Source organism: Phalacrocorax carbo, chromosome 8 (genome assembly GCF_963921805.1).
Source record: "Phalacrocorax carbo chromosome 8, bPhaCar2.1, whole genome shotgun sequence".
Classification (NCBI taxonomy): Eukaryota; Metazoa; Chordata; class Aves; order Suliformes; family Phalacrocoracidae; genus Phalacrocorax; species Phalacrocorax carbo.
This window is the reverse complement of record NC_087520.1, coordinates 33909390-34031172: the sequence shown is the minus strand read 5'-3', so window position 1 is coordinate 34031172 and position 121783 is coordinate 33909390. Positions and strand designations below refer to the sequence as shown.

General features: G+C 38.1%; 2 protein-coding genes across 15 annotated transcripts; one reads left to right on the top strand and one right to left on the bottom strand.

Moving 5' to 3' along the window:
• The first annotated feature begins 7571 nt into the window (after window positions 1–7571).
• LOC104050481 (neural-cadherin) lies at window positions 7572–74295 on the top strand. 4 transcript variants are annotated; one of them, XR_010374275.1, is made up of 32 exons: window positions 7572–8624; window positions 23796–23993; window positions 24867–25092; window positions 27549–27753; window positions 29299–29410; window positions 30722–30971; window positions 33878–34020; window positions 37113–37285; window positions 38985–39153; window positions 39921–40091; window positions 41031–41203; window positions 42404–42571; window positions 43166–43415; window positions 43514–43641; window positions 44506–44692; window positions 45427–45570; window positions 47604–47887; window positions 48407–50018; window positions 51768–51861; window positions 52965–53149; window positions 53362–53591; window positions 56740–57017; window positions 57859–58073; window positions 59079–59206; window positions 59818–59945; window positions 61931–62054; window positions 62615–62795; window positions 63612–63778; window positions 64560–64824; window positions 66567–66747; window positions 70661–70815; window positions 73918–74009. XR_010374275.1 is itself a non-coding variant. In XM_064459519.1 (31 exons), exons 1-31 carry the CDS (start codon window positions 7592–7594, stop codon window positions 74195–74197), a joined length of 8082 nt encoding a protein of 2693 aa, XP_064315589.1. In that variant the 5' UTR covers window positions 7572–7591; the 3' UTR covers window positions 74198–74295. The 4 variants fall into 4 exon arrangements, 3 of the variants coding, with proteins under 3 accessions (XP_064315589.1, XP_064315588.1, XP_064315590.1); XM_064459519.1 differs by lacking the exon at window positions 70661–70815 and having other exon boundaries at window positions 73918–74295; XM_064459518.1 differs by lacking the exons at window positions 70661–70815; window positions 73918–74009 and adding an exon at window positions 67735–69106.
• Window positions 74296–79156: 4861 nt separating this feature from the next.
• Window positions 79157–117776, bottom strand: DPY19L3 (dpy-19 like C-mannosyltransferase 3). 11 transcript variants are annotated; one of them, XR_010374272.1, is made up of 21 exons: window positions 117221–117772; window positions 116016–116070; window positions 115578–115793; window positions 113939–114072; window positions 106881–106971; window positions 105911–106032; window positions 105563–105708; window positions 103755–103878; window positions 102841–102975; window positions 101382–101513; window positions 100217–100318; window positions 99326–99399; window positions 98924–99082; window positions 97314–97436; window positions 96860–96971; window positions 96236–96292; window positions 90469–90551; window positions 83800–83932; window positions 82891–83049; window positions 81118–81223; window positions 79157–80051 (listed from the first exon to the last, which is right to left on the bottom strand). XR_010374272.1 is itself a non-coding variant. In XM_064459514.1 (20 exons), exons 3-20 carry the CDS (start codon window positions 115678–115680, stop codon window positions 81200–81202), a joined length of 2013 nt encoding a protein of 670 aa, XP_064315584.1. In that variant the 5' UTR covers window positions 115681–115793; window positions 116016–116070; window positions 117221–117771; the 3' UTR covers window positions 79157–81199. The 11 variants fall into 11 exon arrangements, 8 of the variants coding, with proteins under 8 accessions (XP_064315584.1, XP_064315585.1, XP_064315579.1 ...); XM_064459514.1 differs by having other exon boundaries at window positions 79157–81223; window positions 117221–117771; XM_064459515.1 differs by lacking the exon at window positions 81118–81223 and having other exon boundaries at window positions 117221–117771.
• Window positions 117777–121783: the final 4007 nt, after the last annotated feature.

Sequence of the window (121783 nt, the reverse complement as noted above, 5' to 3'; positions counted from 1 at the left end):
CAAAACAAACCCAAACAAACCCTTCCATATCCCTTGAATTTGATACATTTGAAGTGTGGCTCTATTAAAAGATACTACCATGTAAAAATCAGTTCTCTCCTGTGTATTGAGTATTTGCTTTTTTTAGTGACAAACTATTGCTATTTTTTAACTTGGTTTTGGAACAAAAAGTGCACTAGATTTGGGGTTTTTTTTCCCCTTTTTCATCATTAGGAGAAGTATTTATTGCATTCCAACTATTAAATTTTGCTCTAGCTTATGGAAGATAATCTACTTTAAATGGTATGGAACAGTGTATTGGTTCTAATTGTTTGTTTGATTAAGAGCCCATGGAATAGAAGATGCACATTAAGAATGTTTAAGTTAACTCACTTTAATTCACTGTCCATTACCCACTTAGGCTGCTGTTTCATAAAGAGGAAAAGAGAGACAGGAAAGTAAATGGAAGCCAGATTGCACAGAATGCTACAGAGGAAGGTGATTAAAAGACTAGAGCTGGGAAAGGAAAGGTGAGATAAAAAGTAGTGCTTACTCCTTTTTTACTTTTATAATTTACTGTTGCTTAGGTCGAGGTATGGTGAGAAAATCTGAGCTGACCCCTGCAGCATTTTAGATATTCCTCATACATGTGAGTCAGCAGCTGTTCTAAGAAAGAGTTGTAGAAGCAGCACAAAATCAAATATTAAAACGGTATTATAAGGAAAGCTGCGATCTGCTGCTTGAGCAGTCTTTTGCCTAGAATTATTTACAATAGAATTAAATGAGAGCTTGACTGCCTCCAGCTTGTCTCACCACACCTTCGTATAACATGAAGGAAGATGATGAATCTTTCATGGCGGCATCATTCCTTACTGATTACTCAGGCTGTAGAAGCAAAAAGGTTTCCTCTGTATTCCCTTGTATAGGTTTTCCATGTGCCCTGACTGCAGCCATAAGATGTGGTTTCTAAGTTGCCAGCAATAATATGCTTGAGTATTTTAACATCTAAGAGTTTGAAGTGGAAGTCAGCCAAATTGGAATACTAATTTAGGTTTGTATCACTCAAGAGATTCTTTAATTTCCAAAGGTGAAGGTGAGCTAGTTATTTTAAAACTTGAAAGGTAGTTTCCTTCTTTGTAGGTAGTATATTATTCTTTATTGTTCACTATACCCAAATATTTCTTACAGTAATTGTCGATCTGACACACATGCTAATTCTGATGTGCAGGATGAGACACCTCGAATGAGCACAGACACCAGTGTTTGGTACTGTCACACTGTTCAGTTATTTAAACAAACATTATCTTCAAAGGTTGCTCTATGTAAACCTGTTGTAAGTACTTTTTTGTTAAATGTGCTGATGTGTGCTATTTAAAGAATTGCAAACCCCTCTCAACTCTAGAAAATCTCTATGAAAGAGTGTTACATTGCATCTAGGTCATTCCATCTTTGGCTTTCAGAACTACTGACCTTGGTAGATATGGGCTGTCTGATTTTGTAGCAGTTTTCTGCTCCAGACCCTGGAGGCCTTAACATCCCAAGCCATGGGGCTGCAGTCCATCTGATATGCTTCCCAGAACTGCAGCATCTGGAAGACCAGGTTTCTCAACAGCCCTACAGGCAGGAAGCTGAGAAGCTTACCAGAAACCTGCTGGCTTCTGTTGGACCTTGGGCAGAGTTGAATCAGACATGTTTTCTTTGCCAAATTTGCAAATTCTGACAGTGTATATTGTGTTCTTCTGATCAGTTCTGCTGAGGTGAAAAGAGTTTGGGGTTATGAAACACAGAAATGTGATGACCAGAACAAAAGATATTGAAGTTTTGGAGAATTATGCTTATAAATAGGAAATATAAGCAAGAATGAATTGATTCTTTCTGTTTACTGCACTTAGACAAATAACTGAAAAATACTCTAAGCAAGGTTTACTAAGATTTAGTGTCAGACATATGCATTCATTGTGTTTTATGTACTGAATGCAATACCAGCAATCTGTTCCTCACAGACATTTCATAAAGGCAGTTATAGGGATGAAGCATAGTTTTGAGAACAATGGATGTTTAGAGAGTAGTATGAAGTAATTTACAAAAGTAATTATTTGAAAAAAAGTGAAACAACTCTGTATCAGCCACATAAGTCAAAATTCTGATTGTTAGAAAAATTTTATCCTTTGAAAACTTAGGACTTTAAGAAAAGTTTTTTCTGTAAAGGTTTTCAAGCTGCTTACTGAGAGTATTAATAATGTAATTATATTGGTAAGTAGTAAGGCACCAGCCAGGGAAAACAGATTATACCGTTAGAGTGTTATTCTGTGAGAGTTTATTGTTACTGTATTGTCTGATTTCAGCACACCTCAGATTTCACTTTTTTATATGTACATATAGCTCATTTAATTTTATTATAAGTTATGTAGGAGGTGTTTCTGACTGCATAAGAAACATGTCCTTTTACATAGATTATTGTAATGAAAATTAAAACACTCTAATCTTCTTGGACTTGTATATAGCACACTGTGGTTAACAGCATAAAGGGTCTTCCAGCTGGCTGAAATAAACTGGAAAGTAATTGTTATAAAATACTGAAAGATATTGTAAATTTCATGAGTTTTTTAGTTTTGGAGGGAGGATTCTGCTCTTAGCCTGACAGAAGGTGTTTCTTGCACTCATTTGACTGCTAGATTCCAAGAAAAAAAATGTGAAATATAGTGAGAAAGCTGCATAAAGAACTAGCAAGGATTAGACAACAGCAGCTGTACTTCTGAATAATTTAGGTTTAGTTTGCAAAATTATACAGGAAAGGATTATCACTTACACTTGCTTTTCAGAAAATGGAGCTACAAATGTTGTTGTAAAAAGTGACAATGTACAAACCACAGGGACTATCTTTTCGCTTTGGGCTAGATCCTGCAGAGCCATGCGCCAAGACACTTGCAGAATCATGACTGGGAATTAAATAGTGTAGAAAGAGCTTCCTTTGTCTAGATATGCAGCAGGGCAGAACCCTTCCTGAAAGTTTAAACTAGTGCTTGAGAGTAATGTCTGACAGGTGTAGCAGATGATTTACATATGAGCTTGCTCCAGAGCCAGAAGGGTATATTAATTCTGTTATTGATGTATATATACAGTTATTTATAGTGAAAGATCCTGAGGGACTTCCAGCCCCTTTCTCCCCCTTGAAAGCCAGCTATTGAGTATGCAGCAGTCAAGAGCACTCACTGATTCAGGCAGATTTGCCTTTTGATCAAAAGCAAAGTAAATTGTGCCACTCTTCCCTAAGCCGTCCTGCTCTTCAGCTAAAAGGAGTATGTAAAACAGGAAGAATGATTAGCATCATTCTTCTCTCCTGCCTCAATAATTACAGTGCAGTTCCCTAAGGTTAAGGCAAGATTTTCCTCAGGATGTTTCCTGTTCATATTTTAAAGGAGATCTAATTTCTAAATTGAGAATTCTGCATCAAATACTTGGCGTGATGTTTCTTTAAAACTTTGTGTTAATATTGTAAGTTAATAAGTTACAAAGACTAAAATTCAGTAATTTTCAAACATTAATTAATAATTTTTGACAGAGATTTTGCTTTTGTCTTGGCCTTGCCTTCACCTGGTCACACAGGTGAACTTCAGTAACCAGCAGGTCGGTTGTCCTTAATGCAGTGTGTGACCACTAGATGTCTTTGGGCATGTGAGGGCTCCGGAAACGATGCTTACCTTGCACTCCAGCTTGCAAGCTAGCAATCTGTACAGCTGGTGAGCCTGGTCGTGAGATTTGTTCTGATGTATGTAGATGTACCCTTAGAGTTGTAAGTCCTGGATTTTACAGAGGGAAACTTCTAATTACTGTGTTAAAAGATGCACACGGGTAATTCAAGGCAGGAGCAAGAAAATAATTGTTGCTTTAATGTGAGAACTGGTGCTTCTTAACTGTCAAAGCCAAAATTAGAGCTAGCAGAAATAGAGGGTTAGCTATAAATGGGAGAATGGTCTGGAACATTCAGAGGACCCTGTTGTAACCTCAAAGAGTGCTGTTTAACAGTCAGAAAAAGGAAGCAAACTACAAGTAAAGTTTATTATACTCTCTAGAACTCAAGTTTATCTCAATAAACTTGCAAAGTAGAAGAGCTGAACTGCTTGTATTGTAAAGTCAGTGCCCATACAGTCAGGACTTCTGGAGATGGGCTGAAGTTGGAAAGATTCTGACTGCACAAGGATCCAGGGCACCCATTTAGATTCCCACTAATTTGCAGAGTTAGTAATAGGATTAGAGTCTCAAGTATTTGTCTATGATTACCATAGGGCAGTGACCTAAAAAAATCTACCACCTTTTAAAAAATTACAGTATAAAGTCTCTATTTTCCTAAAAAGGCCTTGTTCAACCTCTGTGTTTTCTGTCTACATGCCGATTAAAATTATGTAGGTTGAATTCTGCATTTGAAACCATGGATGAGACTCCATCTTTAAAGTCAGTTAGAACCATGTTTGTGCCTAAATGAATTAAAATGTCTGTTGAATTTTTGATGCAGAAATCAAAGACCTTTCAAAATGTGTTCTGTTTTGCTATATTTTCACAGGTTTTTATAGAGAGAAATCCCAGTGGACATAGAAAACAGAATTCACGAAAATGATCCCACAAAATTGTTTGATCAAGTTTTGATCAAATACTCCTTGCAGATTCTTCACAGTGTCTTACTAGTTAGGGAACTTCTGGAAAAGTTCCATTTATTTTGGAGCCATATAAATCTTTGTGACCAAGTTATGAGTTCTTCCCATCCCAATCTGTGTTGCCCTTTGCTCTGTACACAATCCATAGACATAAAAAATTTTATTTTCTTAGGGAAATAAAAAGCCACCACAAAAGTCCTGAAGATAATATTCCATATTGGAGGGTGGTTTTACACAGAGATTTCAAGGCCATTTTAACTCTGTGAGGAAATCTTCTAAGAATTTGGATTATCTCAACTTTCTACATCAAGACAAATGTAGTATTTTCAATTTTTTTTAACGAAGGCATACCCATGATTATTATTATTATTGCCAATTATAATGAAGATTTAATTCTGTTAAAGAGATGGATGAAAGATTGACCCATTTATTATTTCATCCTAATCAAGACATCCGTGCCTGCATTGGAATTCAGCTACAGCAACTTTACACTACAGGTCTTATGCCAAAGTAGAATTGAAAACGCTTGAAATCTCAGGCAGGTTTGAGGCATGGGAGGAATAATTCCTATCTAGTACTCTAGATGAATTTCTTTTTTCTTCAAGTAAATGGTTTTGCCTTTCTGATGGGCCACCAGAACTTTATCAGTAGCGCTGTTCTACCTGAGATGGCATTTCCTCAGCCTTTTCTCCCTTCTCTGTGCTTCAGGACATGTTAGAGATAGATGTGTTATTTCTGGAAGTTCTTGTACTTCATTCTGTGGATGAACAGAAGAGTAATCCTGCCCTAGACCCCGAAGAAATTTCTCGGTCTGGAGTTGCTACTGATGGTTGGTGTGACAGGGGAGGAGGGAAAGGTGAGTGAGTACAGCTACTCTATGGCTGACACTAGCATGCTGCTTGGTTGAAACAGGATACAGTATGAGGCATAAATGGAGATAGTATATTAATGTATGAAACTGATGATTTGTATCTCTTTAATTACTTGCAGGATGAAATGGAGAAGATCACTCTTGTGGTAATAGTAGAGCACTTGGATTTTTCATTCTGATTCTCCTATAGTCTTGCTGCTTGATCCTGGACTCACATTTCCCCATAAAGGCAGCTGGTTTCTCTAAAATGCTATCAGGAAGATACAATATTATGTTTATAAAGATTTTCACAGACTTGGGTGGGAAGTATAAGGAAAATGCACTGCCTGTTTTATGAGAAAAGTAACCATTATTCAGTCTCATAAAATTTCAGTAATGTGACTAATACAGAGTATCTTTTATTTTTTTTGCCGTTCTTTAATCTCAGAATGATCCTTAAGATCAAGTGACTTATGTACTACATAAATATAGCTAACGCCTGTTTTATATTGTGTTTGACTTTATATTCTTGAAAGCCCAATTCTGTTTCAAAGAGGAACTGCTTAATATAGTAACTTTTTCTGCAACATACCTGATTTATGTAGTCAGTTAACTTTAACAGTTAAATTTAGTTTTATTGGTTTTTTAGTTTTACTCACTTATGCAAAAAATCCAACACAGTTAAACAAATGTTGTATTCTATTTCCTTCTGTTTATTACCAGAAACACTCCTAGTTAAGCCACATTTCTTCTAAAATATTTGTTCTACCTTTACAAATCCAGAGGTATTAGGGAGTTGATTAATTGTGACTAAAGATGTAACTTTAGGCCAGTGACATTGCTCAAGTGCAAGCTGAGGGCAAAATTGGGATTTTATAACATGTAGCTATCTAGAAATCAACAGGAAAATATTTTCAGCAGACACCTGAGTGCTGGGAAAGCATGTTGGACATGTGTTGGAGCATGTTGGCAATCACCTGTGTGCTGGTGCCCAGCGTAAGTGGACAAAGAACTTGGCTGCTGGGGAAGGCTGCAGGGCTTCAGGAGGTGAAGCAAGTGGTGACATTAATACATAAGAAGGAAAGTTTGGGCTAATGGGTAGTTAACCCAGTAGGGACAGTTCCTGAGCTGAGGCCAGTTGTATGAGGTTTAACACGGCCAAGTGCCGGGTCCTGCACTTTGATCACAACAACCCCATGCAACACTATGGGCCTGGGGAAGAGTGGCTGGAAAGCTGCCTGGTGGAGAAGGACCTGGGGGTGCTGGCTGACAGCCAGCAGCACATGAGCCAGCAGCGTGCCCAAGTGGCCAAGAAGGCCAACAGCATCTGGGCTTGTATCAGCAATAGCATGGCCAACAGGAGCAGGGAAGTGATCGTGTCCCTGTACTTGGCACTGGTGAGGCCGCACCTTGAATACTGTGTTCAGCTTTGGACCCCTCGCTACAGGAAAGACATGCAGGTGCTGGAGCGTGTCCAGAGAAGGGCAATGAAGGGTCTGGAGAACAAGTCTTGTAAGGAGCAGCTGAGGGAACTGGGGTTGTTTAGTCTGGAGAAGAGGAGGCTGAGGGGAGACCTTATCGCTCTCTACAACTACCTGAAAGGAGGTTGTAGCGAGGTGGGTGTTGGTCTCTTCTCCCAAGTCACTAGTGATAGGATGAGAGGAAACAGCATCAAGCTGCACCAGGGGAGGTTTAGATTGGACATTAGGAAAAATGTCTGTACTGAAAGAGTGGTCAGGCATTGGCACAGGCTGCCCAGAGGTGGTGGAGTCACCATCCCTGGGGGTGTTTAAAAAACACGTAGACGTGGCCCTTCAGGGCATGGTTTAGGAGACATGGTAGTGTTGGGTTGGTGGTTGGACGTGATGATCCTAGAGGTCTTTTCCAACCTTAATGAGGCTATAGCCCTGCGAGAGTTCGTGACGCCGCACCGCTCCCTGCCGAAGGAGGGAGCGCCCAGCGTCAGGCGCCCAGCGGGGCGGTGCTGCCCCCGGCCCCGGCCCTGCCCCGGCCCCGGCGATTGGCCGGCGGGTCCCAGCGGCCCCGGCCCCTCCCCGCCCGCCCAGTCACCGCGCCGCGCCGCCGCGGGGAGCCACCGCCGGCGGCAGTCATGGCTCCCCGCGGAGCCCTCGGCGCTGCCGGCTGGCTGCTGCTGTGCTGGGCTCTGGCCGCCGCCCGCGCCGCCCCGCGGAGGAAACCGTCGTTCGGCGGCCACGTCGCGGAGAACCGCCCGGCGGGCACGCGTGTGCGAGGGCTGAGCATCCCCCTGACGCGGCTGGGGCCCGAGCCCTGGTGCGCCAAGGTGCAGGGGCGCCGCTGGCACCTGCAGCTGCTGGGCGAGGGCCGCTCGCACTTCCAGGCGTCGCTGCACGCCCGCACCGCCCGCGTCTGGCTGCGCACCCGCCGCCCGCTGGACCGCGAGGCGAGGGCGCTCTACTCCCTCCGCCTGGGCTTGTGCTGCAAGCGCTGCCCGCCCCGCGGCCCCGCCGCCGCCGCCGAGCTGGCCGCCCTCACCGTCCGCGTGCTGGACGACAACGACAACGCGCCGCGTTTCGTGGGGGGGCCGCGCCCCGGCGTCACGCAGCTCCGCGTGGAGGAGACGCTGGCCCTCAAGTCCCAGGTGTGGCAGGCGCGGGCCGAGGACGCGGACGCGGGCGCCAACGCCGAGCTGCGCTACTTCGCCCTCCCGCCCAGCGCGCACTTCTTCGTGGTGCCGCGCAGCGGGCGCGTCGTGCTGGTGCGCTCCCTGCTCCACCTGCGCGCCCCCATCCCACTGCGCCTCTACGCGCGGGACCGCGGCCGGCCGGCGCTGCTCAGCGACCCGCTGGAGCTGGAGGTGCTGCCCCAGCCCAAGCGGCTGCCCCCGCTCCGCCCCGCCGCCCCCCGCCGCCGCCGGGCCGCGCCGCCGTCCCCCGCCGCGCCCCCGGCGCTCTCCCTGCCCGAGGACGCCCGCCCGGGCAGCCGCCTGGCCACGCTGGCCCCGGCGCCCTTCGCCTCCGCCTGGTTCGAGCTGGTGTCGCCGCCCGTCGAGGAGTCGCCGGTCGCCGTGGAGCGCGAGAGCGGCGAGGTGACGCTGGCCGCGGCCCTGGACCGGGAGGCGGCGGCCGCCTGGCACCTCGTCGTCCGCGTCCGGGAGCGCCGAGGTAGGTGTCGGCGGGGGCTGCCGCACCGGGAGCTGCGGCTCGCACAGAGCAGCGAGGGGCCCCGTCCGGCCGGCGGGTTGGGGATGGTCGGTCTTTCAAGGAGCAGAAAGTCCCCGAGTGACAACAAGCATGCAACGACGGTTTAGCATCAGGTGTCATATGCTGGTGTCATCATTTAGCATCTGGTGTCATATGCTGTTGCATTGTGGAATGCAGTTTTGATCTTTTAAATCTGTAAATCATACGTATTAAACCACTGTAGGTGACACGAAGCGTTATGTAGTTTAGTGAATAAGGGCTGTGCAGCTGTGTGAAAATGTTTGGAGCAGGAAGGTGGTTATCAGACTTCGAGTATTTCACCTGCTAAAATTCTTGGTCACTAATGAGCTGCATGGAAAATCTGTAGTGTAACCAAAGTTACACTTACTTAGATTATATATGTGTTGAGACAAAGCGTGTTAGGTACACACGCTACCTACACACAAGTCTTCTCTACTTAAATGCTCCCCATAGCTTGGAGCCTGTAAGTGCTTAACTGGAAGTGTGCAGCTGAAGTCATTGAGTTTTGAGTTGTTAAAGTTAAGCATGTTTGACTCACAGGCATGATGTTTCTGCAAGATCGGTGCCTTTCTGTTTATGTGCCTGCTCTTTTTTAAAACTGTGAGCAGTCCAACGTACACCATTAAAATGGCACGTTTGTGATTTAAACTGTCATGGGCATTCACAGTGTCTTGCTCAAGTTAACTTGAATAGCTCATTTCATTTCCCTCTGGCTGATTACATCGATTGCTTTTTAAATTTTTTTTTTAAATTTTGAATTGCCATCTTGGTTAATATTTCTCACCTATGAAAACACAGCTTAGTTTAAGCATATTTTTAATTCCCTGGATGGTGGATATCTGTGTACATTCACAGTGTCTCCTACTTTGCTGTTACTTGTGATTGTAACAGTGTTCTGAAGATCACCCAGAACGTGAGTATTTTGGAGAAACTTGTATCAGCACAAGTAAGTTGGTTGGCTTGATGTCATCTTGGAAAGGTTTAGGAAGGGTTTTGTATTAGGGGGCTCCTAGTGCTTGTGAAAGCTATTAGGTTTTCAGCAGTGCAACTGCTTGGAGTAACTTCTGCTAGCCACAGAGCTGTGCAGGCAGGGGAGCTTCCCACGCTATTCCTTTCCCGCATCTCTTCTGACTGAGGGGCAGCCTGTAGGAGTGAGAGGCAGTTTATTCTTTGGTGTCTGTTAAATCCCAGAGGTTCCCTGAAGGGATTCTGATTAGTCCTGACAGTTTCAGTGACGTGGATACTTCCCCCTGTGAAGTGGGCTAGATCACCAGCTCATTTCGCTCTGGTCCTGAGGAACAACTCTCAGATCCTTCTCTCATTCTCACTTGGGCTTTGCCATGCCTATCGCTATAGCATGCTGGTGTCAGTCACTGGTACTGGCTTTGTGCTGTGTTCCAGCCTGGGCTTTGGCTGCTAACCAAGAGGTTGATAGACCAGTTTCCAAAACACAAATGCTTTCTGTGTCCTACCTTCACTACTCAGTCTTGAGCAAGGCTACATGCCAAAGGGGATGTCATTACTCAGAGGCAGTGATGTGAGAATTGAAAATTATCTACTGATTAATTCTGGTGTTAGTCTCTTCTTCAACCCAGGCAATGATGTCAAGAATAAGGCAAGATTTTTAGTTGCCTTAGCATATAAAGTCTACCCTCTTTGTCCTTTCTTTTTTCAATGTAGTTTATAGCGATTCATTTGTAATGTGCACTTCATTACCTAATGTAGTAAAGAATGCTTAAAAGCATTGTGGCACAAGTGGTCCCAACACATCTCTAGGAAGAAAAACTGATTTATTTTATTTTGCTGATGGAGCGTTCTCAAAACAGTAGCAAGAAGACTGGTATATGGTAGTTCAGCAGTGTTTCTTCCTAGTTGGTGTGACAGCCCTCACCCTTTAGTTCATAAATGGGACTGTGTAGGAGATGTCCTGTTCCTGAATTAATTTTTATTCAGAGGAGCACAAAGGATATGTAACAGGCTGTATGTTTGTTTATTTTTTTTCTCTTCAGCTAAAATAGAATTTTTAAATACTTTTCTATTTGCTTCCTTTCAGTTCTGTCCTGGTTAATCTACATGGCAGTGTGTCCAGGACTGGTGTTCCACTGAAGTAAATACTGATCCAGATGCAGCCAGACCTTTAGCACCTCAACAAGCACATAATCTTTCACATCTTCACAGAAGGGTTTTCTCACTCTGAGTTGCAGCTTGTTGAAGGTATGAGCTAACCTAGCTCACTCCGCTGGGGATGGGAAGTAACTACCAATGTCACAGATTCACTCCTCGCTACGCGGAGCCTTTTGTAGTAGAACCATACAGTGTGACCATAGGCTTGGCGCTGGTGTATGCTTTCCTGCATCAGGGGTAGCTTTGAGGGGCATTTGCAGCATGAACAACTCTTCAGCGTGCAGGGTTGGGTTTTTTGGCAAAGCTGCAGCTGAGCTGTAGGACTCATTGTAGTGATGTGGATGAATCACTGTTATCGCTATTGTCATTACCAGTGCAGCTACATGCTGTAGTTACTTTTTGACTGAAAATATTTTGGTTATAGAATTCCTGTTTTCTTTTTTTAATTGTAGATGACAAAATTTTCCGTGATTTGTTTGGTGTTCTTTGAAATAATAAATAATTATTTCATGTATTTTAGTGCTACAGTAAAATTAACTGCAGTCTGTAGAGGAAATAGTATTTACTAATTCTCTTTATTCACTGTATATCTTTTTGTGGCCATTTGATAGTTTGTAGACTTAAATTTAACACAGTTTATATGTTTTCTGGAAGCAGTAGTCACTGGAAAGCAGTAGCAGGAAAATCTGGACCTATAGTGCTAGGTGCCTTTTATATGGCAAGGGGTCTGCTGTACTTATCCAGGGCCTGGAATTATTACTCCTCCACAACAGAAGGAGACACTGTCTGGTTTTGTAGTTCAAGGTCAGATGAGTTCCTCGCATGAATTCTTAGAAGGAAGGTATAAAACCAGGCAGAAGTAATTTTTAAGGTATAGAGAAGAGGTCACAGATCAGGAAACACTTGTATGTTAGTTTGAGCAACAAGAGCCTAACAGAGTTCCAAAATTTCAGGCCTTAACTTCATAAACATGTTTTTTGGCTCATGGTTCTTGATGAGCAAATTCCTTTAGTGACCCCATTGATCACCCAGCCCTAAGCGATATTCTTCAGTTAACCCTGCCTGGAGGGAGCGATGGTTATGCTCACGTTTTCTGTAGCATTTCAGATTTTATCCCATTTCACTTATTTAGTGCAATTTATTTAGTCTTCACAAAAATGTAATACTATGTCAAATTGTTACCCAGTGAACAGAAGGTAAATTTCTTAGACTGTCATACACATTAATATTTTAACATAGACCTAGCATTTAATTTGAGAAGGAGCCATTATTATTCCAGTAATTCTTGGGGGAGGTGCATGAAAGATCCTGTCTCTTTAATCCTCTGCCGTCTCAGGCTCCTTTGACCTTACTTCATCCTTTGGCATTAGCTTTGTAATCCCTTGCTGTTCATTTTTTCTTATCAGAGGATTTACTAAGGGTGATATTTGACATGCCTTCCAAATAGTTAACAGTAGTCATTTATGTTTTAAGTATATTTGTCCTGTTTAAATTGAACAGATAAAGTGGAGGTACCGATTTTAGTGATATGTATATTTTAAACCTTGAAAGTTTTCATGCTTGCAAGCCAAGGATCATCTGTTTTAATTTTATCTGAGGCCTGTGCCCCTTACTAGCTGTATTGAGTTTGTGTGGATCATCCCTAAGAATTAAGTAGCTTCTGGGTGATGTTTTGTCTTTTGCAGTTCTTATCACCTGTTCTATGAATTACAGCCATGTTAATGGTTACACATCAAGCTGGGCTTAACCTGAAACCGTCATCTATTATTCAGCAGATGCGTTTCTTTAAACTGCAATGGGTTTCATGCTATTAAGTCAAAAGGAGACGTACATTCTGTGTGTGTTCAGGACAACTCTGAGTGTTTACAGGTTGGGAATGTTACTTATTTGTGGTAGAAAGGAATGTCTGGGGAAGCTTCAGAGCACCATGTTGGTGTTTATTCAGTCTGAATGTTCTGATACTATATGCTCTACTCCAAGCAGTCAGATTAAAAATATATTTGTGAAACTACTGGGACTTCAACACCAAAGCTGTTTAGATGTTCTGGCTGTTCATCATTTCAAACACTCATTTTCTGCAAAAGAAATAAACTTGCCTTTTTAAAAAAGTTTTTAATATCTAATAAATTTCAGTACAAATCTGTTAATCTGATGGAAGTAGTAAATTATGGAACATATGGATAGGATCTTCCTCAAAGCTGGTTTATAACATCTTGAACCGGGCATTGATTCTCTGACTGACATGGCAATTATGTTACACTTTGTTTGATTATGAAATAGTTTTATTTCAGTTTTTCCTAACCTGTCTTTTTTTCAGTTAGTCTCAGTAGTGCCCAAATTTGTAGACAGAATATCTTCAAACCTTCTTGGTATGTTTGGGTTTGAGAATGGAAGAGAGACTGAGGCTTAGCCCACAGTGAATTTTCTTTGTCTTCGAAGTGTTTTGGTGTAAATAGGGGACAAATTCAGTATTTTGAAGCCAGTTTCCTTCTGATGCACTTAATATACAGTATTTAATAATATTAATTGTTTCAAAAAACTCCACTTTTGTTTTTCCTTTTTCTGATAAAAGAGGTCATAATCTCTTAAATAGGAAATTTGATTGCCTAAGATGATTTATCTTATGCATATAAAACAATTTTACTTCTTTAAATGGGAGTTGCATATAAAAGTCAGTGTTAAGGAAGTGCCAGCTTTGGGATAAGGACAGTTGGAGGCGATAGAGCTGGAAGAGGGTTGAAACAGATAAGGGAGGCTTTGCCTATATGGCAGTTTACTCCTCAGCACAGTATGAAATAGAAACTGAGATGCATCAGTCTTTCTTCCCTGCTGCAATAAAATGTTTGTGAAGTCTCACAGCCTAGTGTCCTTTCTCCCTGTAATAACAGTGCACTCAGCAGATACCAGTTTATTGCTTTTTTGTAGCCCTAGTGACAAGAGTTCTGTGTGGTACAAGTAGGCTTCAGTTTACTGATGATGCGTATAAATGTTGATACATGATGTGCTGTGGTCAGGTTTCTTTTTTTAAGTTTTCTTTTTCTGGAAAATTAATAATGATTTCCTGTCTTTCATGTGTTTAGGTTTGCAGTCCAGATAAAGTTAGTTCAAAAGACTTTCTGTGCATAATGATACAAAGAAGTACGGCAGGCTGTGTTGGTGAGGCTACTGACTGTGGCGGCTTTTTTTTTTATTCTTTGCACATGATGGTCTACAGAGAAATAAATCACATTTTCCCCAAGAAATACAAAGGAAAATTTCAGGAGAGCTTCCCATCTCACAGTGGTATGGTAGCTGCTGCCTCCTTAGCTGACTTCTCTCCTTAAGATAATACTTTTTGGTAATCAGTAATCATTTATTAAGACACATGACTTGTTATTTAAGGATGTCTGTTGTGATTATTAATTCGTAGTCATGTATTTCACATCTGGGCAAGCTTGGTTTTTCTGTCTGCCGCTCTCAGCAGATGGATACCACACTGGGAAGTCCCTGATAACATGGTTATCACTTCACTCTCTTTCAATTGGTAATTTATATTAAGATCCACTCTGCCACAATCATTTAGCTCCTCTGATGCTTTCTTTACTGTTGTACTTCTGTTTTCTCATTTGTTTTAACTATTTTAAAAGTCAGATGAGGGTAAGGAACAGAGATGTGACAGACTGTCATTTTTCGATCTGCAAAAAAGGTAAGGCATATTAGGAGGAATTGTGGGCTGTCCATAGCTTGAGCCCATCAAAGTTCTCTCTTTAGAAGGTTTATGTTTTATGAATGAGCAAACTACTGCACTTAAAAGTAGCCCATCATATGCTTAATGAATTTTCAAAAATGACTGTAGAGAAATGTTCGTGCATAATTGTGGTGGTTTTTTCAAGGGTATACAGTAGGACTTGGTACAATAACCGGTAGTTTTTATCTCATGTTAGGGTATGAAAATGGGAACAGAGATTTCTCCTGATTGCATCTAGAGGCTTATGACATTAAGATTTTTATCTGGAAATGTATCTTCCCAAACTTTAAGTCAGTAGATATTTTACATGAAGACATATTATAAGAGTGAGGTGTTAAAAGAGTTCACTATGATATTTGCAAAGCCTTGTCAAAACGACCATATCCGCTCAACCAAACCCAAATTATTTTACTTGTAGTAACCCAAACAAATAACAAACCCCCTGAGTTTTCAAAAAACACTTGTTTGTTTAAGGTAGAAGTCTTAGAAGTTGGAGCAACTTCAAAAACAAAAATACTAACTTGAATACTTAATTTGCCGATAGATGTAGACCAGAATATAATCGTGATATTGACCTAAAGGATTGCAAGACTTTTGACACTCTCATAATCTCCTTTTAAAAATAAATTGAAATGACCTAAAAATGCCAGGAGCAACCTAGCTTCTCACCCATTATTGTTTACTCATAATAATATAATAACTCTTCCCCAGTACATTAAAGGATTGTATAATATTTGTCCACAGTTGTAGAGACATGTTCAGTCAAGTACATATTCTGTATTGTCAGATTTTTTAAACCAGAATGACTGGCATTATCAGTTTTATCAACTACACTGAAGCAGAGAAGCCTACATTTTTAATGAATATGAGGATTTTGTTTTCAAGTCTTCTCTTATTAAAGTATCCATTGGATTTTTGTGAGAAAAGACAGTCATATAATCCTAATGAAATCAGACATCTGAGAATACGTTGGATTTCAGATTGACAGCATCTTTTATAATTTGACATGGTGAAAAGCAATGGGTTTAGAGGCAACTCCAACCTACAGTATTTGAAATTGCAGTCGAACTGTTTCAGCATGTGTGATTTTTCAAGGCTTGTTTTAACCAGTGTAACATTCGAAAGTTGTTGTTAACTGGACAATTAAGTATTAAAGCCCTCTTCTCCTTCCTGCCACCCTTGGTGTAACAATATAGGTATGTGGGAAATATATTTTTGTCAGTTGCTCTATGAAATGGCAGGATTTATTAGTTTGCAGTATCTGCATGCAATCCAATGAGTCTTTATAACCCAACTTCAGTATTAGGTTGGACAGACTAGTTCATGTCACTTTACATTGAAACCTTTCCCTAGAATGGTGAACACCACAAAAGAGTGTTTTTCACATTCTTTCTGAAGAAGAAAGGGACCATTACCCGATCAAGATACTTGGTTGCTTCCTGTAATTCTCAGTATGTTCTTCAATTTTGATAAGTCTAACTTGGATTCACCTAGAGGTTCATGACTTTGAGAGGGCTTTCTGCTCCTTCTAAATACTAAGTCCTTCCATATGTCTTAAATTTGATGTGAAAAATTACGAATAATTTTACAAGATTGTGACACGTTTTATTTATTAGAAATTTTCCTAAGCTTTTTGGACAAAGTATGTAACCCAGTCTTCACAGTATAGGGGTATTAAGGTTTTTTCTGTTGTGTTTGGTTCTGGGTTTTTTTTGGTTGGGTGGGTTTTTTTTTAATTAGAAGTTTATTTTATTGTACAAATGTGGTTGTACAATATCTCACCAAAGGGTCAAATTTCTAACTTTGAATAGTTAATTTAAAATGTTATGTTTTCTCCTATATATTTAGCTCTGCCTTTATTAAAGCTTCTCTGTCTTAACAACTGTGCTTAATGAGGCACTGTCTTCCCTTTGATCATGGAGACTTGGAAAAAGGAATCTAGCAAGGGGACTGACAGCAGACACTGTCCTTGATCTGCACTGCTGTTTTCTGAAAGGCATTTGAATAACAGATTTTCATGCTTTTCTTGGAGAAGTGACTTCCTTTCAAAAAATTGAATTTTGTCTCATACTAGGGAGATTTTAGATATTGCACAAATCCTGTCTCTGTTATGGCGTGGACCTTGTGGACTTGAAGGAGTGTTATTGGATGTGCAGTAATTCTGATTTTACTGAATCAGTTTCCTCAGATAGCTGAGGTGGCCCGCATTTTTTGCATCTGTTGAAAGGTTAAACAGGTTGTCGTAGTTCAGCCTCAGTTGGCAATTAAACACCACGCAGCCGCTTGCTCACTCCCCCCACCCCTGTGGGATGGGGAAGAGAATCGGAAGAGCAAAAGAACTTGTGGTTTGAGATAAGCACAGTTTAATAATTACAATAAAATAAAAATTATGGTAATAATGACAATAATGTTAATATAACAAAATGGAAAAGGAAGGGAAAGGAAAAAAGGGAAAAAACCACAGAAACATGAACGATACAGCCGCTCACCACCTGCTGACCGACGCTGCCTGTCCCTGAGCCGCAATTGCTGCCAGTCCCCCCCAGCCAGCCCCTCCCAGGTAACATACTGGGCATGACGTTACATGATATGGAATATCCCTTTGGCCAGTTACAATCAGCTCTCTTAGCTGAGCCCCCTCCCCTCCCGGCTTCTTGTGCACCCGGCAGAGCATGGGAAGGTAGACATGTCCTTGACTAGTACAAGCACTACCCAGCAACAGCCCAAACACCTGTGTGTTATCTCAACATTGTTTTCATGCTAAGTCCAAAGCACAGCACTGTGCCAGCTAGCGTAAAGAAAATTAACTCTATCCCAGCTAAAACCACGACACAGGTGTAGCACTAAAATTAGTCTAACATAAAATGCTGAAAGTCTTAAAACCTAGGGATATTATGTAGATAAACTGTGACATTCTTTGATATGCTTCTGCTATGGAAGCCAAGAGTTGGATTATGTTGATGTAATTCTTACTCAGAGTATGTTGGTAGAGAACTGGTTTCATTAGCTCTATGGATCTAGAAATTTGCCTACAGGCATATCTAAAGAAAGATATTTGAGAGACTATTTTTTTTTGTACTCACTTATTGCTGCTTTTAAAAACCATTCTTGCTGTGGTTAAACTTCCCAGCAAGTCAGTTAATATTTTGCTTATGTTTTTCTTTTTTTTTTTTTTTTAAAGGGTGAAAATTGTGGGTCATGGCATATCATATATCTCCCATGAGCAGAAACTTGGGCCAGCTGGTGTGCTATGTTACCTAATGTGGTTTGAATTCCGAGTAAGGCAGTATAATAAATCCTTCTGTTTATCGGTTTTCAACCACAGATAGGCATGAAAAATAAGCAATTACAGATAGATACCTGTGATGAGGTTTCAGCAGTGGATTATGAAGATTGATTTTGGTGATAGGGAATGAATTTCATCGCTGCAGCTTTTATCAGTAATACTAAGTTAAAAGGAAGTATTTCGAACTGGAGGGAGTATCAGAGAAAAAGCAGACTGCAGTAGGAGCTTCCCTAAAAAGGATTTTTGATGATACACGAATTGACTCTAATAGGGAATTAAGCAGCTACAGTAGGAAAAACCTCCAGACTAGATTTTATAATTTTAATTTTTATATGAATTGAAAAGAGAGCTGTAGAGAGGGCTTAGTTTTGATATTGCAAAGGGCAAATACGTGGTGTTTGCAAAGATGCTGGAAAAGCAGTCTGCTCACAGAATCTGTTTTCCTTAGTTTCTGTAGTGAAGAAAAACAATAGAAAAATAATTAAAAAAGGAAAAAATGCTTTCTAATCAAATAAAAAGATGATTTTTCTAATATATTGCTTTCCATATTAAAAACTAGTATTTCTAAAAGTCATATAAGATGTTCCAGTGTTATGTTACTGTCATGTTTGTGCAGCAAGAGCCATCTTGAATTTTACATCTTCTTGCTCAGTATCTGAGACAGTGCAATTTAAATTTTTCTGTTGTCTGAAGGTAGGGAGGAGAATCTGTCAGTTGGAAAATCTACATGTGTGCCAGCACTGTAATTAGCAGAACTATTATTTTAGTAGGATTTTTTTGAATGGGTGACATTGCATAAGATATCTGCTGTGTGTCTGGCTTGAAAGTCAAGTATCTAGTGTATAATATTGAGGAAATTCTTATTGGTAGTGTGTTACAAAACAGTTTGAAAATATTTTTTGGATAATTAAGCCTGTGTTGGATTCCTGACTTAGAATCTCAGTAGTGGCTTGACTTACAGTGCTGAATATAGTTGCAGGTATCTCTATCTGTTGTTAGGGCCTGATATTTGGAACAGATAATTTAAGTAGAACCTCTCTGTGTGTTTGTAGGACTTTAACCGAAATCCATAGAGGATTACTAGTTTTAAGCTGTTTCTGCTAAGGTGTTGAGTGGAACTGTAACATATTATTTCTCCCATAATGTAGCTATATTACTGCACATGTACTACTTTTATACTACTAATAAGCTACTACTAATCATGCTATATGAATGCAGATACATAATAATGTACTACTAATATACCAATGTACATGTATAATTAATATATCTGCAAGATACCTATGTGGGTGTGTTTTGATGGAGGGATGTATTGAGACACCTTAACTATCAAGAAATATATGTTTCTAAAATTTCCTTCCTTCCACTGCCTTCAAGCACAAATAATTTTCTTAAATAGGGGAGAAAATACATGTTTTATACCTTACTAAAAATTAATTAAAGGCCCAGTTTAAGATCCATTCTGTAGGAAAACAACTGTTCTGTAGGAAAGCAGCTATGTCAGTTACAAAATATAAGAGACTGCCTTTTGTAATGTATATGTAATGATAATTAAATGAAAAACTTAAATATTTGCTGTTCTTGTTAGAATGTGGAGTTACATTTTTTTAAAAAAAATCACATTTGTGAACATATACTTTGAAATTCTTCATGTGTTGTTCTGCTAGACATACATGTACTACGCATTATTGTCCATGTCAGTCTCTTCATCACACTTGTCCTCTGGCAGATCCTTGTCTGATCATGTTTCATTGAACACCCCAATGTTGTTTCTGCAGGTTGTCAGGTCACATTTGTAGGTCTCTGTGCAGAGTAGTACAGTCCCGTTGGGTGTTTCTGTTACAGTTTTTGCTTTGACGTATGGTACGCAGTCAAGGAAAACTTAGTCATTTTCCTCCAGACTGCCTTTATCTGAAAGCAAATTCATGATGATTTATTTAGTATTTTTGCTTGTGAATCAGATTGCCTATGGTTGATGGAAGAAGATAACATACCAGTAAGATCTGTAAGGTCATATGCAGTGGTTATGTATACTGGTCAAGGGAGGTGCTCATGCCTGTCTCTTCATATATGTGCATTGCAGTTCCTGCTAACTATCCTAGCAAAATTCTTAAGAGTATTCAGATGTTTCAGAGGTAACCAACATATTGCTGAAAGCTTTGATCTTGCCAAGATGTCAAATGACATTAAGGTCTCTTAACTATTAAAACACAAGTACCTGGAGGAACATGTCCAAGTCCTTTTTAGTTTTTGATGAATAAAGTTTACTAGGGCATGTGAGGATTAATCTCAGTCCTGATGCAGTTTTCCACTGTTTCCTTAAAGAGGTATTTCTCAGTTATGCTGGTACTTAGTTTGTAATTATATTAATATTAAGTGAACTGACAATCCGTAAGTGGCAAGAGTGGAATTTGTATCCAGGCTTTTTACTTCTTGTTCAATAAAAATCAGTTATTCTTCAATTATTCAATCAGAATTCTTCAATCCAAATTCAACTATTTGGATAGAGGAATATGTGTGCGTTAAGAACTTAGTAGAACTTGAAACAGAATGAGTCCACAGGTTGATTAGGATATTGATTTCCAGACTCCAGAGAGACAAAAATCAGTAACCTTTCTACTCCTGACAGGGTTACCGAAGTGGCACTCAAATGCTTAATAGATCTTGCTGTTGTAGAGGCAGATGTTCAAAGGTGCTTAACTCAGTTTCTAATTTAGTGCTTCCTATTTTAAGCCTGCGGTATGCCCAGGCAAGCTAAGCTAATAGTGGGTAGTTACAAACTTGTGACAGCTTCCCCAAGACCTCCTCTTTTGAGAAGAGACTGGCAATTTTGACACTAACTTCTCCTGTTTGCACTTACTCTTTTTGGACAAGCTTTTAATTAAAATCTTTGGAGCATCAGAGGAGACACTGATCTCATTAGGCACTTCTCATTTAGAACTCGCCCTGTTGTGGGTCACCGTGGTGTATTTCAACCTCAGACTCAGACCAGCATCTAAGAAGTTCCCTCCTCTGCAGTTTCTTCAGGTGTCTTGGACTGTCCTGGGATTTTTGGAACACGCATTCTGACATGAAACACATTTGGTTCTATTTAGTTTGGTAGTAGGAAATAATATCCGTGTTGCTCCTTTTTACATCATGATTTTTGGATGCTTTTGTGATGCTCTTTCTGGCTAGTTTTGTGCTGTGCAGTTCAACAGCATCTGCAAGCAGAGGAGAAAGCATGCAGCTGCTTTCACAGAGCCTGTCTAAATGCTGAAGAGAATTATACCTGGGTGACTATGAGGACAGTGCAATAGCAGTGTGGGCTACTGTAGTCTCACCTCGGTGTCAGTCTTTTTTTGTAATGAAGCAATTTGAGTTCATTTTTGGAAACTTTGGCTTCACCTGCAATTTTATGAAGATCATTAGACTAGAGAAGCCAACTTGAGCATCCTTACACTAGGCCTCCCAACACTTCTGACTGCAGAAGTGCAATACATAACACACAATTTGTCTCAGAATCGAGATGGCTTTGTAAGACTTGGATGTACGTGGCAACTGATAATTTTTCCATGAAAATGTAAAATCGTGTTGTATGTATCCGTGTTCTTCAATGGTAAAAGGCATGTTTAAGGGTTTTTTTTTTCAGGAAACTGATTGCTTCTGTGATTTACTATTTGATAAATTAGAAGTTTGGTTTTGCTGTAGCCACTGTTTTCATATGTGCTATCTTAAGCTTATATTCCCTGGAACCTTAGTTCTGAGTACAGGATAAAATTACAAAGAAATTAATTTGGATTTGACAAGTTACTGTCAATACACTTTCTGTTGCTCTTTAGAGAAAGATAAAAAAGTGATGTATTTGCAGTTATAGTTCTAAAATTCAGATTAATACAGTTTTACAAGTTTAACTAAGGAGAGATGCTGTGATTATGTTGTGTGAATGCGGATTTTTCTAAGAGAATTTTCTGAATCAGAACAAAGTCCTCAGAGGTCATGATGGATTAAGTCTCAGGAATCTAAACTAAGAAACTTACATTTGACTTTGTTAATCACTGCACCAAGGAGTTTTCTTTACGACAATCCACTTACTGGTTGTTTATAGATTGCGGATTAGATACGCTGTACTAAATATGCCACTTGCTATCAGGCAGAGGTTAGTAATTATGAAAAGCTGAAGCTTGCAAGAGACTGATGTGAAAGATATGTTAGTACTGCTGTGGGAGCGAAGGGGTAACATCAGTAAATGCATACATCAGACAAAGTAACATATTTTAGTTGGAACATAGGTGTGTTTTGGAGAGGGATGTAATGCTGCAGTTAAGGAAGGGGAGAAGGAGAGAGAGTACAGCTGCTCAGCCTGAGTGGCACCCTCCTGGTGTGCCAGAGGAGCCTCCTGGTGTTCCTCTTTAGAAAGATAACCCTGTTTACAAGATCTAGGCAACACTTTGTTTAGAGTCTTAAACACTAAATTCTTCGGATTATTAATTAGATTTAAATTAAACCTGATAATTTTAGATGTTCCTCTTTGTACATTGTTTCAGTTCCTGTAAAGCTATTTTGAAAATAAATGTGTGTGTGTATAGATATGTTTTCATGTATGTATAAATAATAAATACACACTGAAATAAAGTATTAACACCATCAACTTTAAAAATTCTGACCTTACATCCACTATTAAACCTGTGGATAAATCGTGTTGTAAATGTAGACAGTTGTTTTTACCTGGACCTTTTACTTCCCCAGGCTTGTTAGCTGGGACATAGTGCTATGTCAATGCAGTTGTACTGCTTTCGGAGTCAGACAGGGTGTGCATACACCACTTTTCTGGAGCCAGAGGCATTAAATAAGGACTGCAGGAACACTCAAGTTGGCTTCGGTAGCAAAACATTTTAAAAGTTCAGTGCCTTTCCACTTGGAGCCATGCTGGCCAAAAGGCCCAAGTTACGTTTATACTACGCTCCCTAATGTTGCTGATAAATATTATCAGTTACAAAAAAAATACTTGTGTGTCACAGTGTTGTGTGATCCCAGCTAAGTTGCTTCAAAATCTGAGCTAGCTGTGTGTGATTGGAGGAAGCATTTTTTTTCAGTTGAAAGTATGTATAAATTTATTAAGGAGGAAATGGCTTTCTGTCTCCTGTATAAGTTTGCTTTCTTTGGAATGTGAAGATTTTAATCCTATCCTTTGGTCTTGTGTTCAGAAAATTTCTTCACCCAGGATATTTTCCCAATCTGTCCTCCTTTAACAGGAATGCTTAATTCCATTCCTGCAGATTTCAGAGCAGTTTCTTCAGTCTGACATTTTTTCCTTTCTGCTACCGTTTCAGCAATACCTGCCTGATATTTATTACTTGTTTAGGAGCTCTACTGTCTTTACTGCTTGATTTAATAATGGTAGAGGTATAAGAAATACTTTTCCTTAATTTTTAAGGATCTTCTGTTGTCAGTTTTTGGAGGATTGAGTAGTTCCATTCTGTGGTGGTTTGTTTTGGGGGTTTTGTTTGTTTTTTAACAGCATTTAATCTTTAACGGAAGTGAAAAACATTGGGATTTCAGTGAACTTCCGAACCAGGAAAATCACTAGTTAGGGTAGATGGGTTAGAATTTTTTGATGACAAATATTTAATTTTCAAAATTCAGTGTTGGTGTAATCATTGCATAAATAAAATACTTCTTGATTTTTTTAATCAAAAAAACTTTTCAGAAAATGTGTCCTTAAATTTTGAAAATTTAAGAATGTGTGATCTTTCCTAAAAATAAATATTAGTAGAGTGTAATATAGCCCTGGTCTTGCAGTTCAGCAGTACTTGTACTGGCTGTCCCCTCCCCTGCATTTGTGAGGGCAGAAGAGCCTTGAAAACCAAGTTTTTCTGGATTCTGTGCCAACAATATTGCAGACAACACATACTCAGGAATTGATACATGTTTCTCTTACTCTGAGTGCCATAAGTAGCTGTCTTACTGTTTTTAATTTTTCTGTGACCGTTAGGAAAGGATTGGTACTTGGTGCACTTGGCACTTACTGTGACAGATGTGAATGACAACGTACCTGAATGGGCCATGGAGCCCTTCCCGTTCTTGGCCGTGGTTTCCCCTGAAGCTGCAGGAGGTACTGAAGTATACAAGCTGTTTGCTGTGGATGCAGATGAAGGGATCCATGGAGCTGTAGAATATTTTCTCTTGGAAGGTAATTTTTAACCCCCTCATTCCCTGTGTATTAGGCTTCACTGCTGTGACTTTTTTGTCTTTTATCCTCAGTTTTGTTACTGAAAGATCTTCCCTTCCTCTGGCAAAAGGTTCATAAGCCTTCAGCTCTGTGTGTGAGAAAAATCAACTTTATTGAGGGTACAGACAGATCTGCCAGACCTGAAGCGTGTTCTTCTTGCGAAGTTGGGTTCCTGCCTGTATTGTCCCCCGGGGATGATGGGGGCTAGGAGGAATCGGTGATCCTCAGGGCTTTGGCAAGGGGGTGGCAATGGCAGCAGTAGTTGGCACCTCTCTGCTGGACTGCCTGTTTGAGACAGGGGAGTATGTGGAGCACAGTTTGTTGGGTGGAGAGGGTTAATATTCCTTCTGCCTTGTGGGAGTTTTGCTTCTGGTCCATTTCTAACAAATTTTTGAGGGTCTGGGTTGTGCCTTAGCTTTGTAAAGCTAGTACAGACTCATTAACAGTTTTCTTTGTGGGGGTCTAAAAGAAACTTTGGTCATAGTTCAAAACTGTGTAAGAAGGAGAGTAGAATTCACTGTTCTAAAGGTGAATTTGTTCCTCTTGGCCAGAACTCTAGCAGGGTATTTTCGAATAAGGGACATTTAGGGTCAAACAACAGCAAAGCATGGGAGGATAAAGAGGAGTGATAATTGTCCAGAGAAGTAAAATGCAACTTAGAAATTTAATCATGAATGTAATTACTGATTTCTAAGTGCTAAACAAACTTAAGAATTTTTGGGTGCATGCTGATTTTAAGACAACAACCAACTGGAGAATTGATACTGTATTTTCCTCTTTTAATAAAATAAAAATGTTCTTGCTGACAACAATTTGTGGATCTGTCCTTTTTAGGTGGTGAAGACAGATTTGAAGTTGAGAAGGACACTGGCTGGGTTAAAACGACAGGTTTGCCATTGGTGAGGGACAAGGAGTATTTACTGACTGTGCTTGCAGCAGATAAACTTGGAAGCAGAGGGTCTCCAGCCTCTGTCTCTGTAATTGCTGGATTTCGGCCACCACAGTTCACCAACCTATCATACTTTGTTTATGTTCCTGAAAGTATGCCGCAAGGAAAATGGTAAGTAACAGTTAAAAATAATGCAGTGAGATTGTGTTGCTAGTTTAATTTTTCTTTGATCTCCCCAAATCCTCAGTATTGTTTGTGAATCATAAATAGATACAGTGAGTAGTAATTCAGATATCTTAATAGAAGTGATCAAGATACAGTTTGATTGATGGATTTTTTTTTTTTTTTAGTCACCCTTTTATACAGAAATGCGGTATTGAGTAATCAGTTTCTTGCCTTTTAAAATGATATGGAAAGTATTAGCAGATGTTGACTGTGTCTTAATTTTCAAACAGATTGCAGAATACAAATTAGAACTGTTACACCATGAGAAAAGATATCCTGGTGTGAAAGAATATATTCATTTTGTGTCAAATATAGAGAATTGCCTTCTCCATCAAGTGAAAACCAGAAAAAACAAAAGACTCTCTTTGCTGTCTTCATCAATCATGGTGACAAACTGAGCAAGAATTGAGATACCACAAAACTTGCCATTTTATTTTTCCATCCTTTGTCTAACCATGTGGATCTAAATATCATAGAAAATATTAGTAATGTAGGTCCACCTGAATACTCAGTTCTGTCTGTCCCAGACTGTTTTGTTTTTAGGGCAAACACATCCTTTTCCAGTTGAATACTTTTGTGTCCAGTAAATGTCTTCCTTGTGTGGTCATTCAGCTGTTGTTATGTTGCCTGTAGTGTTCTATTTTACTGTTCAGTCTACAGCGTTCAGTTTTACAGTGTCTAAATAACCCAGGTGTGTTAAGATTAAAAAAAAAAAGCAACCCTTAATAGTAGACAACAAGGTTTTTCTTTAAAACTGCAATAAACTATAATAGCACAGGCATAAAAAAATGCAAGAACTGCAAAATGCTACAATACTTAACAGGTACCTGCCATCTTGGGTTCAGTAATGTTTAGGATTAAAAATAATGAAATTCTTTAACTATCTTTTATCACTATTTAAAATCAGGTTTGCACACCTAAGGTGATAATAGGTTAGTCAGCTTCTCAAGTTACTAGATAATGTCTGAAAGGAATGAAGTATTTAATGTGGTTATTACTATTATGTCAGAAGAGGTTCTAATATACACAATATGCACAGTGAAAGTGGTTTCCTGTTGCGTGTTGACCAGAAATAGTAATGAAAATCCATGTAGAATCCTAAAATTCTGATATTTAAATTGGACCAATTAGGCAAGTATGCAGGAGAACAGAGCTGCTGTCATGCACTGCATTTCTGGGTTTAGGATTTCACAATTGTAGGCTCATTTAAGACTGCTGCTGAGCAGAGGAGCGTTACCAAAGCTTTCTCTTCCTTTGGTCTGCCACTAGTACTAATACACTAGCTGCATAGGCAGGCTGATCTGATGAAAGACAAAGCCAAAAAAAGAAAACCAAGTTTTCAGTTGGGTTGTTAAATGTGCTCACAGCATAGCATTGTGATTTTTAGTTCTGACAGGAGAGGAGAGGTGGTGTGAACATGCAGCCAGAGTAGGGAGTTAGGAGGAGGGCAAAATAATTCCTGTTGGCAGGCATACGGTCGTGCACTGCCTGAAACTGACTGTGAGAACACACCATAGGAAAATACAGAAAAATACTACAGTGAGATAGTGACCTACAGCAACCTTTTCCATTGTTTCAGTAGCACACCTGAGGGAAGTGAGAAGACAGCAGCATGGAAGTACAATGGGGAAAGAGGTGTTTGGACAAACTGAGTTTTGTCTTTTTGGTTGTAGATGTCACTGGATCATACATGTTGGTGGGTTCTCCTGGGAGATGGAATTCTTTTTCCTTAGAATCCTGCATGATAAGGCAACAAACACTTGAGGAATTAGTATTCTGTTTTAAACCACTTAAAAACACTTTTTAAAGAATTTCTTCTTTTACTTCATACTGCAAGTGTTTTTCCCACTTGAAGACTTTAAATGCATTGGACTTCTTCAGTGGAAAAAAAATAGTGCCAGACAAGAGCTAAAAGCATATGTCCTGCATAACCTGTAACATGCATGCTGTTAGTGACTGGCTGTTATCCTTCTGCAGTTATCTGTTGAAACTTTAGGATGGTATGACTGCAGCAGCAGCAAACTTACCATGCTGTTATTAAAGCTAATCTTTTGCATCTTGCTTTATCTTTTAGTTTCCTGCCTGAAACTACCATAGAAGGAAGTTAGAGTAGGCAAATTCAGTTGTGGCAAAAATGAAATCCTCTGCTCCTGTGGTTTTTAATCCTTACTGAGTTCTCCTTCCAAGAATCCTATCTTTATCTGTTTAACCTCAAGATGGTAGACTACTGTATAACTAAATGTTTGGTGTTTAGGTACAGCTATCTCACTGACTTCGGTGAGTGTTGCTCTGATCAGACCTACAGGAATTGCATCATCATTTCTGATACATATAATTATTGTTATATCTTTCAGTATGTTGTATTATGTGCCTAAGAGTCCTTTTTTTTTTTTTAAATGCAGCTTTCTTACAGTCACTGCTATATCATATCAAAAGAAATCCCTGAGCTACAGTTTACTAACTAATCCTAGTGGTCTGTTCAGTATTGATGGGGCAACAGGAGATATCAGTTTAACTCGGAGTGTGGATTGTGAGGGTGACCAACACCAGTATCTTCTTTTGGTCAGAGCAGAGGAAAATGAGGAACAGTTCAGTAGTGCAGCTGAGGTAGGTGTTTGCTTCTGGCAGTCTGTGTGTACTTCCATTTTCCTTCACCCTTTCCAGATTTCTGTATGGATTCACTAGGGGCTTCCATTTCCTCAGCTCATGCTGTCTGTTCTGTTGTCCATTTTAAAAGTCTTTCTGTCTATGGGTAGAAGCTGAGGGCCGGTTTAGGGGCTTGTAAGAGTTTACTCTTGCAGATGCTGAAAAGGTTATTTCTGAGGGATCAATATGCCATCCCATCATAGGTCCTAGGCCTTATCTGGGAAGATATGGAAATGGATGCGGCTAAGCCAGATATGAGGTTTTGTCTTACTCTAAGCCTTCATAAAGTATGGTGTATATTGGAGATTATTCCAATTGAAAACAAAGGCAGAACAGAAAACAGTTTGTTTCATATGAAAAGCATGGTATGAACCTGTAAAGAGAGAAAGTAGTAAAAACTCAGATATTAAAAGGTGATGGCTCATGGTGTTTTAGAAAGCTGTTCAACAACAAAAATATTTCTAAATATAGTTATTAGTTACTTGAATTCAAGGATTCACTGAGCTAGGAAATGCATGCAATATAACAGTTTGACCCTGCTGCAGGAAATAAGATGTACACTATAGAGGGAACAGGAGGCAGAATTATTAGGAACAAGTATGAAGACATAGAAAGACAGTGAAACAGTGTCATTGTAACAAACACTGTCTGTAGCACATCAGAGAACGATAATTTCTGTTGACCCTTTTACGTACTACAAGATGAAGAGTGGTAGAATATGACTTGAAAGAGGATTATGAGATGATTTTACAAATATATTTAGCCTAAATGTAATTTAACTTGTACCTGCTTTACCTCAATAGTTAAGAGAGAGCAACTCCCAGTTAATATGAACCTATGAAAGGGTAGATGGAGTGTATGACTACCTGTTGAACTGTAATGCAGAGTATCTCAGCCAACATCAGACAGTCTGAAGTGTAACAGTATAAACTGCCATAAAGGCTAGTTTGCTTACTGTTTGGATTGTAAACAGTGCAACTGTGGACTCATATTTAACCTAGGGATAAAGATGTTAGAAGCAGGATTGTATTTCTTCCTTGTTTTACCATAATCAGTTCCATTTATGTCTGATTTATGCTTCTGTAATTGAATTCAGAACTGGGTCTTGAAGATTTATACTACTAAAATGTAATATGCTTGCCAGTAGAATTTTCAGTGTTACAAATCACGGAAGTGTTGGGAGATAAGGTAATGGAAAAAGGATCCTTGGAAAGCAGACAGTCCATTTTCTTTTAAATTAATAATAGGGAATAATCAATGGAGATGAAATGGAAACTGTTGCTGCAAGGGACCGGGACTTGGCAATTCCTAGTATTTTGGAATCTAACATTTCAGTGGTTCTACCAGGAAAAGAGCAATCTAAGAAAAATGGCTTGGTCTGTGTGCTATAGCTTCTGAAGGCCTCAAAGATGTTTTTGGGAAATTCTTCCATCTAACATTTATAGAGCAATGAAGTCATTGCCTTGATTCACTTTGCTGTTTAACATTCCTCTCTTCTCCATTAAGGTTCTGGTTGTAATCACAGATGTGAATGATTGTGCCCCTGAATTTCATCAGTTGATTTACAGCAAAGTTGGTGTTCCTGAAACAGTTACTAAGACAACTGCACTTCTACAAGGTTAGTACTTCTAAAACAATTTATTACATTCAGTATGAGTGGTTGCCCCCCGCATTAGAACTTGGTTCAGAAGGCAGAATTACCTGCCCCAACATGGGTAGTTGCAACTCTCTGAAGGCAAATGACACTTCGTAGAATTGGGTCATAATTATTTACTACCGGCAAACCCAAACAATTCTGGGGGATGGGAGACAAAGGAAACAAATCTTCTTTGTAGGATTTAGAAAACAGGACTTCAGTTGTGGTTGGTATTACAGCAGCAGGCTTATAGTAGCTGCTCTTGCAACATTTCTTTTTTTGAAGGAAGAGAGTGATGTTGGATCAGAAATTATGGACACATCAGCTCACCTTCTCTGCCTGTCTTTGAGTACTATGTGGGCTTGCTGTAGAGAATACTGCTTTTTTGTGTTAAAAGCCTCTTGCAAGGTTTAACTGTTCTATCTGAGGTTTTGTCTGGATGCTTGAGAAAAACTTTGCTTTCTCCCAATGTGACCAATAACTTAAGCTTTAAATGATGATGCTCTGTAAATTATGTAAATTTTGATTTTGTGAACCACAAAAATCTTATATTGAAAATGTTTATCAAGAAATGAGCAGGTCCTGGCAATAAAACAAGTTTATGTCAAATAAAGGGTTGCAGAGGGCCTTATATTAGTCCTTAACCCTTACATAAACTTTTTATAAATCTTGAGAGGGAAAAGGAAATTAAACTACAGGAAAATTACTGTTCCCTAGTAAATAGGATTTTATAACCTCCTACTGTTTTACTTAGTGATTTATCATGTACTGATGATAGGCTGTCAGTTACTATTCTGGTAACTGCACATTTTCGTAAGTTTCTGTAGTTTGAGTAGGATCTAACAAACACATAACTTGAATCAGTTGAATAATATATGTAAACATTTAATCTTTAATCACCCAGGGTGTGATCTGTCTGAGTGATCTTGAAGTCAGCAGTACAGATCAGGTGGGTGTGAGAATATATGTCTCTGTGTGGGAATATGTTCTTGGTAGTGCAGGGCTTTTTAAATCCAGGAGGTGAAGGCAAGATCTAGTGGCTGAATTCAATCAGGGACTTAACTAGTTTTTTCTTGTCTTTTTTATTTATTTTTTTTAAACAGCTTATTTTCAAGTAACAGTTCAATAAAAAGCAGAGGGGATAGCACAGTTCTGTAAATTGTTTCAAGCACCATGTGACAAGGAAAATTCTATTACAGTTTTATACTACACACCAATTCTCTTGTTAAAGTACTTAACATTGCAGTTCACAAACTTTGATCTACACAATGTCTTTCTCTTCTCTCTTAATAGTGACAGCCACTGACTGCGATTCAAAAGAGAATGCCGAATTACTATATTACACTTTGAGTCAAGACTTCAGTATTACTCCTCATGGTACTATTTTTCCAGCAACACAGTTGGACTATGAGCGACCTAACCATCTTTATGAGTTCATAATTATGGCTGTAGATAAAGGCAAAGAGCCAAAGACTGGGACAGCGACTGTTAGGATCCATGTTTCAAATGTGAATGACGAAGCACCTGAGTTTTCACAGACAATGTAAACATTTATTCTTAACACTGTGTTATCTTTGTCTTTTACTGTTGCTTTTTGTATTTTTGTCAAAAGGCTTATCATTACAGGATGGTAACTGGCTTCGGTTCAGTCAAATCTGAGAGTTGGACTGACAAACACAGGACAATCTTTTGACTTTGAGACTCTCTTACTACCAGTTAAAAAAAAAAAGGCAACTTTAATTTTGGTTCTTAATTTTAAGGTTTAGGCATACTTTCAATGTATGGTAGGACTTGTGGTTCTAGCTAGACAGAGGTAGTATATAGACAGTCTCTTTTGACAGATCTTGCACTTACGTTTTTTCCAGTTTGTACTGAAAGAGTAATTTCAGATTATACATTTCAAGAGGACCCCTCTACCACAAAAGAAAATCAAGCAGAAAAAGCAGGCAACTCAGTGTAGTCCTTAGGCTGTATCCAGAGTACACAGTGGAATTTTTGCCTTTTAATTAGGCAATTTAAGCTTAGACAGAGTCAACAGTCCGCATCACTGGTTTATAATTATTAAAGAAAAATGCTTAGATGACAGAATACTAAACGACCACTGAATTTTAAAAAACACAAGGTAAATGTCAATAAGTGGAGTTCACTTAATTGTGCTTAGTGCCTTGCCCTACAAACTGTACTCTTGTTTGGGGTGGTTTTTTTTTTCCCCTTCTAAAGCATCAGCAAGGATTTTTCTTCCATAGCTGGGACTCAGAAAAATCTGAAGCAATGTCAAAAGTGCTATAAACTTGCATTCGCTTTAGAGGTTTAGTAATGGAATTCCCAGTCAGCTTCTGTATCAGCCTTCTACTCTTAAAAGTAGAAGCTGCTCAGAACAAAACCCAGCCAGAGATTTCAGTGATGCTAAGCTTGATGTTTAGCTGAACAAAACATCAAAGCTTTCTGACAGTCCGTATTTTTTGTAAAGGTAATGTCTGGCTTCAGAAATCTTGTGCGTTCCTTTCTTTCCTAAACATTGCTTAGGGGATATGGCTTGGAAAAGTTGATCTTACGTAAATTGTTATTGGACCTCCGTGCGTTTCCAAAAACTAAACCAGGTTAAGTTTCTCAATCTTTAGATGATGCCTATTTTTCATTTATTTGTTTTAATATCCAGGATCATTGAATATTTATCTGTCTCTGATAGTCTTGTATCTGTTCCTAATTTTTTAATCAGAAATGAGTGATAATATTAAAGATGCTGTAAACTTCTCTAACAAATGGGAAGCAGAAAAGAGTTAAACACCTCCCCTAAACCCAAACAAAAAAAAACCCCAAACCACCCCTCTGCCAACTTATATTTAAAGATTACTGAAACATATGATTAAAATTAACATTATTTTAAATTACCAAACATTCACAAGAAGCTTTTATCTTCCCTATGCAATAGCAGGGAATTTGTTATTGTGTATATGTCTAGATTGGCATTGGAATTTAATTAAGCTCCTGGAGTTCAAATTAGCTCAAGTTTTTGTTTAAACAGGTTAACCAGGCTTTGATATTGCTTTATCTTTCCTGTTATGAAAGAAATCTTGAACCCAAAGGTGAATTTCAGAGAGCACTTAGTTGAAGTTTTCTGTTAAATAGATTCATCATGAACACCCGTAAATTAGGTCCTGTTGAGAGACTAGTTTGCAGTTAATGTTATGCTCTGTGGCAGGCTAATACAAATCAAGATGATGATGTTGCCCTAGCCCTTTTTTTAAATGGATTTACAGTCCAGTATAAACTTAAGATTCCTTGCCCTGAGCTTTCTTTCATCAAGGTTCTTCATCTCAGTTATGAAATGCTTAAGGCTACCACTCTGTTTCATTTTGTCAGTTTTTACTCTCTCTTTTTTAAGAGACCTCTTCTGATGACTTGAACTCTTCTGTCCCTGTATTTCATGTTAAAAATTATCAGAATTACAGTTCATTTGCTTCCCAGATGCAGAGTTAAGACAGTGTCCTGAGGGTTGTGACTGTGCTAAACCAGAATAATTTATCTTTCTTACATCATTGCATATTAAATTGGGGGCGGGAAGCTGTTTCTACAAAGATTTTGATGAAAACACATATATCTAGGCAACAAAAGCTAAGGGAGAGGTTTTCTGTTCATCCATTTTCTTTTCTTTGAATTTTTTCCTATTCTCAGCATATGGAGAGAGGGTCCATAAGCACTCTGAACCCAGTGGTACATATGTATTTTATCTATATTGTTGGATACAGCCAGCTGTAGTTCATTCTTATGACTGAGCTTGGGGGTATCTACTATGGACAGGCCTGTAGTATGCTTAGTCTGGGCTATGCAGTCAGATAAAATAATAAGTATTTGGGACTTTGATAAAGCAGGGGTCTTTTCTACTCCAGAAAGTGTTAAGCTTAGGCTGATAATCCCTCTTAAGAGCTTACAATTTCAGTGATGTGTCTGGACTTGAGAAGAGATTTTTTAAAAAATGACCATACCTTCCAGATCTGATTCTCTTCTTAGTCCTGCTGGTGCAAAGACTACACAGAAAGCATTTTGGGAGCTTGTGTCAGAGTGTGTGCTATAACAAGCAATGCTTTAACTTAGCAAATGTTTGCTTTGATTATGTGAATCATGCAACTCATTTTTTTTAAAGTTAAAAAAAGTGAATTCTGTGTTTAGCCCAAGTCTTGTTGCAAAGCTAAACTTCAAAGCTTCAATACTGCTGAAAGTTTGCAGTGGAAATCTATGGGAGGTAACAACAGAAAGACTTGAATGGTCAGATAAATCAATACTATCATCTCACTGGTTAACAAAGAAGCATCTTATCAACGTAACTATTAATAAATTACAGGTCTCTGCAGTACCATTTGTACAGGTAGTCAGTAGGCATTGTATAGTTCCATATATATATTATCTCCTGTCTAAATTCATAAATGTATTGTCATAATTTTTTAACAGCTACAGGAGTTTTGTTTCTGAAGATGCAGGCCCAGACACACTGATTGTTACAGTTAATGCTGTTGACCCTGATGGAGATGGTGTGACATATAATATTCTGTCTGGGAATCAAAAAGGAAACTTTGTTATTGACCCCAAGAAAGGTAATAATGTCTTAGCTCTTTGCTGCTGTGGTCATAAAGTTGATTCTGATGTGATGCAGCTTGAATTTGGTCTTCATTAGGTAGCAATTATGAAAACTGAATAGCATATGCTATTTTTGAAGATAATGCTAACCTGGTTTTAAAAAGTGCAGGAAAAAGATGCCATTGTTTTAGACTACTATAATGTCAAAAAAATAATATAATTCTCCTAAAAGCTTTGTATAATGGACCTATCTTACTTGTTCATTGTTTTCTTTAGTCAGTAACTTAACAGAGAGCATTATTATAGATAACTGGTAACTTAACAGAAAGTAACTTAATAGAGAATGTTATTGTTGATAACAGTGTCATTCGAAAATGTCAAACAAGGATTTGAATAACGTTTCATCTAGGAGACTAGTTTCAAAGTTGTAGCAAGAAAAGGCTACTCTGCAGGGTAAGATCAAACAGGAGTCGAGGGTGACAGCAAGACAGGCAGGGGCACAGAGCACCACCCTCAGCAAGAGCAGCAGAGCAGGTCGCGTGACATAAACTTGGTTCGTCCAACAGTCCAGTGGTCACCAGGCAAATACGCAGTGATCAGGTGCGTCTCGGGACAAGCGGGAAACCAAGGCATCCAGGCCATGTCAGGGTCAGCAAGATCCACAGCCAGGTACAGCACACCCCCGGGGGAGCTCGGGAAAGGACCAGAGCTTAAGGGCGGGTCCTGAGACGTGGGGCAGAGGCCACAGGCAAGGCTTCTGACAGCTAACTGTGTGATCCAGGGTTAGCGGGCTGCATGGTGTCGGAGCTGGCCTTGAACACGGGCAGCCACATCCAGGGAGCAGGAGGAAGTTTGCAAGGCCTGTTGGTGCATTCAAAGCTTGACAACCACCTGCTGCAATTAGCCAAAGATACTGCTAGTAATCAAATAGCCATGTGAGGAGGAAGAACAATAGGATAACAGTTCTGACTGGAAAAGTTTTCTTTGTGCAACTTTTTCAATAACTCAGTTTTAACTGGTTTAAAGTAGGCATTTGGGTTTTGAGATGAGGCTTCCTCCCGGCCCCCCCTTTCTGATGTCTCTCCTGATTACGTATGTGTGAGCAAACACTCCTTAACTGAGTTTGCTTGTGTTGTACTGACACAAAATGATACATTTGTAGGCGGAATGAGACTACCACTGTTTTATTTCAATGAAAGCAAAAGTATATAAAATATGAATTCAGTGAGTGTAATTTTCATTTAAGGACAAATAATTCACATGAGCAGTGTTATTTAGGCAAGAATTCTACATGCATGAGAAAAAAAATGTGTGGAGAATACTTTGCAGTTTAAGTAATTGTTCTGAAATACCAGTTTTTACATCTTTTCAAATTTTTTTCAGTATTTGCATGTTTTTAAATCCCACAACATTGGTGCCCTTGTTTGGAAAAAAAAAAAACCACCCAAAAATGCACAAACAGACATTGTCAGAGTAGGCTTGCATATACCTTTAAATTAATTGGATTTATTTGCTGTTCATTGCTTGAAAAAACAAAACAGGATGTTTTGAGACAGAAACAAGCAACCAAATTTAAATCCCATTGATGGATTGAAGTAACTTAATTAACTTCACTTAAATTACTTTATAATTAACCTGTTTGAACTGCAATCAAGATCTGAACTTAGATTTTTCAAAGCACAGGTGTTGAATATACAGGAAGGAGTAAGCTGCCCAAAGTTACTCCGTCTCTTAATTTCAGAAAGTTCACTTAGCATGAAATTTTAATTTCAATGCAAATAATGTTTTTGTAATATTGATGTTAGTTTCTGAAATGTTCATAAAAATATGGTCTGTGGGTAACTTGCAAGTGTTGACATGTGATCCAGAATTTGAGAGCTCCTTTATCCTTTCTGACTTAAAAATAGAGTTGTAGGTTCCAAGAGCTGAATTTCTAAAGATACTTTGGCACCTAAAGAGGTTTTAAGTGTCTAATTGCCACAAGGGTAGTATATCTGATGCTTCTGAAAATCTTTATTGTAAGTGCTTGAAGAATCTTAACATTTGATTGACAGCATCTCTTAGAATTAGCTCCATAGTTTTAATATAGCTAATAATGTAGATGTATTTTTTTATACTTTTTTACCAATTAAATTTTACAGTCTTTGAAACTTAATTTTAGAAACATTAACATTTTTTTCAAAACACTTTTGGGCTTCTGTTGCTAAATAAACCAGTAAAGGTTTATACAGTGGCTTGCAGCAGTTTCTTTTCAGAAATTATGTCAGGGGAATAGGCTGTTCACCATTGTCACAGAAATGCCAAGGTAAAATGGAAATATGTCAAAAGTGCTGCAGCTACAGCAATACATCTACAAGCAAAGTGAGTGACGTTAATGCTGTGACAATACTCTGTTGCAATGACAATTGCTATTATGCCTGATGAATAATAGAGGTGATTGATGGATGATAGAGCAAAAGAATGACAGCTCTGTGCTCCGTGGTCTCAGATAACTGGTCTCTCTTGCTTTTGTAGCAAATCTTTCATACATCTTTCTCTGACAGTGCCTTTATGTCCCATCCAGCAGGGTGTATTGTGTGGGGGACTTGGGAGAGTAGCAAAATACAGGTTTCTGAGGATAGGTCAATAAAGCTAAATGCTGCAGGAAGGTAAACTTGTACTAGTTTTGGTTGAGCTAGCATGGGGTAGGTACAGCTGTAGACATGGTGACATGTGCTTCATTGCAATGATGATACAGGAACATAGCCAGGCTCGCTGGTGGCACTGATGCAGGTTGAACAGAGGTCTGCCACAATGTTTCTCTGGATTTTTTTTTTTTTTTTTTTTTTCTGCAGCAGGTAGATTAAAGCTAATATGTGCAGGTCAGCTGAGTTGTAGCTGTTGTCTTATTTAGCTCTGTAGACATACCTGCAGACAAACAAACCTGTTGTGCTATCTTAATTTTGTTTTAATATCAGACTGCATTAAAATACCATAGTTAAACTACATATACCTTGTGTTTTATTGGTGAATAGGTAGACTAGAATGGTTTCTTGTCATGTTTACTAGCCAGAATAACAACAGTAATTGGTTAATGTTGTTATGGTAATGGTTGATGTTGTTTTTACAGGGCTAGTTAGACTTCGTTCAAGTCCATTTCCTGAGCTGCAGGGGACGGAATATGTACTTAATGTCACGGCTACTGATGATAATGCCTCTGGAGGACCCCATTCTCTTACAAGTACTGCCCAGGTTGTTGTGAAAATTGATGATGTCAACAACAACAAACCTGTCTTTCAGAAGGTAAATATATGAGGCTCAGTCATTTGTATTAGACTGTGTGGTAAATGTTTAAGACTGTTGTCACTGCAAGTGATGCAGCAGATGAGCTATTCAAGAAGTGGTCAGCTTTCATCTCTCTTTGAGTCCTGATGCTACTGTCTTGTCCACCTTTTCCATCCCTCTCCTAGGACTTTCTGGGTTTGTTCTCTTGTGGCAGAACAATTCCTGTGAGTACTGTCTCTTACCTGAACCACGTGTCACTTCTGGCATTTTAGAGATCGGTTTTGGAGGTTCAGTGTGCTGTATGCCATGAGGAATTGATAGGTATAGCTATTTATGCAGTGGGTTTGTTCCAAAATATTCCAAAATACCCCTCTAAGTTATAGAGGCTTCTTTTGACAATTGTATGTCTGGAACTGATGAAAGAGAGGAGAATCCAAGAGTTTTAGCTTAACTTATACAGTACTATAAAAATAAAATCTTGAATATGTTTTCAGAATGTTCATTCATATTAAAGATCTGTTGTCTAAAAATTTCAAGTTTGATGCTGTTGGCTGAAATGTTGATGGGCAATATTGCATATTTTGAAAAGTCAGTCTCAGAAATTCTTGGTAGTCTGTCCTTGACAAAGTTACTTTGCGTAGAAATCCCATTTAGTCCAAAGCAATTCTGTGGTTTGGGCAAGTGCATGCCCTCTTTTTTATAAGTTTTTGCTAGTTTAAAAAAAATTTACATTTGGAAGAATCTGCAACTATAACTTTTCCTCCAAATATTTTCACTGGTTGGATGTGCTCAGAGGCCTCGTGCTGTGTGTTGTTCCTATAACCACAAAATAGCAAGTGAAGTGTGTTAATTAATCATAGAATCCTAGAATGGTTTGGGTTGGAAGGGACCTTTAGAGGTCATCTAGTCCAACCCTCCTGCAGTGAGCAGGGACATCTTCAATTAGATCAGGTTGCTCAGAGCCCCGTCCAGCCTGACGGCTGATGTTTCCAGGGGTGGGTCATTGACCACATCTCTGGGCAACCTGTTCCATGTTTCACCACCCTCAGAGTAAAAAATTTCTTCCTTATATCCAGTCTAGATCTACCTCTTTTAGTCTGAAACCATTACCCCTTGTCCTGTCACAGTAGGCCTTGCTAAAGAGGTTGCCCCCATCCTTCCTACAGTCCCCATTTAAGTACTGGAAGGCTGCAATAAGGTCTCCCTGGAGCCTTCTCTTCTCCAGGCTGAACAACCCCAACTCCCTCAGCCTGTCCTTGTAGGAGAGGTGCTCCATCCTCAGATCACTTTTGTGGTCTCCACTGGACCTGCTCCAACAGGTCCATGTCCTTCCTGTGCTGAGGGCTCCAGAGCTGGACACAGTACTGCAGATGGTGTCTCCCTAGACCAGAGTAGAGGGGCAGAATCACCTCCCTCAACCTGCTGGCCACACTGCTTTTGATGCAGCCCAGGGTATAGTTGGCTTTCTGGGCTGCAAGGCACATTGTTGGCTCACGTCCAGCTTTTCATCCACAAGTACTCCCAAGCCCTTCTCAACAGGGCTGCTCTCAATCCCAATCATGGTACAGATAAAACATTAACATCAGTGCATGTGAATGGAAGCGTAGCTAAATATTTTTTTCTTTCTTTTTCCCTCCAGTATATCTTTAAATCAAATGGCATGGTAAGCCTTTGATTTTTCTTTTTTTTTTTTTTTTTTTTTTTGGTCCCCTCCCAGTGTCAGTATTATTGGGAACATGCTTCAGTATTGGAAAACCAGCCTTCAGGGACAGTTGTAATGCAGGTTGAAGCCACTGATGCCGATGAAGGAGCCAATGGTGTAGTGAAATATGGCTTGATGCACAGAGGTGGTGTCCTGCCAGCATTTAGTATTCATCCTGACACAGGTAAAGCAAGTAGCAGAACTGATACTGGCATATAGAAGCTACTTTGTTACACTGATTGAAAAAAAAGCTTAAATAAAATCAGACTTTGTGCTTTTTCATTGAGTTTTTTGATAGCAGACAAAATATAAACTGTATTAACTGCATGAACAAATATTCTCCCTTTAGTTTCATACATGTTAAATACTGAGCTAGAACTGATGTTTTCCCTGAAATGTGGAAGTTCTGCTGTGTGAAATAACTGCCGTGATTTTGTAACTAGATTTTAAAAACCCACCATTTTTAAGTGCACATTACTTTGCAACATTGCTAATGGCATATAAATGATTTATCCAAGTGACTAGTCTTACAAACAGCGAAGAGACTAAGTCTTGGAAGGCCAGAACTAAATTCAGGCTGAACTTTTGGAGAATAAAAGGCATAACATGTGCTTTTACTCTGTACTTACTGCTTTTAAAAAAAAAAATAATTTTTTTTCTAAACTCATTCTCTTAAAGCTAGTTTGTTACTTATCTCTGTTTTCCAAATTCAAGTCCAGTTGCGTGTAGTTGTAAGCGTATATGAAGTTTGTATCTGCCTGAAAAGTACAATTTAAGCTGCTGAAACTTGTTAAATCTTGTGGTTGGATCCTTGAGCCTGAAGTTCGCTTTATAGGTGTATTTCACCTATTATATTGTATCTCAATCTGTTGACAGACGAATAAACACCTAAATATAGCATATTGTCAAATGCGTAGTATTTTAACTCCCTGATATTTAATTTGTTTTCAGGAGTTCTGACAACTGTTCAGGTATTTGATCGAGAAAAACAGAGGGAATATCCTATCACTGTGACAGCAACAGATCAGGCAGCGGAACCACTCATTGGAACATGTCAGATAAATATTATCATCCTGGACCAAAATGATAATGATCCCAGATTTGAAAACACCCACTATGAATGTAATTGAGAGTCACTGGATAGAGTTTCGGTGCCCTGAGTGTGAGCTTACCTGATGTCTAAGATTTTTGGGTTTTGTGTTTCCTGTCAGTAGGTCTTGTGACCGACTAGGTGATTGCAGTCAGAGATGCACTCGCTTTAATTAATTGCAGAATTGTTATTCTGTGTAATGTAGCAAGGACAGTCTTGACTTATAGGCCTTCCTGAGTGCTCTCACAGGAGAATTCCTTGAAACAATAGCCATGTCAGTATCTTTCCCTACCTGAGTATACCAAGTGTCTGTGGTACTACACAGAAATGGGGAAGTTATAATAAGTATGTGAGTGTGCAGTGCTGAGCACTAACTGTATCCTTTGTTTTCTGATTAATAGATTTTTGTCATAACATTTGATTACACATTTTTCCTTTTCCCATTTGAATTTCATCATTCTTCATTGTTCGTTGTTTTACCTTTCCGTCTTGGTTCTTTTGAAAACCCTTCCTGTTTATAGATAAGCACTCAGGGGCATGCATAATATTAATAAAGGAAATGAAGACTGTTAATTCTCAGTTATAGTATGCAAATCCTAGAAAGTAGTTTCTGACAATGTGGTCCTTTTCGTCTGGTTTTATGCAGTAAATCAATAAATTAAATTTCCATTTATGTATATTTCATACAGAGCAATTAGTCCTTTAGTAAAAATGCAAGAAAAAAATAAGTAGTGTCTTATGAGAAATAAGAATTCCAGGTTATGAATGTGATAATATGAAGTTCAAATGTGATCTGTAGCTCTGAAGTGATAGCAGCTCTTTAAAATATTCATTTTGATTTTTATGGCCATTGTTCCAAGGAAGATAAAGTTATAGCTTCCATAAGTTGTTATTTTAGTATTTCTTAGTAAGATGTTCATGGTACTGTAGTGAATTAATTATCAGTTTGAAATATCCTTTCCTTACATTAGATTTCCTAAGAGAGGACACAAGAGTTGGGACCAGCTTTCTTCGTGTTGCAGCCCATGATGATGACTACAGCTCAAATGCTACCATTACCTATTCAATAGCAAATGAAGAACCAAATTATTTACAAATTAATCCGACTACAGGCTGGGTGTTTGTGAACCAACCCATATCTCAGGTATGGTGCTTGCCTTCCTTTTTAAGCTGGCTATCTCAGTATGTTATAGGAAGGACTGAGATCATGAGTGTGTCCTTACCTCCATGTTACCCTTTACATTAAAGGATCAGTAGGTCATGTTTAATTTAAACATGAGTCTTAGGCTTTTAGCTGGTGAGTTCATTGACTGTGAATTGCATATAAGCCCTGTTTTCAGCTGGAAAGCTGACAGCACTGCCTCTGAGAACTTGTTCTTCCCCATTTCATTAGCTTTGGCATACTAATATGAAGGACTGGAGGGCTAAGACTGTAAGCAGGGGAGCAGGAAACCAGGGGTAGGACTTTACTGTGTTAAGAAGCAATTAGTTAAGACACAAACCTGCATGTGAAGGAGTGTGAAATAAGATTCCCAACTTGATGCATATTAGCTGTCGTGGGCTGAGCATAGCTGTCACTCAGGAAGGTGAAGGCATAATGAACAAAATTGTTGCATGTTGTTACCTAAATTGGATCAGTTTCAGCTATTTCTAGATACCTACATATTTGCTATTCTCAGAGTTGTGAAGTAATTTTTGTTGAAACAAAAATATTGTTGTAGATGTCCATTTTAAAATAATTTTTTAATAGTGTCCTGGTTTTGGCTGGGATAGAGTTAATTTTCTTCCTAGTAGCTGGTACAGTGCTTTTTTTGGATTTAGGATGAGAATAATAACACTGCTGTTTAGATGTTGCTAAGGAGAGCTTATACTAAGTCAGGGACTTTTCGGCTCCTCATACTGCCTGGCCAGCGAGGAGGTTGTAACTGACATGCAAAATCTGGTGAAGGTGTATTCTTTCAGTATACTTTCTTTATTGAATCTAAGAACCCTATAGACCTAATATCAAAAACTGTTGGTAGGTAAACTTAAGAACTCGTGGGCTTCATGAAGTAGGGTTTTTTGTTTTTGTTTTAAAATTGTGTGAAATTTGCTAAGGTTTATTGGACAAATAACAACATTTTCCAACAATTTTAGTAAAGCAAATAGCAGAATTTTCAGCAACCTTGCACCTACTTTGTATTCTCAGCTCAGTATTTTGCAGTTGTGAATGTTTTTCTTCTGTGCAGGTTTTTTTTTAAGTGTGCCTCTAATTTCATGTATTAATTTATTGTGGGGGGGGAAAAAAACCTCACTGGAGCCCTGATCAAAACCCTTTGTAACAAAACCTTTTTTTACTCTTCAGAGGTCATCTATAATTCGAGAGATTATTGCTACAGATGGAGGTAATAGGAGCAGTAAAGTTGAACTTGCAGTAACGATTACCAGTGCAAAAAACCAGCCTCCACAGTGGGAAAGAGACAGCTATGAAGTTGTTATTCCAGAGAATACTACACGAGATGCATCAATTTTGGTAAGGTTGGGACAGACTTGTTTGTCTATAGCTCTAAGGCTATAGAGTAACTGAACATTGCTTATTTGCTTAAATATAGTGAGCTTTTATAACAGTTTTGTGTATCATAGGGACCAATGATCTGCTATCGGTTTTCTTTCAGAAATGCTAACAGGAACCAGCATTTTTGTGCTAATTTACATGTGTGCAGCCATTATTTAATTTCCTTTCCATTTGGACAATGCTATAGATGTTCCAGTATTTTTGAATGCTTCTGTGTTACCTGAGGTGATTGTTGGGCTTAAAGTATTGAGAGTAGTTCAATTTGATTGCTTGGAATGAGTAATTAGAACAGCTTTATGAAGTAACTCCAAAATATATTTTTTTAGGATAAAAGCATAAGTAACCGAACATATAATGACTGGTAACCTTTGGCTGCAGCTGTTTGTGGTTGGGAGATGTATCGGGCAGGGTTAAGTTTTGGTATCAGGAAAGACTTGTCCTAGTGTTTTCAGCTGAGAGCTGAAGATCTGGGAGGGTCAATATGCAAAAACTTTTAGAAATGTTGCTGTACTTGCAAAAGTGTTGATTACGCAGACTTCTTGAACTTTGCAGACAATCAAAGCAACTTCTCCCCTCGGAGATCCCCATGTGACTTATAACCTAGTAGAGGGACTTGTTCCGGAGACCAACATGCCAGTTCGTTTCTACCTGACTCCAAACAGACATGATGGTTCTGCTTCGATCCTGGTAGCTGAGCCACTAGATTATGAAACAACAAAGAGCTTTCTATTGAGGGTTCGAGCACTGAACATTGCTGCAGTTCCTCTGGCAGCATTTGCTACAGTCTATATTAATTTAACAGGTGTGTAAGCTGTTCAGTGATGTTATAGTATAGTCATAGTACTTTTTTTTCCTTTCAGTTTCTGTTTTTCTCTTTACATGCACTTCTTGATGTTTTAGATGTCAATGACAATGTCCCATTCTTCACTTCATCCATTTATGAAGCCTCGGTGACAGAGGGAGCTGATGTTGGGACGTTTGTTGTTCAGGTGTTTGCCACCGACCTTGACCTTGGTCAGAATGGTGAGGTAAGTAAGTGGGGACCTACATCTTCTGTGATGAAAGCTATGGCATGACTTCTGTATGAACATGGCTAAATAGACTAGAAGCCTGCAACCTCGAAAAGAGATGACTAATAGGGAAACATGAGATGAAATAAAGTAGTTAATTACATGTTTCTCTGTTTTGCCATGTGAAAAATGCAACTTAAACTAGTAGTTGTGAGATGGAAAACCAAGCAGTATGTATACAGCCTGTAGTTCAGGTGGAAACCTTGCTATAGAATGCTCTGCTTTGGAAAGGTCTACATAGACCTAAAATGTTATTGGATAAAGTAATGGATGAAAAAAATGTGTTAAAAGCTTCTGTGAGTTGTAAATCACTGGGTGTACTGAAAACTGAATCCTTACAAAATATGTCAAGTTAACACCAAAAGTGGATGTATTTGTTATTGATTTTAAAAATTGATTGTAGGTATATCCTTAGAACAAGTGTTAGCTGAAGCCAAGTTCATGAAAACATGTATATAATAGAGACTGGAATGTGGTCCATGATACTGAACAAGTTCATATCCAGCTCATCTGTGGCCATTATATTGGTATCTGGGATCTTCAGCTGAGTTTGAGTGCAGTTGCATGAGCGCTGTGCAAATGTGAACTAGAGAACCTCGGAACTGATTAGACAAGACAAATTTATTTCACTGTACAGATCAGCAGTCAATGTGCAAGGAAGTTAATTCACTTTAAACTAGGCTGCTCAAGCTAGTAGTTTTGCTCAGCTTTCTTGGTGCTGATCAAGTTCTCAAATACAAGGCTGTTCTTCCTTACTTTTAAGTATTTTGTTGTGAACTATCCAACACACTATAGATTGACAACTTCTTTTTAATCCTTTAGATAAGTTACTCCCTGTTACATGACAGTGGTAGAGACTACATGTATTTTGGCTTGGACTCACAGACAGGCTCAATATACACTGTCTCAGTGTTTGATAGAGAGAAGAAAGGGTCTTATCTACTAGAAGTCAAATCAGTAGATGGCTCTCAATCAGCTCGACCTGGAAAACAAGGGAAGCCAAACTCTGGTAAGAGAGATGTCTGAGACAAGCACGATTTTGCCTGGATTGGTCTCTGAAAACAGAAGCTCTGAAATGAAAGATTAAATGTTAATTTCTTTGTTTTCAAGTGTACTTGTGAAAGAGTCTGTTTTGGTTTTGAGGTTTTTTTACTCTTTGTGCAACAGTTGTGCCACAGCCAGAAGAGAGATTTTATATGATGATCAGGCAAGTTTTTTGTTCTGAAGTTAAAAGAAACTTGGGCTTCATAGTTCAGAGAGTATTTCCTAGCTATCAAAGATGCACCCATTATCTGTAGGATGCAGGTCTTTGGGTAGTGAAAGTGTTTCTCAAAGCACTCCATATGGTGTTGTATTCAGTCAAAAGTAATTATGAAGTATGAAGAAGGAAAGTTCAAGATAGAAAATCCCATTCTCAGTAGATGGCTGTGCTTAAATAAAGACTTAAAATTTGGCTTTTGTGCCTTCAGGAGAAGAAGTTATGACTAAAATCTGTACGATTGCCATATTAGGCATCAATTATTCACATATTATCTGTTTAAACAAATTAGATGTGACATGCATTTGATATCCAAGTGCTTTTGAGTAATGTTGCTATATATATTGTCCACAACCCTAAGGGTTTGTTTCTGTATTGTCTAAGTATTCGTCTTCATTAAATGTGCAGCTAGACAGTTTAAGGAATTGTAGCTGACAGAAGTGGCACAGCTGAGTATTTTGATCTCTTGTTTCTTGTCTCTCTAGACACAGCCTACGTGCGCATTTTTATCAGCGATGTGAATGATAACAAGCCTGTCTTCACTCAAAGTGTCTATGAAGTAAATGTGGATGAAGACCAAGATGTGGGCTTGACTATCATTACAGTCAGTGCTAATGATGATGATGAAGGTAAAGTATTCCCCATAGCTGTGTCTAAAATATTGAGTTAATTTCAGCACACCAAGACACATTTAGTGGTGTTAGAAAGGAAAATGTCTCTTTTGTCTCTAGATTTTAAAACTTCTTTAAGTGTGAACTGATTGGGTATGAACATTAGTTCATAATGGAACTGTGAGGCATAAGTCACACAACTCTTATTTCGGGACACAATGCATTAATATGGGATGATGAGGAAAAATTTCTGTGCCAGCAAATACAAATTTATTATAGATCATATCATTTTCTTACAAATGAGCACCAATAATAATGTCCTGGATAACTAGAATGAATCAGACTTGATTTCAGTGAGATTCATTTGCTTTCTTTATGAACAGTATGGTTGTATTGATCTTCATTTGATTGGTATGTGTTCTTATATTTGAAACTAGACTTCCTAAATGCATATGATGAGTCTTAGCTGTATTGCTTTATCTACAAATCAGTCAGGAATTCAGTCATAAGTCATGAAAAAATAAGAACATAACCAGTGCTTATAAATGAGAGAGGGAATGGTACAGATTTCAGTCTTCTGGCCATGGTGCAGTACTAATTTGACTTTGCTGTTGTCGTGGTTTAGCCCCAGTCAGCAACTAAGCCCCACGCAGCTGCTCACTCACTCACTCCCCCCACCCCGGTGGGATGGGGGAGAGAATTGGAAGAGCCATAGTAAGAAAACTTGTGGGTTGAGATACTAACAGTTTAATAATTAAAAGAAAACAGTAATAGTAATAATAATATAATGAAAAGGAAAATGAGAGAGAGGTGAAACCTCAAGGAGGGGACCAAACAAACAAATGATGCAACCACTCACCACCTGCCGAGTGACTGCTGGTCTCCGAGCCGCGATGGCTGCTACCCCATACCAACTCCTGCCAGTTAACATACTGGGCATGACGTCGTGTGATAAGGAATATCTCTTTGGCCAGTTTGGATTAGCTGTCTTGGCTGTGCCCCCTCCCCTCCTGGCCTCTTGTGCACCTGGCAGAGCATGGGAAGCTGGAAAAGTCCTTGACTAGTACAAGCACTACCCAGCAACAACTAAAACATCAGTGTGTTATCAATGTTAATCTCATACTAAGTCCAAAAAACAGCACTATACCAGCCACGGTGAAGAAAATTAACTCTATCCCAGCGAAAACCAGGACAGCTGTATGGTGAAACGATACTTTTTTTTTTTTGTTGCATAAGTCCCCAAGGACTGTTTGGTCAGTATATCTGTGAAGTTGCAAGTACGTCCTGGCTGTGTTTGATTTCTCACCCACTCAAGGAAGTTGAGGCAAATGTGGCTAAGTTGTACTGAAGAAGGATTTACCTACTCAGGGAACTTTCAGTTTGTTACTTAAGCTGCCTGTAAATCTACTCTGTAGTGTTGGATCAGAGGACCTGATGTGAGGGATATATGGCACTTCATTTCTGTCCTCTTAATAAAGTCAATGATTAAAGATGTAGCTGTGAAAGAAGGGAAAAGAACAGTAGTGTGAAGTTAGAGCTTGCAGAAAGGCTAAAAGTCTTTATTTGATCTAAAACCATTGGCAAATTGGTACTGCATCTGAAATTTTGAGAAATTCTGTTAGGATTGTCTCCTCTGGCTTGATAGATAATTATCCATTTGGTTGGTAAAGTCTATGCATAACTAAGACTGCAGAACAGTTCTATGGTCTGAAGTATTTTATGAGAACTCATTCTCACATGCTGAGTGTTAACATATAAGAATTTGTCATTTTGGTCCTGTAGCCTTGGCTAGTCCTGTTGATCCTTCAGTGAATTCAAGGGATCAAAATTAATACTTCATTGCAGAGACATACTTTATAATTAGACACAAATTACAGTTGGACATCCCAGAACTGAAAATGTTGATAAGAAATATGACATAGCTTCACGTTTTAAAAGAACACAAAATTATAATACCAAAGCTCAGCATATGATTTGTACATCATTTTAACATCCCATGTTTTAATATACTTCAAGAAATATGTGTTTTCTACACTGTTGGTAATTGACAGGAACAAATGCTAAATTACGGTATCAGATCACAGCTGGAAACACGGGAGGAGTACTTGATGTAGAACCAGAAACAGGAGCCATTTTTATTGCCCAGCCACTGGATTATGAAGAAACAAAAATGTATGAGATTCACTTGATGGCCTCTGATGGGAAATGGGAAGATTATGCAGTTATCATCATCAATGTCATGAATAAAAATGATGAGACTCCAGTTTTCTCTATCAGTGAATACTATGGAAGTATAATTGAGGAACTGGATGGGTTACCAGTCTTTGTACTTCAGGTAGTGTACGCAGTTTCAGAGATTATAATATTTCAGTGAAAGAGCATGGGTTACTCTGGTACGATTACATTAATAATTAGCACAGATATATTAACAAAATTGAGTTTTACTGAAGTTTTTTGTCAGTGGAAGAAGAGAAGTGGACTTTTGTGGAAAAATAATTACAAAGAGTGTATAGGATAAGCAGGATGGGTCATTTGTGATCCTAAAAAGCAAATCATTAACATTTTAAAGTTGCTATCAGAATAGTATAGTTAAATTACCTCTACAAATATGAAAAAAATATAATTTTGGTATTAGAATATCTACATTGACATTGTTATTGTAGTGTAAAGCATATTTACCTACTCTGAATTGTCCCTCAGCCATCTCTCATTTGGCATTCATCTGGCATGCACATATTAACAGCATGTCATATACTTTTGCTTGGACTTCTTTAGACTGTAGCAGGATATAGGATGTAATGCAATCATTGCACGTTTTATAATTTCTATGTCTTTGTTTTCAAAACCTTTGTAGGTTATAGCAAATGATCCTGATAGTAATGTGGATGAAGGAGACTTGAGATACTCATTGCATGGGCATGGTGCAGCTGATATTTTCACAGTAGATGAGAAAACAGGCAGCATTTACTCACACAAGATGCTGGATCGGGAAGAGAGAGCACTGTGGAGATTTGTTGTATTGGCTACTGATGAAGGGGGAGAAGGACTTACAGGATTTGCTGATGTAATTATTAATGTGTGGGATATAAATGACAATGCACCCATGTTCATGTGCATCCATGATCATTGCAACGGGAGTGTCTCTGAAAATTCTCCTGCAGGTGTGTTAGTCATGGGAATGCGTGCGGTTGATCGTGATGATCCGAATGTAGGTCTTAATGCTGTTCTGACGTACAGGATAACAGAGAATGTAAAAAACGAGTTTGGTACTGACATGTTTAATATCAATCCCAATACTGGTGCAATCCATGTAGCAGGAGGAATGCTAGACAGAGAAAGCACTGAAAAGTGTTTTCTTACTGTTGAAGCAAGAGATGGGGGAGGGCTAACAGGAACTGGCACTGCCACTATTTGGATTGCAGATGTCAATGATCATGTACCTAAATTTACAAAAAAGATGTGGCAGGCAACAGTTCCTGAAAGCAGTGCCATTGACTCAGAAGTTCTGCAAGTGTGTGCTACAGATGCAGATGTTGGGGAAAATGCTGACTTAATATTCAGTATCTTTGGGGGAGACCCAGATCAGAAGTTTTATATTGAGAATGACGAAGAATGGCAATGTGCCACTATTAGACTGAAAAAAGCCCTGGATTTTGAGAATGCACGTGAAAGGCAGTTTAATCTTACCATTACAGTAGAAGATCTTGATTTTTCTAGTGTTGCAGTGTGCCTGATTGAAGTTGAAGACTCCAACGACCACAGCCCAGTTTTTCTTTCTCAGTTTATTCAGACAAGCCCTTTCTTTGAAAACATGCCTGTAGGTACTACAGTAGTGACAGTGAAAGCAACAGACAAGGATTCTGGTTTGAATGGGAACATCATATATTCTATAAAGTCAGATTCGGATCCTATGAGTCAGTTTGCAGTTGACCAGTATGGTCACGTGGTTGTGGCAAGTACGCTAGATCGTGAAGTCATGCAAGAATATGGGTTAGTTGTACAAGCTTCAGATCAAGGGACACCTGCCTGCACTGGAAGCGTTACAGTTTTGATAAACTTGCTTGATGTTAATGACAACGGACCAAGGTTTGAGGCACCGTACATGCCTGTAGTTTGGGAAAACATGAGGCCTGAAATAGTGTATATGAACCATACATCAAAACTGCTTAATGCATTTGATCCAGACACTGAAGAAAATGGGCCACCCTTTACGTTTTCATTGCCACCAGATTATCAGAATTCTTCGGATTTTTCTCTTACTGACAACAGAAATAACACAGCAACTGTAGCTGCTTTGAGGTCCTTTGACAGAGAAAAGCAGAAGGTGTTTCATCTGCCAATAGTTATAATGGATAGTGGGATGCCAGCTATGAGCTCTACAAACACCCTAACTATAACAATTGGTGATGAAAATGATAACTGCCATGAATCTGGCCATAAGGAAGTCTATGTGTACAGCTACAAAGGTAAGTGCTATCTGGATATTATATCAGATTCATGAATATAGCACAGTTTTACACATAATTTCTGTCTCGCAGTTCTTAATTTTTTTAAAGTGGTTTACATATTTTGAAACTGAAGGTCCAATTCTAAACTACTAAATGCAGTGGAACAAGTAAAGTATATTTGCAAAGCTCAGACCCTAGTGTGTAACAGATCATCTACCAAAAAACTATTAGCTGCGAACGAGTATATATCGCACTTGCAGAAAAAGCAGTATTTTTATAAACCAATAAAACCTATTTTCCTTTGACTTTTTCTCAACTGTACAGAGGAAAAGTTTTTTGTGTGCACACATGGTTCAGAAAGTATCTGATACCGAGATGAGAATGGCAGAACTGAATCAGCTTAGAAACAGAGGTTAATAAATGAACCCTACCCAGAAATTGTAGACCAGTCCCACCTCTGCTGTGACAACCACTGGGTGGCTGAGCAGGATAAAAATCTTGAGGAGGGAGGTTTTCTGCTGGCAAGAAAGGATCTGAGGGAAAGCTGCATCAATGCTTTTTCTTAGGAAAAGAATAATCTTTGGGGTGCAATAAGTGTCTGCTTCCTAGAATATGTAGTCTTTGAACTGGAAAAAAAAAGGATGCTGTTCTGGATGTGTTAGAGTGGTGCACAGTACCTAATACGAGAAGTACTACCAGGAGAGCTGTTCCGTGATAGCAGCCACAGTACTATGAGGTTTAACATTGTAGTGGGAAAGAACAGAGCAAATGGATTTATTAAGTGAATGCTTTTTGTTTTCTCATCAGAGTGGTTTAGCAGAGGATGAACAGTTTAATAATATTCTCCAAAGTTTGTCTTGAACTTCTATTACTGTGTGTTTTCCTGAAATTACCTCTAAAACTTGACCTTAAACTAGTCCTTGTGGCCCTTATTAAGCACGGTTTATTACACCTTTCCCCAAATATTCCATTCCAGATAGACTTGGCTATATCTCAGTTATTGTTGCAATGGTAGAATTTCTGGTAAATATTAGAGAAGATTAATCTATGGAAGGTATTTTTGCTGGATTCAGTATGCCTAAATTAGAAACAGATGTGACCAGATCCTACTATAGAAATGAGAGACTGAAGTTTCTAGGGTGGATTGGCTCCAGATTTGACCCATAAAAACTTTCTGTGTTGCTGGATCTTGGCTGTGGAATTCAAAGGTCTCCTTCCCTGGAGTTGCTCCTTCTGCTATTTTAGAACAGCTGCTTTGGACGTTCCACTTTTGTGACAGCCCACAGAGGCATAAAAAAAGGGCCAAGAACTGGCACAGCTTGGTGGCTTCTTGCCCATTTCCTTTCCTCAGTCATGTCCTTCTCTCCCAGCTGCACCTCACAAGATGCTCTGTCTTTTGCTGGATTCCACTGGTGTGCTGTTTGAAATAGTAGAGTAGCAATGACGTGTTTGAGGATTAACTCCTGATGTAGTGATTCTTTTTGTCTGTGAATTTTATATAGAGTTATCTTTATGTATTATTCTATTGTTGTTTTGTGGTGTTTTCAGCTTTTCTTCTTTCATGTGACACCCTTAGTGTACTTACCTTTCCAAAATTGGCAGAAATCATATGACAGACTATGCATTATTTTAAGAATCTTGGACCATAACCATCACCAAATTGAGCAGGAATCTGAAAATAATAAATGCAGTAATGAATGTGGCAGAAAATAAAGTACACTGAAAAGCAAAAATTAAATGCAGATTTATTATAATTTATCTCAACAGGAAAGTGGTCAACAACAGTGCTTGGGGAAGTGTTTGCACCAGATCAAGATGACTGGGACAATAAAACATTTCTCTCTGAAGGAAAACTGCTCAAGTGAGGATTGTATTTGTGTCAAAATGAGGAATATTTATGCTTCTGTAATTATTTTTCTCTCCATGCATTTCTCTGTGCTCAGGATGTGCATAAAGCCAGGGTTATTGAGTGTATTAAGCAATGTACCTTCTGAATACTCTTTTTCTTTTTCACCTGGGTAACTGTGTATTAAGAAATTAATACATGAAATATTTTTTCGAAGAGAATGCAGGATCACACCATGATGCTGATTTTTAGTGAGATGTCATCATTAATTTTTTTAAAAATGTGCGTTCTTTGAGATCTAATGTAAAAATAGGCAAAGCTTTTAATAATTGCCCTCAAATGTTAGAGCTGATGGAATACAAATCCTAAATTTAAAAGGGCAGAATGGATTAATTTCATCAAAGATGGAAGGGAAATTGGTGGTCTCCATTGATGGCTAAATATACAATTGTGTGTGAAAACCATAACTCTTAGATTAGTGGAGCTCCTTCTGTTAATTGAAATGTTGAATTGGATCCTTAATTCCTACTTATACATTATTTGTTCATATCATAAAGTGAGATGGCATATAGCAGAATTGTGTGCTGTTCAAAATAGAGAAAATGGATGTGAAAACAAATGTGAATTTTTGTCTCTGCTGTGAATAGGTGTTTAAAAGCTTTATGTAGCCTAAAATTAAAGACTGACTTTCCATCCGTCAGCAGCCCCTGGGCCTTTTTCCATATGAAGAGGTTACTGTTCCATAATGATGGTTGTGGAACTGATTACTGTCTCTTTGAGGTGGCAAATGAAGATGATAGCAGAGATTTCATACAGACTTTATCCTGTTCCAGATAGATAAATGAGCATCTGGAGCATGGTTCAACTACACACTGCTTTTATTCAGGATCTGGAAAGTCTGGGGATTTGGGAGTGGCAGAAACATCTTTTTACAGGCTCTGCAGATTGTAATTTCTGAATTAAGGTGTTTCTGGTGCTTTTCTGAGGTTGGTTGCTAATTCCCGTAAGTTTTGATCCTATAACCTTCATAGTAACATTTAAGACCTTCTGAATTACGTTAATGAATAAATAAAGCTCTCAATTTTGATTAAAGTTTCCTAACTGAAGGTTTTGTCTAGGTCTTTCAGATTAAATCAGAGGACTGGTTCTTTGGTGATGGTGGATAACACTCCTCAAGGAATATACAACTTAAAAGTTAGAGTTTCTGATGGAGTTTGTCCTGATGTTATATCTACAGTACAAATCTGTGTCAAAGAGCTGGAAAATGAAGCCATGCAAAACTCAGCCACTGTGCGTCTGTCGGGTTAGTTTTATTTGCTGGTGAGAGTTTAGATCAGCTACTTTTATAACTGAATGATTATGTGATGTAGGTATTATTATATCAATACTTGACTGACTTATCACTGTAGGTCACTTTCTGGTATGTTTCCATATTGTTAAATAAGAAATAAATTGAGAAATGAACCTGTGTCTCCTAGCATTTCATGTTTATCTATTTTTGAATCCCAAACTCAGGTGTCACAGCAGAGGAGTTCATAAGGAGAGATGAACACGGCAAAACAAGACATGAGAAGTTCAAGGAATTGCTAGCAAAAATGTTACCTGCTAAGCTTAGTGATATCATTGTCTTCAGTGTGATGAACACTGATGGAAAACAGACAGATGTAAGATTTGCAGTCCGTGGTGGCTCAGTGTATTACAGACCTGAGAAGCTGCATGCTGAGATGGCAGCATTTAAAAATGAGGTATGTTCTCTCAGGTTATCATGTATCTATGTAATTCACCCAAATACTGAGTTTGCAAGGCATATATCCCAGACCTTAGTGGAAGAATATGCTAGATCTACAGATAATGTTTTTTGCTTCACTCAGGATAAAAACACTGTCAAGCAAGCGCTTAATTCAAGCTTTGCCCTTATTCTTAGTCTGCACATGTAGTGATCATATGGTTGTTCTAACTTTTGATTCAAAAAATAGAACCACTTTTTAGTTGCAGAAAGATGGGTTCTCCATTCCCATGGTGGTACAATTAACTGTATTTTCTTCAGTCACTGTTTCACTGTGTAATCTTTCAGACTCTTGAATATGAAATCAGAGGAATCTCTAGAAGCCAAAGTGATACTGTAGTGCAGAGAATGTCTTGCAAGCAACAGCTTTTTCAATGTTCCAGGTACTGATGGAAATACCTAAATCATCAGCTTATGATCAGACACTTACAGTAGAGGCTTGATGCCACCCAGACAGAAATTCTACTGTACAAAGAGATGACCGTCCATAGAAAAAATCCTGCTGGAAGGAATATGTAGTTTAGAACAGTTAAAATAGATAAGTGAGATGAAGACAACCAATTTTCTGATTGCATTTAACTCACCAAAGGACAACTTTAAATACAAAGTGACATGCCCCGCCAACTTTTTAAACTGTTATAAGGAGAAAATAGTTTTTGAATGTGAGATATTTTCTTCTACTTCCTGACACTCCCTAACTGTCCTACTCTCTTACCAGATCCTGCGTGCCCTTTAACTCAGTTACCCCAACAGTCTGTCTTAGCCCTGCTTTTATTTTCTGTAGTCCTCCAGATTTTGGTTTTGCCAAAGTCCTGCTGATGTTGCTGAATAGACACTAAAGCTGCTGCCTTGCACAAAGGCTAGATGCCACTGCTTGGCTTGTAACTTGCCCTGGACAAGGCAGCACTTTCTGACATGTCATTTGAGGCTGTGGGGGCATATTTGAGCTTAATATGCGGTACATCTTACAGAGGGCTATTTCCTGAAGAGAAAACAGCCCTTTCCATTCCTGTGAATATGGTAGGGTCTGCCTGATTCTGGGAACCAAGCAGGTATATTTTAACTTACCACCTGCCTGTATCTTAAATAGTTGTGTGGCTTATGAGACACTTCAGAGTGACCAAGCGGGAAATACCAGGCACAGATAGTATTAATGAAGCATAAAGACTACTTCTTTTGCATATTTATTGAATTACTGCAACAATAATATAGCAAATTGCGTAGATTTCAAATATTCTATGCCATAATATATGGCAGATGAATTCATCAAAGTGGAAACAAGGGGATTGCTTCACATATTTTAATGAAAAAATATGTATTAATTATATATCACCTTTCAATATTTAATGAATAGCTCTAGTGAGTAATCACCAACAGCTTACAGAAAACTAATCATAGCTAGAGAATTTCTCCAGTAGTTTTTGTACATGTTTAACTATAAATATAGAAAATAAGTAATTAGTACTGGAATTATTCATTGAATTGCTAAATAAATATGTTTGCATTACCTCCTTGGGATATAGCTTTACAACAACTATTTTTATTTAGCAGAAAGATAATCCATCATAATACTGTAAAGGAGCCAAGGTTGTTTATATACGCTATGTTTTTCTGTAACAGTATTACATAGCTGTCTGAATGTGCCTTAGACTCTCCGCTAATGGTGATAGATGTGAGCAGCAGCCACGAAACTGCATCGACAGGATGCGTCATGCTATTACACAGTATATTTTATGCCTTTGGGGACATGTTTTTCAACACATGTTACGATGTTTGAGGATATACTGGCAATTGATTATAAAGGTCAAAGTTCTTACAGTGGTGAATTGAGATGACTGCACAAGTTTAAAAAAAAAAAAAGTGCTTTAATATTTGTGTATTCGTTTTGGTCCTTTCAAAGCTTATTTTTAAAATATTTGTCATACATTTTATAATTTGAAAAAAATTCTATTAAATATATAAATAAGAGTCTAAGCCTGATTTCATGTTGTTAATTTTACATTTGTATACCTCAGTGTGAGAGTAGTGAGGTCTCTTGTATTCAGGTTTGGGCACTAAATACACATCATTTTAATGTATTTGAATCACCAAATACAAATCAAATTCTGAAGCTTTACAGGCAGCTGTGCAAACTCCCGAAACAAGTAGGAAGAAGTAATCTGTTGTGCCAGGGAAGAAACTTACTGATAACTTAGTCCAGTGCATAGGCTACTGGCTGAAGTACAAAAGGTCTGAAATAATGGCAGCCTTGTTACTGTCCTCAGGCTTACTGTGAACAGCTTGCTTCCCGTTGTGCTTCCTGCTAGTTGTCTTTGGCCTGTTCAGATTAGAAGTTGCAAACTGCAGAGACACTATTGCTATGCTACAAGACCTATATATACAGTGAGGCTCTTTGCTGTATTTGGGCTTTCAGGTGCAACCTCATTTGGTGACAAAAACAATGAACTAGCAAAGGTTGATGTAGAATAGAATACAGCATCCAGTATGCTGAATTGACTGCATTTTGTTCCAGACAGTTTGACATTAAATGTAAGTTTATGGGGCATGAATCAGTAGGCTGAATCCTAATTGCTGCACAGTGGTCTTGTCAGGCCACCACCTGTGGATGTTGTTATTGAATGCAGCTCAGCTCTGTGTTTTTCTATGTCTGTATCCTTATGTGTGAGAGAATGTAAGGAATGATATCTGGGTATAACTGTTGAAGAATTATTTTTATCCTAGCTTGAGCTAATACATTCCTGTTGCTATCAGGGTGCAGAGAAGTGTGACGTAGATGACACAGCTCGGAAGGTGGAGTATCACTGCGCTCAGAGCTTTGGTCCTTGGAAATAACGTTAGTAGGCCAGTACAGATTTAACATGTTCACAGTCAATCATGCCAATGGCTAAGTTTTCAGGAAATACTGCTACTGCAAATTGTTTAAAACATTTCCTGTATTTGTCAAATAATTTTGCTTGCCTGTATAGTCAGGGATGTTACTAATTAATACTCAAGAAACAGAAGCATTCCATTAAGTCTATGAGGGTTTAGATTTTTCAGAAATTAAGGTGTGAGTAAGCATTCATTAGGAAGAGACTGGTGATGTGTTAAACTGTATTTTCTTTTAGATCCAGTCAGCTTTACAACTGAACATTTCACAGATCGATATAGATGAATGTGGGAGAGCAAACTGTAGTGAGGGCAATGGTTGTACAAACTACCTCGCTGTGAGTGACAGCCCAACAGTGATGGATACTGGAAGCGTGTCGTTTGTCTCAGTAACAACCACCATCAATGTGGTCTGCACCTGTTCAGCTAGGGACAGAGTTCATCAGTCGTGTTCCTCCTACCCTCGAAGCCCTTGTCTCAATGGTGGGATGTGTATTGACACTTTGAATGGTTACAGGTGAGAAAACTTGTATTGCATATTCTCTTACTTTTTTTTCTTCTATTTTTAAAGTGTCTAGTGGAGCTTACAAGGTACAGGGCTAAAAAAATCATAAATGTACTTCTGACTGAAGGAGACACAAAAAACCCCCACAAGTGCACCGGAGTGTAAATCTAATGACCACAGAGTCTTTACTAACGGCCCAGTAATGGTGCTGTAGTCCAGAAAGTGGTGGAAATAGTGTGTGAATAAGAAAGAAAACCCTGGGGGAAAACCAGTGGTATAATGAACACATGTCATTTTTAAAGAGCACCTAATTCAGTCTGAAGGAACAGGAAGTGTGCTCTGTTTTTGTTTTTTTCTTTTTTTCTTTTCCAGAATAGTGATAATGAAGGTGATTATCAGTGGTAGCAGCAGGGATGTAGGGGGACTGAAATGTAGTTTAAACAATGGGTGCTGAATTGTTTAGGAAACATTAGGAAGAAAACCTGAACTGGCATGGACCAGTATTCCTTTAGTGAAATTATGCTCATTTATTCTAGCTAGGAATTAACTTCCCTGAGTTTTCTCTGTAGTAAATTGGCCAATTGATGTTCGGTGTTCTGTGTTACTTATCATTGTTCTCAAAAATATGGCCTCAAAAATACCTCTTTTTTTTGATAGAGTAGTGGATAAATGTGGTTTGTATTCTTAAAGTGTATTAGTAATTGCCAAGCACCCCTAAGATTCTGCTAAAATCTTCGTTTCACTGCTATTTTTTTTTACTGTGACTTAAGTGCTACATTTGTTGCATGTAAAACAAAAAAAAAGTTGAACGTTAGGGAATTTTTACTATTTTTTTGTATTTGTGCTCTTTCAGATGTCTTTGTCCTGCTTCATTTCATGGACCAGAATGCCAGCAGACTAAGCGTAGTTTCCATGGAAATGGTTACGCTTGGTTTCGTCCCATCAGGCCTTGTTTTGAAATCTCACTCTCTCTAGAGTTTATTACTGTCGTTCCAGATGGACTTTTACTATACAGTGGTCCTTTATCAAATCCAGAACCTGGGAATACAGAAAACTTCATTGCAATAGGTACTTCTGCAAAAGTGTGTGGAAAAATTAAATGTCTCTTGGGAATGGGTTGCCTGTGAATAGTGAAGTAGTTAGAGTATGAATTCTGTCTTTCCATCTTATGAGAAAATTTATTTTCTGGTTTGAAAATATTTTGAAACATTTCCCAATAGGTTGTCTTTGATGTGTATTTTTGTAGCCTGCGCCTACGGCTTTAGGTCTATCCCAGAGTTGTAGAAATCAAGGGAAAAGCAGAATAGACTCATTGAGATATATATTTAAAAAATCCCCCTAGGAAAACTGTAGTGCTATAAAGGAATTTAGGTACTTTGAATATAGGTATTACATGATTAATACAGTCTTAGTTGCATGTCATTCTTATCTAGTTTGGTGAGAAAAGAAATCCACTTAAACTGCTTTTCAGTCTTGGGGCATTTTTGCACTTTTTTTTAAACAGGCAATGATTTGATGGAGGAATCCATCCCCAGTGTGGCACTCTAGGAAAATTTATACACAAGTAGAACTCACTGCTTTATGTTGACACACATTTAAAAGGTTACTACTGCTTATTTTTTGAGAATTGATATACAAGATGCACAATATGTTTGGTATTTTATATTTTCCTAATTAGTTGAAAGATAAAGTTCTTGGATGTTGTTAATCAGTAACCTCTTTTTTGCTTTGTTTTGCAGTTACTTGTAAATTTGAGTAGAAGATGGGAGGGAGTAAAACCTGGATGTGTTAATTGTTCTAGAGCATTATAAAATTGCAGATTGCTTATCAGGAATTAGTTCCAGTGTTTTGACAAAGAAGTGGCACAATCTGTAGTGTAAAAATAAATACTATATTCAATTATTATTTATGTATAATAGAAGTCACAGAATGTAACTCTAGTTATTTCTATAGTGAACCCCACTTTGTGTGACCAGCAATAAACATTAAATCAGTACATTCACTAACTGCTAAAATATCCAAAATGGAAAGATTCTTGTAGCTGAATTTAGTTTCTTTTTCCTGTTGTATCAGAACTCTCCAGTGGTATTCCTGTGCTGAAGATGAGCCATGGCTCAGGTTTTGTCATGCTGCAGTTTCCAAGTCACCTGAATGTAGCAGACGAAAAATGGCACCAACTAGAAGTCAGAACCAATGGTCAGGTCAGTTATTTGACTCCCCCCCCCCCCCATCAGGATATTTGTATTTCCAATAACGTTTGCCTATGCAGAAACAGGAAGGTAGGAAAAACAGGCTGGGTGATTACATGTATTGTTCTAACTGTGCATGTAGATTTGATGAATGATACAAATTTTGGTAAGGCAGTGTTGTCAGTTCCAAATATATCTATGTTGTAATCCATATTCCAGGATCAGAAGAATCTTTTTGCCTATTTTTTAAGCTCTGCAACATGTGTGGGATGTGCATAAAGGCTTAGCTGTAATTTGCACATTCAGTGTACACATTTGGACGCTGAAATCCATTATGTATGCACAAAAAGCAGATAATTATTTATTTGCAAGTGCAGTTACAGTTTTTGTGAAAATAGTTGGACTACTCAGAAGCATAAATTAAATGCAGAGTGAAGTGCCTTTTTTATTTCAATGATTCTGTTTTGAGTTTACTGCTTATTGCAAGATGGAAAATGGAGCAGGAAAAAATCCAGCCCTTTTTGCTTGATGATATGCAAAAATAAAAAGGTGAAAATTCGATACAACTTCTTTATTGAATTTTACAGAAATGATTAATTCAGCAATCCTGTGCTTTGATGTAGGAGGTTCGATTCACTTTGGATCATTGCAGTGCAGCCGTTGTTTCCGAGATAGAAGGAGTAGGCAAATGGCTGTCCACTGAAGATCGTACAAATTGTGAAGTCTTTGGGTCTGTTCCACGAAGAGCAAGGTACGTTTCTGGAGGTGCACTGAAAGACAGTTTATTGTAAGGCCTTTGAACATTTTATCTATCAAACTGGAGCAAAATTTTTAATGACTAGGAGCCTAAAAGCATTTGCTTTTCTCTAAGACCTTTTGGGCCAAGTCTGGACCTTAAAGCAGTAAACAAATTTTAAGGAACCAGTCTTCCTCTGAGTAGTGCTGCAATACTAAATGAAAACCCCAGAACATTATGTGGCTAGTACTGGAGCTTCTGTGGGCGCTGTGTACCATCCCTTACCCACAAGATTTCTCTCTATTTATCAAGTAATTGTTCTTGAAAACCTCACTAAATTAGGTCAGTTGACTTTTTAATGGCAACAACTCTGGATCCTCAACCAGTTTTACTATCTCATTGGTATAAGTCTGAAGGCTCCTGCTGACAACCTTGGGCGAATGTATTAAGGCAGACTAACACATCAGGGTTTCCAGCTGGTCCAAGGTTACTCCTTTGTAGCAGAGTCAGAGGAAGTGCATGTGTATTCATGCCTCAGCTGTTCGCTGCCCAGCCTGGTGTGCTTGTATAAACTGCTGATTGAAGTGGACTGGTGCTGGTGCACCTGTGGGCTACAGCATCTCCTACTGAGACGTACAATCCACCTGCATGTGTTTGACACCAAGCTGGGAGAAATGACCAGTATGTTGGAAGGCATGGGTTGGAATTAAAAATGCAAAATTAAATTAAACAGAAAACAGGACCTGGAAATATACTGTATTTTTCCACTATGACAAAGGGCCAAGTGCTGCATGTAGGCAGAAATAACCAGCCTCACAAATACAGAGAAGGGAACAACTTCTACGTATCAGTAAAAGATACCAATGGTAGTTGGAAGGTGAGTCAGCAATGTCACAGTAACATGAAAAAGGCAAGCACTACACAGTAATACCTCAACATGTGTCGATGTCTAAGATCTGGAAGATAATTCTTCCACTCTGGTTGCACTGTTGGGCCTCAGCTGGAGTCCTGGGTCCAGTTTGTGCACCACAGCACAGGACAGATGTGTACCAACTGTGTATAGTCCAGAGAAGAGCAATGACTATAATCAGCTTGCCTTGAGAATAATACCTATCAAGAATGAAGGAACTGAGGTCACTTAACTGAAGGAAGGGAAAGCTGAGGAGAGATATGATAAGTCTCAGTGTATATAAAAGAATACTACAAAGAGGATTTAGACAATCTCTTCTGTACAGGGCCTTAAGTTACAGTGAGGAATATTCAGGTTATATTTTAGAGAAACCTTTTTACTAATAAAGATACTTGAGCTGTGGAGTAGATAGTCCCAGTAAGTGTGCTGATTAGCATTGGGATTGGATCTTGTCAGCAGATGCATGGAGCCCTCCTGGTCATGAAAGGAGTACACAAAAAAGGAAAAAATGTAAGAATAAATGAAAACAATTACTGAATTGGTAACAGGGAAAAAGAAACCCTGTGACAGCTAAAATATGTGGAATTCGTTGGCTCAGAGAAATGATTGGAAGACATTGCAGAGCCTGGACATGTGTACTACACCTTTTAGACCACATTGACTCAACTTCTAGGTTTCTGGCCTTTATCATACAAAAATCAGTTTTTGTTGCAGTATTCCTACAGTATAGGATGAATGTGCATACACAGAAGCACTTGAAGGAGAATATGGTGTCTAGAATATCACAGCTGTTCCTGACTTGAACACAGGCATACCTGAATTGTAATAGTGTCCCACAGTTAAACTCCCAATAGGCTTCACTGTCCTGTTTAAAAAACAAATTACCCTTTATTTTAAAGGGCTGGCTTCTGCTTACTGACTGACTGGATTTCAGAGAACATAGGTAAAATAGCTGTATTCTTTTGTTATTTTATAAAGCCTCTATTATTTGGAAATGCAGTGTAGATGTGTATTTATCTCCCTTATTATATGATGCCTATGTTTGAAGGTAAATTCATATCTATTTTTATTATTCATATGATTTTTAAAGGTATTTGAATGTGAACCATGTTCTACAGCTGGGTGGTGTAAAAGAATCGTTGCCGTATTCCTATCCACATTTGCTACACAAACACTTTTCTGGTTGTTTGCGCAATTTTATCTTGGATACTCAGGTACGAGAATTGTAACATTTTGCTTTAGCAAAGAAGTAAACTTTATTAAATTTTGGGGACATTTGTAGTATACCTGAAACTTTTGCTTTCATTAATCTATTCAATGCCATATGCGTCCGTGTAAAGTACAAGAAAATTCTGGATTTTTCTGTCATAATTACAATAACTACCTCAAAGTTATTTCTCAATTACAAACAAATGTATTTGTGAAGCAGAAACTGTGACTTTGTTTATCCCCTACTTTGTGCAGCTGGCTTCTAAGCTTCTTTGCACATTCAGGGAATTCTGAATGGCAATTGTAGAATGGTATATTTATGCCAGCTGTCTGCTTTGTTAGGAAATATTAGGGGTTTTTTGCTTTCATAGTCAGTTGAGTTTATTCAAAGGCAAACTGTGGTCTTGATAAAACAAGTTGAAATTGTAATATCAAAAAGCAAACTTAGCATCTTAAGCAATGCCGATTAAGAACAGACTGTTGTGTGGTATAGCTGTTTCTATTTAAGAATGAAGTGTAAATGTTTCTTAAATAACATTTTGTGTCATACAATTTTCTCTTGAAGGTGTATGACCTTCAGTCCCCTGCAGAGTCCCTGAATAGCTTCCCTGGCTGCACACTTACAGATGGGATCTGTGAGACCATGGGTGGTTCTTCCTGTGGTATTCATGGGAGGTGTCTTGGAGACTGGGGCTCATTTGCTTGTCATTGTTTGCCAGGTTACTATGGCTATCAATGTGAGAAAGGTGAAGTCTTTTTCTGTCACATTATTGATAGGCTGGTAAATTTTACAATACAGAAAACTTAAAATGTTTGCAGGTAATGAATGCTGAGGTACTTTCTGATGTTTACATTGTATAAAGCCATGTTTCAGTGTAGTTCTGTGCGATTTTTAACAATTTTTTTTCTAATTCCCTTTGAGAATGTACTTTCTCAGTATCAGATAATTTCTTTAGTCCTGAGGGTGTTTGTGTAATAACTGCCCGCATGACCGAAGAATTGTGAACAAAATTATTTGTTCTCATCAGTTTTTTGAATTTGCATCTGTTCACACTTTCAGAAATATCTAATAACCTAAAACTTAAATGTGAGTGTGCCAGTACCACTTATTGTGCAGACTTAGAATTACGCAACTGTCTGGAAGAGACTCTATTGGCTTAAGGATCTGTGCTTTCAGTATAGTAGGATCTTTTCTTTAGCCCTCATGGAGCCAAAGTTTGCAGCAAAAAGACAACTGTAAAATAGCAGGTTCTGAAGATTGGTTGTGGTGCTTAATACTTTGCCTGCCGTCTCTTCTTTTGTCTTGATCAGAGCTGCTACTTTCCTGCTGTCATCCTGTGTGAGCGCTGTATGGAGAAGCATTAACAGGATCAAGTTAGGAGGGAGATGAAGGGGTAGAGTGCGGAAGTTCTGGAAATAGATAAAGGGACATATTCCAAAAGACTATGTCTCATGGGTTACAATTTTTTCTTTTCTTTAACTCTTATTATGAAAATAATAGAAACAATAATATTTACCTCTACCTACAAAATGGTTTAAAGGTCTTTATCCTGTCTTTTTAGTTGCCAAAGAATACACATTTGGGCCAGGTAGTCATGTTCGCTATCAGCTTCCTGTCAGTGTGCCTGCCCGTAGGACACTGTTTGAAGCCATGATTAGGACGCGGCAGCCTGACAGTGTAATCACAAGCATGTTGTCTCGAAATAAGGATGAACACATCACCTTACAGGTGAGCAAGGCATCCCAGAGAGTAATAGCATGAAGTTAAATCAATGCCAGTGAATAGTTAGCCCAGAGAAGCAGTAGCTGAAGAGTTGGAAATAGAACCGAAAACCGTGTGCTAAGCACAAAAACTCTGGAATTTGTTTTATGGACACTTACAGATCTGATCACTCACTTAAGATACTGACTGCACAGCCATGATATCCGATTGGAATTGAAAGGAATTTATTGCTGGTTACAGTGAAGTATAGTTTGCTATACAGAATAGGATGAGTAGTGTGTCTACCCTGGTGTCCTGTTCAGCTGTGGTCATGAGTGGCCGATTCTGTGTAGTTCAGACCCTGCCAAGAAAGGTGCCTGTAGAAGTTCTAATGATGTCAGCCTCTCAAAATGACGACCTGTTCATTTTATACATACCACTGAATGAGTCACCTCTTCAGCCGAGTTGGTTTGAGCTGTCAGTGTAGAAGTGATACACCAGATTCTCAACCATTTGAAGAACTCCATAAATTTGTCCAAGAGAGAAGCAGGGTAAAATTACTCCGAGTGAATTACGTACTTCTGTGAGTACACTGCTACCAGTATCTAGTTTAGTTCGGTAGCACCTGAAGAATCTTTATATTACACTGTATGTGCAGTGTAAACATACCCTAAATTTAAACAAATGCTTTAAGGTTGATGATTATGTACAAGTCTTAATTCAAGTAATGTGACAGTTACAGGTCAATACATAATATCAGGTGATGACTTTTCTTCTCTTTCTTGCTACTTTGTTAATTATCCACAAGGTTGTTCAGGGATTCTTAGTGGTCTCATATAATCTGGGTGATGGAGACTATTCTGTAAGCCTTCCCTCCTACCACATTGATAATGGTGAATGGCATCATATCACACTGGAGAGAAATGAAAATGAATTTACTCTTCGCCTTTATGAAGGAGGTGGGAAGAGAGAAATTCTGAAAGCAGCAGGAACGTACAAAGAGATTGTGATTGACCCCAGCAGCTTGGTCCTTGGAAACAGCTACCCATTCAATCAAAACAAGAGTTTTCAAGGTGAGGAATTCTTGATCTCACTGTTCAGAATATGGACCTGTAAAAATGAAGGTTTATTGGCACTACATAGGAATACTGTGAGAAGCTTTCCTGCTTATGTAGAGCCCAAAGTAAATAGGTTTCTTGCATGACACTTTGCTAAAGGGACAAATAAACTGTTCTGACCAGGAAAAAGGTACAGCAGGGAATTATGTGCAACTACTGTTAGCTACTGGACTTGGAACAAAGATGGTAACCTCTTCACATGACTAAATGTAGAGTATTGGTAAGGGGAGATCCAAAAGCTTCTCCAAGGGGGACTGTGGTTGGCTCATTGCATTAGATACACAGAGCCGATTTGTTGCATGGTTCTGCGCAGTCCATTCAGCAGCTCTCCTTCCCTACCAAATACAACTGTCCCTATGCTGAGAGGAATATTTCAGTTTTATACATGCATTGCATAGCACGCAACAAATTCTAGTTTATTATCTTTGTGCACTACCTTTGTATCATTGGATTTTACAGTCACTCAGTTGAAGCATGAACTAAAATTAGAAATGGTTTATTGAATTAGAGCTAACAGTTTTATTTAAAATTTTTAAAATTGTTAAAAAACAAATCATCTTTCAGCCTGGAAATTGAAGAGTTACACAAAGGAGAAATACAGAAAAATGCAAGGTTGAGATATCCATAACAGCTTTTTAGTCTGTCCTCATTTGGCAGCTCACCCTTTGCTAAAATCAAAGGATAAGTAATAATTGATGCACAGTGACGCACTGTACTGACTTGTACTGACAAGGAAGACACACACCATTACTTGGTTAAATGCGACTGGCACCTGTCTATCACCTCTCTCTCCCATGCCTTCACCTCTTTAACCAGATTCTAGTAAATCCATTTGAAACAAGGTGGTAATGTTTTCACCAGATAGAAGTATTTCAGTGAGTAACACAAAAGTGCGAGGAGGAAACGTATAAAATCTATATGCATTAAATAGAACAACAACTTACAACAATATCTAAATAAATAAAGTTTATGCTCAGAACTAGGGACCATATTTTGCATTTTTATTTATGGGAGTGATTTTTTTTTTAAGTAAATGGATTAAAGAAGTCAAATGGTTACATGAAGATAATTTTAATTAGGGCAATTGATATTGCTGTTAAGCAGCTGAAACTTCAAGGGCTTTGTAGTTACAAAATCCGCTTATTTTTTCAAGGTATATGTTTTTATGCTGAGGCATCTTGTGTGTACAAAACTAATGACACTCATCCTCAGTATGAAATTTATATCAGTGACCCAAGGCTGTTTCACTATTTGTGGTTTGCTTTTCTATAAAGTTAAGTTGTAAACTAGAGTAAAAAAACCAACCAATCACAATTTATACTGGTACATATAAATATACATACTGGAATATAACAGATTTTCCACATATAACAGATTTGGACTTTAACACAATATTTGGACTTTTCCAGTGAAAACATAGTGAAGGGGTACATGTTCCACTGTCTTGAACACAAGCAGATAGGGGCCTGCAGCAGCACTTGGTTTGTGTGTAAAACACTGGGACTCTTGATCAAAACTTTAACAAATTCCGTCAAAAAAATGGAGAACAATGCTATGAAAGTTTAGGTAAACACAGTGCTAGATTTAAACTTTGGTAGCCTGGGTCCTTTGTTAAACATAAAATACCGAATTTACAGCTGCTTCAAATCATTCTTGCTGAATGGCTTTTAAAACAGTCTCTTTGTGCCTTGCCTCAGGATGTATGAAGGATGTCAGATTTAATAACTACAGGATCCCTCTGGACACTCACGTGAAGGAGCTGGTGTCAGTATTAAGTGCCCAAGGCGTCAAAGAAGGCTGTTCTTCAGAGGCTTGTAGGAACAACCCTTGTAACCAGGAATTTATTTGTATTGATTTGTGGATGATGCATGAATGCAGGTAACTGGTGGAAATATAAGCACAAAACACTCCAGATTCAGGTGGGAAAGGGTGGATGCTGAAGAAGTGTGCAACTTGAAGGCTGCCACTGGCAATCTCATCAAATCAGTTGAACCACAGTGAAACACTAAGCTAGATGCCTGCACAGGCGTCAGGTCACTCAGAGAACACTGCCCTTCTGGGTACTACCCTTAGCTGATTTAAATCAGTGTATCTCCATTGATTCGGTAACAATTTCAGCTGCCTGTCTTAATTGAAGATGTTTAAAGAGTAGCAGCAAATCCAGAATGTTTGTAAACCCTGAAAACCAGGAAAAGAGGGTACGTTAGCTTGAGTGGAGTGTAACACTAGCATGGCTAGCTGTATTGTGAAGCTCGTGCTGTGCAATGTAGTTGTGCTTTCTTTTGTTAGCATCTGACTTTTTATACTGTCTTAAGCTGTGACCTCTGTTCCCTTACAGGCCACGTGAGTTGCATTAGAAGCACTGCATCATTAAGCTCAGAGTTCTTGTGTGTGGTTGGGCTGAGGTTAGGACAACACTAAATCGAGTTAGTTGTGCTGTGAAAAAGTACTCCTTAAGCATTACTGACTGCCACTGTCCATAAAACAGTTTTCTAGAGTTGAATTTTTTTCTGGAAATTCACTGTGATGGAAATACGAAGAACATAGCATAGCTTGTCCTGCCTAGACAGAACTGCAGACCCTAATCCAGCTATTTTTCACTTGGGTAGTCTTGCAGGAGCCGGTGGAACTACCTGAGTTCTGAAAGCCCCAGATCTAAGGGTTTAAAGTTGTGGAGCTCATTGTTGTATGACTGCTTTAGGAAAGACTACAGTCATGTAATTATTCCAAGTAACTTACTTATAGTATCTACTTCAGAAACTCAATGTACAGTGTTGTTGAAGATTGTTCTGAAATCTTGAATGCTGTGTTTCATGCCTACTTTCCTCAAAGGTTAATGGTTTCATTTTGCCTTCGTCTTTTCAGTTGCCCTCCAGGACATATGATGATGGAGAATGCCACTGGTAGACAGTGTGTCTACACTGCATGTGCTAAAAGGCCCTGTAACTATGGTACCTGCATCTCACAGTCACCAACCAAGTTCCAGTGTCACTGCCCTGATGGCTATACTGGACATAACTGTGAAATCACACTGGCGATCTTTCACAAGGATACAGGCCTGAGCTTTAGTTCCATGTTTGCCATCTGCATTTGCTTTTTGGCGCTGTTAGGTAGTTATGGCAACTACATCTTGTATTACCTGTGGTGAACTCCTTTATCCGTCTTGTCCTGAATAGTTGTCATCTCATCCTCCTGCTGAAAAACTCAGTTTCCTAATGGAGACTTGACTCTGCCTTCAATTCTTTGCCACGGTCTCAGCTCCATCCGGAACTTACTTTTCATCCCTGTGTGCATATATTGCTAAGTGAATCAAGATTTGTGAGCGATGGAGAGTCTTTGTAGTTCTATTTTCTGCACCTTTTCACTTCGTTGCTAACAAACTGTTCAGATGCATGATTGGAAGCAAATTCAATTGAACAGCAAGAGTCGAAATTGCTGCCAGATAAACTTTGTTTAAAAAGACTAATGAGCGTGAAACAGATTTTTACAGTCTAGAAGAAATACACTGTCTGGTAGGAATACACTTGGTCAGACAGGAGCAGTCTGTTGCGTCTTACCAGTGTCACAACTCTTAATGGCTGTGTTTGGCTTCCTCAGCCATTTTCAGGCTTAGGCATTGGGTCTCAAAAGGAAGAGGGAAGGCAAAGAAGGATGTCACTAGTGACATCTTTGAGTCCTTCTTGTTTATTAAAATCTCATGAAAGTGTGCCTGAGTAAGGACATAGGATTTTTCTCATGGCTATTTCAGTGTTAAGCTTCATTCAGAAGTCGTAGTGAGAGTATGAAAATATATTATGGACTATTTTGAATCTATCTGTTGCTACTTGAAATACCATTGCTCTTCCCCAGCTCTGCTAGATACTATGTTTGCCATGCAAATATGAACAGCAAATAACATGGGAAGCTGACTGGTTTCACAGCTTTTGGGATCCCAGTTAGTGGAGGTTAAGAGATTGTTGTGTTAAATGAGGGGGTCTGTGCTGTGTCAGAGTTGTTTTATTCTGAGCTGGCTTTGTGTTGCTGCCTGTGCTTGACTGAATGTGACTGAATAAACAACAGTGTCTTTTACGTAATAACCCTGCTAATCTTTCAGGTCTAAATTATGAGTTAGAAACAGTTGTTTTTAACCAAGTGGTATGCGTTGCCATGAAAATTTTAGATGTGGTTAGCAGTGGTATTATCACACAACTGTAACTTTTGTTAGGAAAAATTTTAATAAAATCCCTCGTTCTCAAGATTTCAAATGCCCTTTCTCTTACACAGCTTCCAGAAAGCAGTAATGCCCTTAAAAGTGGTTAATTCATGCAGTTTTAATCACAAATTTATAAGTTCCAATAGATTAGAAAAGCTGCTTTTCTGACATCTGATTACATTCTTTAAATTTAAATATGGAACAGTTTTGTTAGGAAATCAATACCAGGGCAGCATCACGTTGGTTCGATACCACACAAACCTTCCCCAGGAGGAGACTTCAGCTCACTTTGTTCAGTTAAAGACACGGTGATACTCTGGAGCTTGCAACTGCTGTAACACTAATGCTGTGGGTCAAAGAAACAATAAACTTCATAGAACGCTTTTAATGACAGCACTGTTTACTGACAGCTCAGGATCACAAGATCCCGAGCAGAAAATTGGGCAGGAGCTTACACTGTTGGTATCTGTATGGAAGAGATACTGTCTTCAGTGGGGGTACTTCTGGTTTACACTCTTGTTATGCTCCTGGAACATGGGCTATATTATTTTCTGTGTTGGCTTTTTATTGGCAGTCAGGGTAAAAGAATATGAGAAAACATTTAAAAGACATCCTGGGTATCTCAAAATCAGCCCAGCTAAAAAATGACCTTGCCAAGAAGTTACCATGTGTGAAAATGTGAGATGCATTTCTGTAAATTTGGGGATGGGAGAGGAAAGGGAAACATACATCTTAGATGCATTGATTCAGCTTGAAGGGTACAGCTGCACAGCACTGTGCATGGAACAGACTTGGTGGACACCAGTTTTAGTCCCAAGGTCATCTAGATGCTGATTCACAGAACTGCACTCTGCCGTGTAGATATTCACTAAGAGATTCCAGTCTCTTTAATTCACTGTGGTGTTAGCTGATGGTATCCAATGGTTTGATGTCTTCCTATGAGCTTTCATCATTTTTAGAGAGTTGGTAACACAGTGTTAGAAAAGTTTCTATTTACATAATGTTCAGTACCTAATGTTGAAGCTTTACAACTGTCTGTGTGTAAATGCACCTAAGCATTTAAGAAAAATATTTAAATCTATAGATGCTAAGGCAAAATATGCCTGTTTTTTTTTTCTAGTAAACTGTACAAGTCATTTCCTCTTTTGCCTCATGTCTTCTTGTGCTTCATTTCTGTGCCATTGAACCTGTCCCTGTCAGCACACCATTATGTAAGTGCTCCCCCCTTGCGTGCATTTTCTCTTACAAAGTTCAACTCAATACGTTAAACAGGTCTCTGAACAGCGCTTGGGTCGTTCAGTTGTTCAGATAGTTATGCTTTTAACAGCTTCAAAGTTACACTTTAAAGGGTATTTTAAAATGTTCTTTAAAGGCCTTTTCTTCTGTCTTTGATGTTCATTTGTAACTATGTTGAAGAGTGCAAAAATCAAACATTTGCTGAGGAACACAAAACTACAGCCTGGTGGCTCTGGCTGCAAACCAGTGCTGCAGTACTCGTATAGAGCGGCTGCTGTCTAAGCTGCCCTGCAGGGCTTCTGGATATAAACGTTGTATCGGTTTCTAAGTGATGTTCTGTTTTGCTCCTGTGTGTTGACACAGCTCTGTTCAGTGCTGTATTCTTGTGGGCTCGCTGGAAGAGTCACAGAGGTCTGAACGGAGGACTTTACCATGTATCTGCACATCCTGAGGATTTGGAGGACATCAGAGAAAATATCCTCAACTACAATGAGGAAGGGGGAGGGGAACAAGACCAAGTAAGGATCGTTGTGTTACATTACAATTAAAGAGCCTGGTGGCTCACCATGCTCATGAAAAGATATTTTTTGCTATTCTTTTGTAACTGAGGACCTCAGCCTTTGTTCTGCTGATTCATTACTGCAATTGGTAGATGAATTATTTGCAAGGTTATATGAACACAAGGGCGCACGTTTCTTAAGTGGTGATAAGTGCCTATCAATTTTTAATTTGTCTTAAAGCAAGTGATCATATGTGCATATTTAAAAATGCTCGGAGAGTGAGTTTAGCAGTAAAGAACTAGCAGCTGGTGGTTGTAGTTTCATGACTCAGGAGCTGCTGAGGTTCTCAGTGGTGATTACTGCTGTAGCACTGAGGGCTTGAAAGAGCCTGGCATGAACTGTTCGTATGGACGGTCTCTTTCTGCAGACTGTTCATAACAGCAGTTATTCCGACTTGTTAAGAAAACAAGGTTTTATGTTTGTTCCACCTAAAGCACATGGTGGTTGTGGAAGAACCTTTCTGCATTTTTCTGTTTTGGACAGAAATATGCTAGTGAACACAAGCCGTTTTTATACTTACAGTAGACCAGATTATACCCAAAACAGATAATATTAACATTTCTGCTAACTGTTTTAAGGATTTCTGTGTCAGTTTAAGCCAGAACTTTGCAAGAAAACTGCAGATATTATAGACGAGTAATTTAAATAGATTGTTTGCTATGTTTAAAAAAGGTAGGGAACTTCATTGTTACCTTTGAAACCGTTCATTTCATGGATTGCAAACGTGGTGTGACTCTGCAGAGGTAAAGATAGTCAGGGAGCTAATGTGATGGATCAATAAAGGCTGGTGATTTTTTTAAAAAAAAGAGGTCAAATATGACCTGTCCCAGAATTCCAAATATCTTCAGGATTTTTTTAGCTATAAAAATACAGAAAGTGTTTTACCAGGTCACCTGAGAAAATATTCTTATTTGTAGAGTATCCTTAATTTCTTGATGCATTAGTGTGAACATAATAAATACAGGGACCTTTTCCATGTGGTAACAGATACAGCTATATGCATAAATCCTGTTTTCCTTAATAAGATTAGCTTCCCCTGCAGTACTTTGCAATTTTACACCCAGAAGGTCTATAGAGGAAATCCACAGTTACTGTATGACATATTTAATTACTTTTGGACAGTCCTTAAACTCCTTATTTTAAGCAGTGGAAGCAAATTAGTGACTTGATGATCTTTATCTGAGGCTATTACTCTGTCTTGAAGAAATGCTGCTTGGAGTGAAGCCTCTATGGGCTCTGGATACTGATTCAAATTTTACAGTTGCTGGGATGGCAGCAAAAACTTTCCAGTATTCTTGTTAATACCTAATTTTTTTGTCTAGATTTTAAAAACAAAAAATACCCAGAATGACAATACCTTAATTGTATTCTAATGTTACCTCAACAATCAATCCCGAGGGTGCTTGCACAAGAGAGTCCTACCCTCCGCTAACATTACCAAGACAAAACTATGGGGACAAGAGGGTGTCTTACTAAGGAGTTTCTGTGCTTGAATAAAACTGTCCCTCAGAGGAATTAGGAGGTCATAAAAATTGCAGTATGTCCATGTGCTGTTGGGTACATATTAACACAACTGAACACCAAATGTTGTTAAAAGCCAGCTTGGAAGCTAGAGGCAGGGATCAACCTGGGTTTCTAGACTGCCAGCTAGGAATAGTATATGATCAGAAGAAACGTGCCATTTTAATGAACAACTAATAGCAGTGAAGGATGGAGTTCACTGAAGGGATGATCCTTAAATCTGTATTTGGACAAACTCCATTTAAGTTTCATACGACTAAAAGTTGCCATGTTTTATTGGTTATACTGGTAGCTATGCTATTATCAAATGCTCATAGTGGGATCCTGCTGTAGCTTGCACTTGTTCAGAAGATGCCTAAGATAGGCACCTGTGCTGTAGGTCTCACACTGTTCATCACAAACAGTATTTAGTCTCTGGATGAATGGAAATGAGCAGCTATTTTATCTTACAGTCCTGTCCCAAACCCTGGTCTTGCCACTTCTTGTTTGCAGGAGTGGTGTGTTTTGGTTTTTTTTTTTTTTGTCTGGTTTTGAAGTTCTCTGTCTCTGATTGAAATTCAGCAAAGGCTGACCAAGATTACCTAGGATAATCTCTTAGAAAATGGTTATACACAGTTCAGTGTGCGAGAGAATAAATGTAATCTTTTGGAAAGTGCTGATCTGACAGCCCTGTCATTGATGGCTGCTGTTCAGATGAATAGCATGAGCAACACAAATAATTACTTGTTTGCTCTGATGAATTCTGTCTCACACAGTCTGTCAACGTTCTTCTTTTGCCTGCAAGTTAACTCCAGAGACACAATCTTTGCTGGAAGGTGATGGAAGCTGTAGGACAACACTTCTTTTCTCTCTTTCAGCTGGCATAAAGATTCTGATTGGGGCAATTAACACGTACTGCACTGGGACCTTTTCTGACAGCAGCCATACTCCAGGAACTGCAGCACAATTATCAGACAGCGTTAACGGCTGCCTCACTAGAAGGGAAACTGCTTTTTTCTTTTTTTTTTTTTGCAATAGGTAGTTACTTGGCTTTTACAATCATGCCACTCCCATATAACGTAACGAGCAAGTATTCCACAGATGGATAAAATTTTAACAGAAATCACTGTAGATGTTTGAACTACTAATGCAGGAAGATTTCTTTTAATATGGCATTTGTGAATATCCTCTCTCACCTTTGTTGCCAGACTCATAATCAGTGTTTAATGATGAAAAAATATTCAGATCTGAATTTCAGAACAAAAATTTGGGGCACTTCTGTCATTTTTATTTAGCTTCTAACATGAAATTAGACTTGGTTTTGACCATAGCTGTGTTAGCACAGGCTGCACAGGTGTTCCTCATGCATTCTCATCTGCTTGGTGAGTGTTGCCTTTCTTAGGCATGTTGTAGTGGCAGAGTTGGTTGGACAGGCCAATCCTTCATGTGTTCCCACCAAACGGACTGCCTTGGGGTTGTTCCTTCCTTATTTCCACTAGAATGTGAAGTTTTGGGACCTGCAGAGAATATTAATTTAACGTGAATGGTTTCTCACTCCAGGATGCGTACAACATGGCAGAACTGCAGCTGCGTGTTCAAACCAGCCCAACCTACTCCCTCTACAAGAAGAAAGAAAACCCAACAAAACCGAGCAGTTTCTTCAGCGATGTGTTCCCAAGCACGCAGGAGCAGACCAAAATGTCAGCGACTGCTGAAGCCTCTTTTACTAGCGGGGACTTTGGCCAATACTTGTCAGATGCTGTCAGAGATGCTGACTGCCATCCCCAGGCTGTGCCCCAGGACTCGCTGTGGGTGTTTTGCACCGAAGGAGACGGCTTAGTTGCCAGCAGTCTGAGTACCCTGAGCTCCGAGGGACTAGAGGAGGGTATAGCGTATGATGACATTGAGACACTGAGTGTACTGTACTCACATACAGATGCAGAAGACCTGTAGGTCACCAAGTCTGCTATTTTCAATGTTTGGAAGCAAGGGTGAAAGGCAGATTTTTCATGCTCTTCCTATGTACCACACAAACCCCCCCCTTTATTTAACCCTGTTATGAGAAGCGGTCAAATTCCCACTAATGAGCAACAATTTGCATCTAACTGAAGCATTCAGTAGTAGGAGCTAATCCTGGGGACATTCTAGACATTTACATTTGGGGACACAAACTTACTGGAAAGAATAAAAGGAGAACTTGGGGTACTTAGTAATTCACATACAGTGTTTAAGAAATAAATAGGTTTTTTGTCACTAATGTAATAAAGCACTCTGAGAGATCCTCTTTACATAAGCTAAGATGGTGCTCAAAGGATGAAGAAAGCATGTGGTGTCTACTTCTTTCAGCAGGAGATTTAGCCGTTATATTGTCTTTTTCTTGTTGAAATAGAGCCCATGTTGTATTATATCCATGTTGCTTCCCTGGCTGGGGCGCTGTTACAGCACCTGCTCCCTGGACGTAGTGTAGCTGAGATTCAATGGATCCAGGTAAAGGAATGAAGCAGCATGGACAGTGATCTTTAACTGTGGTTGTAGCTTGATGAAATCCCTTTATGCTGTCATATAAACGCAGAAATGGAATTTAGCCACAACACATCAAATTGGCTGCTTGCAACTAAATACTTCTCTTAATTAAAAGGCCAGGTTTTCTAAGGTGCTTGCCTCAGAGGACGCTAGTTAGGAATTTCAGTAGCAAGCACCACAGTTCACCACAATCTTTCGTTCCTAATGGGCTACTAAAATGAGCCTAAACTAAGGACTGGCTGGAACCACATAATTTGCATCTACAGTCCTGTCCCTTGTGTTCTGCTAAACCTCCTTTCATAGGAGCACTGCAAGAATTAGGTTTGAGAGGCTGGAGATGGACTGGTTTAGTAGAAGCACTGACCAATTGCAGTTGCAGCCAAGTAGTGCCTTGGGAAGAGCTGCCTGGGGATGCAGGTGCATTTTTCAGTGAAGAAAAAACCCAACATCCCTTGGATGCTGCCAAAATATGTAGTGGCTTCAGGATGGCAGAAGACTGAAGGTCTTCCCTATAGCCAAAAAAGAACTTCACCCACAACTGGGATTTCTAAAACCGAAATCCTGTGATAAACAAAGCCCAGCCAAAAGTCTAAGAATTCAAAGTTGGTAATTTTCCAAAAACCATGCCTGACAGCACGTAGTAATACAGGCCTACCTCAGATACATTTTAGGAGAAAATCATGATCAACTGGGGACAGAGAAACGGGAAAAACTAACAGCAGTTGCTGTTAGTGGAATATTATGCTCTAAATTATCAGTACCTTTTTCAGTCCAGCTAGTGTTCTGGATTTTTTTTTTTTAAAAGCTTGACAATATTTGGAAGAGAGAAGCTTCAAAAAAAATATATTTTTTAATTAAGACCACTTGTATATATAAATGGAGTAAAGTGCAGCAAGAACAGTCTTGTTTTGTGCTGTTTCTTGATATACAATATGTAAGTTATATATCCAGCTGATGATATATCCTAGTCAAAGATAATTTACTTCATTTAAACAAAGCATAAAACAATGTATTGTGAAATACATTAAGCAAAGCAGTTTTACAGTTGCATCAATAGCTTGTTTTTGGAGGTCTGATTTTTATTTTTTTTATATATATTAAAAACCCAAACCCAAATAGGTCATTGCAGTCTGCAGGCTAGCTTGATTTGCACACTTCCCAAACGAGAAACGCTCACAGTGTCTTGTTTCTGCATGCATTCGTGGCACACTTTGGAAGATCCTGAGCACACAATCAACTGATGGTTACACACTGCAGATAATGGGGCATTTTCATCTGGAAAAGCTAAATGCCATTTTTACCCATGCCTAATTGTTCTGATGGTACGTGGTCTGCAATTCTGTAATTTTCTGGTATGTTTACCTGTGAGAAAACACAGGCTGAAGTATCTTGCCATGTTCACAAGTCAGGTACATCAGCTTCTGTATTTCATTGTCATAGCAGTCACAAAGAGGATATGAAAAATGAAGAAAATACATATTCTGCACAAAAAAATCTATTCCTTCCCCAAACAGCAGTAATTTTGTCTGCATACCTTGTTTTCTTTCCCTAACTATGGCTATGCTGTCATTTTGGCTGGTTTTAATCTAATTTAGCTTGTAAGCTCCTTGGGGCAAGGACTGTATTTGCCCGTGAAGGCTCATGCATATCTAAGGCACAGCATAAGTAATAAATAAGCCTTCAGAATATCATGTCTATTCCTTGCATATATCTAAGGTTGTCTAAAACTTGGACTCTATTGAATTATTTTTTTCAGCTTTGCTCAGGTACTTCCACAGACATGAGTCAGGCATGCTGTTCTGTCTGAAAAGCTGAGGGAAGCAGCAGTTGCTTCTAATTGATGTGTGGGCTCAAGCTCTAGTTAATGCACGCAGAAGATGTTACCGTAGCTGAGTTTGCCCAAGTGCTGCAGCTGGCTTGGGCCACAGACCGGTATTTCTCTCCACTACTCAAGTGCTTTTTGCATGTAGCATGGGTGTGGGTTTTGCAACAAACAGTCAGTTAGTCTGAGGAGGAGGAGATCCTTAACTACTCACATTCAGTAGAATTAGGTTGTGTTACCCATAGGCTTATTCCTTGTTCTGGGACTTCACAGGTGCTGGGAAGAAGCTGCCATGTAGAATGTGATCCTTATTACAGCTGTGGCACTAGTTTGTAAACAAACACTAATAATAATCACTACCACAACCTCAGAGCTGCTCGGGCAATTGCAGTTAGACATACACTTTACAGAATATACAGTATAAACCAAAAGGTCAGAAAACATTTAAAACCGGCTATAGGAACTTGTGTAGCTACACTCTCAGTAACAGGATATACTCATTTGCAGCTCTCATGCCCTATTGAAGCCTACTTTTCCTCTTTCTAGGGCTTATGAATTAGTTCACTTAATTTATCTGTTTTAATTTGCATGCTGCTCTTTTAATTACAAGGCAATTTCTGAAAGCGTATCTTCGCTCAGTCCACATTTACACAGGCACACGCACGTATTTCAGTACCGCTACAAAAAAGCCTAGCACAGTACAGTGCTGACGTGGCCCAAGAGCAGGGCCAGCTGCTTGACAACGGAAAGCTTTGCTGTGGGTGAGAGGGAAATTAAAAAAAAATAAAATCACTGGGTCCCTAGGTAGTGGGATTTTCAGTAATCTGGTACTGTTATTAATCTTCCACATTCTTTACAGACTTAAACATGTAGTAGGAACATTTTATTTAGTATAAAGTAATTGTAAAGGTCTGAAATTTAAGTAAGCATGTGGCTATTGGTATTTAACCTTTCTGCCTGACAACTGTGTTAATCTTTGGATTTTTTTTTCCCCCTTTTAAAATAACATTCCAAGTATATAACGTAGCCAAGCCATGCGAAAGCTGATTGTCCTTAGGTCTGACCTACTGCCTTGTACTAGCAGGTTTAGAAGGGAAACTGGCTGCAGAAGGAGCAGGATTAGAAGAGTAAAAGAAAGTTGAGCATTTTCTTAATTATAGAAATTATTAAAGCCACAGCCATTTCCAGGGGATTTGAATAAAGCGCTCACACTGTGCTAGTGGTAACTGTTGATGAGCAAGGAGGTTTTGAGAACCCTGGTTCTCTGGAACCCAGAATCCCCTCTGTACAAGCATAAGCATACCACGTTATGGTAACATTCCATTAATAAGCAAATCTTACAGCAGTCCTGTCTGTACCTAATTAACACTTGTGACAACTCCCTGTAGGTGTAGTACTACACATGTGACAACAGGACTGCGTGCAGGCACGGCACAGGAGACAAAGCCGCGCTGGACAGCTGTATGGAGAGCTCGGCACACCCCACTTCTCACTGCCACAAGAATGCCTAGGCTTTTAAAAGCTTACCTATGAGCAGGATGTCCTAGTTCAGAAAAAGTACTTGATAATGTAACTTTTCTCTCCCAACGAACATACAGTTCTTTTTGTTAAGTAAGAATGCTCAAGCTTGAGCTACAATGTGGAAACAAGCAGATCCCTATTGGTCAAAGCAAATTATATTTATTTAAATGGAGTAACCGCCTCAGTCTACTGACCTTGCTAAAGTTAACACATACGGGGGGGGTGTGTGTGTGTGTGTGTGACTGGTAAAAATCATGGCTGATGCCCCTTTAACTTGTAACCCAGCAAACTGTTAAAACACAAAAATGATTCAAAAAGTCAGGACTCTATGCACTGTCACACGCTTCAGAAAAGTCAAAACTTCCAGCTGACAAATACTTTGCTTTCATCCATATGAACTGAAACAAAGCACATTCCCTAACCCGCACCCTTCTCAATCCACCCGAACATAAAAACCAACCAAGAAAGTGTTTTTTTTTTTCAAATTACACAATTTATTTAGTATACAATACTCATTACATCTCTTTACAACAACATATTATAAAATAACTATGTTAGATCTCACTGGCAGGACCTTGAAACAAGAAATGAAAATATACTTATGTATCTCAAAAGCTTTTCTCCCCTAAAAACAGTCTGGCTACATGAAAACATTTTGTCTCTGTGCTCTAAAAAGTCATTCACATCACAACTCCACTGAAAATATGCAGCTTAAAAGGCCTTGCAGACAACAGGTAACCTACACAAGAAGTTATGATGGCGCCATTCCTATTGCTAGTTATTTGTAAGCCTTTGGGAAATGCATTGCCAGGAGGGCTGGTCTTGGGGCTGGGCCATACCAATACGGCCGCTCAGTGATGCCACAGCAACCACTTGGAGAAAAGGTGTGTCAGGGTAATGCGGTTCAGGAACAGGAAAAGTGTTTTTTTTAAAAAAAAAATTGCACATTTTTAATGCAGTGAATACAGATCACAGCAAGACATGGGAAGGAGAGAAAAAGAATTAGCAGCCAGCTAGAAGACCACCCACCCCTTCAAAGTCTCAGCCTCTGACGCCCAACCCCACTGAACAGGGATGATGCCCAACAGCCCCATGCCTCAGCCAGCTCTGGCCACTCACCACTGCTCCTGCCTTCCCCAGCATGCTTTGCTCTGGTGGGCAAGCCTTTAAATCAGGGACTGAGAAGCAGCTGCTCTGCTCCTCTGGGGGCTGTGCTGGTGCATGTATTGCTTTCCTCTGAGCTGGTAAGTGGTTTTGTTCCTTGGCATTTTCTGTTTTACTGTTTGAAAGGGATTGGTCTTCTTAGCTTTGTACTACATATTGTCACTGAAATGTGCCCTTGCCTTTAGTAGTAAATCTTTCTGATACCAAGAGCTGTTGGAATTGTTTAAAAGTGTCATAAGCTACCTAGGCTTTGAAGACTGTGAACTGCAGTTAGGCAATCTCCAAAATCTGTATCTAAAACTTCACCTTTCTGGTGCACTACTTTGGGGGATGTTTGTGTTGCAAGAAGAAACTATGTTACTGTGGTGGTTCTGGATCATGACAGCTGTTGTTTTCATGCTTTCCCAAGCCCGCAGATAGCTTGGAGTCTATTGTGTTTTTTTAAAAACCTAAAAAAATTTGCACTTGGTAGTTTCTACAAAAAGATTAAATTTTTCCTTTGGCAACAATAGAGACTGTTTTTGAAAAAAAGTCTATTTAAAAATAACTGCTGTTACAGTCAGGACTCCGAGTCTCAGCTGTTACCTACTAGTAAATCCTGAAAATTATAGGGTACCACTGGATCTTGGAATCTCTCACTGCAATCACAGGAAAGTTACTGCACCTTTAAAGAAAGATACAACCACATTTTAAAATAAGACAATACAGCCTAGACATACTTCACCTTACGTGTGCTTGTTTTCAATTACTGTAAGGCACTCATTGAGGAATTCAGTGACCCATGCTTTCAGCAAGAACAGGCATGCATCATTACGGGCCTAATTAAAGTTTTAATACTGATTAAAATGTTTTATGATTGTATTATGTTAAACTGCAGCAGTCTCCAACCTCATTAAGGGACACAGGCTAGAAATTACTTGGGAGTTTCAGTTGCTCAGTTTAACAACCTAGCTACTGTCAATGTTTGATTTAAATACAGTCTGATTAAATCACACTTTCCTTTTGTGTTAGCCTGGAAGTGCAGAGAGATGTTCAACATTGTTTAATGAGTATTTACCAAATATAAAATTGTCTGAGCATGTGACATCTCCATCTCTTCAGTAATTTACCTTAGTACAACTGAAAAGGGAAAACATTTAAATCATTTGGAATTGGAACACAGCTCAGTAGTGTAATGAGATTAGCTTTCGCATTTTGATTAAATTAAATGTGGAGTTTGCTATCAGTAGCACTTTAAGTTTCCCATCATTAGAAATGAATTGCAGTGGTAATTATTATAACTGAGTTATTTGCACAGGCCACACTCTTACAGGTGTCCAAATGTTAATTCAACATTGGCCTGGAAGCACTTATTAAAAAAACTGTTTTTCGTAAGAAACAAATGATCCTAGTGGATGTCTAATTAAAGTTGGAGAGTACTCTTAGACTTTCAATCAGACTTAATCTCTAATTTCAATATAAAACCTAAGCAGCGCTAAAACACAGCAAAAGTCATGTGTTAGCTGCATATAGCATTTAGAAAGTCAATACAACTCATGAAGTTCTAGCCCGTAAAAAGACAAAGGGTACAAACAATTCTCAGGATTGACGCCTGTCTTCACTTAATCCTCCAAGTCAATTTAAAACAACTGTAGTCTATTGTTTAGGATAAAGAGCAAGGACACAATGATTTTGTGCTAAAATACATAGCTTTATGTCTGAAATAGTGTACCTGAACTTATTTTAAATACCTAAGCTTCCTGCTGATTTTAGAGATGACTTTTTCTTTTGTAAGGTTGGCAGTGTTCAGTTTTGGTATCCTACTCCTGGAATTCATGTGGGGAGTAAAAGGATCCCCTGCAGTTCAGAAGGCAAATACAGAAAATAGTGTTGTGAGAATCCAAGCTGAGAAATTTGGGGTTTTGTTTGTTCTAAGCGTTTTACGAGGATACAAACATGCAACGTGTACCAAGCATGCTCCAACCTTTATTCTCCTTAGAAATACATAACACTCCATCATGAAATGGTTAACATTATAAAACAGTATGTTTCTGTATCACTAAAAATGCTGGACAATGATTCAAGTTTTACTCTTCAAACTTGTTTGCTGATTCTGCAGTCACTGATTCTGCAGTCACTGATTCTGCAGTCACTGATTCTGCAGTCACCCTCACAAGCTTGGAAACTCATATCCACATACATTCCTGAAGAATTCAAAAAAGAGGCACTGAAAGAGCACAAGGATCTGTCAAAGAGGATCAGATCGTAAGACAAAACCTAATTTTTGTGACTATTTTAAGGATTTACAAAGATAATGCATACTCAGTATTGGAGTAGCGTGGCCTGCTTTCATTGAATTTCTGTCATTTTACAGTAAAAATCCAAACTGCTAAGTGGAACTTTGTAGGCTAGCTATTCTGCAGTGGTCATGCAGGCTGCTCATCTTGTGTGTCTTTCAGTCAGTTAAAACTGGAAAGCAATTCTATCCTAGGTATTCAGAAGGTCAGACTTTGTAATCAAAATGGTTTGGCTAGCATTTAGTTATGAATCTATGAAAACTTTGGCAATATCAAGAATGTTACCAAAACTAAGCTGTCTAAAAAAGTAAATCACAGTAATTAAACAAGAAACCATCAATGTAAAATGTCTTACAAATGTAACATGTTTGTAAACTTCCTCTGCATTTTCTAACGTGGGTCCTAGCAGTAAAATACTGAACTTGAAGCCATGGGTGGAAATGTTATTTATGCTTAGCAAGTTTGTAAACATGGAATGTTTTGTTTTGAAATACTCTAGTGAAGTGTATGGTATAAGAAGGCAGGTTTTTTTTAATTTCCTCACAGAAGCGAGGATACAATGAAGGTTTCAAATCGGGTTCATTCTCTCCCAAACCATCCATGACCTGTAATGAAATTGAACAGATTTGTGAAATATCTTTAGCTAGTTCACAGTTACAGGCAATAACAGGAAATTAAAAACAGCCTCAACAATCCATTCAGAGGGTCAGGCTGGCCAGATTTGTTAACAGTGACTGTATGAAACAAGTGGGAGTTTAAAACAAGTACGATTTACAGTATCCTTGTCTCTATTACGGATAAAGCTGATTTGTCAGAGGTACATATCTGCTTTGGGTTGCACTGACTGCTGTGGTTCCGTGTTAGCCCCAGAAATGCTTGAAAACTCCCTTGACACAATGTAGTACAACTGGCCCTGAGGGAACTGAAGCTATGAAGTGAATTACACTTGAAAGGGAACACTATTTGTGTACTGCTAACCTGGAGCTGATTGGTAAGTGATTATTTACTTTGCCCAGGCTGAGTTCCTCCTTCCTTTATTATCAAACACCATTAAAAGCAATCAGTGTTTAATTTGGCGATTTTGAGAATGTCTAAAGACTCCATTAGATTTTACTTCTCACTCACGATGAACTGGGAATAACCCAAGCTACTTCAAACTGTAACTGTATTTCAAAAAGAAGCTAAGCAAAACATATTTTCTTTATAAATCTCGTATAGAATACTTACATGGCCATTAGCTACATCAAGTAAGTCACGTAAGCGACAGCCTCTACTGTGCCTTCTTTCATAACAAATGCTGTCTTCTAGGATCACATAGTCTGTGCCAAAGGATCGCAGTATTCTGTAAACATCTTCAGGAGATCTCTTGGCATAGATCTGATAAATCTATAGAAGAAGAAAACTAAGCTGTAAGACGTGACATTACCACTATTTGTTTGCTCTTTCCTGATTCCTTTATCTTGAATCAGAGAAAGAACTGAGATGTTCCACATTCAAATCCATGTGATTTGAATGAAATATTAAAAAAACAACAACCCAAATGCTTTATTCAGTAGCGACTTACGAGTTCCTATATTATGGCTACTATGAGGCACAATAGTACCTCTGACTACAAAAACACTGGATGGTGCTGCTGTCTGCAGAAAGGCCTTGGTAGATACCTGTGAAACTTTCAGAATGTCTAAATTACAGGAAGCAATAGTTTAAAACAATCTCCCCAGCTTTGTGTGGAGTTTCTCAAGGTGGTTTCTATATAAAAAATTATGTGCTGCTCTGGGAACTGAAGGGAGTATCAGGCAAATCAGGAAATGCTCCGTGTGGGTTTAACAGCCCAACTAGGCAGCAGGATCTCTTAATGCCACCAGTACCCAAACCAGCTCACTCAGAACTAGCTTGAGTACCTACATACAGTTATTCAGCCATACACCAGCTGCCAGAAGTGAGTTAGCAGATGTCCAAAGTACTATGATTTTCACAGAAGAAATTCCATTCTGGAAGTGTATCTGAAAGTAAGTTAGTTCAATGAGTAAAGCATGTGATGTCATTTGTAATGTGCCATTACAGTTTGCATGTATTTTCTGGAATGGAGCCACTGATACGGGTAAGAATTAGCTTAAACAATCAGAATACCCTTACCTGTTTTGTTCTCTCTCTCAGATTCTTATCCTCATAATGGGGATGATTAGTTAAGGTCCGTCCAGTGCACAGTTTGACTCCTGCTAATAGCTGCATGCTCCCAGCAAACACTGCTGTGTTTGGAGTGTTTGACCTAAACAAACATTGGTAAGTCTGAAGAAGTCTCCATAGGGGCATTTTTGCATTGCTTGTTACAGATCAGAAGGAAAAAAAAGACTGAAAAAATATTTTTCTGCCTCTCCTCTATTCAGGGAGCGAACTGTTCAACCAACTGTATTTTCTTCAAATATGAAGCCGATAAATCACAATAATACTCTCTAACTGCAAATAAAAGATTTACTGTGCACTATAAGGAAATTCAGGGAAAACATGATCCTGAAGATCTCAAACTGCTTCCCCATTTCATATATTTCTTGGGTTCACATAGCCTCTGATTATTTGTAAATTTCTATATCCTTATTATTCTAATATTTCAAGAAACTATTGTGACTTAGATTTGTGTCTGATATATAAGGCATTCTATATAAAATGGATTATTTAATCCAAATGCTAAAACTTCTTGTTACTGCCCCAGCATTCGCCATTCACTTGGAATGAAAACTCTCTTATGTGAGACCTTAAACCTCTATTATGACAACTGTGGGAGGGCGATTATGAAAAAAGTCAACCCAGCTGCAAAAAGCAGGGCAGGGAATGCAGAAGATGCCACATAGAACTGTTGTCAATTATTGGTACTGTAATCTCACCTGAAATTCAAAGCCAGTGTCTAGAACTGTTATCTAAATAACAGTCTTGGTATCTCAGGATTGTTTAAATACCCGTAATGAATAAATGATGTTTTGCACACCTTCTCCCCAACAAGTTTACAATCTAAAATATATGTAAAGGCATAGCAGACGGGCATAGCAAAAACATAAAGTAAAAATGCCAGGCAACAGAGACTACTGTAAATAGGCTAATTAAAAATGGTCAGAGTATGAGTGTTTTCTAGCGCTTAGTAGGCATATAACCATGAGAATTTCCATGAAGACTAAAACAACAGAAAGAAGCATACGTTAAATCATGTAAAAATGAAATTAGGAAGGAATGTTAATAGTTGCCTAACATCCACACACATGCACATATGGCACCTAGAGTAGTCAAATAACTGACACTTTGGGGTGCACTTTAGGAAGCCTTTTGAAACTGCAGCTATGAATTCAGTCTTCGTCAAGGTCCATGATCAGCTTGCGAATGTTAAGAGACAAGTATTAAATTTTACTATCGCCTTTCAAGAGATTATGCTTACCAAAGGAACTAATAATTAGAAACCCTTCCTAAAAATTCTTGCGCTGGTACATCAATCTCATGTAGGAAGGACAGAGGTAGTATTTTTATAGGCCAGTTTAACTTTACTGATACACTAGTTTTTTCAGCAGTTTAAAAAACGAGTTTCATTCTGAGGTCTGGAAGTCTCTTTTAGAATTTATTTTTTACTTGATATATTCAAAGCCACAAGTGTCATAAAGTAAATATTGCATTAAAAGAAATTAATTCATCTTAGAATTTAATATTATGCAAATGTAATGGCCCTGACAGGCTATCAGCTAGGGCTCATCCCTGAATCTGCAGGAAAGCACAATTCTTTAGAATAAGCTGAAAAGAACATGGACTAGATTCACAAAGGGACTTGGTAGAGCTTAGACACCTAAATGAAAATTATGATTATCGAAGCATCTTCAACATGTTTCTGGGTTTATGCCTGGGCTGGGAAACTTCTACTGTGAGAAGTCTGTTTCTGTGTTTGTTCAAGATTTGTTCAAATTTTATAATGCTCTGCAGTACTTATCCCCTGACTTGGTCTTATCAAGGCAATCCTGCACTTCTGATTCCTAAAGAGCCCAATATAATGCAAACTCGCAGAATCAAACTTTCTGAACCTCCCCCCCCTAAAAAGTAACAAAGGCAAAACCACAAGAAAACAACAACAACAAAAAATCCCAAGAAGCAGCCTGCAGCCTCTTTTCTTATAAAAGAAAGCTAGAGGAAATGGTGATAGCGCTCTTTTTCCATAACTTAGTAGTAAAAATGCTTGTCAAAAATGTAGAAGATGCAGGATTCAATTCATCCCCTTTCTAAAAGCTTTCACTCTTGCCCAGAAGGGGTCAAATATAGCTGAGTGCATTCTTTATTTATCAGGTATTAAAAGTTTTGCCAGCACTTCCTCCTCTTCCTATAACTTAAAAGCAATCCAGTGACCCTTGCTTGCTTTCAAAAAACCAGCTTATGTGCCTTGGTCCTGGATGGAGTTCAAAATCAGGTATTCCAGGTGAAGGCAGATGTTTCCCTGAGACAGATTTACATGTTTAAAGTACTAGAAAATTATACACCTTAAGACAGATCACTGCCTGTACTTCACTGGGGCCAGCTTAGACAGTTCCCAGACCAGCATGTGCTACTATCAGTGCTACTGCAGGCACTCTTTTCCCATGCTTTACTGGCAATGCCTAGAGCACAAACCTGGCGCTGGATTTCACTGCTGTGGACAGACACTTGGAAGCTGGGAGGTGATGCTGAGCTTCATGCAATGTCTGCCCTCCTTAACTACATCTTGAACTCTCAGCAGGCGGCCCTTACTGAGTGTTTATCTTCCAAAACAGCCACTAGAGGGAGACATGACAATTAACTAACATTTTTCAGGTACAGGGTGATTTCTACATTCGATGCAAGCGTCTTTCTCTAATACTCCTACCTGAGTCAGATACTAACTGCTGTGGTCTGTATCCAAGGCAGCTGATGTGCTTCAAACCACTGAATGACACTTCTCTATTACAGAAAAACGAAGCAATTTTTACAAATGTCTGAATAAATGATGTATAAAATGAAAGGATAATTTGTTTTTATAGCTTTCTGCCAAGCTCCATACCACACTGCCCAACCTGCAAACAATTTATTCTGTACGAAATGTCACTAAATAATGACAAGGACTTACAGGTCAAACTGATTTACATTACATAATTTAAATGTAATTCCAAGCAGACCTGATGGCATTTTGAACAAATAATCTCATTTATTTTTGAAGCTCTAAGCTTTCATCGAGTTAATTACAGATGAACTAATGGGTAAACTAAGCACTGTAATATATCATATGAAGCTCTTCTTTACCTACACTTAAGAATTTAGAGAATTATGTAAACACTAAAGAACAACTCAATAAAAATAAAAGAGTTTTACGGGAACTACAGGTCTATGCCTAACTTGCACAGACTCTAAAAGTGGTAGTAATTCTTTCTCTTATTAAGCTGCTAAAGAATTATTGTGAGCTGGTTTTAAAGAAGCCCTACAGAAATAGCCAGCGTTGCAATTATAGGTTACATAATTAGAAATAAAATGGCTCTTTCTATTAAAAGCCTTCCAGAGTTGAACTCTGCAGTTGGCTTTCAAAGCCATAAAATCTGACAAATCTCAGATTATTCCTTTACAAGTGCCTTGGTGTGATATGAATCTACAAAGCAAAGGGGTCTGAGAAAAGATGATTCTGAAAAGGGGCTCTCAAATATGCTGCTCAGATTTTTTTTTCTTTAAAAGAAAGTCTTTTTATTTGCAGAATGCTGTATTAAAATATTACAGGTTTAGCTGCAAATGATAGGCAGTAAAGCATATTCAGTCAAACTGTCACCATTCTTTTTTTTCCCTCTGGTTTGGAAAGACTGAAAATTGCAAAAATGGAAAATGACAACCACAAAGAAAGAGCAACAAGATGCATTTTTGTTAGTCCCAGCCTCAATTTTATGCATGCATATTTTGTTCACATAAAGGAGCGCACCTACACAGTTGGTACAAACCTAATTCTCAGGCACTATCAAGTTCATGCCTGAATTCTATTGACAAATCAGTCAGTGACAAAGGATAAGCCCAAGAATTTAAGAAAATAATTACAAGAAAAAAAGTGTAGTATTGCCTTTAAAGTCTGGAATATGTGTTGATTTTAGTGTGATTACCCTGAAAATCAGGCACATGAGTAAGAACAGAGAGGTAAAATTTATAGCTGGCTTGAAATTAAAATATAGCCATTAATATAAATTACTAAATGAAAGAGTCACCATTGAAACATAGGTATCCCATTTTTGTAACCTTAGGAGCTTTTTGGAAATTTGTGGGGTTTCCACTAGTATAAAAATTTGCCTGCTTGTCCCCCACACCTGATTCAAATACAGTTGACATAGAACTATGCTCTGCCCAATCTCAGTCTCAGTTAACTTTTCCACTGTTTTAGCTGTTGTCTGAGATTCTAAGAAGCTTTTCCATGATTTTTGGTAACTGCTTATGAAATATTCCACAATTCTAGACAGGTTTCCCCTTTAAAGGCAGAAGACATTGCTTCTTAAACACTTACCAGAAGTAAACAGAGTAGGGAAGTTCACGCTATTGTTTTGCTCATTCTACTGATATTCTTCCCCATCTCACAAATGAGCATGTTGTTCCTGTTGTCTTAGGGAGAAAGACCAAAACTAAGAATTTTAATATACCTCCCATCTGGGAACACAGCTGTGAACTACCCCTGGGTCACTGGCAGGACCTTCTTGACTTTTGTTTTTTTTTAAATAAAGCTAAGAAAATGCGGTGGTGGGTACAAAAAAGCAAGAGACTGGGATATGCAAGATTATTATGTAAAAAGTTGTACTCCGCAATAGATGCAGTCCAATACTATGCAGTAACTTTATCATAAAGATATAAACCAGTATATCCTCCTGAAAATGCTATGGTAATTTTAGTAAGGGGAAGAGTAAAAAATACATCTGCAGACACTTCACAGTGGACAGACTAATATTTGGCTATTATTCAGATTGTATATTTAGACAAGTTAATATGCATTTAGATCTAAGCAGATAGAAGGGTTTTCTTGTTGTGGAAAGATTGCAAGACAAATTAATTATTCCTAATTCACTGCTAGACTTGACAAATTAGAGCTTCTCATACTCAGTTTTAATAAGGAATGATTAGCTCCTGACACCAACCTTGACACATCATTAACTACAGCAAAACTATCAAGTGTTAGTAGAATTTTTTTCTTAGACATCAAAACTTCAGAAAATCTGTCCCACTTTAAGAAATTTACCATAAATTTTGTTGACTTGTATTTAAAGCATACATAATTAACTCTTCTTTACATGAATAATATTTCTAAACACAATAAATTCTAAGTAGAAAATTTCTCTCTGTAATTGTCTGTCATGACTTAAAATGAAAAGAGGACAAGCACCAGTTTAGCATTCTCAGCACTAAAAACATAAGAAAAATTATTCTCATTGGATCCAGTCAAATCCAGTTCATGGCTGGGAATAACTCCACATGCATATTTTATGTATAAATCTATATATAACTCCATATATTGTACACAGGAGACCTGAGCTATTAGACATTTACCATCTTTTAATAAAACAGTAGTGCTAAAAGGAACTGGCTGGCAAACATTAGTCACAAAAACGTGTCAATATGGCTGCAAAGGTTCTAAATGATGGAAAAAACATGGCCTGCTTTCAAAATAAGTCAGTGAAGGCTTGTAATATATTTTACTTCTAAATTACTCCTTCTAGTTTATGGATTAAAGAAATACAACATTATGGAGTGTAAATATGTTACTATGGGTAGAATAGGCTGGGTGACTGGCTTCACTGAAGTTAATTGCATATGAAAACACTATACAGGGCTTCAAGGAAATACTTCAACTAGTACAATGCTAAATGTAGTAAATTCAGATTTACTTTCAGAATGTTTCCTCCAGAACATGAAACTGATTTTTTTAAAATAATCTTTGTCAGAGCTCCAAATAAATACAAGTCCCAGGAATATCTCTGTTCAGAACATAACCTGGAAGTTTTTAATGGTTACTGTATGTTAATAGAGAACACATCCCTTAAACTCAAAGTCCTCCAGAGAACATCCTACCTGGCCCTTTTTCTCAGGATCTTCTACATGCAGTATACCAAACTCTTTGCACCTAAAAATACCTTCCTATGCTCTGTGAGAAAGCAGAAGTGATGAGGTGGGGTTGAAATTACTAACTCATACTCCTGAAAGAGACTTTGCACCTATGCTCAGCTGTGGCAAGTTCAAGGTCAATTACAAATATTTTGTTTACAGTTTAGAACACATATTGGGATTAATTCTAAGAAATATAAGCAATTTAGTTTATTTTAAAGTTCAAGAAACAGACTGTAGAGTACAGATTTTCCAGCCCTACAACTGTACATCCAAGCTTTTTAAAATTATGAAGTTGAAAAAAGAAGACCAGGTTGGGGGTGTGTGGAAATTGCACTGCAAAGATCTATTAATGTAAAGAGGTAGCTATAATATGACGGAAGAAGCTTGACACCTCCAAACTGACCTCTTTGGGCTAGGAAATCTATGTGTGCTTATGGGAACAAATGGACTCAACTGGTTCCCTGACGCACATGCAATACAGCAGCGTAATACTGAACTAGAGTAGGGTGGTCTGGGGGATTTTGCATATAGCTGTTCTTCACAGCCGTTAATATGCTAACCTCTTGATAGCCCATTCATCCTTAACTATCTCCATGGGTCACCAGAGTTCACTGATGAGCTGTGACAAATAAGGAGAACACTATAACTAAGAACATTAGGTCTACACAAATAGTATCTACTTAACTAGAGAAAAAATCCTCTTACTTAATCCAGTTCATCAGCTCCACAGTGTCTGGGTCATAGAATTCTCTCAGCTCTGACAGTTCATCCATTATTCCTGGCCAGAACTATAATGAAAACAAAATAAACCAAAGAGAGAATGAACAAAACAAGTTCTGGATGTTGAAACACATTATTTCTTCTCAGCTGGTAACTGATCTTGTCCAGATTATGGATAAGTTGCAAGACATAAGCATATCTACTCTTATGAAGGATAGGTGGCTGTCATTGCAGTATGACCACACAGGTTCAGAGCCTGAGAACAGCAGCTTTTCTCAGATGCATATCTCACTGGAGGTTTCCAGAAATCTCTGAGTTCAGATCAGTTTGTACCTTAAAATTGATGGGAAACTAGAATTTGCCACCAAATGTGACTGTTGTGCATTGTATCTACTTCACATGCAAACCATTTCAGTTCCCTGGCCTATAGGATGAACATTAATGTTTTAAGTTAGCTCTTAACAGACCAAGCTTTAAGAAAAGGAACAAGATACAGACGCATCATGTAACAGTTCAATAAGTAACAGCCAAGCTATTAAATAATGCCTGTGATTACAGGAGAAGGAAAGGCCCCAGGAATTAGCATTAGGTTTGCAAAGGCAAAAACTAAAAAAAAAAACCCAAAATCAAAACCCAAAAAATGGTAGGAAGTCTGTATCAAAAGTTAAAAATCATCAGATGTGCTGTGAACGCCATTAATGGCATTTCAGAAGTTTGAATTCAAACAGAACCACTGAAGCAAAAAAGGAAAGTGTGACTGAACAGCAACATCCAATAGACTATCAGGGGGAAAACATTTCAAAATTTACTGAAGACAAAGAATACATAAATCAAATTTGGAGGAAAGAAATAAGGATTGAAATTGATTACAAAAAGCTTACTCCCTCCTCGCCCCCCCGCCCCCCCCCCCCCCCCCCCCAAAAAAAAAAAGATAACAGAACAAAGATTTATTTAAGGGTTTCTTTTTGTTTAAGCTAGTGAATATTCAAGGACAGAAGCAATTAAGAAAGATAATGACAATGCTAATGACTAACTGATTGCTTTGCATCATTCTTTACTAGAGAGGCTGTTGTGGTGAAACCTATTCCGAACCTGCTTTCTTTAGATAATAAGGAATCCTGGCTTGCAAAGTGAAATGTCACAGCAAAGTGTAAGAAAACTGGCATGACTATCTAAAAAGCCATAAATCATCTAATTTAGATAATATTCATCCAAGAGTTCAGAAGAAGTTTTAATGCAATGCTGCTGAGCTACTTAGCAAAATATGCACTCTTTCACTAAAATTGTAATTATGTAGAAGGACTGGGGAGCAGAATACAATTGGGCCAATTAAGATACTTATTAATTTAACTGTTTACCTGATACATTTGTTAAAGTAATATTGACTGGTAGATTGAGCAACACGTAAAAGATAGTAACAGCAGTATCACCACCTTAGAGTTTTGGGAAGTACAGTTGTATTATAATAGACATATTTTTGCTCTTGAGAGGTTAGTTAATAAGTTCAGCAGTTGTGAAATAAGACCGTAGAGTCTCATAATGAATCAAAATTTCCTCCCTTCATTGCTGAACTACCCTGGACAGCTAAACATTTTGAGAGCTTGGAGTCCTTCAGGCTGGAGACAGAAGGGAATGGGCTCTGCTTTGCTTCTAGATCATGCTGCAAACCTGCCCTGCAGTCTACTGAGAACCTGACACTGTGCTATCTACTGAATGCTGGAACTATTATATGGCATTAACTGATCTACACAGGATCTTGAGGCACAATGTCATACTACTGCAACTTTTGATTAAGTACAAGCAGTTTTCACCAGAGGAAAATTTTACTGAATTTAAAAAGACAGAATTTTGAGGTAGCAAAATTTTCAGGTAACACTACATTTAATTAGTCAAGCCAAGGGTAAAATGAGGAACTTCAGGAGTTCCAAAGACAATGGAATAATGACAAAGTAAATAAAAAGTAAAGCATATGAAAATATGGACCAGTTACACTGATATAACAACTCCGTCTTGTAAATCAAGTATATGTCAGATTGAGAAAAAGGAATGTGACATAAGGAATGGATAAAAATAACAGATTCTTTAGGTAAGGGGGATATAACAAACCATTCAGAATAAGGAGTGATACGTAAAAGAGGTTTCCCGGTTGTAACATGCTGATATCTGGAGTGAAAGTCTTTAGGAAAAGAAGCCTGTCATCAAGTGGCTTAAATTAGCAACACAGAAATTTTGTTCTGGACTGGAAAAATCTTAAGGACTTGTAATTTCCAAAAGGCTTAAAAAACATGTGCATAGAAAAAGGTATGACATGTTATTGTTGACTCGCATCAAAACAATAAAGAAAGCCAAGAAAACAGAAAGGTGCCATACTCTAAATACTGATAATGGGGAATATTTTTCCTAAGGTATGTAATTACTCATTGACAAATATCACTAAGACCTAGAATCTACAAAAATAAATGAAATAATAAACTCTGAACTTGATGACTATAGAAAGAAATCAAATTATTACAAGATTTAGGTACTGAAGAAGTTGTTTGTTCCCCCAACCCTAGCTCCTGGGTAGATGCAAGAGAATTTTTAACTTTCAGGAGTAAAATGAAATCTTTCGTGAGTGAAAACATTATCCCAACTCTCCATATTGTAGAAAGATTTCATCTTTCTCTTTCACATTTGTTATCCCTTTGGCTCACAGTCATGAATTTCATCCAGTATAACAATGCTTAAGTGTCTTATTGAATATCTGGTGTGCTTTGGGTTTTCAGTGTACCTCTATTTATTAATAGTCACTACCCCTGAATACATATATTGAGGATATATACTTGACAATTTTTAACTCAATGGCTGTGGTAAGAGATTTTTAAAAGCTTGCAGCTTTTCCCCACAAACCACCTATCTTTTTCATTCCAGCCAGAAAGTCCAGAGTTAGACAACTGTGCTAGCCACAAACTTGCAGATGCTGAACGGTCCACTGATGATCATGGGAGTTCAGCACTTCTCAAATACAAGGACACTTATTTTGAATTCAAAAAGTATATTTTTTGGTCTCTGAGTGTACATGAAAACCAAGTTATATTGGCCTCAGAACAAAAATTGTGTATTTAAAAATCTATTTCAACCTTAAAAAGGATTAGATATTATGAATAGAAATAAACATGACATTTTCTTTTGTCATTTCTTCTACAGACTGACAAGGTTCCAAAGTTTAGGTTTAAAGGATTAATACATACAGTATACAGGGAGCATTTCAGTATAGCCAAAGACTGCTCAGATCATTGGTATATGTTGCGTTAAACGCTGCAATAAATGTATGTATGTTTGGAGCAAAAGGACTTGGCCATGATGAAGATAAAAATGCAGTTTGAGAAATTTTATGAATGGATAGTTTACTAGCAAAGAAAAGATTATTTGGCAAAACCAGGAACTATAGACTTGCTGAAGCTCAGGAACTAATTTTAAGTACCAACAATTTATTTAGTAATGACTGACATACAAACACAAATTGGTGGGTATTATTCAGTTGAGAAGTTAAAAGCAATGGACATGGATGCAGCTGAAATCTGCTTATAAAGAGTACGACGTGAAACATACATAATATTTAGTACTGCATAATATGTGTGTTGTGTTATCTGCAGCACAGCTGAAGTATGCATGGAAATACTTCAGCACTTTCACTTTATGTAAAAGACGTTTGTGCAATACTAATGAAGAAATCTTGTGTAAATAGAAATACAGATGTCTTACAGGTCTCAAAACATACTATACCTGAAATCTGAAAGATAGCTAGCATTGTAGCTGCATTTGTATCTCAAATGATCGTTCAAGAGATGTATTTGGGACTGTAGTAACCACATGCCTCAAAAGAGGCTTTCATTAGTTTATTCAGTATTAGGTTAAGAATCCCCTAAACTCCTATTTCGAGGAATGGCACTAAAGAATAGTTCTTCTGACAAATGTAACTGTTACAGGTAATGAAATGCAAAATTGCCCTACTACTAGTTCAAGAAAACCAGCCATGATGACCAGTTAACTTTGTGGTGAATAGGCAAGCTGCTCATGCAATCTGAGCAGTCACAGTGCGTGAACAGATAAATTCTTATCTGGAAAGGAGAAAGAGAAGTAAGTCTCTCTTATCAAAATCTACTTGCACTGTTGGTTTGTTTCTAAAGGATTTAGAGAGAGAATGTATAAACACATTCTCACAGAAGCAATGGATACTTTCTGGATCTCTCTGCATAAGAATTTTTATTCTGACCATTCCCAGGGAATCTGGTGACTAGTTTTATCTGTCAGGTAGGCTTCTTTCCTGAAGACTCACTAACACAGCTTTGCACACACGTGCGCGCGCGCGCACACACAGAGACACACACACAGAGACACACAAAAAGATATCCACCCCTCTGGTAGCTGAACTGCAAGAACTGATTTAAGACAAAAAAATACTGAGAGGTGATGTATTTCTTTATTCCCACTGAGCACTTTGAAAAATGGTATTTTTAATGTCAATAAAAATTATTTCCTCTATTTAGAAGAAACACAAAAATAATGCTTTTCAGGCAGACTGAGCACAACTAATGACTGATCTAAAGCCTATGAAAATCAGTGACTTCTATTGACTTCAGAATTGAATCTGACAGGATTTAGGAACTTCACATCTGCTCATGAAGAGTGGGAGGAAAATTATTCCTAGATGATCTGTCACATCAGACTATCTATTAGAATGTCATGCTCTTGGTATCACCCATGTCAAAAGAAATGGCGTTATTTCTATCATTTTCAAAGATGATGAAAATGGTAAATTACTTCCCTAACCAGCATACCAATGGAAAAAAAAAATCCTAAAAAGTCTTCTAGGAGAATAATAAGAAAATATAAGTGGAATACATCAGTGTAACTTTACTAAACAAACTGTTAGAGTCTTTTTTAACTTCTCGTTTCACTGTTTTGAGGAGGGGAACAGACTTCCAGAGCAAACTCTATTAGCAGCTTTCTTAACTGTTACGTTTTACTACTACCTTTTAAACTTTAATAATGAAAGTCACCTTGAGTTTCTCTGAAGGTTATTATTTAACAGAAATATTCTCATCTCATACTAGGTATCACAGAAGTAACTTCACCACCAAAGCAGCATCTGAATTTTTTGTCGATGTAAATACAGGTTTAAAGAATGGTATGCCTGAATTAATGTTCTGAATTTCCCTGCTATGACAGGCTGACAGACTAATAATCTTGTACATATTATTATTTTAAATATGTTGTTTGTGTTTACATTTAAACTTTGACCATAACAATACTTTGTTTCTGGGACAGACTGAAGATTATGTAAGTACTTGAGGAGTTTAACCATTCTGTACTTTAAAACATATGAGATGAGGCACAGCAGTATAGAACATTATGATTATTTCTGCTCCTACAATGAATCTTTACACAATTTAACAATCTGCATCTTATCTGCAACTTAGTTAAAACCAAAGCAGACACATTTCCATAAAATCATGCATTTGAGTAACACCTAGTAACTTACACATACAATCAGACAAACATTTGTATCTATGAACAACTACTTTGGATCAAATGAGCTCAACTGATCCTTTACATATAATTTCATATGCAAAAAGATACTTGCACTTCAATTTTTAACATTCAGCTACCGATCTTGTGCATAATTCTATAAAACAACATCCCTTTATGAGAAAAGGAAAATTCCATGCAACTAAAAAAATGCCGAAACATTAAGAAAAAAATTTCTTACCTTATATGATATGTACAGTAATGTAATTATTGGTATAGAATACTTAATCATGTGCGTCTAAGAGAAATAGCAAAAAAAAAAAAGGTTATTCTGTTGATATATTTATTTAGATAGACTTCATTTCTAATGTATTGGTATCTGGCATATTTATCATGTGCTGGAATTTACAGAGTTTGAACTTTAAGACCATATTCTGATTTTGTTTTCAAGTAAAACCCTTATTAGAGACCCATCCCAAATGATGAATTTGTATCTACATACTTAAATCTATTTTCTACAAAGTGGAAAACACGTTATAATTCAGTATACTACACTACAAAGGTCTTCTCAGACTGCTGATGATTTCTTAATATGGTGACTAAGACTTTTTTAGTAAAATTGTGGTTATTTTTCATAACCACATCTATATTGCCATCTAGTGTATTCAAATGGAATTGTTTAATACAGAAACCACTAGAAAATATATTTTACTTACTGAATTTAGACAAATGTGCTTCAGAGGTATCCAGTTTAAGAGGACTACAAATAATATTCATTTCAGATGTCTTATAATTCTGACTCTTGATTTGGTTTAGATATGGAGCAAAAACAAATTTCATGAAATGCTCTAAGTATAGTGCTAACCCTCTGTGATGTGTAGAGATGAATACACCTCAGGGTGAGTTTCCATACTTCCGTACTGCACAGGCCAAAAGATGCAAATACACACATGTGGGATGTCCAGAGGTACTTCATTCTGGAAGAATACAGACAAATTTTTGCTGATTATCTGGTGCTCTGCTAAGCCATGTTGATGAGAGCAGTTACAGAAATTCTGAGCACACTTTTCTTGGACTTTCAGGACTCTGAAATAACTGTGTAAAAGACTGACTTTGCACTTTGCTACGTGCTCTTGAGAACATCTCTGCTCCCAAACTTCCAAACATTCTTTTTGGCAGAATTTTGGGAAATGCCTCAGTCTACAAGCAGGAACACACCAGCATGAGAAAGAAGGTTCACGATCCTGTCAGTCTGTGGTCAGCATATTTTACACTGAATCATCTGAAAAAGCCTTTAGTAGAATTTTAAAAAAATATACCTCATTGTGCTTAATGCCAGACATCCAAAAAGAACTGTGTGAATTAAGTTGTAAGCAGCATCAGGCTTCAGTGTTATTGTGCACTCTTCCATTTTTGCCATGAACTGGACTTGATTTGAATCACTAATTAAACAGAAGAAATAAAAAGTGTTATATTAAGTTCTGTAACATATTTCATGTAGTTTTCTGTATTGTAAAAAGCATTTAATCCTTCTCATGCTAAAGAGCAATACTGCTGCTATCAGGCCACGATCCTCTGTTGTATCTATGCTATAATTAAGCCTGACAGCATCAGGTATTTATCTTCATGTCTAATTTTCTGGAAATGTAAGGGGTTTAAACGAGCTGGTTTAGAATGAGATAAATAAAGGCATGCTTGGTTTGTTGCTTGAAGCTGCTACTCCCATAGGGTTAACAAGACTTTTGATGAGAGTGAACTACTTAACTGTGTTCTATGGGGTTGTGCTGGATGCTACTAAGGCCATAGACTGGAAATAAATTTATGGAAAAGAAGTGCTGAAAGGACTGGTTATTGTTTGATGTGGCAAATCTTTTGAATGTGTGTGGAGCACTGATAAAAAAAAAAAGAAGCTGCTTAAATATGTGCGTTTTTTCCCTGTTTTTTTGGGTGGGGGAAAATCGAGATATCTGGGCAGTGTTAAAAATCAGGGTAATGTTTGGGATTGCATTTAGGATTACAGAAAGTAAGAGCTGCAGCGTCTTTTGTTTGTTTTTAAAATTGACTCTGGCAGCAACTTTTTTAAGAGGCTGGTTGAGTAGTACCAAAATGCCTTACAGATGACTACGACTGCACAATTATCATAACATAGTTTCAGAATGTCTTACTCTCCCTCCCCCCCCACCCAATCCTGGTTTTCTATAAAATTTACGATGAGTGGCATGACACTCCTTTAATTTTTGCTTAATCAATTTTCATATCATCCCTTCTAACTTTTGCCCGGGTTGTAAACATAGAACTGAGAGGTCTATAATGAACCATATGCCTTTTTTTTTTTTTTTAAAAAAAAAATAGCAGTTCAGTACTAATTTTCTTCTAGTGTTCTGTAAATACCTCCAAATCCTACAGATCAGCTATGGCGACTGGCAGCACTGACACACATGTAGTCTACCACTCCTGCTTTTTCACACATATCACAGGAAGTTCAGTACAGATTATCCTTGGCCATTTCTGGGCAGTTTGAGGACACCACCAGGGAAATCTTTCATCAGGAGTGCTTTGCACAGGGAAAATGGGATGAACTCAAGAAGCTAACAATTGTTTTTTATAAAGACACCCTTCCCCTACTTCCCCTCCTCCTCAAAAACCCAACCAACCCTACACATACTGCAAAACTTCCAACAGCAAAGAAGAGAGCTTGAAGGAATCTAGGGAAGAACGGTTCTTTGCTCAGCCTCATTACATCCTTTACATTTTCAGCTTTAATAGGAAGCTACTTATTTTGCCTGATCTCTCCATTTTATGTCCTGCTTTTTGCTTAGTAGCTGTGGAAAGTAATACTGTATGCTGCTGTATTAAACTGTCAGCTCTTTAGCCTGTTGAAGAAGAGAAAACTGAGAAAAGTGTGAATTATTTTAAAGACATATTTTACCTGAGGTTCCGAAAGGCAACAATTACAGCTGCTATTGTCATAAAGAAGAGAACAAATACATAGACGTAAAAAAGTAATGTATCCGAGAGTCTTGAAAAAGTATTTAATGGTAGTAAACCAAAAGCTTCTTCGCAAAGATATAGGTTAGCATCAAAATCTCTAAAGAAAAAAGAAGAATCCTTGTCATCATGTATTTCATAACTTCATGTCAAAAAGGACCAAAGTTTCCTTTTTTCCCCAAGAAATTAATCTGCACAACTGTGGCTTTATTTTACAAAGGAAAATATGACATAAACATGAGGTAAAAATCCATGATTTATCACCAAGATTTTAAATGAGAGCAACCTGCAGGCTTCACTTAATGAAATCATACAAAAAAGCAAAATTGCAGCTAAATCATACCTCGTTGCCCCAAATCCAAATTTTGCTTTCAGGAATTTGAATATATGTTCATCTGATTCAAGATTAAGAATTTTCTACAAAGGTGGAAAAAGAAAGGAAATTATATTTTAAGAATCAAAAAATTAAGCTTCACAGAGTAAACAGCTTTTCATCATTTAAATGAAACTGTGAAGCAACACAGGCTTACTGAGATAGGGTGCTTTGCAATCAAATAAGCATTCAGTTTGTAATTATGGTCCTGTGGTCCAAAGGGCAAGTTAGTTACTTTTTAGAATATCTATTAGGGTTAGTTTCTTATTTGCAGATAAAGATTATCCATGACAAATTGTTTTTAGCTCTAGTTTTTATTTCAGTGACTTACAATATCTTGCTGTGACACTTTTTATTTTCTACATGTACTAAATTTTAATCTGTTGGTATAGATCTCTCTGAGGCTAACACTCAAAAGCAGAAAAAGTGGTACTTTCACTAATGTCTGCAGACATCTCTGTGCACAAGAAGCAACTAAAGTATGGTATGGTCTACAACATTTTTATAACAAGTATTAATTTTTCACTGCATTCATTGAAAAGTAAATTAAAAACTTTGCAAATGCTCATCAGTATTGCAATGCAGTATAGATCTATACTTGCTATAAAATTACAGGTGAGCTTCAAGTTACAAATACTTATTTGATTATTAGGTGTTAATTTACGAAGTTTTAAGAATATGTTTTAAAATCTATATACCAAAATGATTAGCAAAATGTTCTTTCATTTCTAAAATGCAGTCTCTGAAATGCAGTGAAATCTCATTGCAATTTTTATTTGAAGATATCACTGTAGATGGTTAACAAATAGCTTTTAAAGTAATACATTTTTAAAGTTTCTATATTAAAAATTATTTGCTTACCTTGATGAATTTATTTATTAGGAGAGTCAAGCACAAGACTAATAGTACATGGAGGATAAGTTTCCCAAGCCTATTAAGCAACCTGCCCTTTTTTAGGTTTTTCTAGAAAGAATAAAATATTAGTATTTCAGTACTTTGCTATGAATTTGGAACAAAAGCAACACAAACTATTTGAAATAGCTTATCTGCGAGGCCTGATCAGGATCAAATTTGTATTTTGTTCATGTAAGCAAAAATGTATAAATTAATGAGTATCCAGAAGGGAGATGTATTTCTTCCACAAAACTGAAGGGACAGTATCATAAAAACTCCCCAGTGTATTGACCTGGCAGAGTTTTGCTACTAGCCAGCCTTCCTTCAGAGGTAGCCCCATGATATTTATACAACTGCTGTCACGCAGTACAACTGTGCTTGTTTTCCAAGATTCTCCTAATATCAATAGTACTGTGTGCCTTTTGAAATACCTATTCATTAGACCTTCCACCTAAATACGGCAAAGGTGTCTTCTGGTTCTAACTGTCAGTTGATAGGATTCTGAGCAACTTTCCAGTTCAAAGCTCTAGATCTGAGAACGGTTCTTTGGCCGCTCACAGGCAACTTGGAATAGGTGCAGACCTTGCCTAACTATAAAAAACACAGTGCTGATTTTAAAAGGTCACGAGTGAGAGACAGGAGGAATGGCCCTCCAAATTCATATATTCTGGTTAGAGGCTGTCATCAATGCTAGTATCAGAAAAAAGAGAACTGCAAATTCAGGGAAAAAATCCTAATCTTTGAAAGATACCATAGATTTCAGTAAGCTGAATTTGACATGTGTCTAGTTCTCATAGAATATTTTGTTGGAGGCAGATCCATAAATCCAGGACAAGTCCTGCTGAAACAGGTGTAAAGTCCATTTCTGCAATTTTTTTGAAGGATCCCAACTGCAGCTTGCACAATCATAAACGTTAATAGCAATCACAGAATTATCGTTCTGATGTGCTTGGTTATGCTGTAGTTAGTGTAATTGAATTCATTATTTGATCATGCAATGTTTTTGTTGCTTTATGCTACAGTAATTCCTAATTAGTATTAGTAATTTAAGATCATAATGCCTATAAATTACTAATTTACCTATATATGTCACACTCTCTATTTAGTGCTACAAAAATATTTTGGTACCTACCTGGACTGTTCGTGCTATCAAGACAGAAGCATTAAAACTTATAAGTAATGATCCAAGAATCATAGAATTAAAGAACTGTAGGACACAGACTAGCAGTAATCCAGAAATCTGAATGATATAGAGCCATGTAACCTGTAACAATAATGAGATTTTTATGCCTACAAAACTTTACAGTCATAGCTGCTTTTCTTTCAATGTTTTATTTCAACATCAATTATTTTTGCAAAAAATGTATCATCTTGCACTAAATCCTTACAGCTAAACACATTACTATATCCTTTCTATATTTATGTCCTGAACTAGTTAGGTTAATATTTTATACCCAGGGAAGCCTGATACTGTAATAAAGCAGATAGCTAAACAATTGCAGAGTGAGGAAAATATTAATTACTTAATATTTGGAATATGTTTTATATTTTCTTTAGTCAAATAAGTGTTTTCTGTAGCCTACTCTTTATGACTGAAGAGTTATGGCTCAGTGCAGTTCAGCAGTCAATTATCAGATGATTTATCTAACTTTTAAACTTTCTTATAATAGTTTAGTATAGCCCTTTTCGAGCTATGCTATGCTAAACTATTATGAATGTTTGTCTGAATGCAAACACTAAAACTCAGCTGATTTCCTGTATGGTGGTACCAAACATGAATTTTGCCTAACACAAAGACCCTGACTTCAGCCTTGTATTACAGCAGTTGTATAAGTCAGTATCAAATGGCCCAACAAATTCCAACAGTTTCAAGTAGCACTTTTTATAAAATTAATATGGAGTTAGAGTGGTGTAGTAAGTCTGCTATATTCGCAGATATAATGAAGAGTTTAGAAACTGTTAAATAAACCACACCTATTTTGATATGCAGCCACCATACTAACTTTCAGTTAAATTAACTGAAACACTATTATTCAAGTCTGCTTTGAATTCCATTTTAAATTCATGAATTTAAAAAATTTAAATGAATTTTAAAAACATGAATTACTCTTCATCCTACTATAACTTTCCTTAAAGTCAGAACCTTTTTTCAACTAGTGTAAGCTTTTAGAAGGGCTAAATCTCAGTAGAATTTCACAGCAACATTAAATTCAGTGACAATATTTTCATCGACAGTACATTTCTATTTCCTAAGATTGACTGCAAATGATCCCTTATCTTCTTAGTTACACTTGCTTAACTTTTTGGCTCATTCAGTTCAACAAAACAGCAGTGAGAATGTTGTTATTTTGTGGTGAATTTCAATGTACAACAGATAACTGCCTCTCTTGAGCAATCTGGTCTATCTCCTTCCTTCTCTTTGTGCTACAGTGCCTACAGCTAACTTTCAAACAAGGATACATAATCCTTGAGGCAAAATTCATACATTGTTATGACTTCAGCTTAGGCTTGTGCTACTTTTTTTTCTTCTGGCCACTTCCAGAGATCACACTTAAGCTGTGGTATTAGATCAAATGTTACAATAATCTTACCTTTGCTGTGGGAAGCATGTCAACACAGTCCAGTATGAATAATGCCAATGCTTGTATCAGCATCATAAACTGATTAAATTGCCAAGTCAGGCTAAAGAGAAACGTTGCTATGAATACAACCATAAGTGTCAATCTCTGGAAGGAGGGAACAAAGTATTATTTAACTTTATAGATTCCTTCGTTAAAAAAAAGACAAAACATACCAACCAACCCCCCAAAACCCCAAGAAAAACAATGAAAACCCAACTTAATTTGGTTTCATTTAAAATCCATTTAAAAATATTACTATGAGTTTTCTAACTGCAATAACTGCTTGGAGGATAATGAACTCTTTGAGTTGCAGGTTCTTGTATTTATGTCTGTATTTTACCATTGTAATACCACTTGCAAGAAAATTATGAGATCTCAGATAGTTTCAGCCCATAGATTAATATGCAATGTATGTTTTACTATGCCATAAATAGCAGTTATTTGATTGAATTGAGGAATAACAACTTAAGATTTGTTTGTCAAAGAAACTGTATCACCAATTTGCTTTTATTCTTGCTGATAGGGCAACCTCTCAAATTCGTAGAACAAATGAAATAAAAAGGAAAATCTTTAATCCTTGTGCTTTACAAGCTTTTCTCCTGCCCACTTTGTGTTACTCCCATGTTTCCTCAAATACACAGTACTGTTGTCTTGTACTTTTTACATCTTACCTTCTTTTTTTTTCAGTGCTGAGCATATATATTCCTTTGTATTTCAACTACATCTAAATTAACAGAAGGCTCATCTGTTTAATGTCTTCAATGTTATAAGTGATTTGTGTTTGCATATATATACACTGCTACAAATGCTTATTTTTATCCAAAGTTTTTTAGTCAGTTTTCTGATACCGATTTTACTGTACCATACTTGTTACAAATACTCACTTCTTGAACAGGCCGTAAATGAGTTCTGAGTAGGTATGTGATGGCTGCTATCTGAACAGCAAAGAATGGCAGTGCCCAGTTCTCTCTCAAAGGAATGGTGAATTCTACTCTTGTAGTATCTATTCTGTACAAAACAAATGGAATTTCATAAATTTAAAACAAATAAACACCAACTTGGTGACTGACAGAGAGGTTGCAATGACCTTTGTGGCATCTTTGTGGTATTTTAACTACTTATTGATAAAAATGGAGGCTCTACACTCTAGTTCCTTCAACATGTCTGGCTCTGAAAAAACATCATTATGAAGGTTCTCCAAGTCATTCATTGTTTCTGTACCTCAAATGTTGTACTTTAGCTTCAGTTACTGTTAAAAAACTTACACTACGAATTAAATCTTACTTATGAAGCACAGCTTGGGTAATTTAAAAATGAACAAACAAACCCCAAAACACAACCACTCAGAAAATTCAGCCTGTGGAGTTTGCACACCACAGGTAATTTTACTTAATTTTTTGGTTTGCAAAAAGTTCATTTAAAAATAAATAGGTACCAATTTCTTCACTGTGATCCCAGTGCATTGGATCTGGATGCTGCTAAACTGGTTAGGAACTTCTGGTCATCTTTTGAATGTTCTAACATAAGAAGTATGTGATGGAAGTTAGTAAAAGTTCCCCAAAGGGCAGTCATTTACAAACCTGAATTAAAAGTTAAAAAACAAAAAGAATTCCCATTTTTCTTGTGTAGAGAAATGTTTGCTAAAAAAGAAGGTAAGTAACACATCTGAGACATGCTTAGCTGGATGAAAAGAATGTCTAAAATAGAGTTACTCAGTAGCCTCAGATGTACGTCATCTGGACAGAAAGTCTTTATCCAAAACAATTCCACGTACCAACTCTATTTGCATAAAGGATAACAAGCTTCCATTGTTCAAGAATTATTAGAAAAATGACAAAACAAATCTTCTCCAAATATTCTGTAAATGGAAAAGATGACCTCATGAAATAAACATGTGAACTACTGCACATTGCATGGATTCTTTAATTACTTCCATCTTTGGAGAAAGAAATGTTTTACCACTATATGTCTATAATTATTTTGTAATGGACATGCTTGCAGATAAACTTCTTCACAGCTGCTGATTAACATATCAAACAGTTTTGATAGAACTGACACTGTACTTTTCCTTTTTTGATTGATTTACAGATAGCAGCCTATGTCACCAGTCTTAGCTTCATGCCAGCAACTTACTGCTGGCATAAAGCCAGTTGTTTAGTTTTTTTTCCTCTCCAAACTGAGAATTCTTCAAGTGATAAAGCACTAGTATATCTCGATTACCATCTTTTTTCTCTTAGTGCAGGAGATGTCTACAGGAATAAGGGCACAGAGAAGCTGAACTTCTAATGACCTTAGGAATCCCTGGAGGTTAGGTGTCAGGCAGTGAGGAGAGACCTGAATGGCATATATGCAGGTGTCTAACACCTAAAGGATCCTGGGATGGAGATGACAGGGTCTGGAGATCCAGACACATCTGAAACATGCAGTCCACTTTCAGAGATCAACTGAAGCCAAAATTTTCTACTCAAACTTCTTGAAACTTTCAAGTCCTACTCTGCAATGTCAGCTCATTTCCGATTATTTTCTAATTATTTTGTATTATTTAAACATTTTTTTTCCATTTTCTGTCTAATCTGGAGAAAGGCCTTATAGTTTCAGATCTTGCCCAATTAATCATGCATTTGAAGGTTTAATGCCTTACCTTTGAAATGAGGGACAATTTAAGAAAGATCGAAAGTTTGATATCACTTACCTGTTTGTAATATACCAGCAAGCTGCCAATAACCCTGAAAGCCACGTTCCACTAAGAAGCCAGCTTGTTACATACAGAGCAATGACATAAACTGCCTGAAGTCCAAACAAAGTGTAGATATAAAAATAAACAGGCTCTAGGTATTGCTGTAAAACACAAGAATACTGACGTTGGCATAAAACATTCGGGGCAGGGGGACTATACTTAATATAAATTAGGGTTTTCTTTTATAAATTAAAAAGGTATCAGGAATATTTCTAATTAGAAAACAACTAAAAAGGTGAGCTACGATTCACTGTGCAATCTTCATAATGCACTTACAATCTAAAGCCATAAATAAATGCCTACCTGAATTGGAAGAATCCTATACAGAATGCTGAGAAACACCTCCTGGTAAATATTCATTCTTTCAAGTATGTTAATTGTCCTCACAGATTCAGTTTTATTGTCATATACTAAACCATGTAAACCTTAACGATAAAGAGAAATTGAAATAGGAGATTGTCATTTTCCCCCTCCATTTTATTTGAACAGTGAATAATTTTTTCAAAGGTATTTTAGGCTCTCTCACCAAAACCTGCAAACTTTGAGTTAAGGATTCAGATCGCGTTACCTCTGAATCAACATGACCTTCTGAGGTCTTCAGCTTCCCTGCTTCAAATGTGACTCAGAGTGCTAATTCAAGTTCTATATATTTAGTAACATATAAAACATTTATTTTTACACTTACTTTCCTAGCACAGAATCTGTGGTACATACTGGATCTTGAGAACCATTCTTGTCACTACTTTGAACACAGGTGATGTTAATATTGACAAATGTGTAGTGTAAGTAAAATTGCTAGGGAGCAACAGTTCAGTAACTAGAAAACATGAGACTGTCACAGAAAACCCCGTCATCGTATACAATTTCCTTGGAAGCTACTTGTTGTATCACTTACTGTCCAGGCATACAGCAAAAAAAATTCCCCTTCCCACAAATAGCTCATAATTAAAATTAAACAAGAGAAGAATAAAAACAAAAGTAGTATACTCAATAAACGAGCAAGGCTGAAACCTTAACAGATACGAAAGTTGTCCCTCAAAGTGATTGCCTTCATCAGAACATGAAGGTGTGGCACAGAAACCAATGTATCATTGTGAAATTTATTACGTCCATAACTTAGTGGCTCCCTGGCATATGAACAGAATAAATCTGTCTCCAGTATAATTGTCACACTATCTTTCACCGTTATGGTATTCCTTGTTCTCAACTTGATTTGAAAAAATATTAGTCGGCTGGCAACATGAAGTAAAACTTACTTTACAGTTTACAATACCTTGCTGGATGGAAGCCGCCTGAATCATCTCTTTGTAGTAGGAATAATAAAGTCCACATTCTGTTCTGAATGAAATTTCTCTTTCAACTTCCTGCAAGTGAAAATTCAGTAGTAAATTCACTTTCCATTTGGTTTTCACAATTATAAGAAGCTGCCTTCAACTCATATTCCTGCTGCACCAGAGAAACTGACCCATACAGTGGCTTGAGTCTTTGGGTTCACGCATTCTGTGCAACTTAGTTCAAATTAGGGTAAAATATATGGACAAATCAGGGTGAGAGGTAAATGGCTGAGGTGTCAATGCCTCTGTTAACTGGGGAAATGTATATGCCTCTTGTGATTCTGATACGCTGTTTGGAAACATTTTGGATCTTTTACTCTTTTTTGTAATATTCAATGTTTAGATAGGTGCAGTGGCCACCAGCTGGACTTTAAAACTGCATATGCTTGCTCCATGCATTTAACCTTTTCTTCCAGATGTAGATATCCCATAGCATTCCATGGCTTTGCCACCGTAAGGCTCAATTAATTCAGTGTGCTACACTCTGAGATTTCAGCTGGCAGGGTATGCTGCTGCTCACTTGTTTAAATGCTGTTTCTTGGAGGAAGCCAGCTGTTCATCACTCTCATACTTAAATTGTAAGTTAAAGTGATTCTCTACTTGGTTTTAGGTGTAGGCAAAGTTATTATTTTTAACTGAAAAGTGTTCAAATTGTTTAAACTAGGTACACTTCTAACTATGCCTCTTTCTTGGCTGACATTGCAGCAGGTGGAGTCTAGGGAGATATGAAAACTTGCAGAGAAAACTGCTCTCACTACAGGATCTTTGCTTTGGAATTCACCTCATTAGTTGTGAAGACCTAATGAAATTTAACAAATCCAGAGCCTTAGGCAATCATATTTAAACAAAATAAGACGGCATGAACAACCAATCTGAAGAGAAATAATAGTCATCTTATACAAACCTGTTTTATTATTAGTGATCTTTTTAGAAGTTTTTATAAACACATCCCAGCAAATATCTCTTACTAGCAGTAAGTTAGAAAAGGTTTAGATCCAGACTTGAAAACCCAGTGACATTCCTGTATGTGGTGTACACAAATCATTGAGAAATTTAAGTGATGTTTCTAAAAATAGTCTTATTAATTCAGCTTTATTTACAAAATACCATTACTGACATAACAGAATGTTACTGTTTTCTGAGATTTTTATAAATGCCATTCTGGTTAAGGCAACCTTGCATAGAATCCCAATACTTGAATCTTTCTTATACAGTCCCATCTCTTTTGCTGGAACAGAATGAATACTATTTCAGAGCTAACATAAAGCTAGACAAACAAAATTGTTTTCCTCCCTCCTCTATTGCCTAGTATACAATCTTATCTCAAAACATGAGTTTTATTGAAGTCAACTGTTGACAAACTAAACCAGTATTAGTTCTGGTCTGAGAAAAATCAACAGATAAAAACCCATCTGATTCAATGTAAGTTCACAATTAAACTCTCCAGCTGCTCTATGACATACAAATCATTATAATACCAGCAGAAGAAACTTTCATTGGCACTAAGTACTAAAAGCCACACGCTTAGCAAAATGAGAATGCTGGATTTTGAATGAGCTCTAGTTTCAAATTCATCACTACTGAGAAGTCTTCTAATACGAAAAAGTGGCTGGTTCTAAGTGATCATAAAAAAAAAAAAAAAAAAAAAAGAAGAAAGGAGGAATGTTAACATTTGGAATTTATTAAGGGGGAGAGAGTAGTCACAGAGGGGGATCTAATTAGCAAAAATGCATTCAAACATGATTAATTTGTAATCCTGGCACCAGCTGTATTCAACCAAATGCTATACTTTATGAGACAAACACTGGTGAGTTTTACATCTGTTTCATGCTAAGATAACATCTGTTTTATTCACTCACAATACTTTTCCAGTTCTACTGCAATTTATACTTTTCCTAGTATTCCATGTCAATAAAAACATACAGATTTATGGCTAAGCATTGTAAGCACACACATTTATCTTTCTCTATATTCAATTTGTGAGGCTTTAACAAAGAAGTTATCACCTTTCCAAGGGAAAGAAAAAAAAACAATACTATCCTCCAGGACAGAGTTGCATACGATTTCAATTTACGCAACTGTATTCTAATAATACTAAGCATTCAAAACAAAATACAAAGGACTACTTCTCAAGGGCAGTGCAAAATTTTAGAGCTAAGGTTTCCTCAAACTCCTTAACCAAGTCATTCAGAATAGTAAGCAAGCAGCCAAAGTCTGAGTTGAGCTTTTCTATAAATAAAGAGCATAAGCAAAGCTCCAATTACTTTTATTTTCTGACAAAGCTAAAAAACAATTTGTGTAATTGAAAATATATTTTAGTCGTTAAATTTAAGATCAGGAAGATCTGAAAATCATCTCAACCATACAAGTAGAAATTCAACACAGACAGCTGCTATCAATGTTCCTGGTTGAGAATCATGCCCTCAGCAAGCCTACTTAATCCTTGTACATAGTCCCCTCATGGTTAACCTCATGCCCATCTGCTAGAATGTCATGGTTCCTATCAGGCTTTTCATCCAGAGTAGAAGTACCCATAACAGCTCAACAGGTACTTCTTTGGAAAACTACCACCAAAATTCTGGACTGCCCCCCTTCTCTTCATGGCTTATGCACTCACTTTGTAGAGTTCTAATTAGCTGGCATTTTCCCACTTTTTTTTTCATCTTTCTTTTATATTAAAAAAAGTAAAAAGGGAAACTATAAGCACTTCAGAACAGGAATGCCAGGATTCCTGACGTGCATGTCAGAACAATTTAAAATTTTATATTTTTATTCCTGACTTCTTGCAAGCAGCAATTTTATTAAAGGAAAAATCAATAATAGTAGTCTAAATGCTTACTCAGAAGGGATGAAGAACAATGAAAGCTCTGAAGTTTACCTGTGCTACAGTACAGTACATGTACTACAGTACATGGCCTTGGCTCATTCCTGTTCAGTTTCTTCAGATTGCATTTGAACAAGCAATACAACAGCTGACAGAAGAGGTGATGCAATTCTCCCCCATTTTGCTCTTTTCATAGAACATCCTGTTCCCAGAACATATTATACTTGAGAAGCAGTCACTAAACTGCTATTGAAAAATCACTGAAAATAGACTAGCCATTTTATATGTGTCATGCCATAAAGTTGTCAGAAAACTGAGAAAGGATTTTTGGATAAGAAATCTGCTTTGGCTTTCACCATCATAAAGAGAAATCTTTGTTGTTTTAAAGCATATGATTAGAGATTCAAACATTTTTCTTCAAAATTGTTTGGTCAAGATAAGTGACTACAGTCAAGATTATAGGTTATAGTCAAGGTAAGTGATTATAACCTTCTGCGATCCCTGCTGAAGTACTCAGCTTCTGACTATGTGACATGGTATTCTGCATTCTCATTTTTTTTTTCTTCAAAATTCTTTCAGGAAGTCTTGGAATAAAAAAGAATACCAATCATGTGCCTTTTTCACAGCATAAGCCACTCTTCAAGATCTGGATTTTCAATTTTTCTGATAAAGAAGCAATTTTACATTCTTCTCCAATGACCACGGCAAATTTATAATAGCAGGCATATTTATTAGCAAAGAAGAACAAAATTCACACATACTGCAGTAGCTGAAATCAATGCACTGTTGAAAGCCACATTCAAAATAGAAAACAACAGTATAACCACCACAGGGAAGTTTCTCTAGCTGGGTGAACCATTGCTGGAAGACACCCAAACCTGAACTAGCTTTCTATGAATTGCAACTGTAATTACAGGAAGGCAATCACTGTAAACATACTTGCAAGTTGTGACTTGAGTCATGACTTTGCATAATGAACTCATTTTACTTTCAGTTTTTTGGGTTGAATATAACTGGTGAACTGCACTGTTTTGTAACCACACGATCATGATGTTCATACATCAACGAGGTCTTCAGAACAAGAATTCCACCTTTCGTACTTAATGGTAAACAGGTTTTTACCTATAATACAAAACTGTCAGATAAACACTGCGGACCTCCTTTTACTCATGTACAAAGAGAGTAGCACCTTCATGTAAAAGAAAAAATGACAAAACAAGTCTCCCATTATGTCTCACTATATTAATTTAGTAGCCATACATACGCTTTTGTGTATGAATTCTTACCATCTGACTAACTGTAGCTTATTGGAAGAAAGGAATAAAGTTCAGGAGGGATAATATGTTGTTACATAAATATCAGAGTTCAGTAACATAAATTCCCCAAATTTGCACAGGGTGACTGAAGTCACTAATTTAAAATGTACGGAACTATAACTGATTCAGAATTTATTTTCTTTTCCATGTTTTAGAGCAGTGCTGATGCACTACTATGTTTCGTGTACACAGAGGTTAATGAAACGCTGAATGTGTATTAGTATTGCATCCATTTATTCTATAGGTAATGTTTAATAAAAATAAAATAAAACAAAATAACCTCTGTGCTTCATTAAGCAAGGCATGCAATAATTGTGTGCCAATGATTAGACTACAATCTTCCCTTCTGAGAATTAGGGCTGGGGTATACCTTAAAATAAAACTTACTTTTCCAAAATTTTTAGTTAATATACGTAAAAATATATGCTTGGGCCAAACTATAAAATGTCAGAGAAAAAAAAAAAAGCAGATTTTCCATTTATTTTCAACATAATTTTTGAGATTCTCAGATTGTTCCATGTGTATTTTATTCTTGTCTTTTAGTAGTATATGATATATGCTGTAATTATAAGATTAGCCAATTCAGAAATGCTGGAAAACATGTACCTATATATGGAGATACTACAACATCCACTCATACATACAGGCACAGGGATGTCTATATACTGTTTATGGACATTAGGATGAGCCTTCCTGTCTCAACTTTCCAGGTAATTTCACAGGCTCTTCTTACGTAGTCTTGTCTTCACATAGTACACATAACACAGTATTTTGTTTAATCTTTCTCTCATCCATGTATTCTTCCTCTGCTTAGTTAAAAGAAAGTGTATCAAAATAGACAGTTTACATTTCTTATCTTGCTGTTCTTACTTATGGCTGCGAAATGCTCTGATATGGATACTGGCAAGTAAACAATTCTAGACTATATTTAATTTAACAGTAAAACCTTGGAAAGCTTTCTGTTAATCAAACTGAAAGCACAGTCACAGCCTGACTTGGCAGACAATTGCAGAAAATTTGATCTGACTTGACACACCCCCAACCTTCTTTGTATTTGCAAATAAACTGCAGGGGATGGGTCTCCTGTTTGGTCTCAAGCTGTAATAAATAATTTGAGACCAAACCTTTAAAAGTACCTTTGAATCTCATTTGGGACGCAAGTGTTTACAAAATAAATTGCATTTGCTGATCAATCAAGTTGGAGCTATAGCCTTCTATTTGGGAAGATATCCTTAGAAACAATGTAAGTTGAGAGTGTGTTCATGAAAAACAAACAGTATACTCTCGCTGAACACATAGCTCCAAAAAGCAGAAGCATGTATGAAGCCTGATCACTTTTGGCTCTGTGTTACAACTGGTTATCTTATTGCTAGTAATACGTGAAATCTCATTCAAGTTTTTCCTGTTATCAGTTAAAAAACAGCACTGCAGTTGCATGCATTCTCTAGTAGAGTTCACATCTCACTGAAGAAGTTATGTGAGACCAGAGAATATCTGCATCTCTTTCTCCTTCAAACTGCTGGTAGATGAACTTAACGCTTTTTAGAATCTTTCTATCAGATTGGCTGAAACTGCCCATGTTCAAATGTTACTAATTATTATATCAACTGCATAGGACGAAATGAGAGCTAGAGACAACAGAATCCAGACTAAAAATATCTAGAGGGTTTTATTTCAGTTTTGATAGCTAATTGCATTCTAGTGTATTTAAAATGGAAACAATAATTATCAAATACAGGAAGTATTTCATCCATTGCAGGCAACTTAACTGCAACTACAGACTTGCTTCTCTCAGTGAACTTTGTGTCCCTCTGTATCAGAATAAAAATGCTGCATCCATTATGTTCATACATTGCCACAAGTCCGTGCCTGTTTGTACTTCAAAATACAAAATACCTGTGCAATTAATCAATACTTGCTTTTGGAAGGAAAAGGCAAACCTAAGGTGTACCTTCAATATATGTACAATCTATATATATTTTCAAAGAAAGACGAGAGTGGCTACAAGACAGTATTATATGTATGATTCAAGGACAATAGTTTCATTAAGTGCCAGCTATTTTTATTGCAGGAATATAAATGTGCCTGGGACAGAAAAAGTGCATAGTATAGGAAAGACATATTGCAGTGCAAGTATTCTAATTAAATATGCATACTCTTTGAATAACGTAATACATAGACCTAACAGAGTGAGTTTTAGGCATCAAAAAGGAAAATGACTCGCCTGTTTCTTTTCTCTGGTTAAATATACATATGTGTACAGCTGCATTATTTTCCCATGCAATGATTCTAGGAAAAAACTAGTCAGTCCTGTATCTTGGGAATGGATGGTTTTACATTGGTGAATGTCTAAAATATGTTTTGAGGTTTGCACATTTAGGATAACATTATATAAAATTAGTATTGAATACTAGGAGACTGTATTACAGGATCATAGTATAAATACAATTAAAGAACTGTGTGCCAGGATTTTGCATATTGTTTAACAGGTTTTTTGTTTGGTTTTGGATTGCTTTGGCTAAAAGAAAGATGCTTATAGAGCAACATATAGCAGGCTGCCGAAATTCTAGTCTAGATAATGATCAACAGTTGGAAGAACCATAGCTAGAACTCAGGCAGGATCTGTGTAGCAACGTTTTTAGATGAAAATTGGAGAAAGGTATTTACAGAAATGATCAAGTATTTAAAAGGTGGTGAGAAGGGAAGCATAGCTTTTCCAAAATGCAATTTTAAAAAATGCAATATTCTATGTTTTTGAGCAAGTTACAAGACAAATACAGAAATAAACTAAATTTCAAGTACCACTCATATTAATGCTCTACGAAAGCACTGATGAAATTAAGAAAATGACTATTACCTTAATATTGGAAAACCACAGGTCATTTTCATGCAGTGTAGCAACATAAACAGAAGTAAGAAGACCAAGAGAGATGGCAACAATTCCACCAACAGTTATTGAGAGTATGCTCCAGAGCTTTCCACCTGTATGACCTTGGAAGAAAAATATTTCATTCTGTAATCGTGAAACACAACTCAAATGAAAAGAATTTTGGAAACTCATTTATACGCTGCCTAGGCTAGTACAGTTTACATTCTGTAGGAAACAGGATTCTTGGTTTAAGAGGTCTTTATGGAGATGTGGCTTTTATTTTCTGATATAGCAAACTCAGTGTATTTTATCTACATGTAAAGTAAAATAAGGTGTGCCTTAATTGGTAAAGTGTAGTTACCGTTTAATAACACCATGGTCCTATACAAATCTAGATAAATACCATGCCTAATTTATAAATCTAAATTGAAATATCCTCCAGAGCAACTTTTGAAATTAAGGCAATACAAGATGACTGTTAGTTTACAAAGTAAGAAATTAAAATCTTCTTCATGTGTCTTAAAACAGCTGCCTGGTTTTTTTTGGGTTTATTAGGATTTTGTAAAAAACAACACCGAAGGTTCAGAAGTCTCACTAAACACACACAAAGAGACTGAACAGCAGCCAAAGCAGCCTTTGATAATGGTGTCATGCTTTGAATTGCAGATTGACACCAGAATAAGATTATTGCAGGTTGACACCGGAATAAGATTATAGATGGAATGATGGGAAAGAAAGGTTGCATTTCTAGGTAGCTCAACCAACTTATTCTGCACTTATGTTCCCGGTTTTTTTTAGGTTGTGGGGTTTTTTAAATGTTGATCTTGATAATCTGGAATGATATCTTTGACATGGCTATTTCATACTGCGTGTGACGTCTATGTAATGGGTACCAAATATGCAATTCAACAGGACTGAGCGCTGGGCTGGATGAGAACTATGATCGCTTTCCCATTTTATATATAGCCTAAGTGTACTTGTGTAGAAACAACAATATAACTTTCCTTTCACCTGCTCAAGTTGCATATATAGAAACATTTGGAGTTTAGATCAAAACACCTCTTAAAATAAGTTAATTAAAAAAACCACAAAAAACCAAAAACCCACAAACTCTGCCAAGTCTAAAGTTATAGTTCCAAACAAAAACGTTCAGTATTTCATTAAACAGACTCTTGAATGAAGACACTTAATGGCTCTCTCTTAAATTTACCTAGCTAATCTGTCCTATAGTCAAAAAGCAGGGGTTTGCAGTTAAATTCAGATTTCATGTGTGATCTACTTATATGAGTACAAGTCATCAGAGGTATTCAAATCCTTTTATGTGACCAATGATTTGAACTGGGATTCATTTAAGAACCTATGACGGCTATATGAAATCTGACAGTGTGTCAGTGACACTGAATAGGAAAAAAATTGTTCTCACCAATTTAAAGTAGGATTTTAAAATGGAGATGAGATTGACATGCAGTAATCTGCATGGCCTCTGTCTCATGCAATTAATTTTGATGATATTCAAGTATGTACAATGTATTTGCTACATATCTAGTTCTAACCTGTGCTTAGGACAGATACCAAAAGCTAAACACTACTAAAAAGCCAAAATATTACAGTTCTTTTCATTACCCACCAGGCAGAATTTTCCCATCAGGCTTCACATTCTTCTCCTCTGAAGGCTGATCTTCAGCTGCTTCTGTGCCCTTTTCAACCCTTCTCTGTCTTATGGTTGTCATGATGTCAGTCACTTTAAATCATTATTCTTCAGTCTGACTCCTAAATGGAGACGTACAAGCAATGCATCTTCCTACCCAAACATTCGCTTAATACTGCATGGAATACCTGAAAACTGAACCATATTTTACTGCCATCAGAAACTTTGACTTACAGAACTATACTGTAGTTGAATAATATTTTACAAAAATGAAAGATTTTTTAAGGTTTTAAAACTCAGAGTGCAAATTAAAGTATAGAAAACATTATCACAAATTTCTAAAGACTTAAGTTCACAATTTTACATACTCTTGACCAGGTTTTCAGAATGCCTCATTATTTTGACTGCCCTCCTCACCTTTGGTTGTTGACTCAAAATGCACGGCAGGCTCCACTTCAGAAAACTGTAAGCCCTTCAAAGAAAAATTAGTCTGTTTAGAGTATTTTAATTGGGCACCTAAAACAGAAAGCCATTTGTTTAAATCTTGGCTTTCAGGAACCCCCCAAAAAGGGGTCCATAAGATGCAAAAATTATGCTGGAGAACATGTGCTATAAAAAACTAGAGAGACAGCATTAAACAAAAAAATTCTTGATGTTTTATGCTATTAAAGCACCATAAAATTTGAGAACATTATAAAAAAGAAGAGTAACTCATCCTTTCCCTGGTAATTCCCAGGTGCTCCCTGCTCTGTGAGCAGAGTCCATAGATAAAACTTCTTCATCCTGCCATTCCACATTTGAAAATCAATCACGTCCCATCCTGAATGCAAAAATCTGCTACCAGTCCCTGAGCGCAAACACCGGTATCTGTATTACCACTGGTGTAACTGACTGGTAATGCTCTAAGAAATACACCTCAATCAAGCAACTTTGTTGTTTTAAAGCTTTTACAGTGGATTAGCTTTACCTCTTTCCCTCATGCCTGGGAAAACACGTGGAGGGAGCTATGTGAGCAGACATCTAAATTGTTTTTAAATAGCTGGCTTATAGAAAACCTGATAATTAATAGAGGTAAGATGGTCATCATACCCATGCTCGTTGCACCGCCAGTCTCAGCCAGCCTTCCTCAACGACTTATGCTGAGGGGAAAGGGCTTGCCCGGCACAGGCGGGAATACCCCGGCAGAATGCCGGGAACGTCCCGCCTCCGTCCCCACAGCTGCCGGAGGCGAGGCCTGGAGCAGCGGGCCGGGCCCAAGGGCCAGGAAGGGAAGCCCGGGAAAGGCCGCCGGTAGCTGTGGGGCAGCGCGGCGGGCAGGCGGGACAGCGGCTGAGGAGGAGCGCACCGGAGCCGTCACGGGCCGACGGGGAATGGAAACCTGCGCCGGGTGGCGAGCAAGGGCGGGAAGGGGAGGCGGGAGGGCCGGGCCGGGCCTGGGGCCGCGGCTGCCCCGGCGGCCGGGGCGGGCCCCGCGGGGCGCGGACAGCTCCACACAGCGCCGCCTTTCCGCCGCAGGTCGCTGCGGCCTGCACTGCCCGGCGCGGCCTGCGTGGCGGCGGCTCCACCGTCTGCGTATCTGTTCCCTTCCTTCCCCTCCGCATCCCCCTCGGCGGGGCCAATACCTGCCGGCGCTCCGAGGGCCGCAGGTCGCTGCGGCGGGGCGGCGGCTTCTCCTACCGGCGCTGCCTGTGCGGAACCGCCAAGGCCCCGCTGCGAGGAGGGGGACGGCGGGCGCGGCGGCCTTTGTTCGCCCCTGTCAAGCAGAGCGGAGAAGCTGCGGCAGCCAGGGCGTCGTGGCGGGCGGGCGGGCAGGCAGGCAACAGCCGCCAGACGGGGGAGGAGCTGCGGGCGCTGGGGAGTGGGCGGGCTGAGGGCTGGAGCCGGGCTGTGGGGCGGGCGGCCCGTCGGCACCCCGCGGCGGGGCTCGGAGCGGCACGTTTCCTCGGCGGCCGCGTTCGGCTTCCTCTGTCGCTTTCGTACTGCGGCAGAAAGAGCACGGCGAGGACAGGGTTGTCCGTGAAGCGGAGGTGTGCAAAGTCGCCCCAAACTCGTCCGTCTCCACTCGGAATGCGTTTCAAGTAGTTTGAATTCCAAAAGGCGGGCCCGCGGGCAACGCGTGCCCGGGCTGCCGCCGCGCCGGGCGGTGAGGCTCCAGCCAGCGGGGCGGTGGGTGGCGGTGGGCGGATCAGACCCGCGGAGCGGGACCTGCTCCTCTGCGCTGCGTGGCCTGGGCCGCCGGCCTGCCTTCCCTCTCCGGGGCAGCCCCCCCCTTCCTGGGACGGGGGTGTTTCGGACCCTGCCCTCCCGCCGGACCTGCGACAGGCGTGGAAGGTTCTTCTCTAAAACAGGGACGTAGAATTTTTTTTTTAGTGTTTTTTTTTTTTTTTTCCGAATAGATGTAGTTCCAGATATATGTGATTTATTTTAATTTGCATTATAATCCTAAATAGTAGAGGTGTATTTTGTATTCAGTTTGTTTTAAGCTCCGTTGCATTTCTTGATCAACTGCAGCATAAGCATGCAAAGGGGGAGAAGACCTTTATCTCTGTTGTGGAAAGATAACGGCAACACCAGACTTTTTCTACTTAACAGGTACAACCTACCCTTATAGTAACTCTTTATTGTAAATTCTATTTGCTGTGTCTTTAAAGGTAGTTACCATAGGAAGGAAATTCCCTGTAAAGCCTTTACGAACATGCTGACTCCCAGATCCCATCAGAGAAAGCAAATTCCCCAATAATCCGTAGAAGCACTGTGGAACAGAGTTCACTTCTTCAGAACAATATTCAGTTGATTTTCCATCATCATTTTACAGTCCAGCAATATTTACTTTTTTTTTTCTTTCTCATTCCACAACATTGGTTCATTGGCAGAGTCAGTATTTTGAGCAAAAAGAGGTGTGAAATTCATAGAAAAATGCTCAGAGATGACAAGCAAACTGTGTAACTACTAATCACCCTGGTAATTTAGAGCTTTGAAGCCATTGGCTTAGGACATTAGAAATCTGGAAATTTTTCAGCATCTCTTTGCACACTAAGTATGTTTTGTAAGTATTTTTTAGAATAACCAATGATTTTCTCTTCCCCTGATTAAGCTCTTCAAATAGTTAAAAATTTCTGCTATAAGTCAATTTACAACAAACAGGCTAGCTCTACTTCTCTTATTTTTTTGAGCAATAAGGGAGGTGCTGCATTTGTGGGGAATGCTTAAACTAAGAATATGGAAACTAAAGAATTAGGGGCTTCACAATGGAACCTTGATTTACCTTATTTTTATCACTGATAGCATCACTGCCACATCATACATGTCAGGCATTTGTTAAAATGAACATATACAGGTCATACAAGTGATTTCACAGTGTAAATAAAGAAAAAAAATATCTTGAGTGTGTGTACATTTTTGTATAAAGGAGGTCAGATAGTGTACTTGAATTTCGGAGAAAGGGAATGCTTTGAAAGATGTTTCCTAGAATGCAAATTTTGTTTATCCGCTAACTGTAAGGAGGCCAATGCAAAGTAAAATCTATACAGAACAAAATGTTGCAGAAATAGTTCAGAAAACATAATTTAAGAGCTTTAGCAATCTGGCACTTACGCATTTCAGTAAATCTGGGACCACCAAAAGCCTTTTCTCTATTGAACCAAAACTTGGGTAAATGTTATCTTGAACTAAACGACAGGCTGTGTAGCACTGGTGCCAAGAGGCAGCAGTACTGAGGGGGGAGTACAGTCATCTTAATTTTACTGTGTTTTATGACACTGCATATATGTGATATATTTATATGTGATAAACAAGTTACTACGGTCAGTTGAAGAAGTTTTCTGTTTTGTGGAAATGACTGCGGATTACTAGCAGTCCAAATTCCACTGACATTCCTGAACTACTAACACAATCTACGCTAAAAAGTAGCATTTCTCGAACTGAAAACAGTTTGTGTCATAGAAAAGCATCAGACAGCCTTACATAGTGTTTAACATATCTAAGAGTAAATGTTGCCTTTAAGTCACTTTAGAATAACTAATCACTGATATATTAACACCTGTTGTTCGAGTTTCAAATAGCAGAAGATTAGACAGTAGGGAAAATTAAAAAATGCATTTTTCCCAATTCTATATAATATTTTAACAAGTCATATTTCCTGTTGCACTAAGTGTTTGGGTACAGCACTAACAAAAATGGAGGGGGAGAAAAACCCCCTGCCCTGATCCTCTCTGGAAGTACTCAGAACATAAGAATATGATGCCATTTTGCCTAATGTTCTAGGGCTGACACCTGAAATACAGCAAGAGCTGGGAAGTATCATGCGACAGCATTCTTTACTGCCTCTTTTTGCCAGGGACTAGAGCAATCTAAGTGTAAAAAAAAAATGCTACATCATGAGGGAGTTAAACCTGAGAGTTGTTATTCAACATATCACTAAAACAATGTGTCAGTTAGGCAAGATGTCCTTGATAATGAGATTTAAATTTTGAGTATACAGAAAAACTAAAGAACTTCTAGACTATTTATCTCTGAAAATTGTATTATAAAATTTAAATTAAAATACATCAAACTGTAGCAAGCAATCAGTAATAATCTATTATTGTATTATTATAATACCGTAACATTGGCTTTATACGTGCCAAAGCAGCAAAAATACATTATTTATCAATATCCTTGTTGCTCATTTGTTCCGACTAGATCGTATGTATGGTAGCAAAGTCTTCATGTGAGTACCAAGTTACCCATAATCCCAACAAAAGTTAAACATCTGCAACCACAGTGTACAGGAAGTTGTTGAATGAAAATTTAAATTCAGTTTCTTTATACTGTTTACATTTGTGTTTTCTCTTGGATTGTCACATTCAATACTGTAGAAAGAGCTACTGTGAACTAGAAACACAGTAAAGTTTGAAGTAAATTGCCCAAGTAAATTTTGAATCTAAACCTGCAGTCTTTTTAGTTGCTGTTCAGCAGCCACGTGACATGCCTCAAGTATGTCAGATTTCTAGGTTATCTCTTTTTTCAACTTTAGAAGTTTGTCAGGTGCTTGAAGTTTTGCTTTTGGGCAAAAGCATATTAGTTTTACCAGTTCTGAGGTTTTTTTACCTAGCTAATATTAAGTCAAGTCAGTATTAATGGTGTTCTGCTGAGTGGCTGGCTCTATGTGACAGCTCTTTTCCAAATATGGCTAGAAGGGACTGCAAGAAAACAGTAGCATGGTGCATTAACTTTTCTGCAATAATTCTGGTCGTAAATACTTGCCAAAGATAACAGGACAGAGTGATTGAAATCCCACTGATGTGTGGCAGGGCTCTAACCCATTTTCTCCTAATTCCGAGGAGCATTTCAATAATCAAACGTTAGGTCAGCGCAGCTCTGTCGTAACAAGCTGTGTGTCCAGTCCCATTTCTGCAAAAGCTGCAATGTTTAGTAGCAAGCCTGGTGCCCTTTCTGCTGGCAGCAGCAGCCCCGTGCTTGGTCGGCCAGCACTAGTGAGGAGGGAAGGGGATTGACAAGACGTGCTTCACAGCAGATACGGTGTCTTGGGATACCAGTTGGATCACGTGCAACAAGATTATTTATGGGGGGGAAGTGACTTCTGATAAGGCTCTCTGCTTTATTATGCTGAAGAGAGCAAGGTGTTTGAGCCCAGTGAATAGGATAGTACCTAGATGCCACATCCTACTGTGGAGACTTTTTCCACAGGTTTTGCATTAGAGAAAACGTGAGAAAGCTGCACGACACAGCATTCTGGAGCATTGCATCTAAACCCATTTGTAGTTCTAGCTTTTTTGACTTAAGTGTATTTGGCCCAGGGCCATAACAGTAACAACAAAATGAGATAAGATAGCCCGTTCATGTAAATGTAAACGATGAGAATACCAGCAACAGGTACTCTGGTGGTACTTTCTCTTATCTCTCCTTGGCCAGCAACAGCAACTGAGTTAGACTTGGTTCACCCCCCACCCCCTGAAAAAGATGGGAAGAAAAGCTCCAGCACAGCCAAGAAATACGCTGTATATTTAAAATTAGGTTGCAATATATGTTTTAGCTTATGTGATGGATAAGCAAGAGTCAATCGCTTACCTGAAAAAAGCTGCATAAGGCTTTCACTCCATTTAAATTAGGAAAAAAATTCCCACTAGCTCCATTATGAATCTTGAAAGAGCAGTTCTGTCCTTCAGCATTGTCTCATTGTAACT

Bases quoted from the DNA above. Each gene is read 5' to 3' on its own strand.
- LOC104050481 (XM_064459518.1), top strand. From the start codon at position 7,592: ATGGCTCCCCGCGGAGCCCTCGGCGCTGCCGGCTGGCTGCTGCTGTGC. The intron at 45,571-47,603 runs GTAAAGTATTCC...GGTAATTGACAG, and splicing joins TGCTAATGATGATGATGAAG to GAACAAATGCTAAATTACGG. The intron at 64,825-66,566 runs GTGAGGAATTCT...GCCTTGCCTCAG, and splicing joins TCAAAACAAGAGTTTTCAAG to GATGTATGAAGGATGTCAGA.
- DPY19L3 (XM_064459509.1), bottom strand. From the start codon at position 115,680: ATGACAACCATAAGACAGAGAAGGGTTGAAAAGGGCACAGAAGCAGCT. The intron at 102,976-103,754 runs GTGAGTATTTGT...CCCTCCTTCCAG, and splicing joins ATTTACGGCCTGTTCAAGAA to AGATTGACACTTATGGTTGT. The intron at 90,552-96,235 runs GTAAGAAATTTT...TTTTCATTATAG, and splicing joins TACTGTACATATCATATAAG to TTCTGGCCAGGAATAATGGA.